We start from the raw sequence: 115,850 nt of genomic DNA, 5'->3' as shown, positions 1-115,850 counted from the left end.
AACTCAGACAATTAACCATTTAAAGAACTACCACAAATGTTACTCTTTGTTAGACCTAAGTTACCATCATGGAGTTAATCATAACCTTAACCAGTGTGCAAAGTATTTTAAAGCAGGTGTTTTTTTTTTTTTTTTGATGGCAAGGGTCCCAAAATATGATGATTTACTGGCAAGAGATCACCTTTCTTAAAAAAATTTAGTTTTTTTTAATGCATTAAAGACCCATTTATACTGTGAGAAAAAACCATGGTATTAAAAAGACAACATGTTGTTTGCGAAATTAAATAGGCCTAATTGTTTTTATTTTTATATTGTTACTGTACTGGAGCCTATGCAACATTTTAAATATTATGCATATAAAAATACTGATTTTGTTTTTCTGACCCATATTACACTAATGTAAATAAAATTTAATCAATCCAATTCAGTGTACATTTATTTGCAATGTATTGTTCCAGAGCTGTTGGCAGCTATTAAATTTGACAGTCCAAAAAATACATTTGGTTTTTAAATATTTAGTAAAATCTTGTAAACATACTGTGTTGGTTATGGCATATCAGTTTGAATATATGCCATATTTGATACTGTGGGCATCACTAACTTGCCTCCAACACATCTCTCTTTCTATCTATCAATCTTCCTCTCGTGCTTTTTTTCTTTCTCACTTTCCTTCTATCTGTCACACTAACTAACCTAGACCAACTACATCTATGTAGATAAAATGCATAATGCAGTATCCTGGTAGGGTCTTGTGAGCAGAAAGTGTTTAACGTGCTGTAAACAGAATACTGCTTTTTGTTTAGATAAAAAAAAACATGTTTTATGCAGACATGCATAAAAATGGTATTATATTTAAAACAAATGACCTATCCCATTATTTTAATGTTCCTTTTTTTTTTAGAAAGGAAGAGTTGGAGTTTGAAAAATGACAGTCTGAAATTGACCAAAGACATTTCCAGATGCCATTTCCCCATCCTCCTAATAAAACAAGTGGCATAACACCAAAAGGAAAAGATAGTGTTAGTTCTTTTACATCATTATTTACATTTATGTAAATTCCAGAATGTTAAACTGATTTTAAACTGCATAATATTTTTCTCTTTTGCAAATCTAACCTGGATTCATTTCACAATGACATGGAATAGCCCACTGCAGCTGAGTACCAGATGTGGATGATAAAAGAATGGGAAGTATATGCAGGACCTATTTAAGATCTGTAGCTGTGATTATATATAGCAACATTTATGTCGGATTTTGTCCTGTTTCACTAAGTATGTGTTGCAATGAGGTAAGATTTCATCTTAATCCTATAATTTTTCAGTAAAAATAAATATGTAGCATCAGATATTAATCATGCAATCAAAATAATACATAAAACTGTATATACAAACATTATTCCAGCATCTCAATTTGTCCAAATTTCTTTCATTTTCAGTGGACTAATACCCTGGCAGTGGTCCAGACAGTGTCCTCTATGGCACATATATTCTCAGCAGTGACTCATTCTGGTGTTTTGAGCCTCCCGGAGGAAGCTCTCTTTCTCTCTCCGTAATTCTTCAAGCTGAAATACTGAGAAGAATCTCACAATGCTGCTTTGTCCCTCAAAAACACTGAAGTCATAGTTTCCCAGGCTGCTGCCCCCCCGAGATGCCTAGAAGTGAAGAAGCAAGAGGAGGGGCACAGAGCTTGGTAAATTGCTTTTGCCATGAAAAAAACAAAATGTAACAGTACAATACATTCTTGTGCCCCAGTCGGCATCTTCATTGTCCCAATATAACCAATGATATTCTAAAAATGTTCCTCAGCTTCCTTCACTTTGCTAAATGAATGAAATTCAGAATTTAAGAATTGGTTCCCTCTATCTATCTATCTATCTATCTATCTATCTATCTATCTATCTATCTATCTATCTATCTATCTATCTATCTATCTATCTATCTATCTATCTATCTATCTATCTATCTATCTATCTGTCGTTCTAACGTTTGTTCGTTCGGTCGACTTTTGAATCTACCGGTCTGTCTGTTGTTTTAGCTATCTGTCATTTATTCTGTCTGTAAATATATTGTTTTTTCTGTATATCATTCATTCAGTCTACCTATTTGTCTGTCTGCCTGTCATTTTAGCCATCTGCCATTTGTTCTATCTATCGTTATAGCATTGTTTGTTGTGTATGTCTGTCTGCTGGTCTGTCTGTTGACTATTATATATCTAGATTTCTGTCTTTCTTTTTGTCGTAAGTTCTCGTTATCTATTGTTCATTCTCCAATCATATCTTTCATTCTTTGTCTATGTAACTATCATCTGTATTTCTTTCTGTCTCTCTAATTCTAGCTGTTGTTTGATACATCTTTCATTCTATCCGTTGTTCGTTCAGTCTACCTGTCTGTCATTCTAGTTATCTATCAGTCTTCATTCAATCCATCATTCTATTGATCTTCAAGGGTTTTGATGTGTTTAAAATAGGTTTGTTTGCAGTAATTCAAATTTAGAAACTGATTTAGAATTTAAAAGGCATTTACAATTCAGTTCTGGATGTTTTGACAGCTCTGCTTACCATTACCATTACTGGGCTTCTTTGATGCTTCACAAAACAAACTTGTGAACAAACGTATGGTGGCATTGATTATGATTTATGAATCATTCAAAGATCAATAATTGAGTTCACCTGAAGACTGGATATCATAATCATAAAAATGCTGTTTTCAAGTTTGTGAAAGTGCACTTTGAAAAGGTCAAGTCTTGTATATTAAACACTGCTCAAGACACTTATGCTGGTTGGCTACAGAAGCACTTAGGTTTTTTTGCTTGTGTGGGATAGATCAGTGAAAATGTTAACATTATGGTAGTGATATGCAAACCCATGTCTATAAATATACCACAAAATAACGCAGCACACAGAAGACACTGCTATTTCTGAAAGAAATCACACCATAGTAGGTGAGATATAGGTCCTATGTATTTTTCACCATGTGTTGTAGTGTGAATGCTGTGTTAATGTATAGGATAGCTTGGATGCCTATTTAACTATTGATTTTGTCACTGAATTCTAATCTCACATCTTATAGTATTTTGCAGTGTCACCCAGACCACAAACCATTTCACTAAGAGCTTTTCTTCTGCACTGCAAAATTACAGATAAAATGACATGATGACAGAGCTATGATGTGGGTCTCTAAAACCGCAGGTTTCAACACCTCACTGACAGGAACTGTCAGGCCACCATCTCAGTTCTCAGAACATCAACTCTTTGAACATCTCTGACACCTGAATGAACAGAGCTCGTGTTTTGGACATCCTAAATTCATCTTGAGCACTCAAGGTTTTAGATGCAAAACAAATTAGATGTTAAATTAATACACATTTTAACACATCCTGTCATATTATGCAAATCAAACTAATCATGAAACACCCACAGAATTAAAAAAAAAAAAAACTGAGTGTGCATTGAACATCTGTGCTGTTTCTCATTTCTTTAAAAACAAGATTGTATGCAAACATCATATATTCATATTCATAGTTTTATACCTGACATTTTTTCTCATATATTACAGGACAGGAATGAATGTGTGTGACATGGTTTAGAAATGTGGTTTGAGCCTCCATTCCTAGTTTTCCAGGTAACTACCACCCTTTTAACAATGTTCTTGACTAAACTGACAAATGCAATGCTATGTTGTGATAGTGACCTGGAGACTAATATATCTTCCTTTTATTTGTGTGTGTGTTTTTGTGATGCATCTCATGATGCATTTTGATTGGTCAGTTGCAATATTCAAATGACTTTTCTGAATGACTGTCATCCAGCAACTGTTTCCTGTATAGTTGTAATCACATTAAATCTCTCTGTGGACTTTAGAAGTAAGGTATATTGGTATCGTAAATGCAATATAATTTTTCTTACTAACTGTATAAATAGGATAAAATAGGCTACAGTTAGCTGGTCTGTTTTTACAATAAACCTCAACAGGTTGAGTTTAGTGTTCCTCATTCCTCTCACATAGTAAAAGAATTTAATTTTTTTTAACATAAATCGTTATAACCGTGTATTTATTTGTTTGGTAAGTAGTAAGATTAATGTACAGTCGGCTTAGTTATTGCAAAATAAACCTGATCTGGTTTATTCAGCTATTATGATATTTATGGCAGTGATGCATGTATGTACTAAAAGATAATTGTGTCAAGTGTTTGTCTGGGTCTTCACAACCTTATGTAATCTGTTGTGTGTAGCCCATAACTCCATATTTTAGCCATGAGAAATGGGACAAAAAACAAACACATTGATACCTTGAGGAAATTTATACCTTGAGCTAAACACATTGGCTTTAAATAATGGAAGTGTCAACGAAACGCCCTGTGTGTGCCCTGGGGAGGGAGGGGTGCATATGGAACTGATTGGATTGGTTAGGGAGTGAATTCGACAATAGGAGGAGTCTCATACGACGCTCGGGCGCTATTCTGTTCTTTGCTTTGCCGCTGAGATTCTAATGCAACGGAGCCCAATCAAGCTCAGATAATGCAATCTCCCAACTCTTACTTCTAGAGTACGCTGACCTGAGGACCACATAAACGGCATGGGCACAGACGTTCATCGTCCATACCGAAACCTCTTCTTGTAGACGGGAATTGTATTTTCTTCAGTCACTTCGGATGGCAGATCTTGAGCAAGGAGGAGTAGCCTCTCCCCGAGCCCAGCAGCTCGTCTGAACGCGAGGGATCGGATCTGAGAAAGCCCGCGTGCTTCCAGCTGCTCTTGTGCTTCTTCTTTCCGAAGGGGAAAGTATCAGGATTACCAGCAGATAGATGTAAATTGAAAGACACTTCTGATAGGCACTGGTGAGGAAGAAGGGGGGAAATCTGCAGACTGTGAGAGTCGGGAGCTCGCGCGCAAGGCTCAATATATCACTGGATTCTACATTTATACCTCAAGAAAAATGTCATCTCATACGAAGATCAGGAAGGACAAGGAGATCATTGCGGAGTATGAAACGCAAGTGAAAGGTTTGTACATGTTTGTTTACATGAACATAATCTCACTTGAATATTTAGATGTTTATATAGGTCCGATTCATAACCTGCTTCTCTAAATAAACAAAGATTACTTAGTTTTGCACGATTGTGTGCAACATTAAGTCGCTGTAACGTTTATTCATTAAAATTAGTAGCTATTTTATGTCTCCAGTAGCCTACTCATCCATGTTTTTAATTTAACTAGTATATATTTATTAAATAATTAGCCTACTTATTCATTAGATGCTAGTTGCCACTGTTATTAGGCTACTTTCTTCATTACATAATAGTTTCTTTATCTAGCTACTAGACATAACTATCCCATCAGTGATATGTAACTAGTGCATTGTTACTAGTAACAAATTTTTGCATCTTTGGTTCTTACATCAACAATTCACTTCCAACCAGTACTGTATGTTTCCCCAGTTGTTGTGTTGTCAATCATGCTTGTTACCTTTTTTAGTATTAGTGTATTTATTACTAACTACCCCAAAAGTTAGCAGTATTGATTTTGCTAGTACTTACAGTATTTATTACAGACTTGCTAGACACTAGGCTAGTGTAAATTCCATTTTCTGACTGGTCATTACATATGTAATGAGATAAGTAATGTCACTAGTAGCAGTTGGCAAACTTGTCTCATAAACAGGACACCAATAATGGTTAGGCATTTGTACATCAAAACCTGATTGTGTCTCACTCTCACTGTGCCACTTCTTATCCCAAGTCTTTGGTTTTGTGTTTGTTTGGCTGAAGTTGCATTGTGCAATAGTTGGGTGGGATGTCCTTACTGCTTTGTAGCCATCTGTCCATTCCTCGTATCAAAAATGCGTCCAACAATAAACAACATTAGTAACTTTGATTCTGTTGACATAGGGTGTTGTGCAGCCACAGGAATGGTTTGATATATTCAAATGTGTTTTATTGCAGTGACTCATTCGCTGTTGCACATAAATTCAAGCTATTAATGGTCTACACATTAAGTGTTTGTGCACACATATTGTGTTTTTTGTGGAAACGAGAAGCTTGGGTGAGGGTTTTTGTTGCTGGGTAGAATGGTGTATTGTAGTGTCATGCTCTCAGCACAGATGGGTGGAACTTCAAGGCGACCAGCGATCTTGGTTAATTCTTCTCCTTTGTTTACAGTTTAATGGACCTTTTTTGGCAGATCTTGTATTGAGGTGAAATAAACAAAGATCTATATAGCCACTAAGTAAAGACAAGTATTCTAGTGATTCTAGTGTTTTAGTTGGTAGTCTGTTGATGTGAACAAGATGCACAGATGTTATATATTGTACCCCTCTGTTTACAAGATACTTTCTCCCTCAGTGGACCTGAATGACAGTTGCTGTTTGACTAAACGTGTCCATTCACAAAGCATTTTAGTGTCTGTAGTGTATATTTGTTGATTTTCAGACTGAGCTTTGTAATGTTTAGAAACTAACTAGGTTTAGTCTGAAAGGGCTTTGCAAGAGCAGTTCATTCATTGATTGGCTACTTGACAATGACGGTGAAGGTTCAAAGGACTCTGGCCATTGAAACGAATTCCTGGATTATTTGTAAACCCCAGAGAAAGGGCGAATAATAACTGAGAGTATTGATTAATTATTAATGGTCAATGGTTATGGTTAATAGTACAAATACTTTACCCCGTCGCATCCATTTAAAATGAGTTTGCTTATTCAGCAGAGCGAGGTTTGGTAATTTCTCCTAGTTTGCTTTATTAATATTCAGTGTTTAAAACTGGCTGTCCTGAATTGCTGGGATTAAGTGTAATAGGATGCACACTGAATCTGGTGGGATTTACAAAATCTGTTCCTCTACTCGAGGAACCCTTCACACTAAATGTCTCTGATGTGATTCTCGCTTGAGTAGCTTTTGTTAAAAGAGAGTCTTGCCCCTCAGTGTTTGAGAAGGCCAGCACAGAGGGGCCCGTCCCCTACTTTGGATTTACATAACTGTTGTGATCTATAATACTGCCACTCTCGTTCTGAACAAATGCCATTAACATTAAAATGTGGACCTGCCCTTCCCCCATCTAGAAATAAATTGTACCAAAGAATTTAGAAAATGCCAGAATATGTATAAATCCAGCTGGACTTGCTAACATTAGTTGTAATAATACATTTTAATTTAATAGAAATGATGATGGTGATAATAATTATGATATTATTATTAATCAATGTAATTTAATACATTGAATTTTTATTAAATAATTGTTCATAATTAATACATTTTTATAATACATTATTACTATCATTATTATCCATGATTGATTATTTCTCATGAAGTAGTTTATTTTATTCCAGGTACTGGTTTAATTATTGTTTTTGGTTTTGGAAACGCATGTTGTTTGGGGATCTTTAAATTCAGAAGGTCACAGACCATAGTCAGTCTTTGTCAAGTCCAGATCTGGTGGTAACACAAGGGAGATGTAGTCTGGAATAGTAATGAGCTTTATCTTCAATAATTAGCCTTTTGAGCAGCAAGCTACGAATGACACAGAGTGGCTTGGTAATGCCAGATGGACCCCCATGACACAGACTGATGTTGGGGCTCTGTTAGCTAGTGGCGACCCTTTGATTTCCTTTAACCACAGTAATTTGCCATAGCAGACTGACTGGATGAAAAAACAATAGCAATATAATGTGATGTGGTTAACTTGCTTATGTTATATAGATACATTTCGTTGTAACAATCAGTAAAGTGTTTGGTGCAAAGAGACTATTAATTTCCATGTATCCAAATCACCATTTTCACTAATAAAACTAAATGCAAAACAATATTGACATATTCAGATGGTGCCATTTGTCAACTCTGGTGCCATTAACACTAACTGCCCTACTGTCTGGCACCTCTCTGTTGATGTAAACCCTAGAGAACGGTGGTGAAGTAAAATATGTTAAGTGGAAATTCAGAGATGTGAGCTGGTGAACGGCTGCATATATAATCATCACAGAACATTTCACCTACATAACGCATGAAAAGGAGGTTGGGAACAGCTAAGCAACTTTTAAAAAGATTGTGAAGAATTGAAGGCACAATAAATTATGTAAGAATGTAGATTGAAAAGATGAAAGGTAAAAGCAAAATCAAATACAAAAAAAGACAATGAGAAAAAAAGAAAGAGGTGGAGTAATGATATTCAGTCCAATTACAGTCCTCATCAATGGATACTACACAATCAAATCACCATGTGAATAACAGAACAGTAATCACCAAATCATCCTGATCACTTCCGTTTCTAGCATATGAATCCCGCCAGGTAACAATAACTCACACTGTGACAGAAGTGATTTAAATCTGCATTTCATTACAAGCTTCCTGAAACGGCCCTAAAGAGACCCAAGCATTGCAAACCAACCACTGTGCAAAAAAACTAGCTTAATATGCATGCTGGTGAAATCCCGTTAAGATGATAAACAATCCTTATGAGCAACTGAGAGTAAATTAGCATAAACCCGTCCACTCCCTTCTCATGCATGTTTTCCACGTGGAACCTTGCTTAATTAAACAGAAGCATTGCGCCCCTGACACATGCACATGCAGATTGCATAATTAATGTTTTGAAATTCACAGGAGCCTTTCAAGCTGTTATGAATACAGGTGTTATGAATAAAGCTGTCATGAATACAGAAGAGGGTCAAATGCAAATCTGCTAAATGTGCTAATTGTATGTATTCGACAATCAAATAATTTCACTCACCCAGACCTAAGATCACACACTATAGTAAAATAAGTTTAGACCCAATAAAATAAAAAGACACTAAATAGTTCTAATATTAATAATTGTGTTGACAAAGCTCTGTAAAGTAATAACTCTTTCTTTCTTTACAAAGAGATGATCGGACAGACCGTCTAGCTGTTCTAGCTGTTCTTGAAAAGTGGATGGTGATTTGTACTTCTGAGCCCCAAAATGGACAAAAAGCTTGAAAAAGCATCAGGAAAATAGTCAATAGCCGTCATACACTATAATTCAAGTCTTCTGAAGCCATATAAGAGCTTTCTGTGTGGAATGTACTTGATGAAAACCTTTCATCCTCAAATCATATTCATGTTTGCAGACAATTGGAGCCTTGAGATGTACTTCACGCCAGATTCAACATCAGTGACTTCAAATGCTATTGGTTCTCATGTGTCTGGTGACCACAAAGAACCAATGTTCACAAGTTAACAGTCCCTAACAGTTACTGTCTATTTTATCGTATGAATAAAGAGCAGCTTGGGCATTTTGCTAAACACTTACTTTTGTAATACATAAAAGAAAATCATACTGATTTGGAATGACAGTTTTGACTATTTTGCTCCTTGTAAAATCTCTTAGAAAATTTACTTTGGGTGATTTATAAAGCAGAGATATAAAATTGGTAAGAAGTGAAATATTATAATGATTGCAAATATATAGTTTTTACTATAATGCAGAATATATATATATTTTTTAACCTTATAGTCTAGTTTAGTCTAGCAAGACATAAAATTATATTATGGAATTTAAGTATGTGAGAAAATTATATTCTGAAATGTAATAAAGCTGGTTTCTTGTGAATGCGGAAAATTCTTTGCAACAAGTTCTACCAGTTTTTTGTTTAATGTTTAGCTCTTTGTCTGAGGTTTTCTCAGGCTTCTTTTTGTCCCAGTCATTCAAAAGAGCTCAATTTGAAAGAAAATGGGGTATGTACAAATAAAAAAAACAGGTTTAACTTGATGAAACTTCACCTTTAAGTTTCTTGCTTGTTATTCTCTTTACTAAGGAAACAAAATGAAAGATTCATCCGACAACTTTTCCTTGTTGTATTTCCTCAGGTGTTATAGATTCTTTCTGGAGTTGAAAATGCATGTTGTTAAATTGCTAGCTATGTATGATATGTTGTGGAAGGATGCTCAAACAATGTGAGATACAGTATGACACAGTAGTCAAAGATTGACTGATAGTTTCTCTGAATGGTATGATTGTGGCGACATTGCTTATAAAGGGGATTGTTGAATGCTTCGGAAATACAAGAAAAACTTTAGACAAACTAGTACATCTACGCTTATTATTGTAACACAACTGGGAAACATCTGTGTTTCTTTTTTCTCTCTTTTGTTTTAAATTCTTTTCATCATATGAGCCCTGTAAATTGGTCTACCTGCTCTAGAGCTTAGTTGTAGACTCCATTGACCATACATCACACAGCAGGAATGTAAATGACAGGTTAATGTGGCCCAGGCCGAGTGGCCGGCAGTGATTCATGGTCCTACCACACACAAACACACTCACAGATGAACACACACCACTCAACAGTTTGTGCAGGGTTGCTTAGTGCCGCACAGTTTTGTGATTCATAGAATGCCCTTCCCATTCACTCTCAGTGCATGCAGACAGTGACTATTGCCATAGCAACTATTATTCAATCAAAGCCTTGTGCAAGGATGTCCACTGGATAAAAACAACACTAACTGGTGTATCTATGTATTTATTTATTTATTTTTTGAAAATGACTTTCATTTTGCAACCTAATTTAGTTTCATATAATAGGCTGGTTCATAATATCTAAAAAAATTTTTTTTAAATAGTTAGAATCTACAGTTATATGATTTAATATGACATTTCTTATCTATTTTCAAATGTATTATAAATATTTGTTTATTTAATAATAGTAATAGTCAAAAAAAAATTTTTTTTAGGTTAGCTGACAAAAATATATTATTAAAGTATTTAATTATTCTTATGGGTAGTCGACATAAATTACTGTTGCAAAGTTGATATGTCCTGCAAGTTTTAAAACAGTTTTTCTTTTCTAATTATTATTCATCACAGCTTTTATGACCTTTGAATTGAGTGGCTTTGGGATATTTGTACTTCAAAATTAATTCATCACACTGCAGGAGCAAATTAAGATGACCTAAAAGCAAATACAAAAAAGGTCATTTAAATTTTGAAAAGGGATTTTTGCTAATTATAGCTAACCCAACGTCTTGATATGGATTAAAAAAGGAGATGGACACATTATGGATCAACCACTCATAAGTTTTTAGGTTTTTATATTTTAGAAATTGTCTGAAACCCTTAATTTCTGATTATCTGGTTGCTAATGAATGAATAGTTTTAAGACCTAGCGGATGAGAGCCGGGTTAAGGGCCCCAGAAGGACCAGGGGGCTGTAGACCTCATCTCCGTCCAAGCTGTTCAGCTGCCACACAGCTTTATTTGCATTTAAATAGAGAGGCTCCAAGTGGAGAAATAGCTGGAGCTGTAGAATTAAACTTTTTAGTCTTTCCTCTCACGCAGAGGAGCAAAGGATGGGGAGGGTGGATGAGGACTGTTTCCTGCTTGTCCTCTCTCCTTTTCAATCTTGTCATAATCAGAATATCTATACAGGGAGTGTGTGTTATGTAATGGGTCAGGGTTTGACAGTGAGGGTCTGCCAGCTTCCCAATGCCTCTTTCAGGAGCGTGGCAAGACAGTCCGAATGCCTCTTGTTACACCCCAGGACAGGAACTTATTAGTAGTGGTTTTATTTTGCATATGTCTCAGTCATGTTCGCGACTGTTAAAAAGTAAATAGAAGAATTTGAATGGCAAGAAGGTGAATTATAGTTTTAAGAGTTTGGCCTATTGACATGCATAGTCTAATGCATTAAAAATAAAAATAAAATAAAAAACTTATACTGTACATACAAAGAGAAAAACCATGGTTTGCTTTTGTTTTGGTACCTTTCATGGTTTATCTAAAATAGTTGATACTACAGTAATACATGTGGTATGGAAGGAAAAAAGTGTTCAAAACTGCAGTTCAAATAACTGAACAGCAATGTCTGTTCACAACCAGGCTTAAGAAAAAATACACATTTGTGTTGACTTTGCTATCAAAAGTGCTAATTTAAAAAAGCTACTTAGAAAACCCAGTGTGCAATTCTAGTTTGCTTCCTAGTGCGAGTAGTATCTTTAAAAGATTTCACATTGTGTTAACCTTGTAAACACTCCAACTCCAAAAAGCAAAAAGCCATCCAACATTTTCAGACAGTTCTTGCCATTTTTGTGTTCAGTGTGCATCAGATGGTTGGGAACAGACGGTGGGTGGTCTGTGGGTGTGCTGTCTGAGTCTGGCACGACCATATTCAGGCTCTCTTTAAATAATTGCATTAATAAAGCTCAAGCCTCGTGACAAGAAACTCAAATGGAAGTTTTTTTTTCCGATTTCCTTCCTTTATTACTCCTTTAAACCACTGATCATGGTATTATGCGTTGGTCATGTGATCTGAGCTGTGTTTTTAGGTCTTTTTGGTTTCTCCTTCTGTCATTTTCCTTGAGTTTCCTCCTCTGTGATCTGATTAAAGGGGAGAGCAGGTGGTTTGTGTTTTTGGCAGGGGTCCTTGGCGCCAGGCGGTGTTTTAAAACCTCAGCAGTGGCTGGGGCTCAGTATCTCCTTTATATCACTCTGTTCATTGGAAAACATGGTTCCAAATGATCATTGATAAGCTCTACACAGCCTGAAGGTAGATATAATGGAACTCAGATGCTAATTGGGTAAATTGTTGGTTGTCAGCTATATCATTTGAGTTTGCCAATTAATAAACTAGCTTGCTTGCAGTGGTTTTGTGGGCTTTTTTTTAGGGATGCAATGATATCATTTTTTCAGAACCGATCCGACTTTATACCAAAAATTCTGAGTATCTGCCGATACTGATCCAATCCGATACCAGAAGTTTTTTTTTTTAAATCAATGTAGAATGTCCATACTTCTCTGTGTTGACATCATTCTTTTGTGTTAATCACAATCTACTACATATTCACAACTTAATTTTAATGAAAAATAACAAATGAAAAAATATATAATCATAATCTATGACAAAAATACTATTATAAACTAGGTAAGTGGATATATTCAGAAATATATTCAAAAGATACTCTTGATTCTAGAAAGATCACAGGTGCACAATAATTTTTTAAAATCTAGTGAAATATGTTATTTACAAATAAAAGTGAATAAGTCTAAAATCTGGTAAAATGTTACACATTGCTCTTTGTATTGTTGTAAAATAAATTCATGAAAAAACAAGTGTATACATTTATATAGAAATCTAAAATGTTTCTTTTTAATGTGTAGCACAGTAATAAAGGCAGCAACATGTGATAGATAGGACAAAACAAGAAAGACTATTAATAATCTTTGTGCAGAAAAGTATTCTAATACTAAAGGCGCCAATATAGAGCATCACAGAGCGCTTATGCACATCCCCTGCTTAGAATGACGAGCTTGAAACAACACGGAGTCACAGTGTGCAGGCTGCACAGTCCTCTGAGTCCACAGAGAACAGTTGGTACAACACACAAGCTGCTCGGCTCGTGTTCTCTCTTCACAGCAGTTCAGTCAGTGTACTGTTTGAGTAGATGAATTTCTACGGGATATTGTTTTATTTTGACTCAGAGGGAGTGTTAGCCACGTTAAAAAAGTAAATAACTGAGGTAATATGTTGATTAATGCTTACTGGAGATGCAAACCAGTTCAAACGATTCAATCTGATTTGGTGAACTGGTTCAACCGGTTCACTAAGAAGAACCGGTCAAATCAAACGATTCGTTCGTGAAGCGGTCATCACTAGTACAAAGGGAAGAGATATTGATTCGTAGTGTATTCAATTTGTGCGTTAGTTTTAATTTCTTTGAACAGTTTTAAACCTCAGTTACTGTGCATTCTTGAAGAGAGTTTTATCGTTTTGACTCTAATAACTGAACGCGACACGCAGTTTGATTGTTGAATGGAAAATGACAAACAGCCGCAGCAGAAAGACGAGTTTATGTGAACTTGAATTTAATAACTTAAATATTAATCTGTACCTTACACTGAACTATGGAACAGCTTCAGAACACTTGAAATATAGAGCACAAAAACGTTTTGGTGCTTTATAATGTGTTTGTGCCTTTCTTTGGGATCAACAATAACACAGAATAGTATACGCACAATATCGGATTTAGATCGGTCTCGTCTGACCAATACCAGATCCGCAGAAAATGCCAGTATCAGAGCCGATACCGATCCAGAGTATTGGATCGATGCATCCATACTTTTTTTCTTGTTATGGTTACTGTTAAGGGAAGTGTTTTAATACCTTTTGGCTTTGGTTTATTTGTTGAGTTGGTTTTCCTGTGTCAAAAAAAAAAAAGTTTCTTAATGGCATACTGAACTTCTTTCTGACTGCTAACCAATACTATTCAGACAACTACTGACTCTATCGACACTATTGACTTACTGCAGTCTGGATGATCTTCAGAATGAAGAAAGCCAATTGCAGGGATTGTCTGTCTTCTTCAAGGCCATCTATAGCTTCCAGCTGAAATCCGTTTAACAGAAAACCTATCATTACAGGCAGATGTCCTTGGAGAAAGTTCTTGGAGCAAAGCTTATCTAGAGCCTCAAAGTATTTTTTATATTGTATGACAACTCACTATACTTTCATTTGTAGGTTTCCTTTAAATGAACACTTTGGCACTGCAAAAAAATTAACCAAAATATACATGGAAGGCAACAGTAAAAATAATGCCAAAATATAATGGTCAATTTACATAGTAGAGTTCATTTCATCAAGTGTACATTGATAGTGGGCATAATTAATAAATGACAGTAAACAGCAGGAAAGGCATTATTTATTTCAGTGTATTTAATGCTGAAGGAACAGTTCACAGGAAAAATCACCCTAATCATCTAAATGTACTGATTTCCATTAGTGTTTGATAGGAGGAAAATATGATCATATGGAATTCAGACAAAATTATGATATTTAGCAAAATGTCCAGGTTGCGTTTTTGTTGAAAAGAAAGGCAACTTTCCCATAGAAGTGCTTTAAAAGTCTTATGACATTTATAAGGCCTATATAAAAAAATCTTGTGTGATGAATGGCAAGCAGCATGTACGTATGCATCATTAATTGGAGCTCGTTAATGTCAACTAAAGCAGAGTTGCATGTCATGGCACTTAAAAGTAGCTGATGCCCAGTGTTGCTGCTGCTCATTTTAATTACAGCTTTCCTCTTTCTCCTCAGTTGCATTATTGACTGGACTGCTTTAGTTTTTAAATATATCTATTGACCAACATGGCAGCACATTTTAGTTTAAGTTCATTGCTTATTTTTTTGTCAAGCTCATTTTGTAAGGCAATTTGTGAATTGACCTCTTTGTTCCTCTTTGCAGGAATGTAGATAATATAAAGCCAAGCTATTTTTTCATTGCAGCTTTCTGGAATCTCTGAGGTAGTCTGCATTCTAAAGAACATATTAATCGCATCCTGAATCATTCCATTGTGGTGTAATTGTCCCACTGTTCTAGACTGCCTGTTAGCAGCATATGTCATGCTACACATGCATTCTGTTCTAGTCCAGACCTTACTGTAGTGAATGATTTAACTAGAGCTCCTCAGCTGGGGTTTGCTTCAGGTCCCAGATTTGTTTTTGCCATATAGGAGCAAAAATGCTAGTGAATTTGCATTTCATTTATTTATGTTATGAGGGCAACCAGTTCATGTTGACATCTGCATCATTTGATTCAATATGTATTGTTTTTATATTTATTATTATTTTAATATTATCTTATTGATTATTGGTCTTCTACTGACCAGTTGAAAAACGTTTTTTAACCATTCACTTACACTGGTACCAAAAGCAAAGAGGCATTTCTGGTTACTAGGACCATAATCAATCTATATGTATATAATGACAAATAACAATTAATTCAGTTAATTGCCATTTGAAAAAAAAGCTATATATATATGTATATATATATATGTATATACATGTATATATATATATGTATATATGTATATATATATATATATATATATATATATATATATATATATAAAACAATTATTTCAGTTAATTGCCATTTGAAAAGAAAATATATATAAAATATATATATATATATATATATATATATATATATATATATATATATATACTTTATTTTTTTGATTTTCCATTTTCATGTTTGTTTTTATCATTTGTAAATAAAATAAAAAAAATATATATATATTTTATTTATTTATTTACAAATGATAAAAACAAACATGAAAATAGAAAATCTAAAAAAATAAAGAAGTTCAAAATAAAAACATCATAGTATCCCAGTGATATTAAGATAACACTGTTTTTTAAATAACACTGTTAACAAATAGGAATGTGTCGAATTGAATTGTATTGACATGTGTGGGTAATTCAGTATTTACAACCTGTCTTGGTTTACGTTTATCATGCTATAAAATCATTTATTAGAGGAAGCGCCATATACCTGGTAATTAAAGTTAAACTGAACAATACAATTCTCGATTTCATTGCATTATAGCCAGCATAAATGATCTAGATTTGTGTGGATGGCCAATGTTATTCATGTTCTTTGTCTTTACCTAGACGCTCTTAACCAGCAACTGACATAATTGCAAATGAGCACTGCAATTTTGACATTTTGTATAGCCAGAGGGAAAAAGGCTAAAAATGTATGCCACACAAGAGGTAGCCAGGAACAAAAGAGGTCAGATGATTGTCTTGTCATGTTGCCTTGTGTAAATGTGCACGTGTCAACATCTCAGCGCCCTCCATCTCTCCTCAGACCTTTTCTCGGGAGAATACCCTGTGCGTTGCCGTAGAGACAGTGTGCAGTCATTTTTCTCTGTGAGTGGGACTGGCATGGAGACGGATGTGATTGAAGGCCCAGCTCTAAAAGGGACACGTCTCGAATTCTCTAAAGAAGTCAGATCATATGACATAGACACAGGATGCTGATGGTAATACTTCAGCTAGGGAGGAGAAATCAATGCGTTAAATAGATGGGAAGCTGATGTGTTTGTGTGCGTGCGTGTGTTTCTGTGTGTGTACATGTATTTAGTGTGTGTTTTGGATTTGTCTGCTTGGACAAAAAGGACAGAATTACATTACCCTTTTCCTGGACGGCGATATTGCTGCAGTATTGTCTCATGTACCCGATTTCTCCTAATTGATGTCCCAAGTTTTCTGCATCAGCCTCGGAGTGCAGATGTTAAATAGACTTTCCACGTGGAGTTAGGAAGACAAATGCACGCCCACGTTCATGTTCTGAATCGAATGATTGTGTGAAACTAATTGGCTTTGATCAGGAATTATAAAATTGAGTGAGTGTGTATTGTGTATATGTGTGTTTATCTTTTGCTACTGATAATGATAATTTTGAAATAACTTCCAACATTTTATTTTTGCCACCATCTATCAATTTAATATTACTGTTAAATATAATCTTTGGTAACACTTTAGTTTAAGGACCAATTCTCACTTGCTTATAAGCATGCATATTAGTAGCATATTGGCTGTTTATTGTTACTTATAGAGCACATATTAATGCCTTATTCTGCATGACCATATTTAGATTCCAAAATCAAACCTAAACTTGACAACAACCTTACTATTAATAAGCAGCAAATTAGAAGTTTACTGAGGCAAAAGTCATTGTTAATAAGTGAGATTTGTTCCCTAAACTAAAGTTGTTTTTTAGTTTTTCATACTTAAAAAGGGAATTATGTTTTCATGTTGTCATATATAATATAACAAAAGATTTCTAATTCAAATTGATACTGATCTTTTGAACTGTCTACTCAACAAAGAATCTTAAAATATATAATGGTTTCCATAAAAATATTAAGCAGCACAATTTTTTTTTCAACATTGATAACAGTAAGAAATGTTTCTTGATCACCAAATCAACATATGAGAATGATTTCTGAAAGATCATGTGACATTAAAGACTGGAGTAATGATGCTGAAAAATCAGTTTTGACATCACGAGAATAAGGCTACGTCCACATTTTCAGATTTATCCACTCTGGGACCCGGTTTCAAAAAATATCGGTTTCACTCTCCCAAAACACCAGATCCATCTGGACATAACACCTTTATGATACAAATTGTATGCGTATACAGCTAAACACTTAAATATACATTTTAAAATTCTAATCAGATTGAAAAATATTTTCTAAATTTTACAAGCCTGTAACGTATCTTTTATCAAATAAATGCATTCTTGGTGAGCACAAGATACTTTTTAGTCTTACCGACCCCAAATATTTGAGTGGTACTGTAGATGCTCTGATTATGATGGTGAATATATAAACATTAGCTTTCACGTTAGCTTTTTTGTATTGTATTTCTGTTTCTGATTCTGTACTTCATGATAAGAGGATAGTTATGATTTACAGTAGCTGTCTGCCCTCATATAACCACCCATCAAAGGTTGTTTGCTCTGAAGAATGATGCCACATAAATTATCTAAGGCATTATGGGGCAAATGGCATCATATAAATGCCATAATGGCAGCCGAATATAATGTATATCAGTCCATTATAAACATATAAACATAAATCTGTGGCCTTTTAAAGTGACTCTAAGAGTTCTGTTTGGTTGATGATGGACTGCGAAGTCCAAGATGTTTTAAAGCTCAAATGTCACCCATAGTTCTGTTCTCTAGTGCTGGATCTTTTCCACAAGAAAGATCCATATCTTGCACCATATGTCTGTTCTCACCTTTTCTTATAATGGGTTAATAAGTTAACTAATGGGCTCATAAGGTCAGGTTTGCTGTCATTAATGAATAGGGCCTTCACAGAACCGATGGGGGGCTTTATCAGATTCAGTTTGAAGTTAATTGCCTGCGGTGTGTGTTATGTAACCTTCGGTGTGAATTCTGGAAAACTGCTGCAGTGGAATTGCTGTACAGCTGGCTGGATTGAGAAAAGGGTGCTGAGAGGTGGAGCGGGAGAAAGGGAACAGGGAAGAGAAAGAGAACACATCCAAGATTCAAATATTGTTCGACAATGACCACTTCTTAACTCATACATCCTGTGTTTGGACTCCTGTCTGTAAGCAGCGAGCAGTGATTGGAAAAGATGCTGATTCAGCTACTCTTTGCTACAAGCTACATGTAAAATGCATCGGTGGAAAATTGCTGAATAATATGGATTACAGATTTTCCAAGGTGTCTTTCTTAAATTAATTATTTAAATGGGCTGTTCCCTCAGTTATGAGTCAGATGTTCTTGAAATGTACAGGATTAACCTCAGTGAACTTTTAACACAGAAATGATGCTGTGAGTCTGTGACATACTATGGTAATGCTATGCTATGATACTCAAGATTGGGAAAACTAAATTGAAGAATCTAACATTGCATATTGGACATGAACATTAAGTTTAGATGCATAACAACCTATTTCATTTTAATAATGTGACATGTTTCTTAGTGAAACAGGATATTCAGTGAGAAAAAATGGAATGGGGCTTGCTTTTATCTGTTGGAAATTAATTGGATGGAGAACACTTCTTAAAAAGTATGTTAGTTAGCATTATCTATCCAGTAGCCTGGATGGTCTAAGTGATGTCAATGGACAAAGAAGTATACTTTGAAAGCTGTGGAGACAATGGCAACCAGCCACTGTTTGGTTGTCAGCATTCTTCAAAATATCTTCTTTTGTGTTCAGCAGAAGAAAGAAACTCATATAGGTTTGGAAAAACATGAGGGCGAGTGATGACAATTTTTTTTTATTCTTGGGTTAACTGTACCTTTAATGCTTTATAAGTATACCAATGAATCATGTTTTCACATGCTTTTTAGAAGAAAGTGAAAAATAGACAATCGTTAAACTACACCCTTTTCTATCTTCTGATATTCTATCTTCCTGTGACTACATTTCTCTCCTCTCTTTGTCCAAGTCTAGTGTTTGCCCTTTTCCTGCATAGAGAGTGTCTCACTGACTGAAACAACAGCGTCTGAGTCACTGTATCTGAAGAGGATTATTAATGTGTGTAATGAGCGAGACACTGAGAGATCTATGGATGAGTAGAACCCACGATAAAAAGATAGAAACTCTTTAATCGAATCTAATAGCGAGGGTTAGGAGGCGGCAGAGACTCAAAGACGGGCTTGTCTGGGAATATAAGTGCATTATACATGTAAAGACCAGAGAACGGAGAGCTTTCAGTGTCATATAAAGTCCACATCACTAGTATTGTGTTGCAGTAAAACTCTAAGTGCATATTACTTGGAGGAACCATTTGGTATTGATTTATTTTGTTTGAAAAGGGCCTGAGTCTCCAATTCACCACTGTAAAGAAGTGAATTCAACGAACTCTTGTGCAAATGGTGCGTCGAAGAATTTAGCTTGTTGAGACTGTGAGGGTTTTGTCAGATGATGCTGTATTTTGAAAAAGTTTCTCATAAGCACAATAAAACTTTGCCTCACTTGAACTGTTTTAAGATTGTGCTGCTGCTTTTCTAAGCAAGACATTAAAATGGGAAAAACATTATTGATCTTGGGAACAGGATATGATATTATTGTGGGTGGAATCTTCGACTCTTTTAAGTGGCTCATAGGGTAGGGTCTTCTGAATGGTTGCTAGAACAACCTAGAAAAGTGCATTGCAGTGTGCTAAACCATCAAATGTGGGACTCTTGCATATGTATGAGAAAACACTACTCACATTTTCTTCAGAAACTTTAAGAATCTTGTTGTGCTATTCAGACGACTAAGGGTCTAACAGTTTTATTCTTCCCAGATGGATTCTGTAGACCTTTTTCTCATTTTCTGAATGGATTTCAGCGTGGGGCAATGTGTTAAAAAAGCTCAGGAAACTGCAGTCTTGATGGCAGCTGAAAGCATGATCAAATTAGCCATTATATTTAATAAACGAACAGACTGAATGAACTGTGAATGGTGGGTGTTCAAATTCTGCAGAAATCCGGGGAGCTTTCTAAAAGATTCTGGATCACATAACTTCTCAAATCTGGGAGATAATACAAACTACTTCAGAACACATAACCTGCATTTTTAAGTGGTTTCCAAATTATCCCTAATTTTTCCAGACTGCTGTTTTATTCTTATTTCATCGAAATGAGATTGAGACTGTTCTCCAACTGACTAAATACTGTACAGAGTTACATTTTTGAAATGAGCCAATTAAAAAACTTTACCATGCAATCAGTTAATTAATTGAGTTAATTACTTTTTCCCAACACTACTGTTTAAAAGTGTATGCTCAGATATTTTTTTAAATTAATAATCTTATTCAGCAAGTATGAATTAAACTGATCAGAAGTGACAGTAATGAAAATTCAGCCTTGTCACCACAAAAATAAATAACATTTAAAAAATGTATTAAAATAGGAAACAGTTATTTTAAACTGTAATATCACCGTTTTACTGTATTTTTGATCAAATAAATGCAGCCTTGGTTAACATGATACAGACCACCAGGGATTCTGGAGACCACAATTTGAGAACCACAGTTCTAGACCAAAACCTACTGAGGGTTCAGATGGCAATGACATTTCAGGAATCTCTACAACACTCTATTTCAAGTTCTCCCATATAGACAAACAGACCCAAGGCTCAGATGGCAATGGTTTTGGGGGGAGGGGAAGCAAATGACGCACAGTAAATAATATAATTGATCATTATAGTATAAGATAATTGATAGCATCTTGATAGATAGTATCTGTTAGAAAACCTTTACATTAAAGGTTAAGCTAGTTGCCTGTATAATTAGATGATCTTTTGTGTATTTTAGGCTCTTGACCCTACTTTTCATATGCTCTGTAATAGGGATCCATCATTTCTATTTATTCAGATGGCTTAGTCATCACGGCCTGCTAATATGAGAGACAGGCTATTTATTTTTATTGAAATCAGATGGTCTTAACCCATGTGTTTGATTTTAAAGTGTAATTCAGGGGTACGTCGCCCATCGTGTGACACAGTTATAGTTATTTTTTGCATTATCCACAAGCTGAGGTTGCGACAGAGTTCGGTCTCATCAGATGAGGGTATTCTGGAGAAATCCTTCTGTTAAGTAATTCCGTGCTTCTAAAGAAACCAGTTTACAGAGTTATACAGAGGCTGAAGGGACATCAGGCCAAAATTCACAGCATTCCTCCTCCGAGAGCAGCTATGAGTTCCAGACATCAAGTGAAGCCACAGCGCACTTGGAATCCTCTTTTTTTGTGTGTGAATAATTCTCTGATTGCTCAGGGTCTCCGCGAGAAACTCGCTTACAACATGACCTATTTTTCAGCTCTCACAGAGAGCAGGTTTTTAAACCCGCTCCGTTTACGAGAGTATTTTCAAAAAAGTCCTGCCTGCCATTCATGCGAAACGGTGTCAGATGTTTCTGGGGCATTCCTCTAGGCTCTCTTGTTTTGACACATGAATGCACGCTGAGAAAAACTGTGAAAGAAAAGCAGTGCGAAAGAATAAAAAGCAGGAAAAGAAGAAGTTTTCAGGGAGCCTGTGAGAATGGTAACAACACGCAAGAGTTTTTTTTCTTCAGTATGTAAGCTACCTCTACATAGGGACCACATGGGTTTTTACCACAAATAGTGCCAGCAGGCGGTAGTCTCACTTCTAAAGGAAGATCCAGGTTCGGTGGTTATCCAAAGATTGTTATTCTCCACTGTGGCTCACCATTGGAGCAAAGAATCACAGGAAAACAGAACACCCTTCCATTTCAACACTATGACAGTCTTTGCTATTAAACGTAATGGTTAATTCTTCTCTTGTAGCTCAGTAGTGTTGTTGTATATGTGAAAAAGCCTGCAGATTGCAGTTATTTGACACACTTGACAACTTGACTGGGTTAGTGCTGATGTGTTGCTTCGTGTTAGCAGCAGATCACAGGTTTTCGACCTTAGGAGCTTTACTCAAGTCAGTCAGAATTGCAGTGGATTTATTTCATTTTCAGTAAAGCTGTCTACTTTGACGTTGTGTTTGATTTCAAGCTTTCTCTGTGTCAGGCTTGTTTTATTTCATCAAGCTACAGGTTTATTGTCTAATTGTTCTGTTAACCTTAGTGCCGGGAATTCAAATAATGAAATATTCTCTCAAAGGAATTCTTTGAAGCAATAGAGGCCTCTTTGAAATGAAACATGAAAGAAGATTTGAAATCATGACTTCATCTATCTATCTATCTATCTATCTATCTATCTATCTATCTATCTATCTATCTATCTATCTATCTATCTATCTATCTATCTATCTATCTATCTATCTATCTATCTATCTATCTATCTATCTATCTATCTATCTATCTATCAATATTTATCATTTTATTATTGTATCTATCATCAATCATTCCAGAATTGACTATGTATATGTGTGGAGGACATTTTATTTTCTATTCATATTATAATTAGTTTATCTTCTTTTCTTTTTTTTTACTCTACTAAGGAGTGTTCTTTCTATATTATGTCTTATTAATGTGCTTACGTTTGTCATGAGATGAGATGAGATGAGACATAGCAGGAAATGTAAGTGAAAGCCAAGTGTGAGACAAGAAAATGTTATTTTAGTTTCTTAGATGTCCTGGCTACTTAGAAAATCACTTGCATTGAATTCTTAGAAACGCATCTGGAGACATACTTAGACACTTTAAACGCAGGGTTTCCCATACATTCATTAATTTGTGGCGGCCCGCCACAATATCAATGCTGACCGCCACGGATTGATTCAGATTTTAAAACTATTTAATATGGGTACAATTGTATTTTATTGTAGAGCTGTGCGCTGCTTGCTCCCTCCCTCTCACAAAATGACAACGGAGGCACGCAGACTAGCCCCTCCTCTTCGAACACGATCTGAATCAAAACATGAGCATGCGTTAGCTACAGATTGTTGCCGGTGCTTAAAGGCCATGTTGCAGGTTAACCACCACTTTCAATTAATGGGTACATAAATCACTCAATATATGTATATCATTTTTATAATGTCTCAAAAATAGTCTTAAAGACCTATTTTTTAAGTTATTGGTATTAACGTTTTTTTTATGCAACTCTGCGATGACGTCTCGTTGGGGAGAAGTCGAGGAAAGGTAGCCTCAGTCTAGTATAATGCCGCATTCCAGGCAACCCGTAACCCATGTTTTTAGATCGATGTACTCCGAGTTCCGAGGTCACACAGCATGCGAAACAACGATGGCAGCCCCTACGAATAATACTGCCTACGGATGCAGTGTTTATGCAAGTGGCACACGTTGAAAAAACGATTTTAGGTCAATGTACCGTTGCAATAAAAAAAATAATAATCTAGTTACAATTCCTTGCACTCAGAAAGTTTGGCGTAACTTGCCTGGAACGGAACAAAGTCGTTAGTCGTGGTATGAAATAGTGATTACGAGCTCAAAAACCTGCCTGGAACGCAGCATCAGAACTAACGTTATAGCGACTGACCGTGCGTTTGGGTCGCAGTTGGTCGATATCTATCTGTCTGTCTGTCTATCTATCTATATATGTAGTCTATCTATCTATATATATCTATGTATTTATCTATCTATAATCTGCACTACTCTCGTCTACTTCTCGTCTCTCTCTAGTCACTCTCAATGCTCTCAAGGCGGGCTTTGGTAAGTTAAATTCTCTCCCCAACGTGACGTGATGCAATGCATTATGGGGGAAAGGAGACCGCTGTAAGATAGTACCTACTTTTTCGTATTATATTCCGTTTTGTGATACCCAACAACATAAAATACATTGGATAACAGTTTAAATGTTTATTACCATCAAGCAAATTGCACAAATTCGTAAAAAATTTACCCTGCAACACGGCCTTTAATGCTTATTCCCCCAGCGAAGATTCCAGAATCAATCCGGAGTTGAATGGTTAGTAATGAACCCTGTTGCTCAACATAACTCTGAGAAGTTAGTCTATGTTAAGCGCTGTCGCGTTTCCATCACAGATTCGCGCAAAACTTTTGTGTTTTTTTTCTAAATATCGATAAACAACTATTGCGAAATGACGGTGTTTCCATTAACCGATGTAATGCGACTAAAACGTCATTTTTTTCCTCTCGCGATCAGTCATTCCAAAAATCATGGCAACGGACGTCGGTAGGTTTATATATATCACAGCCACCAGACTAGACATTATATTATTATTATCTCCAGGTTCAGGTTGGTGTGTGTGTGAGCCTGTGTGTGTCTGAGTCTGTGTGTGTGTGTGAGTCTTTTTGAATGTTTGAGTGTGTGAGCCTGTGTTTGAGTGTGTCAGTAAGTTTGTGAGTTTGAGTGTGGTGTGTGTGTCCATCTCCAGGTCCAGGTATGTGTGTTTGAGCAAAATTTGCAACAAGAAGTCTGTGGAGCAGTTATAGCATAGAAAGTGTAGCAATGGCATAGCAATGTAGCAATAGCAATGTCTTTAAAGGGATAGTTCACCCAAAAATTAAAATTCTATCATCGTTTACTCACCCTCAAGTTGTTCCAAACCTGTATGAGTTTCTTTGTTCTGCTGAACACAAAGGAAGATATTTGGAAGAATGTTTGTACCCAAACAGATCTCGGTCCCCATTGACTACCATAGTATATATTTTTTCCTACTATGGAAGTCAATGGGGACCGAGATCTGTTTGATTCTGTCATTCTTCCAAATATCTTCCTTTGTGTTCAACAGAACAAAGAAACTCATACAGGTTTGGAACAACTTGAGGGTGAGTAAACGATGATAGAATTTAAATTTTTGGGTGAACTATCCCTTAAGGTATCTGACACTAAGTGTTGGCAATTGAAATGTGTACTTGTCACTAAAAATATATGATATATATATGATATATACATATATATATATATATATATATATATATATATATATATGATATATTTAACTTAACCTTTCTTTGACCTTTCTTGCAAGAAAATAATATGTAAATACATCGACTATATATAAAGAATGTTTTATATATAAGACAGCTTTGTTGTTGGGTGACTACTTATAAATTCTGACCATCCGCACACATTATCGTTTGGTAAGGAACAGCTATAAAGCAGTTGGATAAAGCTTAGATCATGACAAAACAAGTGTGGATTCAAGTCTCATCCATTTTTTTATTAAAGGACACAGCAGAAGTCTGACTTGATGTGCCAAATATATATTTCTCCATTTCCCCCCACCAGTTTGCACACCGATTTCCTATTAAGTGGTAGATTGTTTTCCTTCGTATCTAAATTGGATGGATGTATACTTTGGGATGATGGAATATATTCAGGCCGCACAAACACTGCAAAGTTTTGCGAGCAACTTAAATGATTGTTCCATGAGTGAAAAGAATACAAAAGCGCTCCCAAAATTGGTAACCAGTGGTCACAAATGACTGGAATAATCATGGAAATTCTTTAGTCAGTAGCTGTATCATGGATTCGGCCTATTTGTGAAGAGAAAGTCCATCTGAATCTAACTAGCTTTGTAGATGCATCTGTCCAGAATTGTGCTGAGTCAAACTAATGTGTTTATGTGTACTCTGTTGCTCAGAGATTCGTAATCAGTTGGTGGAGCAGTTCAAGTGCCTGGAGCAGCAATCAGAGGCTCGGATCCAGCTGTTGCAGGACCTGCAGGAGTTTTTTCGGCGCAAAGCTGAGATTCAACTGGAGTATTCTCGCAGTCTGGAGAAACTGGCTGAAAGGTTCTCATCAAAGATTCGCGGCCCAAGGTGAGGCTTTATTGATATGTGCACGTGTGAATAGTTCACCCCCAAAAATTCTGTAATTCACTTATTTTCCTTGTTTTTTCAACCCTAGAAAACACAAAAGTAGAAATGCCTAATAAAACTTTTAGCAGGTCTTGCCAAAAAAACACTTTAAAAAAATACTTACAGTTTTTCTCAGTCACTTTGGTGCATTTCTTAAATCAGAAATGAAATTCTCAAAACTACTTGTACAACCTCTACACCATCTAGTCATTTATACACATCATAAAACCAGTTTCTCATTCTTTTGAACAAGTTGCATTTGTTTTTTTATAGTGATGCACCAAAATGAAAATTCTGGGCCGAAACCGAAAATTTAGGATGCACTTGGCCGAAAACCGAAACTGAAGCCGAAAATGGCTTCTTTTAAAAACGTATTGATTAATTTTTTATGGATCTGAAATGAAAAATCACAAACCAATAGAATAATCATCAAACTTTTATTAACACTTACAGTTACATAACAAAACCTAAAATATTTTTTAACAATAAATAAATAATATTATTCTTCAAGTTTTCTTCCATTGAATAAAATAGTTTAACATTTGTGGGGGAAAAAACAATCCACAATTATCTGAATAACTGCACACAAAAATCACAGAATGGCAGTTGGCCTTTATTCTGTTGCTGCATGTAAACAATTATTTACTTGCATTTTAAATTTCTGTGCAAAACAACAGTGCAAAAACAGCAATAGAACTTAATCCAAACTCAAACTGTAAACAACATTTAAGCCTATGTAGCCTTAGGAAACACAGTTGTGCAGTGCTACGCAAATTTTAATGTAACTATATAAACAGAAAATTTGACTGCTGTTTATTTAAGGAAACGTGTCAGGTTTCTCTTTAAAGGTGCTCTAAGTGATGTCACACATTTTTTAGGCCAAAACATTTTTTGTCACATCCAGCAAACATCTCCTCACTATCCGCTAGCTGCTTGTCCCCTGAACACACTGTAAAAAAATGGGTTCTCTCTAGACACCACAGGCTCCACAAACAACAAGAAAAACAAACTGGGCTCACCCGCACCACAAAACATAATAAACTGTTCCAGCCAATAAACGACAAGAAAGATTTGGGGGGTTAGTGCACGGATGAGGAGAAGGGAGGGTCTAGCTAGCCTCCGTTTTGTTTGACAACAATTTGAACGTCAACAAGAAGTTACGACTCCCGGCATAGCTTAGAGCACCTTTAAGAACAAAAGTTGCTCAGCTTTTTGTTTTCAGGTGGTGTATCAAACCTGTTGTCGAAAAGTTCTTTGGCACCATACCCCCTCTTGAGACTTTTGCAGAACAAACGTTACATATTGCAAGTTTGTTGTCCTGATCTGAAACTTTAAAATACTTCCATACCGCTGACATGCTTAATCTTTGCAGACGCGTGCAAACAGCTCGACCGTGAGTGAAACCTGCTTGAGCACGGAGGGGAGGGGTGGGTGACGAGTGATAACAGCTTGACCGTGAGTGAAACCCAAGTGCTAGCGCACGGATGGGAAGGGGCGTGGTTGACATTCATTTTCGGTTGACATTTTCGGCTGGATTTTTTATTTCGGTCCGAAACCGATAATGCCATTTTCGGCCGAAATTTTCGGCGACCGAAATTTCGGTGCACCACTATTTTTTTTACATTCATGCAATTGATTATGCACATTTATCTGCAGTTTCCTACATTATCAGTTGCTAATGTCATGTTGCTCAAAATGTATTATATAGCTTTCTGTGCAATTGTCTTACCCCTCAAAACATCTAGTCTTTAGTTCATCGTATAAGTCATAAAATGCAAAATAGTTAATCTAGTTGTCATAAACTGAAGACAATGTAGATCAAACAATGATAAATCATTTCTCTGAAATAGCTCAAAGGTTCAGTTGGAAAGCTTATACTGTATAGACAGAGGACAACACAAGAGTTACAAATTCTGAAAATGGACTTATTTTCATCTTTGTGCCCATATTTCTTTTTCCTTTTCTATATCACAATGAAAATGTAAAGGTTTTTTTTTTTTTGGTCAGACCACTAGTTAAAGTGTAACTGGAAATTCTATCCAGTCTCTTTCAAACAATATCCCACAAACAGTAATGTGTAAATGTGTACTTTTGAAATGGATATATGGCATACATAAGCATATGGCATACTGTTTAATACAGTAACTGTCATCCAAAATATTGCCATAGTTTACATCAGAACATCTCTCCAGAGTACACTGTTATATTGAAAACATGACTAAGCAATTATCCGTAAACTAGTCTTATCCGTAAACTATGACACAAGGACTTGTCATTCTGATGGCACTGACATGTTCATTGACACAGATATTTATTTTTGAGAGATGAACTAAGGATTTTGAGCAAGAGACTGGCTTTTGCAGGTAATCCGTGGTGTTTTGCTATTTGTACGAGTTGTTTTGAGAAATGCACTTACTGTTTTGCAAATCTCAAGGATGATTTGAGAAATGTACCAAAGCGACTGAGAAAAACTGTAAATTTCAACCTGTTTCTCACATATGGCTCAAATAAATAAACAAATCTCACATAAATACATACTTCTGTGATATTTCTATGAAGAATTTTGGTCCTTTTTGGGCTTGAAAGTTGTGTTCACCATGAACAACTGTTGTATTAAAAATAGCTGCATAAATTTCTACAAAAAATGCCCATTTTATGCTTGATGGAAAAAATAAATGGCTCCATACAGGTTTGACAGTACATGATGACAGAACTCTCAGTTTTTGGTGAACTGTTCCTTTAATTGTGCATGCCAGATTATGTCTCCTCTTCATTTCTCCGTCTGTTTCACCATTTGTCTCAGTGCTCCTTCTATCAGAGCAGAAATAGCTGCTGGTGAATTTGAAATTGCTCTCCTGCTGCTGGATATAATCATCCTTCAGACATGGGTTGCTTCTCATTCCCTACTTCCAACAAAGTTTTAAGAAGTTATTAAATGCCCGTAGCGTTTTACGCATAAGGATGTTATCTTTGGCCATTCATTTAAATTAAATAGCCTTTTGAATTAAGTGTTCCCTCAAAAGAAAACTTCTATTTCTAGACTAATTGACCTTCCGTTAACCCAACTACCTGAGGAACTCAAATCTTTCAAATTTAAAGGGGTCATCTGATGCTACATACACTTTTATAAGTTGTTTGAACTGAAATGTGTGTTGGCAGTGTGTGAACACAATCACCTTATAATGATAAAGTCCACCCAGTGACGTCACACAGACAGGCCCCTCCCACGATAGTTTGATTGATAGTTAGCGTTTCAGCACAGACTGGACTGGTGTGTCTTACCTTAGACCCGTCCTGATTGAGCTGTCATCAGTCTACCATTGTTTCGCCGCATATGTAGACAAGAATGACTCCTAAGCGATTGAGGTGTTTTGTTGTTGGATGTAATAATGAACACAGCAGTCAGCAGTCATTTACTCCCGACATCTGAGCTGCTGAAGATGAAGTGGATTACGTTACATTTGTTTCTGAAGGGAATGCATCCCGATCTATCTAAATGCGTCTATCTTTGTGTGAATCATTTTTGATCCAGCTTCACCAACAGGTGAAAGTGAGTCTAAGGTTTTTTGAATTAATAATTGCAAATCACCTTTCCTTAATGGGCTTCTTAGCAAGTTTCATGAAGATTGCCGTTAAAGTAAACAGTCTCTCTGAGAGCGGCTCGGAAGAGAGGGGTGGGGTCAGCAGAGCTCATTGACATTTAAAGGAAAATGCTACTAAATGGCTTGCTCTGAAAAAAGAGCTGTTTTTGACAGGGTAAAAATGTGTTTTTTGTACTACTATTGAGACATTTTAACCAAACTACGTTACAGACTCTTCATTAAGACTTGAATCATATCAACTTGTGGAAAACAGTCATCCGATGACCCCTTTAAAGGGATAGTTCATCCAAAAATGTAAATTCTGTCATTTGCTTATGCTCATGTTGTTCATAACCTATAAATCTTATATGCAACATAAGGAATATTGCTAAATGTCAGTGGTGTCTAGTAGTGTTTTGGACTCCACTGACTTTCATTATTTGGATAAAAACAGTTAAAACATTGTACAGAATATCTTGTTTTGTGTTCCATAGAATGATAAGAGAATTTGTGGGAACTATCCCTTTAAGTCTTTGCAGATTGAACAGCATTTTATAGAATACGTATGTTGATTCAGTTGACTATAATGGAAAAAGTAACTAATTAAGCTTAGAGAGCCATAGTGTATTTATGTTGTAAATATGTTTTAGTAATGCAGTATACAGCTACTGTTTTCACTTGTGTGCAGGAGATCAGTGGGTGATTATTGGCTCATGTGGCATCAAGCCAACATTGGATTCTGTGTCTGCAGTAAAGCTTCTGCTAACAAGACCTCAATTGGTCATAGTGGGTTGTGAAACATAAAGGCTCCTACCAATGCTCTAATATGCTCTAATATGTCTAAAGAAATTCTTTCTAGGAATGGGACAAAAGTGAATTTATCAATTTTAAGAAGTGAAAACCTCTTTTAGATATTTTGAGTTTTTGACTTTACAAATGCACTGATGAATGCACTGTTGGTAGGTTCATTTTGCGAGTGTATTGCAGCAGGATTGGTGGGGTTCAATTAATAGCAGCTGGTTCGAGGAGGGCCGTCTGCTGCTTGCTCCTGGGGCCAGTCTCACTGCACCATTTACTACATTACTGCAGACAACAATGAGGAACGGCAGCGCCAGTGGCCCTGCGTCTGGGCTTGTCATTCTCTGTAGTTGTTTCTGTTTTTGTACTTTTTTTTCCTTCCTCTTTTCTCTGATATTTTGTCAGCTTTTGTGTTCTAGTTTTGCTGATGCAAGCCTCACAGCAAGATCAGCTAACTCATGCTCAGAAACAAGCACACACAAATAATTGCATACTTCGACAACAAACTTTTGTCTTTTCAGTGGAGAGAAAGACTCTTTATTTCTTTTTTAATAAAAATAAAATAAAATAAAATGTTTTAAAAGTTCATATTCTCCTTTAGGTTACATTTATTTAAACAGAAACACAGTAAAAACCATCATATTCTAAAATAGTATTAAAATGTAAAATTAAAACTGATTTTACTATTTTAATATATCTATTTTATTATCAAATGTAATTTATTTCCGTGATGGCAAAGCTGAATTTTCAACAGCCTTTGCTCCAGGCCTTAGTGTCAAAATATCTTTCAGAAATCTGATATGCTGATTTGGTGCTCAATTAACATATCTTTTTATTATCGATTATGAGAACTGTTTTGCTGCTTAATATTTATGTGGAAACAGTGACAAATCTACTAAGAAATTAAAAAAAGTAGAGAGAATAATTTTTTTTTTTCAATTTTATGCAAAAGAAAACGACTCCCTGAGATTCACTCAAGTATTCCATTCAGGAGCGCTGTGTAATAAATAATAATATACTATATGCACAATTATGTCTTCCTTGACTGCCCACAGCAACCAAATGCAGCTGCAATATATCCTTTAGTAAATTTCTTTATGAACTTTATGCATAGACAAGTAAGGTTTTTACAGACTTTGCAAGATTAAGCATATTAAGTTATTTAATCAACACCTACTTTTTTATCTCTTTATTTATAAGTTCCTGCATAAAAGAACCCCAACTATCTTCAGCTTATGTAGTTCTAGACAGACCATGACGTGTCTAGAGGAGATAAGAAGGTGTCTACAATAGTGTGGTTAATGGCCGTTTTTGTATGTTTGTGTCCGTGTGTCTCAAGTCAATAAATACCTTTTCCTATCTCCACAAAGCAGACTTGTCATCCACGCTGGGCTTTACCAGTCAAAACACAAAGTCTGTGTGCTTGTGTGCATTTGCACACGTTTAGCTTTCTTTTTACCCTGTTTCCTGTTCTTATCTTGCCACATTCTCAGGCCTGCATGTGTTGTTATTGCAGTCTCGTTTGATGCATATTGGTGCTGGGACTTGCAACACACAGTACCTGAATACTAATCCAATCTGCTCTGCAGTTCAGCTCTGTCTCTGTGCATTAAGGCAGCCATAGATTACTTCTAAGGTTTACATGAATGAGGGTCAAGGCTTCTGCGTATATTTTGCAGGGTGACTTGGCTGATGGAAAGTAATTTAAACTGTGACCACTAGGTTGTTTTGCTAGGTTGAAGAAAAGCATGCATTAAGGGCATCCAGCTTGTGATGTTTGCATGCATTTACAAAGAGAATATTTCAGTGTACATTTTGCTTAGGACAAATGACAATTAATTAACCTAAAGAAGGGTTGAAAAGACATTCTATTCATTTTTATGAAACATCTGCTGTCTTCCATTATCAATTAGGTCCATTTCTGCAAGATGTTTCAGTGAAATTTACATGCACAAGATTATTGCTACATTAATCAGAAATGTGTTAAGTCAGTTATTTTTTTATATTATATTATATTTTTTATATTATATTTAATTATCCTGAGAGGATGTCTTCAGTCTTCCTGTAGAAGAACATGAACGCATATCTAAGTATTCCAAAGTCTACTGAGCATATAAACTGGAATATTAAAATTTAGCGCATGTAAATGTTGTCACTGATATTTATGGTTAAGTATGTTCCCTTGATTTATTTAATCAGATCTAATTTACACAGATCTCTTATAATGTGATTCACTATAGCCTGTCTATTAACCCTTGCAACATATTAACCCATAAGTAATTTATATTAAATATTTTATACATGATGGTCATAGTAATGTGCCTTTTATTCATTCAGTAAAAATTCATAACCTAATTAATATATAAATCCATACAGACTGTTAAAAGTTATACATGGATTTCATGCACTTGCTTTAGGTACAAAGCAGTGCCCATAGTCTGCCAGGACTTTCTTTTTTGACCATTGTTACAGTCATCAAACACTGTATGGCAGACCATCAATGGTGATGTTATTTTACTGATTGGTCTTCACTCTTACTTCTATTAATTAATTTATAGCTGACTTTAAAGATGTGTTTTGGTTAGTATAAGCATAATGTATGAAAGTGAGGTTTTGGGGTGAGATGCAGGTCTGGTGGGGATATGGCAGCATACAGACTACATTTGCTGCAGCCTATTGGAGAGGAGCCTGAAATCAAACTGCCCTGCGGTACATTCCTGCTGCATTCCGCTTCGCGCACAGCAGCACCTGCCTTCCACCTCCGGCCTTCATTCACTCACTGCCAAGCCTCTCAGAGAGCGTGCCAAAGCCCTTGGGATCATGTGTGCTGGGAAAGTGAATCTCACAGACTTAGACATTAAAGGATTAGTTCATCCAAATATGAAAAATCATTTACTCATTCGCTCATTTAGCTTTTATCTGTAGAGCGCAAAACAAGAATGATTTACTGGTCTTTTCCATGCAATTACTAGTGCTTTCAAGTTTCAAAAAGGATGCCAGAACCCATAAAGCACAATAAAATTTGTTCATATAATGCATATGCAGTTTTTAAATTAGACTGTAGTTGTGTATAACCAAAAGACTGAAAGATCTTCACAATTCACTAGAGTAGCCTATTAGAGTTGTGATGCGTCAGAAGTAGCGACAGAATTTTTCTTCCATATTGTGATGTACATATGAGTGCATTACCATACCAATCCCTCAGAGAGTTTATATGACAAAAATGTGTGTATATATAGCATGTTTTGTTGGTGTTTTGGATTTTGATGGACCCAGTCCTCACTCAATTTCATTATATATATATATATATATATATATATATATATATATATATATACAGTACAGACCAAAAGTTTGGAAAATTACTATTTTTAATATTTTTGAAAGAAGTTTCTTCTGCTTATCAAGCCTGCATTTATTTGATCAAAAATACAGAAAAAATTTAATATTGTGATATATTATTACAATTTAAAATAATTGTTTTTAAAATTATTATACTTTAAATTATCATTTATTTCTGTGATGCAAAGCTGAATTTTTAGGATAATTATCACATGATCCTTTAGAAATTATTCTAATATGATGATTCATTATCAAAGTTGGAAACAGTTCTGCTGCTTAATATTTTTTCAGAACATGTGATACTTTTTTAGGATACTTTGATGAATAAAAAGTAAAAAAAAAAAAAAAAAAGAAGCTATGTTTTTAAAATATAAATATTTTGTAATAACAATATACACTACTGGTCAGTAATTTGGGGCCAGTAATTTTTTTTTTCTTTCTTTTTTTTATAAAATCAATACTTTTATTCAGCAAGGATGTGTTAAATTGATAAAAAGTGATAGTAAAGAAAATATATTATTAGAATATATATTATTAGAATTTTTATTTTTATTTTGAATAAATGCAGTTCTTTTTAACCTTTTATTCATCAAATATATTAGACAGCAGAACTGTTTCCAACACTCATAATAAATCAGAATATTAGAATGATTTCTAAATGATCATGTGATAGACTGGATGTTACATGTGACACTGAAGGCTGGAGTAATGATGCTGAAAATTCAGCTTTGCATCACAGGAATAAATTATTTTTTAAAAGTATATTCAAATAGAAAACTATTATTTTAAGTTGTAATAATATTTCACAATATTACAGTTTTTTCTGTATTTTTGATCAAATAAATGCAGGCTTGATGAGAAGAAACTTCTTTCAAAAACATTAAAAATAGTAATGTTTCCAAACTTTTGGTCTGTACTGTATATATATATATATATATTAAAATATATTGAAAAGTGGCCAGAATCTTCTTCACAAATTTTACCCTGCGTGTCTTGACAGAAGAAAGAGAGACATACAGGTTTGGAATGACATGAGGGAGAACAAAAGATGACAGAATTCACTATTCTTTTAAAGTCGAATTCCAAATTAAATGTTCAAGGCTGGTTGAACACATTCTGTTCAGATATTTTGGTTTTGGTTCCCTGTATATGGCTAATAATGTAAGATTAATGAGGTCAGAATCATCAGCAATGAGCTTTTGAGTTAATCCTTGTCCTGCCATTCAGTGCTCAGATGAAATGTTCTCTCCTCTCTCTCTTTTCCAGTGCTTTCATGGATCTACAGCTGGGAGTAATCATACATTGGTGGCCTCATTTTGCATGTTTGTGGATTTTGGTGGTGGGGGATTGGTTTGCCAGCGAAAAATGTGCAATTGCCATTTATTGAAGCTTATTTAAAAGGCGGAAATGCATTTGAACTGAGGAACGCGTGCACCCGTTTCTGTTTCCACTACAGTTCCTGATTTGACACTTGATTCCTTCCTCTGCTTTTCCGTCAGGAGATAAGCTTGAGTAAGCCACCCCAGACTGGATTAAAAGCTCTTTGATAAAGCTGTATCAGGCTTGGCACATAAAAAAACACTTTCTTGAATGAATATTGTGGCAGGCGGTGAGTGTGATTGTATAATTGGGTTTTATGGCTTGTGTTGCTATAATGAAGCTCCGTGTGAAGTGATTGTGAACCCCACTCATATTCTGTGTGGGTGTTTTTGAGTACAATACGGATAACTGCTTATTATCACTTCTTAGCATAGGATTAGAGATATTTAAATCTCTCGCATAGTTTTAAAGGTTAAAAAGACACAATAATACACATAAAATGTATCACTTTTTATCTATGTACATGTTACATATGCATATACGTTCTGACTGGAAACCTCTGAGGATCAGTCCATTTGTGGATCAAATCCATGCAATTTAACAAAAATTGTGGGGGGAAATACAGCAATAAAACAAAACCATGAACTATCACTCAACTCAGATGCACTTAATTTAAGAAAATGCTTAAAAACTGAATAAAAACAGGTGTTTTGAAGGCCTTTTTTTATTGATGTTTTGAACGTCACAGGCAAGTGTTTACAGCCAAGCTATGATAAGAACTTTATTTAAATAGTGTTATTTTGCCAGAGGCTTTCTGAGGACTGAAGCGGCCCACAAAAAGGATATCACCAAATTCCAGAAGCCCCTGTCTCCTGTCACAAACAATCACGGCACAGCGCGGTGTATAGTTGTCCCAAGGCGGCTGTTGTTAAAACAGCTGACTACATATTTATAAGCTAAAAAATGGCTTTTCGTGTGCAGATACATATTTTATTTATGGTTACATAAGAAGGAAATTCTACATGTGGTCAGGGTTTCTGTAAAGACGTGTGCTTCGGTTGTCTTTGACTTTGTGTTCATTTTAGACGTTAGGATCTAATAATTCTGATTCTTAATTATCCTATTTATGATTCTTGCAGTACTTTGAGAACATGATGAATATAATGACTTGCAGTTAATTCAGTAAACAGTAAATCAAGAGCCTCTTTAAATGATTTAGACTTATTTACATACTTTTGAGAAGACTTAAGTGTTTTAAATCAGTAATTTTACCAGAACTGTTTTAGTAGCATTGTGAAAATAATATGTTTTAGTATTTCCGTTTTAAAATGGAACGAGCAGATTTACAACCAGATTTTGATCTCTAACGTTAGTTGGATGTCCATTGTCTCTACCCAAACCCATTTTAACTACACATATGGTAAAGAAAACATATTTATGTGAGAGCCCCAGAGCATTGTTCTCTTGTTTCAAAGCCTTTGAAATTAAATTTATAATTTTATGTGATTTTCTGCTCTTTGTATGGATTGTGGACCATGGACCATGAACACTGAAAAAGCAACTGGAGAAATGTGATTATGAATCATATGATCCTTTTTTCAAGCCTTGATTGTAGAGTCGGAGCAGTGCTTTTGATCTATTTTCTGAATACTGAGAAAATTGTACGTGAGAATAAAAGGGCCAGATAAATGTCTTTCTGCAGTTTTGGATGAAATAAGGCGATTTCTAATCTATTGTAGAGATCTAGCCTATGGCCTAGTGCTACAATTGGCAGTTTCAAAAGCAGGGGCAAAAAAAAAAAAAAAAAATTTGATAATTTTGCACAGCCTTACTCTGAGCTGTTCATCTTTCAGCTCTTTTCGGGCCTTGCTGCGGCTTATGTGTGATCTGGCACATTGCCTTACACTCCTTCCTCTTCCTCTTCCTCATTCTTGTAAATGCAGTTCATATCGTCTGCATATAAAGTTTGTCTTTAAGAGGAATCTATGCATGAACAGAAAGTGCTACTTATTCATTTGTGTTTTGCAAGTCATATGACATTCTAGAATCCACAGCCAAACCAGCTAATTTTAATCTTGAAATACAGATCTCTAGGTCTGGAACTAATTAAATGCATTGTACCTTGTTTTACCAAGTTTCTAGGACTTTTGCCATGGTAATACTTTTTTTATTTTTTATTATGGTAATATCATGGATTTTTTTTGGATGGTGATCATTCAATAAAATTCTGAAATATTATTCCAATTCAAATTAACTTTTTACTATATTATGTGATTTATTTCTGGCAAAGCTGGATGCATTTTCAGCATCATTACTCCAGTCCTCAGTGTCACATGATCCTTCAGAAATTATTCTAATTATTCTAAATTTACACAACAACAGTACAACAATGTACAGAAGTTTTTCCCTTGCATTTTTTAAAAGTTTCACGTATACGTTTTCCAAATGATTCGCGTTTACAAGTATGCTGTATTACGAATGCCAGGCCAGTAGTTGGGACTGTCACCTTGTTAGTAAAAAGTACTTGTAGGGAAGTGACGATTATATGTTGTATATGATGCGTCTCCGCTGTTGGTTGTAATATTGGTGAAGCAAATATACACTTTGCCGAAGAAGCCTTAGCGAACTCTTGAGCAGAAACAACAGTACCATGTACTTCGCTATTGTTGTCTATGTTTCTTCTTGCTTGCCTTGCTGTTGTCATGTAAACGAACTGTCAAAACGCATAAAAAGTTTCCCGTGATTGGCTGAAAATGTTGTCGTGCAAATGGCCCCAATATGGTGATTTCCTGCTCAATAAAGTTGTGTTTTAAGTAACCTTGAAAAGTGTGCTCGGCGTAAAGTCAAATTAACTGCTTAATACAAGTCAAAATATTATTTAATATGTATGTATCAACTTGAATGAATATGACTGTATCAAACAGGTTGTTTAAACAGATTGCATTTTGGGGGGAAATCCACTTGCTTACAGATGTCTCTATATATTTAGCTATACTAGTTTTTTTTGGGTAAGCTTATCAAGCTCCCAAAAATCAGCATTAATTGGGTGCTGGTTGGCATATGCTTCTTTGTCTACTGTTTATCCTCATTCGAGGGCAGATTACAGGGCTAATAACATTCGCCACATGCAGCAGGGAGATATACGTTCCTCATTAGCAGCGATTAGCATTTCACTAACTCTTGCAAGAGGCCACACTTTGATGTTCTCCCCTTGGTCCAAATACTCTCTAAAGTAATTGCCTTTGCTACTTGTGTCGTTTATCCAAAGCCTCATCCTGCTATCTTTCGGCTTTCAGTACTCTCAACTCTCTCAGTTGTTTATTTCTGCACTCCCCGTTTTTCAGCTTGTCGATTGGTTAAAAAGATATGACTAAGAAAAGAAGTGAAGGGTTAGCACAGAACACAAGCTTATGGTCCCAAAAGCTGATTAAGTTCAAGCTAGGACGATTTCTGTCTCTGCGTTATTATTTTTAGCAGTGTTAGAGTATTAAGTGAGCAGTTTACAATCAGGTGCTGAGTACTATATGTGTGGTAATTGGAGACTTAAAGGGATAGTTCACCCAGTAATGAAAATTATTAAATTATTATTTACTTACCCTCAAGTTGTTCCAAACCTGTATGAGATTCTTTCTTCTGTTGTGCACAAAAGAAAAAAGTTGAAAGGTAGCGCTTGACTTCCATAGTATTTTTTTTCCAGTATTATGTAAGTCGGTGCCTGCCGTCTACTGTTTGGTTACTAACATTCTTCAAAATATCTTCTTTGATCTTTTTAGTGAATTTCGTCTGACAAGCTGACAGTTATGGGAAGATGAAATATTATTTGGAGAACAAGCAGAACATTTCAGTGGTAACTTCATCAGAGTATTTAACATTATTATCATTTTCTCTGCCCCTCCAGGAAAGAACAACACCTCCTCTCTTCAGTAAACTGCTGGTATCTGGTTTTGAACCAGACTCGAAGAGAAAGCAGAGATCATGCCACACTTAACGACATCTACATTAATAATGTCATCGTTCGCCTGGCTCAGATCAGCGAGGACGTCATCCGGCTCTTCAAAAAGGTCTGTAGCTTTGACATCCTTTTTTTTTTCTTCTAACATCCATTTAAATAATAATGATAATCTCTTGTCCACTTTTAGCTAACAGACACCTCTGTGTTAATACTCACTATTTGATCAGACTTTTAAGTGCCAAGACATTTTTTTAATACAAAATTGGATTAAAAATAGATAAAATGCATTGCATTGTGGGATTCAGTATTGTGTGCATATTTTAATTACTTATAAATTTGTATAAATCCATGAAAATAAGATGAGTCCTTCATTTCTTAGGTCTATTGTAACTTTTAGGACTGCGCAAAATGTTTTCTTGCAGTAAACTTACTGAAGAAGACTATAAAATTTGTTGCCGCCATGTAATTTTGACTTTTTATTTCACATTTCTGGCTTTTTCTTGCAATTCTGAATTCTTGTAATTCCTAATTTATATCATACAATTTTGACTTTCCTCTGAAATATGAGTTTACATCTCCATTTTTTTTTTTTTTTTTTTTTACATCTCAGTTTTTTTTCCACAACAGAATAAAAAATAAAAAAGGCCACTTTTTATCTCACATTTCTGACTTTTTTCCTCACATTTGCAAGCTTTTATCTCACAACGCCTACTTTTTTCTCAGAATTGCAAATGTAAATCTCACATTTCTGAGTTTATATCTCACAATTATGACTCCATATCTCACACTTGAATTGCGGGAAAAAAGTCTGAATTGTGCAATTAAAAAGTGAACATTGAACCTTTCCAAATGTGGAAAATCATAACACCCTCTCCTTATTATGTATTCTTTCACACAGCCAGTTGACTTCATACATTTGCATGCCATTTCTTGGCAGACATTTTTCTTAGCACAGCAACGTCTACCTCCTGCTTTCTTGTTTTAGCTGTACTGTTGGAATTTTAGGCTGATTTTAAATGCTTGCAGACGGTGTGTATGGATGGTATGTGACAAAATGAATGTGCATGTCTAAATGCATGCTGTCTTACAGTGTGACTACAGCCTATTTATGCACATCCTCTCCGAGTTAAAGTCATACTGTGGCGAGGAGTGCCACCACTGGCTGTATTCTCTGTGGTGTGACTTCTGGGGTCTGGACTATATGAGTTGGAACGCTGTCAACACATAGCCTGGATTCCTGTGGTGTAATCCAAACACTACTAGCGTGTTTACACCTGGCTGCTTTTCCTGTAGGTGAGGCCCTGTGCTTCCAGCCGCCATTCATAGGAGAGTGGTTCAGTGAGGTGACTGTGAACCAATAAAACACAACCAAAGCACCCTGGGATACTGTTAATTGCTTGCAGTGAGTGTACTCAAGGTCACCTAAGATACCTTACTCTGTATGAATGCATGCATGAATGCTGCTGTGATGTGACAGGCTTGTATTTTTAGACAGGACTACTTATCTTTACAGATTTGGTGATTTGATTCCAGTTCACTTCAAATGTTTTATCTGATTCAGATTACAATATAATTTGATTCCATTTTTAATCATTTAGCCATTTTACAGTTAGAATGTACATTTTGCTTAAAATAATTTCTCTCCCAGCTAATGTTCTTAGTATACAGAGATCAAAAATAAATTGCTATTTTACAAATATTATCACCAATAATCATATTATTAATATGTGGATATAAAATGAAGAAACCTTTAAATTGCTTTTCTAGTGTGAAACAATTAAAATTATTGTAAAGATCTAAACTCATAAACACTTCACCTTAATATGCGAGTCTTTTTAAACGAGTCTTAAAATCACTGGCTCAAAAGAGTCATGTCAGTTCAGTTAATTTTATTGTCATTATACAGCCTACATGTTGACACGTGCGGATTAAATTTCTACTCAGGTTCATTAGTGTATCCACAAAATGAACATACAATACTGCAAATGTACAATAACAAAATAGTTGTTCATGAATGGAACAACTCTTGTTGTGTGCTAAAATGAACTGATTGCACTAAAATGAACCGATAAAAAAAAATCTATTTTAAAAACATCTTTACAACATTGTGGCAAAAAACATATTCACAGTACATATAACTGTGATTTTAAAGGACTTTTTTGATTACTTTTGGTGCTCTAATACAGTTGAAAACCAAAGCAGTTGTGAATCACAAGTCTAGCAACATGAGTCTGCCGTCTGGAATGAGAATGAATAGCCTTCCTTACATCCTTAAGCTCTTATTTGAACTTTTCCTTTAATTACATGTTTAAGACGTTCGGTTTTGCCCATGTCAGAGGATTCCAGCACACAGATAGATGAGAAACGTACACCTGAGGTCAGCGGAACGCTTCGCTGGTGGGTCGGATGAGGTAGAATGAGCAGCAAAGACAGCTGGGAAACGTACTGTAGCTTGACAGTATTTTGAGGGGTCTTACGCTAGTGTTACCAGCGGCAAGAGACTGCACTGTGTCAGTGGCTTTGGCTCTTTCATAATATTGCATCAGAGGTTTCCACTGAGAGCTGTTGCCATATATTCTGTGCTGAAAGTGATGTATGCAGTAGCACTGATTCTCAATCCCCATGGGCCGTTTAATAATGCCTGTTTTGGCTCAGTAAAAGCATGAATCTGCAGTGTGTTTGTGAGAAGATAAAGAAAAAGGGAACACCTCATTAAGATGTAATGTTCTTTCTTGTTATGCAATTTTCCCATGGTAATAATTTCAAGTATTTTTTTTTTCACTCAACATGTGACCAAGGCATTTATTACATTTATTTAAACAATTTTTTTATATTACTTATAAATTATAAAAAAACTAATATTTATTAACAATACTACTTATAACAAAGAGTATAGACCAAACACAAATATAGTCACTTGTAGCAAATCCTTAATTTTCGTTTTATTTTTATTTTTTAATTGACTTTAATTTACAAAATAAAAGAAAATAGGAATTTTGGACATTTTATTGGTTGTCTGCAATAACATGAAATTGTTTATATAATGTTTTAGTAAAATAATATCATTTTAATATGAGTATTGGTACATCCGGAAATATAAATATTTCTCATCAAATACTTAAAAAAATATTTCAAATGTATTTTTGTAGTTCTGTACTTAGTATCTTGAGCAGTGATTATGTATTTATATGATTTGCTTGACGACATTTTGTCAATCAGGCATTTCATCTCTTTCATCAGATGCTGTGCTGTATTGAGTCTACATGTTTCCTAAAAACAAAATCAACACATGCATGAAATATTGTGAGGTGCTTATCCCATTAGCATGGATGATTAGATGTGTAAATTCGTTTGCAGGGATAAGTGTGTATGTGTATGTACACATTCATGTGTAGAGAGAGATTATTTTTGATCCCTAAGCACAGGCCTGACTATACACATGCTGGAGCCTTTATTGATTGCTGGGAATTATGGTCCATTATGCTTTACGAACATAAAAGGGCACTGGAGGGCTACTGGAGTAATTCATTCAAACAGACTGGGATCAAGCTCATGTGTTATTTTTGAAAGTATGACAGCTCTCTATTGCATCGAAATATCACAAAATGTTTCATTCCTCTAGCGTGTGATGCAGTGTTATTTTAGTATTGTTTACATACTATTACAGTATTAGTAATTTCGTTGTGTGCTTTTTTTGTTTTGCCCAATATTTCTGGTTAAGCTTTTTTTTATTTTTCAATTAGATTTAGCAATTGTACTGCTTATTTCAGTTAGCTGCCAAGGCAACAATTCTAATATTTTTCAGCTAATATTAGTATTTTTATTAGCATTATTTCAATTCCTAAATGTATTCTTTATCGTTTCAGTCAACACTGTTCTTGCACAAGTTTACTTGCTTTTTGATATAATTTTTTTTAATTTCTTTTTGTATTTTGTATTGTTTTGTCATCTGATTCCTTTTTTTTATTTTTTATTCTCCTCAGAGAAATGCACCATTCCTACGCTCAGCTTTTGAACTGTTGACAGGAAAGGTGATGCTAATACCTGCAGATTCTGCCGGCATGGGAGTTTTTTTTGTGTCTGAATGTGTCTATCTACGCCGGTCTCTGTCTTTTGTGCTTAATGAAAAAACTTGTGCTCGCTGTGAACAATTGCCAGCTTTTCTAAAGTTCTTGCCTTCCAAATTCTGCCAGATTGTGTCACTGACTTTAGAGTTAAACACAGTGCATTTTTCCGGCTCACACGCCAGCAGGTGTGTGTATGTGTGTATGTAAGCAGGAGCAGCTATGCTGTGTGGGAGGAGGTACAAAATGTTTTTCTCCTCTAGAGTTGTCTTCTTTCTCGTTAACTTGTTTATAGCATTAATAAATTATTATTTTCCAACAGGAATGCATAAGCAGTTTTCAGTGTCACTGGTCCCTGTCTGAACCAATGTTTACAAAAATGCAAGAAATTATGCTGCATAGGTTATTTGAAAAGCATTGTATCAGATAATCGATTGACTGAATACATGAGCCTTTTTGCCATTTTGCGGCAATATCGTGTGGTCACCATACATCAATGAGAAACATGAAGCCTCCAGACTGATGATAGAACATCCTATTAAACAGTCAAAAATCAATTAATGAGTACTGAAACCAAAAATATTCACTCATAGTCATCTCTGTCAAACAAAGCTGTTGAAACAAAAAAAGTTTTTGAATGTTTTTTTTTTTTTGCTTTTTTAAGCAAGTATTGTTGTTTGAAACAATAGAAATGTGAAGAAAACTGTAAAAAAAAAAATTCAGCTAATATTACTTGAATGGAAATCCAGGATATAGTCTGCAGTATGCTTTATTTATGTAGCAGGTATTTCATGTGAATACTCCATGCATCGCATACTGCAGAAATACTATTAGAGTAGTGTGGAAGTATGTTATTCGGCACACTTTCAAACACAACCGTAAAAAGTCAAAAAAGAAAAAAATTTGCCATATAAGCTTGAATTTTGGAAGTCAGTCATACATGTTTGTAATCCTTGGCAGGTTATAAGAAAGAGATGATATTTGTGCCACATATTACCAGTCTATAAAAACGGCAAAACAACATCTTTAATACGACACCATCAGAATACATGGGGTTGTAAATGTATTAATGGAATTGAATGATTAATACTAGTTGTCTAGCAAATAGGAAATGAGGTTTTGATGTTTCTAGATGTTTCTGTACTTTTTTACTGCTGATTTTGAATATATTCTAATCTATAATGTAGAGTTTAGGGTTTGATTAATTTGTGACCCATTTTTTATTTGTTTGTGTGTTGCAGAGTAAAGAAATTGGCATTCAGATGCACGAGGAGCTGGTGAAAGTGACAAACGAGCTGTATACTGTGAGTATAATGTCTCTCAATCTCCCTCTCTTTATTTTTCCATCTCTATTTTTCTCGCTTTCCCTCTGAATGGAGCTCTCACCCGCTGTGTCCTGCCATGCACCATGGAAACGCTGCCTCTCTGGCCAAGAACAAAAACAGTTTGGCTGCGTGACAGTTTGGAGAAGAAAGAAACTGTTGCTTCACATAGTTTTCTAATAAAGGATGGGAAACTGAATCAAGGGATTTTTTTTGAGGGAATACTAAAATTGGTACTATTTGCGATAGTGCTACTGATTGGAAAATAGGAGACTGATAGAGACGCCTGTGACGTTGTCTGTTTTTAAGCTTCACTGTAGTCACCTTTTAAATCACTTACACATTGCATTTTAATATGCTTCGGAATCTGGGTCATTACCTTCTTTGATTCCATTGCTTTAGTTTTTCTTGCATCAACCAAGATGCAGGCACTTTCTTTGGGCCTCTCAGTTTTTCTCCCTGGATGAAATCCAAACTACCTCTGCAGAGGAGCAGGATCAGATTAATGTTGTCACTCATGACAGGACATCAGAGGGAAGTTCTTCTCCATTGCTCGACCTATTCCAGATGTCCTCTTTGCATCTTTATGCAGGTGGCATAGTAAAATGTCTCACCCGTATCTCTAGATAAAACTAGCTACAATATATGATCATTCTCCTGTTGTGTCATCTCTTGACAACGGCTGTAAATTTTTGTGTCAAAACCTAGCCTAAAGATCTGAAACTATAAAACACAGTCCTAAGCCGTTCGTAAACCCCTACGAGCACAGATATGAAGCTTAAGAATCAGGAAGACACTGTTCCTTCCTTTAAATTGTTGAAACGCACACATATGCGGTTTGGGATCTGGTGCTCTGACACTGATGTGTTTCAAGGTCACTGACAGGGAGTGTAACGTATCGCTGGAGAAGACATGGGAGAGGATCATTTTCTTTTCCCTGCCACCCTTCCTCTTTTCTCCTTTTTCCTCAAACAGAGACTGTCATGAGACCCTGCAGAAAGAACTCAATTATTATGTTCTGCATCATTGTGGCAACTTAATATTTAGTATGTAATTTCTCTGCTAAGTAGCATTTGTATTATACAGTATTTTTATAGTGTAGAGCAGGGATCAGCAACCTTTTCGGCATGACGTGCCATTTTTTATTTTTATGGTTAACCACTGTGCCAAGTGTGCACAGCCCCTCCCCCCCACACCCCGATATAATTCTGTATTTAAACGGTACATACACAATTTTTTATTATACGATAAAAAAAGTTTTTTTTACGTTTAATAAACGTTAATGCACTGCTTTAATTGATGAACGTGCACACACAGACACACACACACACACACAACACACACCACTCGCACACAGAGATCTGAGATCGTGCTGTGCAAAAAGTAGCATTCAGAAGCTCATAAACCTATGAGTGTTGTCACGCTACTTTTATTAATCGATACTGAATCGCTACATTATATTTCTCAACAACAAAGGGGCAAAATTGCTTCATTGTCTGCAGAGAGAGACAATTTACCCCCCCCCCCCTCACTTTCTTTCTCTCAAAATGGCCATATTTCAGAATATTTTTCATCACTGGATATAGCTTTAGGTCATTTAACATTTCTATGGTAAAACGTATTATTAAAAGTTGACTAATGTTAATTGATTTGCAGCTTCATCTTACCTCACTCTCTTTAATGTTAAACTGACGCTTCGCGCTCTGCTTCTGTGAACAGTAAACCCCGCCTACTTTGATCTGATTGGCCATCTCAGTCATTTTGACATTGACGAGTGCTGTTAGACCGAGGCTTTGATCTGAAGCACCTAGTATGTGCAGTGTTTGCACGTGCATCCATGCAAGTTAATTCTCACACTTTAATAGTATTTGTAGCTCCTAACAGGCTGTGTGACTATGAGAAGTTATTACATCAAACTGTTCGTCATTATACAGTTTTCCTTATTGCTTGCATGCCAGCGATTATCCCTCTGCGTGCCACTGTTGGCACGCGTGCCGTAGGTTGCCAACCCCTGGTGTAGAGTATAAGCTGTGTGCAGTTTATCAGTTTAGATGATATATGTGCATATATATAATCAAAAGCATGCATATTTATATATATATTTTTACAAGTCAGTGTCTGTTTTTTCCTATATATGTGATAGGTTGTAGGTTTGCCACTAATTTAAATCATTCAGTAGACTGAGGATTACAAATTTGATCTCAGTTTGCAAACCTCTATATAACGTTCGCTTGATAGTGGCATAGTGGCTTGCTTCTGATCAACTGTTCTTGATATACAGCTTGACAATAAAAATGAAAGAGAGCCTGCACTAGAAGCCTTAAGTATTGATCCCTCTGCCCCCTTCCTGTAGTTTGAGTTATGTGTTCTGAATGTAGAGTAAGAAATATGAATGTAAAGCTTCTGGCAGTCCCAATGTGCAATGTGAAATATCTGCATTGGTTCTGCAATGTGTTTGTGAATTAGGATGATCAATGTTTCTTGATTTTCTTTCTTAGGTATTAAAGCAAGGCGCTACAGGCAAAACCTGTTTTTTTTCATACACTGGTCAATTTTAAGATTTTGTGCTATTTTGCTTCCATAACATATCTGTCATTTTTCAGACTAGTGGGAAGGAAACATCCAAAATACATTGGTGTTTATTGCATATTTACATCTGTACAGTACATACACCCACATATAAGGTTTGTGCAGAGTGGTTTGTTTATATATCATTCGCCTGATTTATATAGCATTTTGTCCCTTTTTTTTCAGCTGTTGACAATGTTCTGATTTATGGAGTGATAAAAAGAGATATCTAAAATCCCCTCTGTAAAACCTTTAACTCCCTCATGTCAACAAAACAACAAGCAAGAAAAACAAGAATTTTGAACCTGGCTTAATCAATTTTTTTTATTTCTGTGTGTGGATGATTGGATTTCTAATCAAACAGTGCCTCATTTGTGCATTTAAAAATAACATTTCAGAAAAATTATTATAAAAAACAGTTGTTTGAATATACTGTGATTAATCAGCTGGAGAAAGTATGGTGATATATAGTAGTTCAAATTTACCCTGTTCACCTGTAGTGTCTTGTATTCTATGCGCAACTTAGCCAAAATATAATTTATTTATTTTTAGCTCCATTTATGCATCTTGAAGAAGTTAAAATAGTGTTTGCTATTATTTTTGTAATGGAAAGTACTGTGAATTTTGCGCACAGTTTGTGGAAGGTGAAAGCTCAGCAGCTTTTGCCAGGGAATAGGCTTGTTACAAATGAGATCTGAAGTACATCGAAATATTGGCTGTGTATTGTATTTGAGAACAGTAATCCTTTTTCTGAATGAATGGCAAAATGGCTCATTATAAATTCTTAAGCTTTAAGGAAATTAGTTTATAGTGTAGTGCCCTTGCATGACTGCACTTGAAGCTCGGTTACACATTCTTCTATGCATAAGAATTGGGTGTTGACTTTGAGAACCCCTTCCTAAAGACATAGACATGTGACTTAATTGTATGTAATTTAACTTTGAAAGACAAGCTGGAATTGCAGTCCTTCAAAACCTAGGGTGCTGTTTCTTTACTTCAGCCAGGTTGCAGCTCTATCCTCTGTTATGGTATTGTAAACAAGAAAAACCTTTATGTATTGATTGAAGAAATTAAACTTCCTTCTTTCATATCTGTTCTTTTTTTACGTTTTGAACAAGATTGTCATTCATTCTCATGGTCCTCTTACTCATCGGGGTCTTAAAAACATCAGTCTGATATGATGAATGAGTCTGTGCTGCCCATTTAGCCAGTCCTTGTCTCACAAAAGACAGTCTGTTTTGGCAGATTGACAGGTAAATAGTTTAGTTGGAATGTCTCAAAAACTTCTGCAGTGAAATCGAAGCAGTTAGGGGTGTGTACCGCAGGACAGAAGCACGTAGACGTGCTCCGGGCAGTTTCTGTGGAGACGGAAGTTGTATATAAATCATTGCAAGTTAGGTTAAGGTTTCTGGCTAATTCTCAAATACTGAGCTAAAGCGGCTTAGCAAAGAGGAAAAAACTATCATTGCACAGCTCTCGGACAAACCCAGGCCACAGAACCTCAAGGCAGTGATGCTAGTTGTTAGAATAAATGTTTTGTCCGTTTTTCAACCTAAGAATGACGAGAATGTAAACTGGTGTTTTTTATTTTAAAGCATATATGTTTCTTTTTATGAATGAAATAGTTTCAGCTATTATTTATTATTTTCTTTTGTGAAATATGTCCTAACGGATTTGCTTAAAAGTAAGAAATAATTGTTAAAATTTAGTCATAGCTATATATTTTTATAATTGCTTTAAGCTACTGTTTTTCATAAAACATGCCATACATTTTTATAGAAAGCATATTTAGTAAGATGTAGTCTACCCATTATCCACGGGGGTACATGTGGTAATTAACACATGGCTATTTTGCAATCTACACATTTTTATCAGGGTTTCTGCAGAGTAGAATTTACAATCCTGTTAAAATCATTCGACATTTTTACATTTTATTGAAATATTTCCTCTTGATTATTAGCAACGTGAAGGTGTATATGAATAGAATTACACATGTTTAAAGAGATCCCAGTACTGTATCTAATGTCAATCTTGGCTAAGCATTGTTCTTTACAGCCGAGGTCATCTCACCTCAACATGCCTGTAAATACAGTTTTAATGCTGGAGGTTTGCCAGCCATGTCCATCAAACCTGCTTGTAAACATGTTCTTTGCTGTGTTCTCTTTGAGGGGCATGAGCTGATGGGTGACAGCTCTGGGAGGAGCTGACTGCTAACCTACATTTTCTCTTGCACTGGAGTACATACTTCCATTTACTCACCAGCGCAGTATTTTTATTCATCATTTCTGCCTGCTTGCAGATTTAAGATTAAGTGTCATTTTGAGTGTTGCAGCCTGTTTTGTGTCTTGAAAATGATACAATTTTTAATTACATTCTGATGATCGTTTCTAAGCTATATAATTTTGTTACATATATGCTGATGCGTGCTGAAGGTTTGTGTGTAATATTTTAGACCAGCACATTATATTTGACATAAATGTAGTAGGGATGGGACGGTATGAAAATTTAATATCACGATTATAGTGACTAAAATTATCACGATTATCAATATTATCACGGTTTTGTTGAAACGAGATGAAAGTGTTCAAAAATAGTTGATGCTCACACTGAAAACATTTCAGCAAGTTTTATATTTAATAATCAACAAACAACTAATAAAACAAGCAACTCTATGCACTTAATTTAAAGAAAGATTAAATTCTGTGGCATTTCCTTCCTTACAATGAAAAGTGTAGAAGCATAGAAAAGTCACTGACTTTCGCCATTCCTTCTCGAAAAAAAACAAAAAAAACATTGTGCGCTGCGCTTGCGTCAGACTGTTGCTGGCTGGACATGATTTAATAGTGAGTTATTAAAACCGCGATAATCAAACACGGTTTTAATGATAATTCATTTTTAAACGATATTACTAACCTTCAGCACATTTTATCACGGTTATCAATAAAACCGGTTATCGTCCCATCCCTAAAATGTAGCATGCTGCATAGAAGACCGTTTTAATGTTTTCTTCAAGCATGCATACTACAGATTCTAGCACCACATTTTGCCCTCCATCAACCTTGTAATGGCTACAACTGCATGTGAGTACACCATCTAAGAATCAGTTAGCTTGAAGACATTTCAAACATGTGTGTATGTTTACTAGACCCTGTTAAAAGAGCTGGTAATCTGTCCTGGAGCCAGACATAGCTTGCACTTCTCTGAGAAACATCCTTTGCATCCTCTTCCTAATGAGCTTGAGGAAACAGCTTTTTTCATCAGGGAATACTAGGGACGCTGGGCCTGGATCCTGTGTAGCGTTTAATAACTGGAACATGTTATATTAGTTCGAAGAACAAGGCTGATGGTATAGGTGTATTGAATTTAGCATGGCTTCACCTTGTGCATGTAAGTTTGTGTGAATAAAATAGTACATTTTTAAGGTGCAGTTTATTTTTTTTTCATAAAGGTATTCATTTTACACAAACTACAGTGTCAAAGTTTCTGTTCATCAAAGAATATTGAAAAAAAAAAATGTTTACACAAAAATATTAAGCCACACATTTTCTTCTATCCAAGTTTATGTACATCCATAAGATTGTAGGTAAAAAGATTGTAAACATTTGCTCAGACTTGATTCTTTGTTGATTTTATGATTTAATTTTGTAGTTCATTTTTGATGCTCTGAAATTTTGGTTTTTGGGTAATACATGTGCACATAATTGGCCATCATTGTAGTTGTTTTAATCAGTTATTAAATTCAGTAAATGAATGCATTGAATTTGCGTTTTTTAATTGCTACACTCCTAATTAGTAAATCATTCAAAAGACTTGTGTTCCTTGAAAGAAAGAACATTTTATAGGTTGTGAATGCCATCAGGGTGTCAGAATATTATAAATAATGTCATTTCCTTTCAGTTAGCCATTTATAGGTTAACCTCCACAAAATGTTTAAACACTGTGGCTCTTTTGTATGTTTTCTTTAAGTGCTGTAAATTTGAGACAGGACTACAGTAGCTTTTTGTCCAAATAATGGACAATAGGGGACAACCTGGTCACAGACAATTATTTTTGCAATTTAATTTCATATTGTAGTAGCACAGACACATTAAACACAGGAAGCAGCACTAAAAGCATCCACAGTGCCATCGTGCGGACGCACTTGATGACCTCCTCTGGAATGATCAGATGATCTGTGGGTGTAAAGTTAGAGTGAGATAGCTGAATGTATGTACATTAATGTCAGGGTCGGTGCAGTTGAGCAGTCAGTGGACGCCTGCAGGCTGGCTGATTTAATAAGCCTTTTATTGAAATCCCCATCAGACAGGCATCTGCCGGCTATAAGGAGTGGAATAAAGCCGCGCAGTGGTGCAGAGAACCCCCCTCCCCTTTCACTTGCTCTGCTCTATTGTTTGAGGGGTTGAATAGCAGACTGGGTCACACCAATCAGACATGAGGTAAAACAGTTTGCATGGTTGCAAACACAGTTTGCAACATGGTTGTCATACAGAGAGCTCCGTCGTCGGTTTTGTGTTTCATACACGCTTCCTTTAGAATCGCCCCCACCTTCAGCCTCTGTCATCCTGGGCTTGAATGGAAGGCTTGGACTTGGTGGAAAGAGGGAGGATTATGGTACTTCTGCTGCCAAGTCCATACTCCTATGCATATTCATGAGGTGATCTGCTCTGTAGAGCTGACGGGAATACAACTGATCCTTCTCAACTGAGACCTGCTCAGCTTCTCTGGAATTAAACTAGTTTGGAGATCATTTCAAGAGAAGTATCAGGATTGAGTTTGTTTTGTATCAAGATGTTTCATTTTGTTGTGTGACATTTAAAGCCTTGGGTTGTTTCTGCAGTACATATTCTGGTTTACACATTTTCATTTAGGATTTTATCCCACATAAACTGGAAGTGTATATGCTTTTTCAGTGTTTGTTACTTTCTTCTGTCTCGGTTTAATGTGCAGAGTCAATACTTTACTCCAAGGCTGCATTTATGTGATCAGAAATACAGTACAGTAAAAACAGAATTTTCAGCAGCTGTTACTTCAGTCTTCAAGGTTCTTTGAATAACAAAAAGTGTATTAAAAAAATTGTAGCATTAAAAAATGTTTAATTGTCACTTTTTATCAGTTTAATGCATCCTTGCTGAATAAAAGTGTCAATTTCTTATATCTGCAATTTATTATTGACATGTTCAAAATGTTCTTAAGACATAATCTCAGAATTTTTTTTCTTTTAAATGGCATTTCTGTTAAACAGGATTTTGGATCAAATATCAACATATTTTCCACATCTACTTAGGACAAAAACCCAGGTGGCAGAGATTTTATTACAACCTGCCTGGTGTGATGCTGTTAGACTAGTTTTACTAATGTTGTATATCATCCTACAGGTTATGAAGACGTATCACATGTACCACACGGAGAGCATCAGTGCAGAAAGCAAACTGAAGGAGGCTGAGAAACAAGAAGAGAAGCAGTTTAGCAAATCTGGAGACCTCAATGTCAACCTTCTGCGCCACGACGACCGACCCCAGCGCCGCAGCTCAGTCAGGAAGATTGAGAAGATGAAAGAGAAGGTGAGATTACTCTGAAGAGCTAGCTCATAATGCTCGGCAGATGACTCATAATGCCACCCTGCTTTTATTAAACCAAAGGGCCGTTGCAGCCTAGAATCACTTTCATTCTTCCACTCTCAAGTAGGATTGTGACCCTTTAAGAGAAAGATTACGCTATTTCAAGTGGTGCATATTATCTTTGCACAATGGTGGATAAAGCTGGCTCATTGTCTCTCGTTGACTTCCTTCGAAAGCCACCGTGGAAGGAAGTGAAGGCCAATATTGCATCATGACCAATTGTCTTTTTATCCAAAGCCACTTTCAGTACTCTAAGACAATCCCCATGTAGGAACTTTGAGTTAAGTGCCCTTGTTCCTGGTTAAGTGCTCAAAAGCATAGTGGTGACGCCTCTTTGCGAGGATCAAACCAGAAAACTTCCGAATGCAAACCCTCCAGTAAATGTGTTCAGTACAAACTCACCTCTTCAAGTATTTCAAGTTTGGGTTGCTTATAATATGCATTCATAAATGCGTTCTATGCCAACCATATTCCCATGGGATATTATAACTATTTATTTTCCAAAAAATGAAAAGCTTTAAGAGCATTCCTGCTGATGAACTAAGCTTCATTTAAAACTGTGATTCTACTGTTTATTATTATTATTATTATTATTGTTATTATTATTATATTTTAATACTCTATTGGAATGCTCTAAATTAAATATTTCAATGGTAATATTTTGTTATAATAAAAGTTAAGAAAGTTATCAATAATAATTGTATTATTTTCCCCTTAAATACTAATTTTGTTCCAGTGAAATATTACATTAGTAAAAATTCTGATTTTTCAGTTATTTTATAATAATAAGAAGAAGAATAATCTGTTTACTACTATAGTTACTTATAGTTACAATTACTATGATTGTTTTTTAAATCACATTTTAAATCTTAAACCCATTTTCTATTAGTAGAAGTCCCATTTATATCCCCCCCCCCCCCAAATTATGTTGACCGATCATGGTAGCAACATTTCCCTCCATGTAACCTAGTAGCAACCCTGCCTTCTTCCTAGTTACCTTCTCATCAGCTCTTAAAAGCAGTGCAGGAACTTAGGTTTGAATGAAACTGATGGATGGGTTTTACCTAGTTTTATCTAAGAATGGACAATGAGGTCAGTGAGACTGTAGACAGCCTGGAGACTGAATGGGTGACTACTCACACAAACCAGATTCAGCATTTCCGGTCAGTGACTTCAGCTGTAAATCATCTAATTCATGCTAATTCATAGCTGGTTCTATAAACCTTACAGGAAGCTAACTCATAGTGACTGTGGGAGCATACAAAAAATTCTATAAATTAACATTTGCGAATATTGTGCTTTTCGCAAGAGGCAGTTTTCATATGAATGAATTCTGTTTCCTTTACTAGCCAGCTTATTCGCTTTCTCACTTTTGCTCTTTGTGTCACTTTCTCTCTCTCTCATTCTATCTGCTGTTCTCTCTCTCTCTCTCTCTCTCTCTCTCTCTCCCCTTTCAGGCTGCAATGCGCAGAGATGTTGGCATGAAAGCCACTCAGCCTCACACTATTTATAACCATGGTAGCCATGGATGCTCTGTGTTTCTCTGCAGCCTGACCTGATTCTGCAGGCGAGCAGACTTCGAAGTGATCCTAGCACACCTGCAAGCCTCAATGGCCTTAATGGACTATCAGTTACTAATGTGATTAGACGTGAAAATACATTTTGAATTGCACTTCCAATTGTATTCAATTTGAACAGTAGATTAGAATAAATGACACTTATGATTTTTTCAGAATTGTGCAGCCCTAATTTTACATTAAATGTGAATATTACAAAAGTAATAAGGCTGACAAAAAATAAAAATAAAACACTGCATAATTTATCTAGTTTATATGCTGGTAATTTTTAAACTTGAAAAGAGGATGCTATAATTCAAACCCAGCTAATCACTGTGATTCTGTGGCACAATGATTCAAAGGCCTCATTTGAACTATGATTTGTGCTGCAAAAACTATGATGTGTCCACCCCAAACTGAAAATTATCATGTACTCATGATAATGCCTATTTCAAACCTGAATGACTTTCTTTCTTCTGTGGATCATGATGGAAGATATTTTGAAGAATGCTGGTAACCAAACAGTTTCGGTCCCATTTCCATTGGTTCCCCCTGACAAAAAGTACAGTGAATGTCAAAAGGATCTGAGACTATTCGGTTACCAACATGCTTAAGTTGAAATAATGGTCAACTTATATATTGTTCCCGTCATACTTGCTTTTCATTACAGTGATCGTTTAATCGATGTCGAACTCATTTGATCAGTATTCAAGCATTTGAACGTACATGCACTAATCACTGGTGTTTGTTCTTCATTTAAGGATTTTGTTTTGTCAATACAATTATGTAGCAGTCAGCTGTTATTAATGATATTAGAGCAGCTGTCTGCTTTGAGTGCTCAAGCTTTTTGATGAAAAATTCAGCAGGACCCAGCTGGAGCTCACAAGCAGATGAGACTCACAGATTCAATTCACAGAAAACTCTCATATGATATATAATATTATTCATGCTCTCCGAATTTACATAGTTTTTTTTTATTTGTTCAGTTTGTTGTTCTGTGCAATTTACATAAACCTAAATGCTTCAGACCTATTTATATATGGAATTTATATATGAAATACTTTACCTTTTAATTAGTTTAGTAAAAAGACGATATAGATGATATATTGTTTAAGTGAAGTGTGAATTACTACTGTCTTGGTACACTCCAAAATATATGTTCTGTTATGTCTTTGAATAAACTATATGCTAATAATTTGTTATATATAGACTGGGGCTGGTTTCCTAAAGGGAAAGTTGTTACAGGGCTTATATTTCAGTAACTGTATCTAAGATTATACAGTAAGATTCTCTGTAGCTCAAACAGTAGAGCCTTGTGCTACCATCCCCAAGATCATGGGTTTCGACTCCCAGGTAAAGCAAGATTGATAATGTATACCATGGATGCTATGTACTGTAAGTCACTTTGGATGAATGTCTGTCAAATACTTAATAGTACATGTAATCAGTCAAAAGAGGTTTTATATTGATTTCCATCACAGTGATGTTTTGCAAGGTCTGTTATATATTTCAAGAAAAGACATTCCTCTTAAATCAAGGTCAAGTTTATATTGTGTGAAGATATAATGTTACATCATGACCCAGTCACCTCTATCAGTGAACCAGCTATTTTTTTATATTAACTGATGTCTTTCTCCATTTCGTTTCCCTTTTCCAGAGACAAGCAAAGTACTCCGAGAACAAACTGAAATGCACAAAAGCCCGCAATGACTATTTATTGAACCTGGCAGCCACCAACGCCGTTGTGGCGAAATATTACATCCACGATGTTTCGGATATGATTGATGTGAGTATGCACAATGAGGCATGCGTTTGTTTGTGTGTATCAGCTGTGATTTAAACCACTGAACTGATCAGGACTCGGCTCCTTCTGTTTCTCTTTGCATTGCGGGTGAAGTGTCTCCTTGTTAATATGGTTTGTTTGCCTCATTTCATTTCTCTAAATGTTTGCTTTGCATTTGCTAGAATGTCATTTTTAGTGAATTGGATTTGTGCTCTCATTTTATTCCCCTCTCCCTCCCTGTTTTTATTGAATTATTAATCACCATTACGGTAACCTCCTAATCTGTTTTGCAGCTTCATTCGGCTTCATTCAGCTTCACAATGAAAGATTAAAACTATTATTCTGCCAAACCAAAATGATTTTTGTCAGATTTATAACAAGAAAATGGAATTACTAGCTTAATTGCACATAAACCCTTTTAATGCATTTCATTCACAAAATATTGTTGCATATACAACAAAAGGCTCTCAGTCGCATGGGTATCATCCTATCAAAAATCTGCTGAGACTGGATTGGTGATGTGAAGTATACTGAAATATTTGCTCTGCTGGCTTGTCTCTGCTGTCTCTGTCGTGTTAGCATTAGTACGTACACTGTAGATAAACTGAACCTGATTTTTGCTGAGAGATGCAAAGAGTGTCACATTGCTGTCCATCGGTACGCCCTGATATCCTGAAGCAATTTAAAAACATAAAACCACACACACTTGTACTTTCTGATAACAGCAAAAAGGCTGAGAGGAAACATAAGCCATAATAGATAACTTTTAAACCGAGATGTATTGCTCCATGCAAACTGCTGCAATCACATACTGTTTGCATATTTTCTTAGCAACTGTTTTGTTAGAGAATGTTGCACTGCACAATCATCTTCAGTACTGTCTGTATTTTTTTTGCTCTTATGTACAAAAAGATTTAAATCCCTAAAACGGTTAACAGGTCGAATCTGGAGGAATTCTGTAAAGGGCGTTCAGTTAGGGTGTTGACATAGGTTTACTTTTAAAACCACTAATTGGTAGAAACCACCAAACCAAAACCAACTTACAAAACACCCACACCCACCACTGGGTATATAGAAATTCATGTGGTACTTGTGGCCTGCCGTGGTGAATTACAGTAGGATGCCAGGTTACCTTGTACCAGAAATTTACGGTTTGCTAGCTTTTCCAAAAATCAGAAGTGCCTCAACCCATGGAACTGGTGCTTTAGAGAAACTAGGAAGGCTTTGCATTTCCTCTGTTTAAAGGGGTAGATCACCCCAAATATCTTCTGTTATAATTTATCATCACTTAGCCTGTCATAATTTTGTTTCTCTGGTGAACACAGAGAAGTCATTTGGTCGAAAACTACATGAAACACTAGTGACTTTAATTGTATGGGCCACAAAACGTCTCCTTTTGTGTTTAACAGGAGAAAGAATGTTTTTGTTTTTTCATTTCCAAGTTTACAACCATACAGTTAAAAATAATTATCTGTAATAAAACCCTTTTACATTTAATGGTGCAGGCTCAGAAGTAGGACAGTTCTGTCATGTTTGAAAGTTTTCAGAGAGACTGACAGTGAACCGAAGGTAAACGGGTTTATTCAAACAATTGAATAAAAGGATCATGGAAACCCTTGCTAACCCTATTACACAGCAGAAGTTAAGCAGTGGTTTTCTGCTAAGGGCAAACAGTGGTTTCAGTATTACCAATGGACACAGTAAATTATTTTAAATAGTATGGATTTATTTCTAATGATTTGTTATTATTAGGGAATGCTGAAAATTTGAACCAGTGTTGTTATTGGGCCAGTAATGTGTAAATACAGAAACTAAACTTGGCAGTATTACTGTGCTATATTGTTTTACCATTGTACACCTCCTCTCCTGTGGCTTTGTAATGCTAAATAGATTGTGCCACAGGCTATGACCATCTAGTGTTTGCACTCAAACCCTTTAAAGCATAATATATGGATTTACAGTCCAACAGAGCGATAACTGCCTTGTTGCAATGACTCATAGAGGTTTAAAGATTCCCTCAAGCAAATTTAAACTTGCTCCACGTTGCTAAAAGAGGTTAGTTGCACATTTGTTACACATTTAAACTAATTAGCTAAGATATCCCACTGCGCTTGTTCTTCTAATTATAGATACTGACGATCTCGATTCTTCACTGGATAACATTTTCTCATTTAGATCATGTCATTTTAATGGCACTGTGATCCACGGAGACACAAGAGATGCTACCTGTCTTACAGTTCATCCTGTTAGAGTGAAATGTGAAATCTCATGACTGCTAAAAATAGGCATCACCATGGAAACATTTTGGCAAATAAAAATTGCATTTTATCTTCGCAGAAAGAAAGATTGGATTTGTGTCCATCTAAGTGTTATTCAGGCTTGCTGTGAGATATTTTATCTCTCATCCTTAATTTTTCTTCTTTCTACAGTGCTGTGACCTCGGGTATCATGCTAGCTTGGCACGCACATTAAGGACCTATCTGTCTGCTGAGTACAACCTGGAGACCTCTCGCCATGAGGGTCTGGATATCATTGAGAACGCTGTGGACAACCTGGACCCTCGTAGCGACAAGCACAAGATCATGGACATGTACAATCAGGTCTTTTGCCCACCCATGCGCTTTGAGTTTCTGCCGCACATGGGAGATGAGGTATCTAGTCTTCAATTTACCCAATAATATCTTATGATTGGAACAATTCGCCCCCGTCAAAAATTCTGTTATTATTACTCATCCTCAAGTCGCTCCAAACTTTCTGACTTTCTCATGTGGAGCAGCACTGATCATGACAGAGATAAACTGTTTTGTGTTTTGTTTTTGTGTGTCTCAGGTGTGCCAGGTGAGCGCTCAGCAGCCCGTCCAGACTGAACTTCTGATGCGTTACCACCAGCTGCAGTCCCGCTTGTCCACACTCAAGATTGAGAATGAGGAGGTAAGAATCATCACAGTTACTACGTGCAACATTTTATCATGGCCATTATTATGCTAACCACCTCTTCCAAATAATTATTTAGACGCCACAACCAAAAACCATTCACTTACTGTGATGCATATTGCACAATAAAATAGTCGCTAGCTCCCATCTGATTGACTGGTTTTATCCAATTTCCAAAAAGTTAGAGTGTCCAGGTCTTTATCAATGTGCTGGGAAACAAAGTTACGGTATGGTAACTTCACCGATAAGGCACCAAGCAGCTGCAACTGAATGCTTCAGTGAAAGATTTAGTTGTTTGATTCACAGTTCTTGTGGCTCAAGGCTTTGAATATTGAGAGATATTCAGAGCTTGTTAGAGTTCAGTTGTATAATCCACTTTGTTCTCAAAGTTATATCTGATGTCATATTTAAACCGAACATACAAAAGAACTAGTTGGTTGATTTACAGTGTCAGTCAGATAGACCCTGTTTAGCTCTTTGCTAGAACAAACTACAAGTTAAAACATAAGATTAAACTAACCCGTTGCGAAATCTGTGTGGAGGTCCTTCTCACAATTGCTGAACACTTGGATTTCTAATGTACATGTAATGACTGAAATTTGCAAGTGAAAATTTCAATCTCTCCACTTCAAGCACAACGTCATGTTATATAAATAAAATAGGTTGCAAACTCTGATTCCTGTTGAATTAAACATCACATCTGTATGCTATACAGATCCCTCTCTTCCAACCACATACTTTGAAAACTGTGGAGTTTTATGTACACCTGCTCAGTGTAAAGATTCATCAGCATCTTGAGTGTGAGTCATCACTCTGCAGAGAGCCCAACTGCCTCTCACACACGAGTCTTTTGCACTCAAACAGCCCTCGGCTTTGCGCACATGCTTTTTTTAAAACCATTTTTAAAGTGCTCCAGAGAATACTTGAGCCTACCAATCAAACTCGTTGCAATTTAGTCCATCCTTCTTGGGAACTGAGAATTTATTTTTAGCATTCTCATCTGTTAATAGTGTGTGTATCTTTTGGGATGGCACGGTTATCTCTGTGTTTGGTCTTTGTGATGGTTATTCTTTGTTTTGGTAGAGCAGAACACATCTCACTGACCAACTGAGTGTATGCAGGTGCTAATGGACTTTGTAATAGCTCCCATCTGTGTATATATATATAGATGGCGCCGCACATGGCTGCTTCAGTGCTTGGCTCTCCAGTGTTTGTACTGTTTTTGTTCGTTTTTCCTGTTTTTTGTTTAACAAACACGATCAGTTTCACCAGGGATGAACTGCTGAACATTCGGCAGAACACACCACATGATATTTTTCCGGATTTCTATTATACAGACGTTTTACTGAACATTGTTATCGGAGGAGCAGCGGCGCTGATCAAGCGCTTCAGGACGCGCAGACGGGGAAAGCGAGCGGGAGCGCTCGTCAGACTCAGGAAGCGCGGATTTCGAACGCCGTTGCCTAGCATCCATCTCGCAAATCTCCGCTCTCTACCCAACAAAACGGATGAACTCCTTCTGCTTTCTCGGACAAATAAGGATTTCTCTCACTCTGCTGCTCTGTGTTTCACGGAAACCTGGCTGAATGACGCCATACCGGACAGCGCGCTCCATCTGCCGGGCTTTCAGCTGTTCAGAGCGGATCGCGACGCAGAATCAACAGGGAAATCGCGCGGCGGCGGGACATGCTTTTACATCAATGAACGGTGGTGTACAGATGTAACTGTATTAAAGAAGATGTGCTGTCCTGATCTAGAAATGCAGTTTGTCAACTGCAAGCCGTTCTATTCGCCGCGGGAGTTTCACTCGTTCATTCTGGTTAGTGTTTACATCCCTCCTCAAGCGCATGTGAGCTCAGCTTTACAGAAACTCGCTGATCAGATCACAGACACAGAACAACAACACCCGGACTCTGTTTTAATCATTCTTGGGGACTTTAATAAAGCCAATCTCTCCCGTGAACTGCCAAAATACAGACAGCATGTTACCTGTCCCACCAGAGACAGTAATATACTGGATCACTGTTACACCACAATAAAGGATGCATATCACTCTGTTCCACGAGCAGCTTTGGGACGTTCTGATCACTGCCTGGTTCATCTCATACCGACCTACAAGCAGAAACTTAAATCTGCTAAACCTGTAGTAAAGACTGTGAAGAGATGGACCAGCGAAACAGAGCAGGATTTACAATCTTGTTTTGACATCACAGACTGGAGCGTTTTTGAAGCTGCTACCACCGATCTGGACGAACTCACAGAGACTGTAACATCCTATATTAGTTTCTGTGAGGATATATGCATTCCTACCAGGACTTATTTAACATTCAACAATGATAAGCCATGGTTTACAGTAAAACTCAGACACCTTCGTCAGGCCAAAGAGGATGCCTACAGAAATGGGGACAGGGTCTTGTACAATCAGGCCAGGAACACACTGAACAAAGAGATTAGAGCGGCTAAAAAGACCTACGCTAAAAAGTTGGAAGACCAGTTTACTTCCAACGACTCTACTTCAGTTTGGAGAGGACTGAGAGCCATCACAAACTACAAGACACCATCCCCTTGCACTGAGGCTAATCAACGACTTGCTAACGACCTGAATGAGTTTTATTGTAGATTTGAAACCCCCAACACCCACTCTGACCATCTCCCTACACAACCATTAACACCTCCTGCAATCCCCCTCTCCATACCTCCTGCTCTTCAAATCTGTGTAGATGATGTGCGCCAGGTCTTCAAGAAAAACAAAAGAAGAAAAGCACCAGGCCCAGATGGCGTTACACCAGCCTGCCTGAAAATCTGTGCTGACCAGCTGGCCCCCATCTTTTCACAGATCTTCAACAGATCTCTGGAGTTGTGTGAAGTGCCTTCCTGCTTCAAACGCTCCACCATAATCCCCATTCCAAAGAAACCCAAGATAACAGGACTTAACGACTACAGACCTGTGGCTCTAACGTCTGTCGTCATGAAGTCGTTTGAAAAACTGGTTCTGGCTTATCTGAAGGACATCACTGGACCCTTACTGGACCCCCTGCAGTTTGCGTACCGAGCAAACAGGTCCGTGGATGATGCAATCAACATGGCATTGCACTTCCTCCTGCAACATCTGGACAAAACAGGGACTTATGTGAGGATCCTGTTTGTGGACTTTAGTTCGGCTTTCAACACCATCATCCCAACAACCCTCCAGACCAAACTGACCCAGCTCTCTGTTCCTAGCTCTATCTGTCAGTGGATCACCAGCTTTCTGACAGATAGGCAACAGTTAGTGAGACTGGGGAAATTCATGTCAAACAGCTGCTCCACCAACACTGGTGCCCCTCAGGGATGTGTTCTCTCCCCTCTGCTCTTCTCCCTGTACACCAACGACTGCACCTCTAAAGACCCCTCTGTCAAGCTCCTGAAGTTTGCAGACGACACTACAGTCATCGGCCTCATCCAGGACGGTGACGAGTCTGCTTACAGACAGGAGGTTGAGCAGCTGACTGTCTGGTGCAGTCTTAACAACCTGGAGCTGAACACGCTCAAAACAGTGGAGATGACTGTGGACTTTAGGAGAAACCCCCCTGCACTTTCCCCACTCACCATCATGAACAGCACTGTGGCTGCAGTGGAGTCATTCAGATTCCTGGGAACCACCATCTCTCAGGACCTGAAGTGGGACAATCACATTGGCTCCATTGTGAAAAAAGCCCAACAAAGGTTGTACTTCCTTCGCCAGCTGAGGAAGTTTAACCTGCCACAGGAGCTGCTGAAACAGTTCTACTCAGCCGTCATTGAGTCAGTTCTGTGTACTTCAATTACTGTCTGGTTTGGTTCAGCTACAAAATCAGATATCAGAAGACTACAGAGAACTGTTCGGACTGCTGAAAGGATTATTGGTGCTCCTCTGCCCACCCTCCAAGAACTGTACACATCCAGAGTGAGGAAAAGGACTCAGAAAATCACTCTGGATCCCTCACATCCAAGTCACCCCATCTTTGAACTTTTGCCATCTGGCCGGCGCCTCAGAGCCGCAAATACAAGAACAGCAAGGCACAAGAATAGTTTCTTCCCCCAGGCAATCTACCTCATGAACAGTTAAATGTTTCCCACTTAAACTTATGCTTATGCAAAAATGTGCAATATCCTTATATTTATTTGTTACCCCTCCATCCTAGAACATTCCTGCATCTCACTCAATCCTATTCCATTATCATCTATAGCACAATTGTTTATACACTTATTTATTTGCCAATTTGTAATTCTCCTGTAAATTTTTTTTATTTTTTATTTTTTTTTGTCTGTGTGTTGTTGTCTCTGTTTACTGGAAGCTTATGTCACTAAAACAAATTCCTTGTATGCGCAAGCATACTTGGCAATAAAGCTCTTTCTGATTCTGAACTGAGTGTATGCAGGTGCTAATGGACTTTGTAATAGCTCCCATCTGTGTGTATTGATGTGTCTTATAACCAGCTAGTAATTGATTATTTTGTGTCATATAGGAAATGTGTGCCACATTAATCTGAGGGCCTGGGGCCAATTTACACACCATTCACTACAGGATTCAGACGATCCTTGATTTTATACATTGGTGTGAGTGATCTATAGTCCCAGGGTCATATGTACCGGTATAGAGATTTAGAAAGTTTCAGAGCACTACAGTATTTATAAAAATATCACCTGTGGTTTGGCTGCGTCGGTTATCTTGAAAATAGGTGAAATGGGTTGAGATCTTTTCTTTATTGCTAATTTTTGAGGTTTTAATAATTTTACCTGCATAAGCATTCAAGTAAGCAGCAATACATTTAAGACTGTGGGCCTATATCTATCATACTGTAGTGACACATAGATGGTAGTTGAAGCTCATTTGACACTTTTTTTAACTAGTGTACTGCACATCTACTTTTATTTGGAAGTTTAATAAATTTTTTCAGTCTCTCAATATTCTTAAGCTCATATTGTGGGTTTGAATACATCACAGAGGTGCGTTCCTGTTATTGCAAACCTGTTATTGCAAACAGTAATCACTTTAACAATAAAGATTTTTTGTTTATGTCAGGCGAGCATTTCTATTTTCCTTTCCCTGCTAACATTATATGACAACAACATTCAATATTAATTTTAACTTAATTTGTGTGTGTGTGTACCAGGTATTCAACATGTTTTGAGGTCCAAATGTCAACTAAATATTCATTTTGGTATGAATGTTGACAACTGCTATGCTGCTTAATATTTTTGTGATAACCATGATTTAAAAAAAAACAACAATTCAATTTAAAGACAATTCGAAAGAACAACATTCATTCTGTACTGTGACTTTTGATCTATTTGATGAATCCTTGCTGAAAAAAGGATACACTTATACACAAGTATACACTTCTTTTAAAATTTCTCCTAATGACCCTAAACTTTGATCGGTAGTGTAAATCTTACATAATTTATAAATTCATACTTCTCTCTCTTTCACCTTACTGAGCCCCTGCTATGTTTAATTAGGTGCGCAAGACCCTGGATGCCACCATGCAGACCTTACAAGACATGCTGACAGTGGAGGACTTTGATGTATCAGATGCCTTTCAGCACAGCCGATCCACAGAGTCCATCAAATCCGTGGCTTCTGAGAGTTACATGAGCAAATTAAACATTGCTAAGAGACGATCCAATCAGCAGGAGACGGAAGTCTTCTACTTCACTGTGAGTGGCTGTATTTTCTCAGAACATAAGCACTGGGAGCACAAGTACTGTTTTTATTTTTAGTCCAGTTTTATATGACTTTTTGTGAATGGCATATGAAATTCATTTATTAATCAGCATATGTAATGAATTACATTTTTATTTTACAGACACTAGTTATTTTGGAAATAAAATTCCAAAATCTGCCATCTTCCATTTATAATGCTTTAAAAAAAAAGATGAAGTCCAGGTTCTCTGGACTATCAGTTGATCTTTTAATACACGGTTCTCATCACAATCATATCTGTAAACACTGATATCAAAGTCTACTAGGCCTGTCCTATCTATCTGTCCAAACTCAGTCATCACGCTCAAATCCACAAAACATTAGTGACAAGGCCCATGCCTCACCAATGAGACGGAAATTAAATCCTCCTATTGGAACAGATTGAATTTGCGGCGTGCAAAGTACAGCAAAATCAGTTCTTTGTTGCCCAGAGCACACATCACTCCTCTGTTTTAGTCACATCCTATTAAAATCATTAACTCACTGACACCTTCATCTGTGTCGCAGAAATTCAAGGAGTACCTGAACGGCAGTAACCTCATTATTAAGCTACAGGCCAAGCATGATCTCCTGAAACAGACTCTGGGGGAAGGTGAGTTGTCTGTTTATTAAATAAGTTTCTCTCTGCTCTCTGGAAATGCTGAGCGTCAGCTAAGCCTCTGGTATCTTATTGCAACTTTGGTCAGTACTGGATTTAAAATTGAAAGTTGGAGCTTCATAGAAAGCTCAAATAGTTTGTATAATGAATGTGTCTAAACTAACTGGACAAGATATACAGAAGTAAGGGCCAAAAAGTTTAAGACCACTAGTGAAAATTCTTCTATTTTGTGTCTGCTGTCTAATTTAAAGCTGGCAGACAAGTTCAGAGCTTGTTATCCACAAGTTTGTGTAGAACTGATGATCATGTTTTAATATGCTCAGTGTCACCAATTTGATTACTGACATAAATATGATATAAAGATGTATTTTATTTATGTCATTCTTCCATGTCAGTCTGGGATTTGTAATTAATTACATTTTAAAAATAGAAAAAATATATTGAATTTAATCCCAGATTTTCATTGTCATCTATTTCTGGTACAGAACTTTAAACTACATTAAAGCAATATAGAGGGTAATTTCCAGCCTAATGTTTATAGTATTACTTCAGTTATCCTTCAGTCTGTTAATACAAATGTGGATTAAACATTTAAAATATGACCATAACACAAACTTTTATTTGTGTTAATGTAATAAAAGTATGATTACTTACTAAGCCTTCTGTGCAAAGTTATGTGCAAAGTTTAGTTATTTCAACTGATATCACAGTTAACTAAAACATAAACCCAATTACTTTTTCACTGTACAGACACAGCTAATACTGTGAAAAAAGTCCCAGACACTATTGTAGATTTTGTAGACTTTCTAAATAATGCCAAAGATTTTCTTCAGGCAGATAGTAATGTTGTAGTCAAAGACCTTTTTGCAAATGCCTGAAGAAAGACTGAAATGTTGTTAGGCTATGACAGTGTTTTGGGGTATAAATAATCCATTTAAATGATTTAACAAAACATAAAAGCTAGGCTGTAATTGAGTGTGAACATGTTTTGTTTTTTCCCAACTGAGGGACACAGATGCCATCCATAGACATTTAGTTGAAATTTACCTTAACTATATTCCTTTAAGTATAAGGCCTTTTGTTGTCAGATGATTAGAAAGACCCCGCTTTCATGGCCGCATCTCCCACAAGGCCTCTTGTCACTTCAGTTACGGGCAGTTTACGCCCAATCAATCAGCTAGTGGCACTGGAGGGGGATTTCAGCAGCTGCCTGTGCAGCAGCTCATAACCTAATGACGGTACACTGTGGGACGCCCCAGCTGAGTCCAGCCATCCACGTATATGATTGCTGACCAGTCCTGCCCTCTTCTCCTCACCAGACTGTGTGCTCATTTACACTTCACCTCATCGGCTCAGTAGAACCAGACACTCGAGGCTAGCCAAGGTGTGTGCGTTAGTGCATATACATGAGTTTGTCACATATGGTTCCAGCAGGTACCACCCATGTTTTTAAATGATTCACCTAATTGATCCTCCATCCATTAAGCCAATTAGCTCGGCACATCTAATTCTATCTATTAATGTTATCAAGGGTTGCCATGTCACCAGCCACCTGGCTTAAATGCTGACGCTTATTTAAATAAGTAATATGGAAGAATAACTGTCTCGATTTGCAAATGTTCTGTGTGTAAACCAGACCCTCCCAAACCACTGTCCAGAAGCATGGTTGAAAGGATTGGAATCTTCCAATTTCAGTCTGAACTCCTCAGCTGGCAAGACAAAAGCCTTTCAGTTTTTTGAATGATTTTAGAGGGCATAGCAAAGGCACATGGAAAGCACCCCATTTGATATGCAGATTTAGTGAAATTAAATGATTTGAGGGCCCACTTCACATCTCTGAAGTACCCGTGTAGAAACATTAGTGGTTCCACCTCATTACATGGTGATTCAGAATTGGAAAAACTAGAGATAATTTGGGGAGGTTTTTCCCCCTTCTTTTTCAACGGAATAATTTTTTATTGCATTAGTTTTATATGCTTTTTTAAAATCGATGTGCTTAGCATTACTATTGTTTTTGGATTTCCACAATAATTTGTTTACATGAATTGTGGAGCTTGTTGAGAAGAGGTGTGCTTTCATATTTTCAGTAGTCAGATTTCACAACAGAATACTAAATACTATACCTACAAGCCTTGTCTAGGCACCACAGTGTGATAGAGATATGATAAAAAAAGCAAATATTTAACAACCATCCACTTATTTACACCTTAGCCACATTATGGCATCAACCCAACAACAAATCTAAGAAAATTAAAATATATTTTATTTTATTTATTTATTTTCAATTCAAATCTGAAACTTAACATTATAATTAGTTCTATAGTTTAGTTTGATAGTTTAATTCTTGTATTATTACTTGTATTGTCACTAGGGTTGGGCTGATAGATGATGTCATCATCCATCGCTGATGGCTGATAGACATCACAATGTTGCGCTGGCATTGTGACCCCCCCTCCCCTTCAATCCCCCTTTTTGAATGCACGATCGCTTTTTAGTTTTACTATCACTTTCGAGATTCACGATTGCACGTACTCTTTTTGTAATATGGAGATAATGAATCTCCGCACCACTCACATCCGGTGTACACATGATGTTAGGTATCGTTAGTTGTTTTCCCTTATAAGGATTCACACTTAAGGCATACCCCCTAACTCCGCAACACTTCCCCCACCCCCACTCCCCGCCGATTTCATTGTACATCGCGATGTTTCACTGTAGACATCGTTTGATGCCAAATTTGTAGACATCGCCCAACCCTAATTGTCACATTTGAGTGTTTTTTTTTTAATCAATTATTATTATTACTATTTTTAATAATTTGGAAACATTCTTGCATTATCATTTTTCTTTTTGACCATTCTGTTTGTTTGTGGGCATGTATACATTTTTATTGTTTGTATGATTGCGATACCAAGGAACCCTTTTTAGTGCACTGGACATTGGGACAAAGAACCTAGTGAGCCGTCACAGACATCGCTCAGTGTCACCAGTGTGAAATGAATCCCTTGATGCACACTCACTCTTGCACACCCTCATACCCACAAATGCAAACACACACTCATTTAGCCCCTTTAGTTCATTCTGTGACCATCTGACACCCCACAGGGCCCATTCCGAGGTTTCTACGGTGACCAGTTCTGCTTTTTTGTCTCAAGCGCTGTTTGGCTACTCACCCATTCATCTCGTCTTCAATAGCCCACGCCACTCTCACGATAGCCCTCAATATGCGCTGACCGAGCTTTAGAACCCAGAGCATGAGATCATGCTAATAATGACATTTCTAACTCCTCCCTCTTTCCTCTCTCTTTTTTAGGAGAAAGAGCTGAATGTGGAACTACAAGGTAAGAAAGCTCTGCTGATGATGAAATTTTCAAAAACAAAAGGTTCTAGGTTGGCATCTGTGGTTCCATGAAGAAACTTTACCATCCAGGGATCCTTTCCATTGCATAAATGCCCTTTATAATGGTAAATGGCTCCGTAGATTATTAACACATTCTTCACACTAGGAAACAAAAGGTTATTTGAAGAGCTGTTCACTGTAAGGTTCTTTGCGGGACTTTTCTTTTGTAGTATACTTTTAAAAATAAAGGTACATTATTGGCATCCATGGTTCCTTGAAAACCTTTAACATCCATGAAACCTTTCTATTGCACAAAATGCTCTTTCTAAAAACTGTTCACTGAAAGGTTCTTTGAGGAAGCCAGAATGGTTCTTCAAGTATGTGACATCACTTTGAAACCCCCCTTTTGGAACCTTTAAAAGTTAAGATTGTATAGCTGTGAAAACACCCTTTTGAAACGTTTATTTTAAAGAGTGAAGATATACTTTTACCTCAGTCTCTCAAGATTTTTGTCCAATTAAATTACCTTTAAAGACAACTGCACTTGTTAAGCCATTGAAAAGAATGATTCAGTCCGTTTTATACTTCTCATCCATATTCATTATTCATTATCCATATCCATGATTATTGTTTTTAATGGAAAAGTTATTTTACCACAGTCGCAAATCATTGTTGTGGCATTTATAGACTAAGAAGAGATGATTCTCACTCCATTTTCTGCATGTTCAGCTGCTAAACCAACCTCTAAAACACTTAACAGGCCAGGGTAAAAGCAAGAGAGGACAAATAAAACTTTTTTAATATTGCATGATGGTCAAAAGGGGACTTGTCCTCAAGCTGTCACTGGCAGGGGCTCAGCTCATGCTGGGCTATCCAGAATGTCCTCTGACAGTCGGGGAGAATGCTTAGATAAGAGCCTTCCTAGTAAACAGATGCAGGCCTCTTCTGACCTCTCAGTTGGAGGACATCTACTAGTGTTGCCATTGATAATCATATGCTCTTTATTTAAGAATGTATTTATAAATACAGCTGTGAACACTTCACCAATGCATATGTTGGTACTCTGATATGAAATTATGCTAGTGTAGCTAGAAGCGTAGTTGCATTCACATAGTTGCATAGAATGTTTAAGATCCAAATAATGGTATTTGCTCAGTTTTATTGAAAACATCCAACTCACCTATATCTGTTAATGATTAATCATGTAAGCAAATATAAACAACAGCTTGTGCTTGTGCCCTCAGGTTACCACCAAAGTACAGAGCCATGTCATGTTTGATTTTGATTGCATTTACTGGTCTGTCACAAGAGCAGTTATGTTTCCATAGCTAAATGTTTCAATAAGGGCCTGATTCAGTGCTCCTATAGGGAATAGAAAAGTCCCTGCAGCTGTTATCGGATCATTTCAGGTCAAAAGCATTAGGATGTAATTACAATCTTTTAAAGAACAACAATTAATCCCTGTTGCTTATTTAAACCCCTCATTATCGGCTGTTTCCTTCGCTGAGACACAAGTAAGAGTTGTGTATATGGGAAAGGGTTTTGCTGTGTAGATTTTAAGGTCATTCAACGGGTGTTTTGTGTATGTTTTTTGTTCCATCTAACCATCTCCATTCCTCAGACCCCCAACCCTTCCCCCGAAACCACAGAAATTGCGGAAACCAAGGCCTCGTTCCATCTATAACCATAAGCTGTTTAATGGCAATATGGAGAGTTTCATTGAGGTACCCACTGACTTTGGTGCTAACAGTGCCCCCTGATGGGCTGGAGGAATGGCTGAAGCTCTTGCCTGTTTTTTCCTCACTGACTCATGCGCTCACACCCTCTATTTGCTTCAGATAATTTCCTGTCTTTCACCAGGTTGGCGATGATGCAGATGATAAGGGTAGCAGCTGATGCCCTCCTGCCTAAATAGAGACTCAGTAGGGCCCATTAGTTTGTAAGGAGCTGCCTTAATGCTTAATTTATGCAATTAAGTGGTCGATTACCACTTAGATTTAAAGTATTTTGTTAAAAAAAGACATAAATTGCAGAGAAAATTAAACGGAGAGTATCAGGTTCTCCACATGCTTCCCTTTACTGCATCTCAAGCCATGCCAGCAGCCGTCCTTAATGCTATTCCACCCAGTCACCACCACGACACTGTCGTCTTCATGACGATTCTGTCATCCCTTCCTCTCTAACTGTGATTTTCTCGCCTCTTTCACTCCTTTGCTCTGCTCTACACTGCTTTGTGTCCTAGGGGAAGACGGAATGCTCGTACCCGCAATCAGGTACTTTAGACCAGGCATTGACTGTCTTTACCTTCAGATAAGGCTGTAATACATTTGCTTAGACAAATGACATGTCATTGCTGCTTTCCACAAGAGTTCAAAAAGAAATTGTAACAAGCTTTCTGTAGCGAACTTCGGATGAGTTGTTACTAGCAGCCTTGGCTGAACTTTTAATATGCTTAATGCTTTGCTTTATTTTCTACTAAAACAATGAAAAAATACTTATTTATTTATTATTATTATTATTATTATTGTTTTTGTTTTGTGTATATATCCCCTGTTTTTAAAGCAGTTAGAAAATTGTTACTTAAAGGTGCACCAAGCAGTTTTTCCCATTTAAAAATGTTTTGCATCTAATGACACACAGATATGTTAAAAATATTTGTTTAGTTATACAGCAAAATTAAAATAATGTATACCCACAAGAGATAAAACTCCAGTCGAAGCAGTGGCTTAGAAAAAGTAAGTTTAACTCTTCAAATCCATATTCCACAATAAAACATGTCCAATAATATTGATTACGGAGATAAAGCAAGTCATTTTTAGCTGGTCATGTGATCTTAGCATGGAAGCCCAAAGATGCGACCAGCTCCATGTTAGATACAACCGGTTTTATTAGATTTATTAGGATTGTACATGATATTAAACATGATTGTATACTATTTTATCATTTCATACTATTTTTATTACTTAATGTTTACATTTTAATGAGGGGAAAATTAGCAGGTGCACCTTTAAAGGGACAGATCACCTAAAAATGACAATTCTGTAATAATTTAATTGCTCTAATGATGCTCCAAACATATATGACTGCTTTCTTTTGCAGAATCCCAAAAAAAAAAAAAATATTGTTGAAAATGGTTGTCTGTACAATTTAAGTTAATTGAGTCCGATTTTGTTTTACTCCTTCAAAACACCCTCTTTTTTTTTGTTTCCCGGAAGAAGAAAGTTAGGTTTGGTCGAGCAGAATTGTCATTCTTTTGGTGAACTGTCCCTTTAAATCTCAGCAACAGCTTTAAAACTGCTGCCATTTTTTAATGATTGTTGTCTTTCAGGACTCAGGTCAACCCATTCCTCTGGTTGTGGAGAGCTGTATTCGATACATTAATCTATATGGTAAGTGGTTCAAGGAAAGGTCACCAATCGATTACAGATAAACATGGTGACTCAAGAGCTACTGGAAACCATTAGAGAACTCTCCAAAAACAACACATCCCCTTATCATTCAGAAAGTGTTCAACATACTCAACCAGAAAGAGACACAGATGCTAATTTGAATAAGGACTCATCTGTTGTAAGTTAGTGGATCCCATGATACTTTGGAAATCTTTGCATATAAAGTCCATCTGTCAGGGTAAAGCTGAAGTCAATAAAGTGAATTTAGAAATGACATTGGTTTGGCTGCTAAGTATGTTGTGGGTTGATGATTTGTTATTCTGCTAGAGACTATACTTTTTTTATAGATGTCAAGGCAGAAAATAATAATGCTATAAACTCTGTTCTCTCTGTTGGCTCAAAGATTGTTAACAAGAACCAAATCTACTCTTTCGTTGAGATTATTGCATTAAGATCACATGTGTTCCCTCAGGATCCAATGAAATCTTGAAAATGTTTGGAAATTCTTTGGCAAAACTCATATATGCCAAAAATAAAGGACCCCTTAGAGGGAAATGTTGCATTTCCTCCTGTGTGCATTTTGTTTTGAGCTGGAAATAATGCAGTATCATAAATTAATGAATGAATGAGGCATTTACTGTACAGTATATAGCACTTTATTGTGGATTGCTGTACACCCAAAGAGATTTACAATCATATGGGGGGTCGCTCCTCAACCACCCCCAGTGTGCAGCATCCACCTTTAAACAATATCATGCCTTGACAAGTTTTTGACTCATGTTTCTTTTTATTTTCCTGTGCCAGGGCTGCAGCAACAAGGCATATTCCGAGTTCCCGGATCTCAGGTGGAAGTCAACGATATTAAAAATTCATTTGAAAGAGGTTAGGCACCTAGAGATTAACTGTTATTATTTTTTCATTTACTTTTATGTACTTTCCAAACTGTGAATATGTTTCTTCTGTACATCAGAGTATCATTGATGAGCAGAGGGTGTAAATAACATCAGCAAATTTAATTTGGTGTCAGGATTTCGTTTTAGAAAAGCTTTCCTGTGAAACAAATTGATTATAAATTTAGCTCATGTTTGTAGATATAGACAATAATCTGCCTGGTTTTGATATTGACAAATTATATCAGCCATGTCTAAGGCTATTCCATAGTCAAAATCATTCAATTTCCACTGAAACATTTGCTACCTAGAAAATAAAAAAGAATAAGAGAATTATAATGATAACAGAAAACCATTTAGTAAATTCAAATAGCAAATTCTGATAATAGTAATATAGAGATTGGACAGCGAGAGTAACTGCTCTCAAAAAAATGTACTTTCACTTTAGCCAATTTTACTTAATCCGTTCATGTTGTGATCACTTAAAAAATTAATTTAACAATGTGAACTTAATTTAGTCTAGTTCATTCAACAAAAAAGTGTGTATTGTCAGCTTTACTTAAAAATTATTTGTTCAGCCAACATAACATTGTTGCATAAAAGTAACAGATTAATAAAACCAATACAGACTTGAATCTCATTGGCTGAGGATTTTGCAGTGTATTATGGGTAATTGTTGTTCTGTCACCCTCTTGCAGAAGTGTAGCACCATTAGATAGGTACGTGAGTAATAAAAGCAAGTCATGTTTGATTTACTGAACTTGTTCTGATATATTTTAGAACAAAACATACAAACAAATGGTTGGAAATGCAACATTGCGTTCCAGACATGTTTGTGATCTGTTTGATGAACTGTAATTAAGAGATGGTTTATATGTTGAGTTGTATTGAGCAGCTGCACTCTTATTTATTGATTCAGTGTAATGGACTTATTAAATCCTAATTAAAGGGGGTGGCAATATTAAAAAAAAATTGTCATCACTAATTACAATTTTCATGTACAATTAAGTCAATTGTTGTTTGTTGACTCTACTAAGGTTTGTTAAGTTATGTTTACTTAAACTTCTTTTGTAAAATGAACTAAATTATTATTTGTTGAGATTACTTAAACAAATTGTTTAATTTTTAATTAAACCCAACATATCATTTTTTTGCCAGGTAATCTTTTACTGGAATTGTCTCTTTTTAAGTATCTCAATTCATCAAATATGGAGGATGAGTGCATATTTCAGCAAGAGGGATGCAAGATAAACTAAACAAATGATACCATAAGGCTATTAGTCATTAGGTGTTATACAGCAGTGTTGTTGATAAATAACTACGTTTTAATGTGGAAACTTGATATTGTGTCACAGGTAATTGAATCATTGGCGTCCAAAAATTAAGTATATTAAGTTGCCTGCTAGTGCTTATATGTGTGTTTTTATCACGCTTGTAAAAAGACAAATTCCTCTTTTGTAAACCCTTAATTTAATTGTGATATTATTTACTTAAATTAAAATATATGATTATATATGAATGAATGAATGAATGAATGCTTTATTTCGAACATAAGCATAAAACAAGTAACAAAAGAAAGTAAATTGAAAATAAAAAGACAAACAAACCAAACAATTAATGATAATAATATGAAACCAAAATGTCCGAAAAGGAGTAGGATGAAGCATAAGCTTATTAAAACCTACCCCTTCTCCACTATTCAATAAACAATCAGTTTTCCCTAATAAACATATTTACATAATACCTATCTACATAAAATAGAAAATAAATAAATTAAGAAAACAAATACATAAATTATTTACCGATTGCTAAATATATATATATTAGGATATATATTAGGATTGTGTATATATAAAAATATATATTAGGATTGTGTGTATTTTTTTCTCCTTTAATCACTATTTTCCCATCATTTATTTCAGGTGAGGACCCACTGGTTGATGATCAGAGCGATCATGACATCAACTCTGTGGCTGGCGTTCTTAAGCTGTATTTCAGAGGGCTGGAGAATCCTATTTTCCCCAAGGAGCGCTTCCTGGATTTGATCTCCACCATCAGTGAGTGTTTCATTCAGCTGCAGGATCGGTCAAAATGTCACTGGATTGATTAAACCTGATATTACTCCATCGATTGCTGTTATTTGTTGTATGTTTCTACTGGTGCTTGGCTTCATCTTAGCAATTTTACAATACAAAGCAATTGTCAGTTTCTTATATTTTGTTTTTGGTAAAAAAATTTTTTTAAAAAAAATGTACGTAAAAAGTAAAGCATTAAAAAAACAAGTAAATATTCATGTTAATTTAGTATTTTTTAATTCATAAATTTTTGTATTTAAGTTTTTATTCAGCAGGAAAGCATAATTTATTTATTTTTTAAAATGCATTAAAAACTCTTTCCAAAATTAATAATCAGAAATATTTTCTGAGCACCAAATCAGCATATTAATATGATTTCTGAAGGATTATGTAACACTGAAGACTGGAGTAATGTCTGCTGAAAATTCAGAATTGTCATCAAAGGAATAAATTACATTCTAGTATATATTTATATAGAAAACCGTTACTTTAAATTGTAAAAAACAATTTCAGAATAGAATGTTTTTACTGTATTTTCGATGAAATTAATGCAGCTTTGTTGAGACTTCTTTCAAAAACATGAATCGGTCTTACCAATAGTTGTGCGTTTTGAAGGTAGATTTAAATTTGTTTACATGTTTACTTGTCGATTTCTTGTTTCAGAGCTTGAATCATCAGCGGAAAGAGCCCACCACATCCAGCAGATCATCGTCACCCTTCCTCGTACCATCATCATCGTCATGCGATACCTGTTTGCTTTTCTAAATCAGTAAGTTTTATAATTTCAACAACTGTTATTTTGTGGCATACTTTAAACTAGTTGACCTGCAGTCACACACATGAGACATGCTCAAAACTAGGAGGCTAATCTGTCATTTTACCACACTGTTCTCCCCAGCATCTCTGTCTTCAGACTGTAAATATCCTAGTAAGTCACCATTTATATGAATAGCACCAGTCACAAGCAAAGACATTCATTATATTTACAAAGAGCTATTCAACAGCCCCCACTATTCTTGTTTAATATATGACCACGTTTGTCAAGGAGTGCTTTAGAGGATATTTACGCCAGAAGAAACCCATCAGTCTGTACTGTACTACACCTGTCCTGTTCTCCTGGCTTTTTATTGATGCTTCCTGTTCTCACCCTCCCCCAGACCAAACAAAGAATTTGATTTCACATCATGAGTTTTCCCTCTGAATTCCTTCCCCCTTTCATTTAATCTCGGTGCACACAGCTCTGACTCATTTGAACTTCTCTTCTGCAGTCAAGAGACTTCCCAATGAGAGATGAGCTGAAAGATAATACACTGTACATGAAGATGAATTCTCTGGGACAAAGTTATGAATTCATATATTGAAACAGACAGCAGGAGTAAGAATAGGGATGTACCAATTCACTCAACTCACGATTCGATTCACGATTTGATTCGATACACAATTTTTTTAAAACAAAATGTATAATAGCTTGGACTAAATGCTGCATGTTTCTTTGTGAAATTGAAATAAAACACTATAATAATATACTTGTATAGCACTTTGTTTATCATTGCTCTTTTGTTGGTTTTGAATGCTTCTATTGGCCTCATTTGTAAGTTGCTTTGGATAAAAGCATCTACTAAATGACTAAATTCAAATATAATGTAAATTTAAATAACAAAACTAAATATAAATTTTAAAACAAGCCCCAAATCAAATAAGTAACACAAATAAAATAAATCTCTACATACAGTATTAACAAAATAAGGCTTTGTCTGTGCTCTTTCTATTTAAAATTAGAAGCAACCACTGCATCATGATCCAGATGCTGCATACATTACATTTACATTACATTTATTCATTTAGCAGACGCTTTTATCCAAAGCAACTTACAGATGAGGACAGTGGAAGCAATCAAAAACAATAAAAAGAGCAATGATATATAAGTGCTATAACAAGTCTCAGTTAGGTTAACACAGTACACCTAGCATGGGATTTTAAATAATATAATATAAAGAAAACAGATAGAATAAAAAAAGAATAGAGCAAGCTAGTGTTAGAGGTCTTTTCACATACACACACACACACACACACACATACAATTGCATAATTAATGAAAAGAAAATAGAATCTAAAAAGATTAGAAAGGTAGTTAGATTTTTTAAAAGAATAGAATTAGAATAGTGAGTGTTAAAGTTAGAGGGTCAAATAAAGATGGAAGAGATGTGTTTTAAGCCGATTCTTGGAGATGGCTAAGGACTCAGCTGTCCGGATAGAGTTGGGGAGGTCATTCCACCAGGAGGGAACATTTAATTTAAAAGTCCGTAAAAGTGACTTTGTGCTTCTTTGGGATGGCACAATCAAGCGACGTTCACTTGCAGAACTCAAGCTTCTAGAGGGCACATAAGTCTGAAGTAACAAATTTAGATAAATGGGTGCAGAGCCAGTGGTGGTTTTGTAGGCAAACATCAATGCCTTGAATTTTATTCGAGCAGCTATTGGAAGCCAGTGCAAATTGATAAACAGATGTGTGACATGTATTCTTTTTGGCTCATTAAAAATTAATCTTGCTGCCGCGTTCTGAATTAATTGTAAAGGTTTGATAGAATTGGCTGGAGGACCTGCCAAGAGGGCATTGCAATAGTCCAGCCTGGACAGAACAAGAGCTTGAACAAGGAGTTGTGCAGCATGTTCCAAAAGAAAGTTGAGTTGAAGGTGATGGTCCATCATCCAGGAAGAAATGTCTGTTAGACAAGCTGAGATGCGAATAGCTACCGTCGGATCATCAGGATGGAATGAGAGGTAGAGTTGAGTGTCATCAGCATAGCAGTGGTATGAAAAGCCATGTTTCTGAATGACAGAACCTAATGATGCCATGTAGACAGAGAAGAGAAGTGGTCCAAGAACTGAGCCCTGAGGCACCCCAGTAGTTAGATGTTGTGACTTGGACACCTCACCTCTCCAAGATAATTTGAAGGACCTATCTGATAGGTAAGACTCAAACCATTGAAGTGTGTTTCCTGAGATGCCTTTTGACAGTAGGGTTGATAGGAGGATCTGGTGGTTAACCATGTCAAAAGCAGCGGACAGATCAAGCAGGATAAGTACTGAAGATTTGGATTCCACTCTTGCCAGTCTTAGAGCTTCAACAACTGAGTTGCATACATGCAACATGAGCAGTTTTTAATATAAAGTAGATTTGTATAATTTCTAAATTTGAAGCAAAAATAGTATGGTCTGACTTCAGTTTTGTGAAACTATACAAAAAAAATATCTGTATGAAACAGAAACAGCAGACGTGCTGAAAGAGGCGCAGATTCACTATCTGCCAGCAGGTGGTGCTTAAAGTGTTTCCTTGGTTTGTGCTGTAAACAAAGCAGCGCTGCACTTATGAACTTTAATATGCATTATACAGAGTCAAGATGAAAAGAAAAAATACAATCTAAACTTTTGTAAAGACAGTAAGTTCCCCTCAGACCCACAGTACATTCATATAAACTCCTACCCATAATTGAATCGATCTGTAGCATCTCAACCGATTTTAATCGTGACATTTTAATCGATTTTCAACCAGCTTGCAGTTAATCGTTACATCCCTAAGTAAAAGAGAAGGTTTTTGAATGTTTATAATTCCCTCAGCATTGCATCACCTTTAAGAACTGTTTCACTGTCTCTTCCTCTCTAGTCTGTCCCAGTACAGTGATGAGAACATGATGGACCCATATAACCTTGCCATCTGTTTTGGACCCACTCTGATGCCCATCCCGGAGGGTCAGGACCCTGTGGCCTGTCAGGCTCATGTTAATGAGGTCATCAAGACCATCATCATCCACCACGAGGTCATCTTCCCCAGCCCGCGTGAGCTGGATGGCCCTGTCTATGAAAAATGTATGACTGGAGGAGAGGAGTACTGGTGAGCTCGAGACTTTAGCTGGATTTTATTGTTACTAAAGAATGTCATAATTCCTCCATTAGAGCCAGCTGTGGCTTAAACTGAGCTCAATACTATGAATGGTGAGTTTAGCACTCAGGTCATACAAAGTGGAGTAACGTTGGAAGACTTTTTTGTAATCTATAGCTAAAAGCAATATTTCTACTTATAAGACAGATAGTTTGGGCTTTAAAATATTGTCATGGGGACATGACACAGTGTTGGTGAAATTATTTGAAATTCTATTTTGATTAAATAGATTAATCTGATTAATTACATTATGCTTAGCAAGGCTGCATTTATTTGATCAAAAACATTGTGAAATACTGTAGTTAAAAATTTTCAACAGCCATTTCTCCAGACCTTCAGAAATTTTTCTAGTATGCTGATTTGGTGCTCTAGAAACACTATTATTATCAAAGCAGAACATTGTTTTTCTACTTAATATTGTTGAAACTATGGTACTTTTTAGGATTCTTTGACAAATAGAAATTCAAAAGAACAGTATTTATTTGAGATGAAAATAGAATCAATGCATCCTTGCTAATTAAAAGTATTATTCTCTTAAAAAAAACATTACTGACCTCAGACTTCTGGATGATGATAGTGTATTTATTGAACATGCTGTTTTAAAAGCAATATGCCTCATAATGTTGTTTGTTACTCTGCTTTAACTCTTACATCAAGCCTAATGACTCTTAACCATGGTAAAATCAATGTAACACACAGTCTCTTGTGGCATATTGTTTTAAGTCCCATGAAATAAAAATGTGACTTCTGGATTTGAATCCATAATGTTTGCTGTTTCATGTGTCTCTAATACTGAACTGATTACTGTTTGCGTGGTATTGCAGAACTGTAATTGCCATGTTTTTTCCAATGATGGCATTATTATGTGTGCAGTTATTGTGTTTATTGTTAAACATCTCTGCCTCTTTGTGTTTGTTTATGTGTGTATATTCACACAGTGACAGTCCTCACAGTGAACCAGGCACCATTGATGAAGCTGACAACTGCACTGAACCACACACGAGCGATGATGGTACTGGCATTTATGCATTCATTCAGTGCTTTGTGCATGCTCATATCATTGTCTCTTATGGCAGCATGCTGTGTATTGAATTGTAAAGTAGACCACAAATGACCAGAAGCAAAAGTCAGCATTTGAGGTTTTTCATGTACTTAACCAATAGAAAAACAATTGGATGTTTATGCTAGCCTTTGGGGTTGAAAGGAATCAAAATGACCACATATTGCTTCTTAAAAAACAGAAAAATTGCTTTGCCTTGTGTATTTTAAAGATGATGTGTTGATTAGCATTGCTGTGTTGTGCTCTGGCTGACCTTTCTGGCTTGTGTGTGCACACATGGTTGTCAACCACATAATTGACATCAGATGTCAAAGCTGGCATTAAAACATCTGGGTCATATTCAGTTTGATCTAAACAGTTTTCACAAAACAAAAAAAACAAAACAAAAAATCATACAACCACAGCCAATATGAAACTTTGACTGTGCTGAAAAAAATCTTTCAGTATTTGTTGTGTTTTACAGAAAATCTAACCATCTTTAAAGCAAAATGCATTTAAATGAAAAGCAAAATGTGTTATATATTACGATAATTACAATGATTTATTGTTCTTACCCAGTGGTGAATAACTTATTTTATTTTTTAGCTTAAAAAAAAAACTTAATATATGATATATTCTCTGAAAACAAATCATTATATATATATATATATATATATATATATATATATATATATATATATATATATATATATATATGTATATATATGTATGTATGGATGCAAGATTTTAATTTTAGATTTATCATGAGGAGATAAGAAAGATGATCTCAAATTGAAACCTGGCAGCACAGATTCATAAGCTGTTATATGAGGTTCCAGGTCTTGAAAATTATGTTCTGCTTTTTCTTCACTCCCTTCCTTTCTCCCCCTTCACCCTCTTCATTTCTCACATGTAAATGATAGCATAGTCTGGCAATGTTTCCGTTGCTATATTAAATGAAGACAGACGGAAATATCTCTTTCTGCCCAGTTTCAGCAATCTTTGCACTTCATCTCTCTCTTCCAGCCCTTGGTTTTCTCTGCTTAATTGCATCCTCCATTGCCTTTTATCACTTTGTTTTCTCCTCTCCCTCTCTCTTGCACGCTCTTTGTTCAGGGTGAGTAAACAGGTCTCACGGGGCTTCCTGTGCTCGCTCCCTTCTTTTACTGATTGATGGAGCTGCTCTCGCTCGCTAACTCCCAAGACCAGCCACAATGCTGATACCATCTCTCGCATACAGCTCGCTGCTCATTCAAGAAGTTTTTCAGTTTCACTAAAATGGTTCTGCTCTCAACTAATGGGTTAGGAGAAATATAATATAGTTTGTTTTTCTATTGCACTTGTTATTTTTCTATATATTCAGACCTACTCAGTGTTGGGGAGTAACTAGTTACATGTAACGGCGTTATGTCATTTAATTACAAAATTATTGTAACTGTAATTAGTTACAGTTACTACGAAAAAAAGAGTAATTAAATTACAGTTACTTATGAAATTTTTAACGATTACAAAGGGGATTACATTTGAATATTTACACACATCCACATACAGATTTAACTGATTTCTTTCCCAAATTGCGCTGACTATTCTGAGACATACCGCCCTAATAATTTCCGGGATGCGGAAATACAGTCTGGTTCGTAGAATCCAGTCATAAAAACGGAATGCGTAACGCGGACGGAATATCCCACATTTTGGATGACTAAATCAAAAGTAGGTCAGTACACTTGAATCAAAACATGACATGGACTAGTGTCTGGGAATATTAAGCCCCAAAAATGCAATAGCCTATATGACTTCTGCCTGTCTGTGGAATTTTGCCCCACTATTTAATATCATTATTGTATAATTTCCTGCCGAATGTACTAAAGCGATCATTTGCGAATCCGCCATTTGATAATTAAATCTCTAATAAATCATGAAGTGTTAGTCATGACTCGCGCGCTCTCCGCGCCTCCGCCAAACGGTTTGGATCAGACTCAGAGTAATCAATGCGAGAGAGAGAGAGAGAGAGAGAGAGAGGGAGAGAATAGAGTGGACAGCTGGAGCATAGAAGCAGAACTCCTGTTCAGGGTTTTAGGTCAGTTTCATCTGTAAAGATGCTTTTTTGTGTTAGTTTTTTTATTTATTTAATCAAGCAGCAGCACTTTGCTCACCAGTCATCACTCAAAATACTATATAAAGGACATCATTATTATCAGTTGTAATGTTACAGTAGGAATTTAGCTGAAAAAAAATCCGATTTTTTTATAGGTTTAGGGGGAGCTACAACAGACAACAACACAACCCTTATGAAAATGTACATTTTAATATTTAACTATAAATCCAGAGAAAATGGTTACTATTGTTTAAATGTGGTAACCAAAAATGTAAAATTATTTTACAAATGTATTTATTTAAAAATAAATAGAAATCCATTTGCAAAAAAACAAAAACAAAACAAGGTTATTTTACTTTTATATAGGCTAATAAAAGCATGGTTAATTTTTGTAAGGGAAAAACATGACTCGTGTACAGTATTAGGATTTTTCTATAAAGATATTGTAGTATTGTAGAGTATTGTATTGTAAAGTATAGTTTTGTTCAATCTTGAGTATTAAAGTCATGAGAGAGATGGATAACAGGGCAAAATAAAAAGACAAGAGAAGTTGCAGTTCAGGAGAGAACTTTTAATTATTTTGCATGTCCCAAAATTAAAGATTTAAACATTTTTTTTATGTCAGGTCCATACAAAAAAAAATAGTTTTGTCCATGAATTTGTTTGTATGAGTTTGACTTTTCTAGTCTGAATTTTTTTCCCAGTCCGCCCCTCCTGTAAATTAATGGCAAAGACATGGTTTCATTTACTACACATAAGCCTACTGAAGCTTGCAGTGTTTTCAACCTCTGCCATCTCAATATAGGAGTACACAAGCACATAAACATAATTTCTAGAACTGCTTTGTGTCACTTAATGTGCATTTTACTTATTTTGAGAAAACTATCATCATATACAAAGAGACAGCAGTTAAAAAAAAACACCAATGTTTCAGGAGTTTATTACACAGAATACGTCACATGCTCATTAGATAACTGTATTTAAGTTGATGTATATGCTTTTATTTATTATTCTTTAATTTTCACAAATTTAGAAAAGTAATCAAAAAGTACTCAAAAGTAATTAGTTACATTACTTTAATAAAGTAATTGAAAAAGTTACAGTACTATGCATAAAAAAGCCTTTTATAGTACTTGATATTGCAAACTGGTTTTGTTATCTTATTATTTCAATTTGTTATACTCTGTTATCCTAATCATAAATACACTGGTTTGTAGCACAAAACATTTGCATTTTTATAATCTTCTAGCTTTTTTACCTATAGAATCGGACGTCTTGCACATTCACAGGAGCATTGAATGAGGTGGATTTTAAAGGTTGCACCCTTATGATGGCCACCATGTTGAGTTTGTATGACCAGCCTTGTCTTGCATCATAAATGCCTACTTCAGGATAATTTCTCTAGGTTTGACATTTTCCAGACAACATTATGTTGCACTTAGTGAGCCTGTGATAACGTCACATGAATATCAATGGTGCTTCAAAGCTGGTGGGGGCAGTAGAGAGGCTATCATTTCATACCTCTACAAAGACAAAAAGAGAGAGAAAAACGTTATTTATTGTGGAGATTATGTATTATGTTTGTAAATGCATACTGCTATACTTTTAATATTTCTGCTGTATGTAATATGTGCTGTATATAATAAGTTCTAAACATGCTACTAAAATGTGTAGTAGATTACATACAGTAGGGGAAATATTTATTTGATCCCCTGCTGATTTTGTAAGTTTGCCCACTTACAAAGAAATTAAGGGTCTGTAATTTTTATGGTTGGTTAATTTAACGGATAGAGACAGAATATAAACAAAAAAAACACATCATATAAAGGATAGAAATTGATTTGCATTTCAGTGGGTGAAATAATCAAAATCAAGGATCAAATTAATATTTCCCCCATTATGTGTATACATAGGGCTGCATGATAAATCGCATGCAATATTTAATGTGCGTCTTGTCGGTTAAGCTGTAGGCTATTAAGTGTATGCTAACCAAAAGCAGTATGGTATTCTTCCATTTCAAAATAGTCAAAATTCATTTTATTGTTTTTTTTTTTTTTTTTTTTTTTTTTGAGCCATAACATAAAACATTAAAATGAATGATGTTTTTAGAGGTATAGTTCTATAAACGGCTTTAAACAGTATGTTACTGGCTAAATCACATGCTGTGTATGCTTATGTATATGTTTGTGATCCACACTGACATTCTGTTTTGATCTGTCTGGGGTTCTGATCTGGAATCAGTCTTCCCTCAGGAGCTCATCAGCCACAGTCTGCCTTACGTAGGACTTTAGAACTGTGAAGTCACAAGCTTTAGCTCCAAAACAGCGCTATCGCAACTTCCCCTATTACTCTCGGTGCATGCTGAGAAATCGCAATCAGATTTTGAGCCTTCAATCCAGCCAATCAGGTGCAGTCACAATAGAAACAATCAGACAAATACAGAATTGTAAAGGCTGATTTCCATTCTTCCTCTTTCCTTCCACTTCTGTGCCATGCCTTGTATTTAATTTCACCCCGTTGTCATGCGATGGCAGTGGTCATGTTAAATGGAAGCTGGGTGGCAGATTTGATTGGATTTAGATAAAGTCCACTGTGCATTTGTTAGCAGACCATCTGTATTAGAAATGTGCCTGTTTCTTTGTGGTCCTGATGGGGTAAAAGATGAGATAATATCCTGATGTTTCAGACCTTTTGTGATAAATGTGAGTCTGTATGATACTGAATACATCACAATCTATTTGACAAATAAATGCACATTCAAGCTTTTGCTGTGCAGAATCCTGTTTTTCTAAGCTATGCGGTTGAGGAGCATTTTTTTGTTGTTGTTGACTGATCAGTGACATCTGTCATTCTGCCCTAAAAATAAATTAACCATGCAACTACACTTGATCACACTGATTGCAGTGTGTTTCTTCAGTATAGAAGCAAGACTGAAATATTGCATTGCATAGATCCATGTTTCTTTTTGTCCAATGACTAAGCATTTGTTTTGCTTGTTTTTTTTTGTTTTTTTTTCAATTACCTAGTTTTTGTTTTGTTGTTTTGTTTTAATGTGCTTCATTCAAAACGGAGTTGTTTGTTGTTGTTTTGTTTTATTTTGATGTGCTTAGAGTTTGTTTTGCTTGCTTTTGTTTTGTTTTTGTTTGGCTTGCTTTTGTTTAGTTTTTTGTGAATTATGACAATTCATCTATGGACTTTTGAGTAGTAAAATTACATTTTGCATTGCATTTTTGCATTGTCTTTTTGTTTTGTTTAGTTTTTGCTTTGCTTTGCTTTGCTTTATTGTTTTCAGAGAATTACAACAGTCGATGGACTTTGCAGTACTTTTTGTGCATAAAATCGGTTGGTTTCTGCAGTCCAGTTCACCAACTATGAAATAATTGCTCCAAAATCTTTCCTCACATAACTATATATGTAAACTTCTAATACGTTCCTTGTCATGAGGCAGTTTTGCGTTTAGTTTGGACAGACAAATTGCTTGTCACTGGAAACTTGTCATACCATGCCTGGCCAAGACATGTTGTGAGTGTGTGTGTTTTTTTTGCTGAGAACCAGCTGGGAGCATGACAGATTTTGAGTCTGTTGCAGTGCCTTTGAAGCTCTCTGAAAATTTGTTGACATAATTCTCTGTGCAAACATGTTAATGAGTGCTATTTTCCCTGTTCCTCTCTCTCTCTCTTTCTCTCTCTCTCTTTCTCTCTCTCTCTCTCTTTCTCTCTCTCTCATACGCAGAGGTTGAGCAGATCGAAGCTATTGCAAAGTTTGATTACATGGGTCGGACTCCTCGAGAGCTGTCCTTCAAAAAAGGTGCATCCCTTTTGCTGTATCATCGTGCCTCTGAGGACTGGTGGGAGGGCAGACACAACGGGGTTGACGGACTCATACCTCACCAGTATATAGTAGTACAAGACTTGTAAGTATCTACAGTTAATTAAATATTGTATTGTGTGTTTTTTTTTCAAAATGTGTTTTTTTTCATATCCTTGGAACTAGTTACAGGACAGTTCAATACATGTTGCCTTGTGAAAGTGTTGCCCTCTGGGTAATATATGACTAATCAACCAGGCCATCTGGCCTCAGTTCATTCCTTAATAGCTCAAGTGAGAATCAAATAGTTCCTCCATTAACACTTTAGACTTTAATTAAAATTTAACAGCACTGAGTGACAGTTAAAGAATGCCCTTATGTCTTTGGCAGGGAACCTTTCTTACACTATAAGATTCTAATTGTGTTTCTGAAGCACCAAGCATTAGTGGTGCCGTAATGTGCTAGGCATGCATTTATGTCAAAGCTTGTTGGGTGCAATGGGACATGACGTACTTCACTGAGGTTAAAGTGGGTTGAAAGTAAGACGATCAAGTGTTCAATGGCTTTCTGCTCCTTTGTTTCTGCTTTATGAGGTCTTGAGATGACATGGAAGTGAAAAAAAGTTAATTGCAGCGTCCTTGAGTTGATCATATTCATATAATTAGCTGATATTAACTGTCCTACTGCTGTTTCAGTAATTACTAAAATGATGACATACTCATTATCTCTTTGTATGGTCTAACCGGTGTCAGTTTGATGAATGAGATTATTAAAAGGGTCGCTCCAAGCTCCGTTCCTAATATTGCAAAATTTGACAGCAGCAAACAAGGAAAATTGAGGATGCCAAAATTAAAAGAGGATGTGCGGAATGACCAAAATCTTGTATCACAGTAGTTATTTGTGCTGTAAATTCAACCCCAAATTGATTTACATGTGACACAAGCATAAAAAAGTCTGTTTTTAATTTTCTAATGACTTAAATACCTTTAAAAGTGAATGGTATATAAACTTTGAGATCATGTGGGTTGCAAACTGCATGTTTGAATAGGAGCAAATTTCTGAATCCATGTTTAAACATCTACTGGATGGCCATACCAGAAGAATAAAAGCTGTTAGAGAGGATCCGCGTTCTCTTAATCGCAATGGTTTTGAAATTAAGGGTCCAACAAGCATGTACTTCAGTCTAGAGATCGACCGATATGGGTTTTTCTATAGCCGATGCCGATGTTTAGAGGTCAGGGTCAGCCGATGGCCGATATGTGCTGCCGATTTTTAGGGCCGATATCTTGAAGTTTTCCCCTTCATTTGAATGCTAAAATGTCACACTAATAATAAGTGGATGCACATTTCTAAAGGTATCATCATTTATTGAGCACTGACTTGAACCATCTCTCGAATCTTAATTTTGTGCACTGCACTGTATTAAAAGAAAAGATTTTTCCAAAGTTAACCAAACAAATCAATAAACTGACCAAGTATTAAATATATAAAACAGGTAATAATATATAAGTCAATCATTTACATAAAAGTTTTAGAGCATTTATCAAGCCGAATTTTTCAGGTTTGTTGGAACATAAATGTAAACTTAAATATACATTTAAATAAATACAATTTTATAAATAAAAATCAATTTAACTGAAAAATATAAAAAAATAAATATATAAAAAATAAATAACAGTAGTGCTGCAAACACACTAGCAACCAGCAACATTTGTGTTTGGTATAAATGACACAGAACATCTAAAGTGCATTCTAATTTCAAACTTACATCGCAGTCTGTTCATTATTAAAATAAAGTACAGTCAACCAAACATTTAAAAGGTTACACTGGTCAGTTTAAATAGACCGTAGTATACCGGTCCACTCTGCTGTTATTCCAAGGACATTTTTGCTCATGTGAAGAGGATGATCTTTTCCGTCTAGTTTACATAAAAAAAATATTATAGTTTAACATTCAGATACATTGTGAATATGGAAACATTTGGATATGTGCAGAATGAAATGCGAGCAATAACCTCCAAATAAATAGTCAAACCCGCGCTCGCTCATCCTCGTATGCAAGCACGCATGCATTTTCACGATCTGCACTTTAAATGCCGGTAATAAATAAAGGACTGGTCATAATACTTGCATAAAATGTTTGATGTGAAAAAGGCAGTTCACTGACTGCGCAGCACAGCCACAAGCGTTATTACGTTTGGGATAATTCTATTTTTAATACTATAGTGTAATGACTATAGTGTAATGAATCAAATGATCATAATCACATCTATTCATTTTACAGTCCTGCTACTAGCATTTTATTCAGACTAAACCCCCTTTAATTCGGGTGAGAAAGCTTTTTTTCCAAGTGGCTTTTGCACTTAATAATAATACCGCTGCAGACGCATTTTGCAGCATTTAGGTTATTAATTGATCGTTAATTTAAACGACGATCGATCATGGAAATGATCAAATATTGACATCCCTAAATACAAATGAGTTGGATGGAAACCTGGTTATTGTCTGCATCAAACCATGCTTCCGAACAAATGTCATTCACGGTTCTGGGCAGCTCAAGGACAGCTGTATCTCCAAGCACGGTGCTGTCTGTGAGCGGGGCGGAGTAACGGAGCCCTCAATCACGCTGCAGTCTTTGTAAGAGCTGCCAACTTCTCCACCCCATTTACAGAGTGAAATTCTCTGACTACCTTTATCTCCCAGGACTGTTGATGAATCTTCCAAAAGTTTTGGCTTGGGGTGCTTCACATGCGGCAGCAGCACTTTCCACCGCACCAATAACACGGGGCTGCCCGCCGACGTGCCTGACTTTAAATCGGCGCTACTAAACACGGATATCGGCTGATGCCGATATAGTAAAAAATGTCGAATATCGGCCCGATATATCGGCCGATCGATATATCGGTCGACCTCTACTTCAGTCTATTTAGAAGGTGTTTAAAAAGCACTCAGAAAAAATGAATTGCTGAAAGATTACAAAATGAATTATTTGGGCTATAGACTTTTTCTGAGACTTTTTCACCATGAATGTGACATTCAACAGCTTCAGATTACCAAACACTTTGTGCTGTCGTCTCCCAAGAGAACTGTAAAAGCAGCCCGAGAACATGCTGTGAAACTGTGATCAGTTGATGTTTACTTGCTCCGGACTCAAGGCTCTAGGAACGAGACGTGAAGTGAGAGTAATGCAGAGGCTTCTTTCATTGCCAGCTTTATGTACTTGAATTTGTCTGTGTGTGACAGCTTAGCTGATGTACATAATGATATGGAATACCATTCAAAGGTTTGGGGTCAGACTTTCTAAAAGATTTTTAATTCAGAAAGAAATGAATACTTTTTTTTCAGCAAGGACACATTAAATTATGTTATCTTGATTAACTATAATATTAAAACAGTACAACTTTTCCCAACCTTGGTCATATTAAGAAACGTTTCTTGAGCACCAAATCAGCACATTAGAGTGATTTCTGAAAGATCATGTTACACTGAAAACTGAAATAATGGTTGTTAAAAATCAACTTTGCCATCACAGGAATTTTTTTATTAAATTGTAAAATACAGTTATTCTAAATTTTAATAAATTTTACAATATTAATGTTTTTACTGTAAGGCAAACTGGTATGTTTTAATTAAATACACAACACCAAATCCCTCAGAACAATTACCTGCCATTTTAAGTATTCTACTTCACCCTTAGTTTGAAATAACTTAAATAATCCACAATTTTAGCTAGTTCTGTTTTTAAATATATTTTTAATTAATTTGATCTATTTGTTTTATTTAAATCAGCCATTCAAATTGCAATTATTCCAGAGTACCATCAGAGTAACCGGAAGATGTTTTGTCTGTCTCCTTAGGGATGATGCGTTCTCTGATAGTCTGAGTCAGAAGGCTGACAGCGAGGCCAGCAGTGGACCTTTACTGGACGATAAAGCCTCATCCAAAAATGATCTGCAGTCCCCTTGTGAACCTTCGCCTGATTACAACTTCAGTGGGGTTATGGGCCGGTCAGTGGCTGATTATGCAGAATTCTGCTTGTTTTTATTCCACATATTTTCATCCTCAGGAAAAAATAATGATCTGAATTAAAGTGTTTCATCCTGTCCTGTTTCTCCTCGCAGCTTGTTTACTTACTCATCTTGTTTGTGGCACAAATAATTACCAAAACTTTTTTGACTCTTTTTTGCAGTCTGCTTTGAAACAAAAACAGCATTGACGGACTGGACTTAAGATTTTTACCATCTCATTGTGTGTTTATGCAGGGTTAGGTTGCGTTCGGATGGTTCTGCCATTCCTCGGCGCCGCAGTGGCACCGACTCTCACAGTCCTGCCCGAGACACACCGCCGCGGGCCGCCGCCTGCCCCAGCAGCCCCCACAAGGTGGCGGTCAGTAGAGGCCACATAGAGAGTCCTGAGAAGAGACGTTTGGGAACCTTTGGCAGTGCAGGCAGCATTAACTACCCTGAGAGAAAGGTCTATCCTGAGGGTCACCCGCTCAGGCCGCTGCCAGGAGCAACAAGACACAGCAGCCTAGGAGACCACAAGTCCTTGGAGGCTGAGGCTTTAGCAGAGGTGTGTGTGTGTGTGCTTGCACATTTAGATTCTTATTAAATTCCACCGTGTTGTGTGTGTGTGTATACAATGGAGGTCAAAAGTTTGAAACCATAAAGATTTTTGAAAGAAGTCTGTTATACTCACTGAGACTGTATTTCTTTGATCAAAGTACAGTAAAGATAGTGGTATTGTGAAATATTATTACAATTTAAAATACAGTTTTCTATCTAAATATGTAATTTGATCCTTTTGACATATCTTTACAAAAATCGGTAGAGATCATAAATACAGTGTTTCAGAGGTACCTCAGAAGTTTGAATTACAATTTTTCTTATTTTTTCATATTATGCTGCTTAAAATGCTAAGAAAACTTTTTTGTGACCTCATTCTCAGACCTTAAGCTCTCTTCTGCTTCATGCTGGATGTGTAGCAACACAGTGGTGCACTCTTAAGCCGCTGGTTCTGAGCTTCTGAGGTCATGGGTTCGAATCCAGGGCAGTTAATGTTGCTTCTGTTCAAGCCATTGGATTTTCTGTGTGTGTTCGCATTGAATCAAAAATGTTTTTGGTCTTTCTCATCTTAAGTTCTGTTCAATTTCAAACTTCTCTACTTTTGAAGCGATCTGTTGTCCTGACGTCCGTTCTATTTCTGCCGTTTTCTTCTTCCCGCTCTGCTCTGGGCTACAGCCCTTCAGGGCTTGGCCCCGGTATCGCTGCTTGACGCTATTTTATCCCTGAAATGGCAAAGCTGAATTTTAAGCATCATTACTCCAGTCGTCAGTGCCACATGATCCTTCAGAAATCATTCTGATATGCTGCTAAAGAAACATTTCTTCTTATTATCAGTGTTGAAAACAGTTGTGCTGCTTCATATTTTTGGGAACTCCTATAGTTTTCAACTTCTGAAATAGATGCCTCAGCCGTTTTCAACACTGATATTAATTGGAAATGTTTATTAGAAATATATTATATTAGAAATTTACACTGTAACCTGGAGAAATGACTGCTGACAATTCAGCTTTTAAATCATAGGAATAATTACATTTCAAAATATATTTGTATAGAAAAAAAAAGTTATTTTAAAGTGTAATAATATTTCACAATGTGATATTTTACTGTATTTTTTTAGTTTCAAATGATAAAATGAAAAAACATAACTTTTTATTTTAATTTTTTATTAGTTTATGAAAACATTATGACTAAAATGTTGCTTTCAATTTCTTACAAAAGTAATAGCACCTCTCCTCAATTACACTACTTGAGCCAAAGTTTTGGGCAGAAAAATAGAAAGCAAGCACCACTAATTATTCTAAAAAGCCGTAAAATATATTTAGATTAATTATCGTAATCCAATTAAATCACTGTGATTTAGATATATCATTATTTTAAACATAGTTTGCTATTGCTGAGATAAAAAAATTTAAATGTTCTTGGTAAGTGTACTATAAATCTTCTTATATTGTGTACCCTTTATAAATCAAAGCTCAGAAGGATTCAAAATGTCTTAAGTTGTAGTCATGAAAGCTTTTCGGTTTTTCTCTTGAACCTTTCAATTAGCCTAGAAGTCTGTGAGGCTGAAGAGGCTGGCAAGATTGAGTCCAGCAGAAACAAAGAGCTGGCACTAAAGCAGATATCAGCATGAACGGGATAGGCTGGCACTGATCCATGTGTTTCATTTGCGCACTGTTAAATAATGAAGTCTGTGACACAGAACAGTTAATGATCTTTTGTAATGGCCCCTTTGTGTCTACACTAACCTAATGAAAAGAAAATGGTTGATGTGAATACAGACATCAAAATGAAGGTATGACTGATATTGTTGGACAGAAATGTGTTGTTTTGTATATTGATAATGCATTATAAGTGCAGACTGCATGATCTGATTAACATTACCGCTTGATGTGCAGTTTGGAAAATGTGTTTAAATGGGTTTGGGGGGTGTGTGGGGTTATTGATGACATCTGCTCAGTAATAAGACCTTGCAAGGTACTGTGTGTGTGTGTGTGTGTGAGTGTGTGTGTGTGTGTGTGTGTGTGTGTGTGTGTGTGTGTGTGTGTGTGTGTGTGTGTGTGTGTGTGTGTGAGAGAGAGAGAGAGCGTGTGTCTTCATGAGCCTTTTATCTTCTGAACATAAAATTTTTATGGCATGCTCAGCTGTGAGACAGAGGACAGTCTTGAAAGAGAACGGGAAAGCAGGGAGTTTATAGTCTATCGGGACAGCAACGACACTGTGTGTTTATCACACATAATCTGCCTCTGTGATATACTAGACCGCTTCTGAAGAAAGTAAGATGAATTTCCAGGAGAGATGAGAGATTTCTTAGGCCATATAGCTCCATAAATACTTTCTGTGCAGAAACCAACAAATTGAAGTTATTGATCATTTTCTCACATCATCATTATTAGTGGTCACATCCCTAATGCTTGACTTGTTATATAAGCAATACTCACGACAAATGAGTCCAGTTAATGAAGTACCGAGAGCTATTTTCAGCATTAAAAAAAAGCATTTTTCATGAATATTTAACCTTTGTTCAGTTTATCTCATTATCAAAACTAAAAATAAATGGGTTTTTCATAACAAGAAAAATCTTCATTGTGATAATTATAAATGATTTTAATTAAAAAATACTGTTGACAAAAAACTTGCTTGAACATTAAAAATTTTTAATGTTATTTTTGTTTTCAACCATTTTAATTAAAACATAAGGTCAAAACAAATTTAGTATTATATTAATAAAATGCATGAACATTTAGTATATTTTGAAATGTTGTTTTCATCAAATTAAATTGATTTAAATGTATTTTATTCATTTTAGAGTAAAAACGGATTATGACTAAAATGCTTTTAGTTTAATTTCAAATGTTATTTCTGTTTGACTAAAATTCGATGCTATTTTAGTCCGAAATGAAAAAATCTTGAAATTTTGTTGATATTTTGTCAAAATTGTTGTTAAAAAATAAAGGATCCTGTTTACATAAAACCTACACTAGGTTGTGCATAAAATGCTTGAAGATTTTGTTGAATATTAAATGTTTTTATTAAGTACAATTCAGTGCCACTTTATAAAAAAATATATATAGCTAAGCTTAGTCCATATTTTTAAAGGAAATGTTTATCAAATGTAAAAATCTAAAACAAAAACACTGTGTAAAAGTCAACAATATTTTTATTACAGGATATTGAGAAGACAATGAACACCGCACTTCATGAGCTCCGTGAATTGGAACGCCAAAACACAGCCAAACAAGCTCCTGACGTTGTTCTGGATACGTTAGAACCGCTCAAGAACCCTGTGAGCTCAGAGCCAGCGAGCCCCTTACACACCATCATGATCCGAGACCCAGACGCGGCCCTGAGACGCAGCAGCAGCTCCAATACGGAGATGATGACCACCTTTAAACCGGCGCTGTCCGCCAGACTGGCCGGAGCCCAGCTCAGACCTCCACCTATGAGACCTGTGCGACCCCCACCCACACAGCACCGCTCCAGCAGCTCCAGCTCCTCTGGGGTGGGAAGCCCTGCTGTGACCCCCACAGAGAAGATCTTTCCAAACAACGCAAGCAACGCTGCAGCTTCCTCCACCAACTCTGGCGAGAAACCCGGGACCATGTAGCAGCAGCCGCAGGCCCGTGGTGCAGTGTAGCTACCTGCGCTGCTGAGGGCTAGATGCTCATTCCAGGAAGGAAGTTCAGGAGTGCTATTTCATTTCTGAATTTCTCTATTTCTCTATTTTTTGAGCCTTTGAGAGTTCTAGAAATGTAGCTGAGTTTTGGCCTAGTGGTTAGGCTTGTTGAGCCTGGTTGTGGATGATGTGAGTCGAGTCTGGCTCAGGTGATTTTTCCCATTCCATTGCGTTCTTCCCATCATTTCCTGCCCTCTCTGTGAAAAAAAAAAATACAAAAAAAAAAAAAAAATTCTACAATACAGGGGAAAAAGGACAATTCCAGGGTAAATTTCATGGTATTATAAAAAGAAGGTTGAATAAAAAGATCAGTTCCGCTTTTTTATTTTGTATTAATTTTATTTTTATTATTAATTTTACCTCAGAGTTACTATTAACTTGTCCGTTTTGGCCACATTTTTATTTAGAGCAAGATCAAGCGAGTGGTTTGCATTTGTTTCTCTCTGCACTGGTTGGCCAGAAGAGTTCTGTTATTAATGAATGCCTAAACTCTCATTGGAGGACCGTTTTAAAATTAGTGATAAGTCCCACCCTCCAGAACTGGACTGTACATATAATAGAACCAGACGGTCACTCAAAGACTGTCTAACATGGCCAGCTACCTTTGAGCTTTTGTAAATAGAGATATACTGTACTTGAACTTGTAATGCCTTTCGTTTGTAGAATAAGCGATATACATCAAAGTAACAACATAGCCAAGCTGTATACATATATGAGATGCAGAAAACCAATATACCAACTAATTGTATGAAACCTGTGGTAAAATTTAGTTTTACTTGTATATAAATTTTGGGTAGATTTCTTTTTAAATGTCAATCTTGTACAACCGAGGAGAGAACAGGCAGGGAGACTAGAACGGCTTTTAAAATTTACAACCGAGACGCAAACAAATAATCAATCAAAAGTCTGAGCCATTAATATTAATATTAGTTTGGAGAGTGCTCTACTTTTTTCTTCTCTGTGTTTTTTGGATCACATCAGCTTTCTAAGTTCATCATGCCTAATTTACACATGTAAATGCTTCACTCTTTTAAAGTTATGTGGCCTTAAGGCATTCCATTGAGCTCTATGTTATTGCAAGAATCCATCATTTACATATTTAAAATAGTCCTGCTTTGGACATGTATTCCATATATACTCTGTTAACCGTTATTTCAATATTAATACTTACTAAATTAACCAGATGACACACAAGCTACCCAAGTAGAAGGGTGAATTACACCAAACATGCCGGAGACTTTTGATGAAAATTAGAAAAAAAAGAAAATAAAAGTATTAGTTGTCATAGTAATAATATCATAACAGAAAATTCTTATAGGACTCATTTTCTTGCGCAAAATAATTTTTCATTTTTTTTCTTTTGATTTTTACCATGATTCGGACATGCTTTTGTGAGATTCAATCAAAAACTTTTAATTTTTATTTAATGCATTTGTAAATGCATACCACACTGTCTCTGACTATGGACAGATCCCTCCTTCCCGATCTAAGTGTTTTATGTGATAATATCATAACACAAATTTTTTTTATAAATTATAAATATACAACAATGCAAAAATATCCTAAAATTACTTTTTTTTCTTAATATATTTTTTGGGGACATATTTTTGTTAGATTCACCATAAAGTCTTGTTTTTGTAAGAAATAGGATGCTAATTAAAGCATCTTTTCTAGTGCAATGAATGATGCATTTGTAGATCCATGCCACACTCCCTGTGATGAGGTACAGATCCCTCCTCCACATTTAAATATTCAATAGCCTAGAGAAACCAGCTCCAACAAGAGAAACTCCACTGCCCCCAATCTGTCATATCATCTCCGGTTCATCTTCAGCATTACCCCTCCTCCCTGAGCTGTGCTTGAAGAGGGAATACCCAGCCGTGTACAAAATTTGCCCGACTGACCTAGATATCCACTTAAACACACTGAGCCCAAAGCTTTAATCTCATCTTCTTCGCTGAATATACCTTTGCGGTTTGCCTAAGAATTTGCCACTTCACTTTCCAATCATAATGCTTGGGTAAAGATAAAAATAATTGCATAAAAATGGTTCTCCTAAGCAAACAGTACTGTTACTACGCAATATTTTTAATCTAGAAATATCTCTAGATTTGCGTTTGATGTCATGCTTGAGCTGTTACATGGTCTCCGTTAGTCTAATGTTTCTCGTTGGTGCCATACTAATTTACGCTTGCATTTGGGGCATACATTTTTTTAAAATCTCTTCTGAGACTCCATGTACTGTTGGTGCCATCTTGAATTACTTGGAAATGCCTGATAATTAGCTTCTGTCTGAATTCCTCAGCTTTGTAGTAGCATGGGCCTGTTGTCCGCATGTCAGGGAGACTGACTTGCATGTGCTTCTCTTTACTAAGCAGCACTGTTCGAAGACTTATAGTGGTGCTTTCCCTAGATACAATTCACAATGTCCTAAAATACGTTAACCTTTTAGCTACGAGGGAGCGATTTGAAACTGGGTCTGTAGCTGTGAGGATTCAGCTCATCTCAGGAAGTGATTCTAATTTTGTTTATAAAGTCTCTTACCATACCACTTCCACATAGGCATCATTTTATCATATGCATACAGACTATTATTTACTATTACTAGGGCACATATCTATTTCTGGAGGGTCATTTGAATTCAGCCATGACACTTCTGCATAATTACATCTGGATGGATAAGGGTTGAATTCTGTTTACAGTAAAGAAAATGCATAATATTGCAGTCATAATTCAATGTATAAAACAGACCGTTTTGGGTCATTTTTCTCCGATTTGAAGTAAAGTGTTTCCATGCCCGTAAAAAATTGAGATTTCCAGGTGTCCAAAGTCATTAAAATAATGGCAATTTCTATAGTGTATAAAGGCACTGTATGAGGGCTTAAGTTTAATTTACAGTAAATAAATTGTGTAGAATACTGCTATACATAATTCCTAATTCAATATAAATCAGACTGTTTTGGTTCATTCTTCTATGATTTGCAATAAAGTGTTGCCAAGTTCATAGAAAAATTAATTGTTACAGAATAACAGGAAAACCCATACCTGTACTTACTATAGAAACTGAAGATTCTTTTTAATGACTTTGAGGCCTGGACATCTCAATTTTATAATTCTCTGACATTTCCAGGCAAAAAAGAATTTAAAATATCAGCAGTTTTTATAGTAAATTCAAGTATGAGATTTTCGTTATTCTCACTGAAAACAATTAATTGGCTCCAAATAAATATGTAAATTAAAAATGTAAAATTAAATGTTTTCTCTATTTTTTATTGTTAATAATAATAATAATAATAATAGTCCTCAAATATACCAAGGTAAATTCTCATCCAGTAATCATAACTGACAAAAAGGTCATGGAAATGTATTAATAAAAGTGTGAGAGCCCTTGCATTACCAGTTCAGTCTTGTTTAGTGTGGATTTACCAGATAAAAATTCTTTACACATCTGGGCTAAGACAAATACTGCCCTCTGGTGGCATTAAATGGCCTGTTCCTGCTCACAACCTCCCTCTGTTGGTCAGTGCTGGTAGAGAAAATAAAAACAGTTGGCAGACATGAAGCTGTCTGTTACAAATGTTACCACATTTCTTACTGTTTCTCATATGTTCTACAGCTTATCTTGTCTGAGTGTCATTCTTTAACTCTAGCTTGCACTAGCAGCCATGCACCAAAGGATCACGTAAATCAGTGTACGTTGAGAAGCCCACAACCATACACTGTCTTTACTCATGTTGTAATCATGCCTTTGAGTGTCATGAGTTTCATGCATTTGAATACTTGAGTATCAGACTTCTGCTCTGGAAAGTCAGCGCATTACGTTCTCATATATCATCATGTTCTCATGTTGTACAGCTCATCTAGAGCATACTGTATAGTAGCGCTCATGTAACGAGCCAATGTTTGATAATAAATGATATCAAGTTTACAGAAACTGCCATCCATAACATACTAAAATAGTCGTGGCTGTGTCACTCATCTCTGTCTATCTCTCCTCTGCCAGTGAACTCAAGGTTGTGCTGTGAAAAGCGTATACTTTTGCTGTTAAGTTAAATCTTCTACCCAAGCTAATGCATTGCAGTATTTTAGGCCGTGTTGGTCTGATAATAGGATGTTGTATGGTACTTGCACGATTACTAAGGCACTTGGTGCATCCCTGTACTTAATAGACTGTATGTGATGTTACTGAAGTATGTTTTGGGAATGTATGCTACATTGGGCGTGTATTGTACGTATGCCACAGTGGGTGTTTATTGTATGTATGCTAAGATAACAGAAAATATAGGCTTTCTCCTTCTCTGGACACTGTGTTCCACAGGACAAAAGTGCCGTCTGTCTGTAGTAGTGGGTTTTGTCGTTTGGGTTTTTTTCCTCCTCTAAACACTTTGTCTAGTGATGCTGTTCTCAAATGAGTGTTTGAATGGTTGGATTTACCCCCCATCCCTCTCCGTGATGTTATCCTTCACCCTCCCACTGTTTGGATGTGAACCATTCTTAAGTCCAAATAAATACACTTTTTTTTTGACCTTACAATAAGTTGTTCTGCTTTTTTCATTTTAGATTAAATGGTTTGGTTGAAGCTTGTGTCATGTAAAGCTTGTGTTCATAATTCTATGCACAACTCTCACTTTAAAACTTACATTAATGTGAATAACATTCAGCCCAAAATCAATAAAACACAGAAATAAAAAAAAATATATTACAAATGAAAACATTTTATTACTGGACTACTGGACAACATAAACAATCACTAATATAGCATCAAAACTGTTTCCTTTATTATGTATTTCGGCAGAATTAACTGTTTGTTATTTATTTAATGAAGTATGAGTGCCCCCTGCTGGCGTTATATTGCATCTTTCGTCTTTAATTTTGAGACCCCACCCTTCCCCCGTCTAATAAACGCTTCTCAAGCGGAGATGTGCTGAGGATGTGTGTGCAGCGCGTGTCTGTGTGGAAGCCATAGACTGTATAAAAATATGGACGTAGTGTCCGTGACGTCACCCGTAGACTACTGAAGAGAGTTTTTGAAGCCTAAAGTGTGTAGAGCGGGCCGTCGCCATCTTGGCAGCGCGTCACCGCGCGACTCTCCCGGACAATCAAAAATGGGCAAAAAGGCGGGAGCTAGTTGCTGTAGCCACGCCCACCTAGCGCGACGGCAGTGTCAGCAGCGGCAATCTCCCTGTCACTCAAGTGGCCACGCCCTTAATTATGCAGAACTTTAAGTCTTAATATAATTTAAACAGATGAGTTATAAAAAAAATTCACCCCCCTCACAGTTGTCATGAAGGGCAAAATTAGCTATTTAGACCAAAATCATTTTTTGAACCAGGCTGTAAACATGTTTTTTCCTGCTGTAAAGTTGGGCATTTTAACATGGGGAGTCTATGGTACTGACTCCCTTTTGCAGCCAGCCTCAAGCGGCCAGTCGATGAATTGCAGTTTTAGTCACTTCCTTATTGGCCTCACGAGAGAGAGCGGGAGGTTGGCGCTCGGTGGAAGCCTACAGTTTCCGAAATGAAGAGGGAATATTACTGTAGTTATTAGTTTTCTGTCAATGACGCTTGCAAACTCGCGCTGTACCGCGAATCGGCCTGTTTTAAAGCTGAAAGACTGAAAACACGTTTTCTCATGGTGAGAGATAAGCAGATGTTTGTGTGAGAGAAAATATCATATATGGTGTTAAAAAAATAAATGACATAGCGGATGATAAGAGCTCCTATTCTCTGCTTGTATTGAAGCTCCATTAGATGAGGCATGTTCGGAACATTCTCTTGCCCTACTGTTGCTGTCAGGAACTATTTTTTTTAGCGGAAAGACAGCATTTAATGAATTTGCTTCAAAAAAGTAACATTTCAATACATACATTTTTGGTTATAATATATATATATATATATATATATATATATATATATATATATATATTTATATTCTGTGGTAAACGTTTTCTAAAAGCATAAAAGCGTTTTATAACCTTATTTCTTACACACACACACACACACACTGTATGTAGCAAGAAATTAATGACATATAATATAATAATAAGTATTATTATTTATTAACAACAGCTTGTTATTAGTATTATTAAAATGTGTGTATGTTTATAATATTTAGTGTGGGCGACAATACTATTATCATTTTCATATTAATATTTAATTTTATATTTTATTAGTATATTAAATTAGTGATTAATTTTTTGTCATTTTTCTTTTTAGCTGAAGCCCATTTCATGCTTATGTTCATGCTGTTATTTACTCTCACTTACATTGTTAAGATTAAATTTCAGCCCAAATTCAATAAAATCACATAAATATAAAAGTTATTATTACTGGACTAAATAATTAAAAATAAAAATAAAATAAACATTATTATTATTATTATTATAAATCTTATTTAATAATTTACTTGATTATGTGTGATTGATTGTCATTACATAATGATACAAAATGCAAAAAATTAACGACGCATTAATATCTATTTCATTATTATTTTTTTTTATTTTAGGTGTAAAATGTGACCTGAACATGTTTTCATTAGATTCCTGTATTTACTAGAATGAACAGTGCGTCTGTGTCAGTGTAGGAGACACTTACTTGCAGTACTACCCCGGTCCACTAGATAGCAGGAGAAGACGGGCCCTGGCCACTGGCAGTTATGAACTCTTAGAAATATATAACTTTTTTTTGTGACACCAAAGGAGGTCTAAAAAGAGGCAATAAAGGGAAACAATTTCCTTACTTTCAAAGTGCATTTTGATTTTCCCTGAGATATTCGCCAATCAATTATTCATTTGTCATAATGCTACACAATATAGGCAGCCAATCAGGCGTGGAGTGTAGATAAACAAAATCCCATTTGTTACACCTGAGGGACTCTTAATAAACAAGACGTAAACATAAAATATATTATCACCCTCTCTCATTTTAGTCACTTGATTTATTACTTAATCTCAACATGCTTCCCTCTCCCGTCTTTTGAGTACATTTTTAGGACATTTCATAACATGTCACACATTTTATTGCTAGCTATTAAAATAAAAAAGTTTTGGTATATTTTACACTGTGAAACGTGTAGTCAAAACATCATTTAATATTAGATTTATTAGATGTTCATAATATATCATTAAATAATATAGCCTAACTTTATTACATCACATAACATTGTCAGTGAGCATATACAATACTTACAATGTTTGTAATGACATCATAAAAAAGCAGAGATTAGAGTATGGACTGTTTCTCTGATGTTTAGGAATAGATAAAACATGTATCTCCTAGGATATATATGTTTAGGTTTTCCTTCTCATGTTGCTGTCTTGCACTCGATCCTCTTATAAAAATAAAAGTGTTTCTTCTCTGTTGTTGTGATTGTGAAGTATGAAGTGTTACGACAGCAGGACTTGGTTGGGTGGATAAATGTTCAAAGCCACCAAGAACCTTTCAAAACAGCATGAAACTGACATTCAAGATCAACACACAGCACCAGTAAAGAATAGTAAATCCTTATACAGCCTTATCTAGGCTATGATGCCTCCCAACAGCGCCAATTTCAGAATGATCAGATCAGCTTGACTAGACTGCTTATGGCGAAACGAGGAATAAAAAGAATCAATTTGAATTTAAATGAGATACATTTGGCTGCAAAGTTAAAGTTGTTTTCTAGGTTTCAGTTTTGAATATCATCTAAAGGTGCATTATTAAAAAAAAATTGAAAACAATTCTTAGGCTGCATTTATTTGATCAAAAATGAAATATTGTTACAATTTAAATGAACTATTTACTGTTTCTTTTCAATTTTAGTATTTCAGAATATTACTGTTGAACTATGATTTTGCACTAGACACTTGTGTGTGAAGAGCTCAGAACAAAACAGAATGGAACAGGTCTCTGGATAACCAGATTGGCTCCAGGAAAGAGCGGTAAGAGAACAGGGCATGGATAAACTTCAGGTGCCATTCACTTTTCCTCCTCATGACATCTAAAGTGTTACACCTATCAGACTTGACAGCTTAACTCTGCTCAGAATCAGCAATAAAGGCTGGTGTTAAACCAGCGAGATTGAGCCCAGATTCTAGAGGTGATAATGCTATGACAACATGAATTTAGAGCAGCTTCTGTAAACATTTTGACTGGATCTGTGCTCTGTAAAGCAAAACAGCATTCAGATTGTGGAACAACTGCTGTGTCCCAGGGCCAGGGAACATAGCCTATTTTTTCATTATTTGAATAAAACAGGTAAAATGAATGATTGTTTATGAATTGTGGACAGAATGAGTTATCATCGCTAAAACAAAATGTATCATTCTACTGAGTTGTAACTTTCGTGCTGTCATAACTATAAATGGAAGTTTTTTTTTCTGAATCTACACTGTGTTCCTTTCTTATGGTTTTTGTTTGTAGAAGAAAGCCTGTTATGTGACTAACCAATAGATGCTTCAAGGATACGTGAAGTTGTGTTTAGTTTTTTCTCATGTCGACACATCATATTCTATATGTATCATAGACACATCAGCTGTACAGTAGCAGGCACACTCATTCTAAATCAGTATGAATCCAGATGGTTTAAGCAATTTTACCTACACTTTTGGCTTTGGGTTCAATGTAGATTAGAATTACTGCTACTATTCCATCATTGGAAGATGGCCTTGTTTAAATCCACAATGTTTATCTTGTGGAGAACTCCTACAGACAGAAGAATTAGTTCTACATATAATCATGAAAGATGATGTTGTGTAAGTTTTTTTATTTGCAGTGCAAAGCAAGCTTACTGTTTTGATAATTTCTTTCACTCTCTTCTTCATTTTTACTTTATTGGGGCAAATGAACTGATGGCAGTTACTGTGCTAATGGAAAACCCTTGAGGAAAATTGCCATCAGAATTGCATAATTTACTATCATTATAAAATCTGTTTGCTCAATATTAAGGGGAAAAAAACATGAAATCCAAGTGAATGTTTAAATAGAGCTGCATACGGTGGACAGTGTATCTTTTTTGTTTGGGAGAAAGAGAGTCTGTGCCTATAATTTCTCCAGATGCTTTAATTACCAGTCAGGTATAAACAGTTTTAGTTCCATTATGATAATGCATAGCATATTTCCTGTAATCAGTTTAAAGGTTCTGTGATCTGTGGGGCTGTATAGAAAACAATTTCATGAGTATCATATTTCACTGAATGTAAAAAGGTAGAATACCTATTCAACTGAGCAAGTGCTGGGAAGTTTACTTTGGAAATGTAAGTTACTTCTAGTGAATGTTTTCAACTGTTAATCATTTTCAACCATTATACTAGGCTAACCTTACAAAATAACTCAACTATGATTACTGGCAGACTTTCAAAATAAAGATTATAATTAATTTAAATATAAATATCATTTAAAGCACAGTCACCACAAAATCAGACTTTAACAACTCCTTTTACTTTGGGACAATCCCAAATGCAGATTTAATTGCTATGATACTGTTTTTGAAACAAATCTTTCCATAGCTACAATGAGAAAGATTGTTATCTAATAATGCCTTGGAAAAACAGAAACATTTAAAGGGATAGTTCACCCAAAAAGAAAAATTCTGTCACTAAATACTCACCCTTATGATGTTCCAAGACCATTAATCATCTTCATAACACAAATTAAGATATTTCTGATGAAATCCAAGAGCTCTGACCCTGCATACTGCAATGCAACTGAAATGTTCGCAGATCCAGAAACTAAGTAAGGACATTGTTAATTTAGTCCATGTGACATCTGTGGTTCAACCGGGATTTTATAAAGCTATGAGAATACTTTTTGTGCACAAAGAAAACAAAAATAACGACTTTATTCAACAATTCTTCTCCTCCACATTACATATTCTGACATTATTGAGAGTACCACGATGTGTTACATACGTTGTTTATGTGCAGATAATGGCAGAAGATGTGATTTGGAGGAGAATAATTGTTGAATAAAGTTATTTTTGTGTTCTCTGCACACAAAAGGTATTCTCACAGCTTTGTAAAATTACGGTTGAACCACTGATGTCACGTGGATTGTTTTACCAATGTCCTTGGGTCTGGGAACATTTCAGTTACATTGCTGTCTTTGTGGGGGCAGAGAGCTCTTGGATTTCATCAAGGATATCTTAATTTGTGTTCCAAAGAAGAACAAAGCTCTTATGGGTTTGGAATGTCATGAGTGTGAGTAGTTAATGACAGAATTTTTATTTTTGGGTGAACTATCCCTTTTAAAAAATAAAGCATATATATATACATAAACCAAAATAGGAAATAAAACCGTTATCAAATAAGCATGTGTCCTATTCTGTGTCCTTAACTCCTGAAACATTGTCTCATATTTGCAGTTAATGCAATTTGGGAAAGAATCAATCAAATCTGTATGTGTGTGAAAGTATTCGGATGTAACCCCCTCTGTAATCTTAAAGATTTACATAAGTAGCTAATTTAAATACTTTTTTTTCTCACTAACTATAACAGATTACAGTTACATTTATTTTGTAATTAAATTATGTAATTCTGTTACATCTAACTAGTTAATACACCAAAACTGCTTCTGAACCATTATGGGAGCTGCTTCATTTTATTTAAGCCATGCAGGGCCTTTTGAAGGGAACCTGTTCCAGAGAAACAGTTGATTTAGAAATCTCTTTATCTTTGTCTGTAGAGACTCATTTGTCATGTCTATGGGATCTGGCTTCATCTTTAGATTCCAAGTTCAGAGAAGGGCAAGAAACACAAAAGAGTAGAAAAGTGGAATGCAGGAGAAATGTGGAATGCAGTCAGAAGAAATTTAGACAACATTTTAATATTAAATCTGCATTGATTGTGTAGGCCAACTAAGGTTAAAATGTATGTTAACTCATAACTCGCTTGTTTTGAGACAAAACAAACAGGCAGGGCATCAAAAATAGCATGCAACAAGTTTGTAAATCTGTTATTGCTGGCAAAAGTGGAGCTGAGACAACATAAATGACGGATGAATTGTCATTGTATGCATGTGAACTCAGATCAGTGTGAGATACAGCGGAAGCAGAGTTGTAAATTGATTTATTATTATTCATCAGTACAGCTCTATAACTCAGTGAAGGTTACATGTGATCAGAGCTTTTTTTTCTCTCTCTCTCCAAAAGACTGCAATAATCACATAATGGAATAAAGTCTCTTGGTTTAGTGTTTCCACTGTCTGCTCTCTGGAGGGCCATTGATTATTACCTGTCTTTTTCATCTTTACTGAAGCAAATCGGGAATTAATAATTTTTTCCCCATACATTGCCACATTTCAAGTGGAAAAAAATGCATGGAAAATGGATTGTCAAATGTCCTATTGTTCTCATAGACTTTCCATGAAGCTAACACAAAGATATCATTTCTGTTGTGCTGTACAGTTACAGTAGGTTCAGTTGCATTATAGAGTTCAGTGTATTTTGTTTATGTATTAGAATGTATGATGTATATTGTATCAATGTTTTTAAACCTCCAATCAACTAGAGTCAAAATTGTCAATGAATCAAGACTTACTGAAATGCTGATAAAATCTATTGTATGGCTTTTTCACAGAGCAAAGAAAATAATACAGATTTTGAACAACATGATGGAGTAAAAAATGACAGGATTTTTATTCTTGGGTGAAATAATAACTAATAATGTTAGTTCTCACCAACATACTGTATACTTGCTATTTCCCATTCAAGGACCTGCAGGAAGTTGTGATGCTGTCATAATGCTGCTACCATGGTAACGGCTCCTATATGCTTGTTTGTGCATGGTGCTAATGCTGGAGCAATCAGTCTGAATTAGTGCAGTTTGGTAGATGGCTCACTGAGCTGTATACCACGTGCACTCAACAGATCAATACAGCACCTCATTACAGAGCCCAAATCGAGAGACAGATCACACACCAGATACAGGTAGCAGATTCCAGGGAGAGTTTATATCAATGATGATCAGATACTTTGAGCGGTGGTTTGATTTCAGACAGCCAAGACTATGTTACTGGGCAGCATTTCGAAAGTCCTTGCTTGTCCATACTTGAAGCAGAATTTTAGCTATTTTGGATTTTTTTTTTAATACTTGAGTATATCATCATTAATTATCTTCATTCAACAATCCAACAAATATTCATGTCTTCAGAAATTAAAGATTTATTTATTTTAAGTGTGCTAGACCCTTACACAGTCAGAACATTGAACAATTTTGTTTAAACTTCAAAGCTATGTCGGCACCAAAAGCCTTGTCGACATATAATGCTGTTACGCTTCTGGTGTCCTGAGTTCGAGTCTCGGCTGGCAAATGTTTCACGATCCTGTTGCCCCTTTCTCTCCTACTTTGCTTCAAATCGCAATAAAGTCAGAAATGAAACATCTTAAACATCAGTTATGTCTTTCATCTAACAGTCTAAAACTTTTGTATTTGTGTACAATGAAATGTGGGGAAAAAATATACTTTCAATCAAGTATGTTGTTGCCTAGAAACTTTGACATTTAAATACATTTATGACACAGTACCAAACCATTTTTCTGTCCTTTTTATACCCCTGAGCTGTGTTAAATGTCAATGTAAACCCGAGAGGCAAATTAGCACATTACTGGTCTTGGCAGCATTATAAGTGCCTGCTGAGGGGTTTAATTGCAGTGTATTTTAGCCCATAAAAGGAAACACTTTGTCTGTACTTTGTACACTTCCAAAACTATGCCCTTATGTCTACCATGAGCAAAGTTTCATAGCAGGTGATACCAAACATCCCCCGTCTGCCAAACTGGTTCCAAAAAGAATTAGTTTTTTAAAACCGTGCAGTTCTGAAAGGGCCATTGACACACAGTCTGTCTTTGTTGGTAAAGTCTGAAGACAGCAAGCCTTTAATTCTGAAAATTTCTCTCCAAGGGAGAACACAGTCAGCCGTAGCCCAGCTGTCCGGGAAAAGGCTCTCTGAGTGGGCATCAGGGGCTATAGGGACGTGCTCTGGGAGCAGAGAGAGCACTTTGGAACATACCCATAATCCAGCGGTAATCTGCTCTTAAAAGCTAGGCTCTGGCTAAAGGAGTTGAGGGGTGACAGAGAGTGATGCATTGCAGTAAACAGGAATCAGGCTTTGGAAAAGTTGACAAGTATTGAGCTTTAGAAGGAAGGGTTTCCCACTTTCTTTTTTTTTTTTTTTTTTGCTGATTAAAGGTGATGATCAGCACTAAGAATACATGACAGAATTTACGGAGGTACTTAATGCAAATTCGAAATTGACCCAATTTACTTTCTTAATAAATTGCTAGATTTGTTGTGAATGACTCATCAGAAACATAAGGTTGTAATATTTCATCAGATTTTTTTCCCTTAAATGTCACCAATGTCTCTTATTTTTCAACTCTTCCCCTCCACCTACTGACTGATATAATAAAGTTTATCTTACTGCATATTTTTCTTATAATATTTCTTAAGTATCGTAATTCTTAACATTATGAAGTAAAATAATTTCAAACATCATTTTAATGCATTGTGGAGAATTCAGTCCCAAATTACACTGCAAGCGATGTGAGAACAAAAAAAATTTTTATTCAGGTCTGATAAACATCAATAAAAATAATTCAGTGTAGCCTAAATAAAAAATGTAGCATTTTTGCCAATATTTGTGTTCACTATTTATTTGTATCTCTATTTGAGTTGGTTTTTGAAACTGAGCTGCAGGGTTTTCTGGCATTTAAAGAACACAAAGGCACAGATATAAATATCATTTTTTATTCATATTTCAAATGTGAATTGTTGAATGGTGAAAAGCAATGAAATCTTACACATTACACATGTTACAAATTACACATCTTTGCAGCTAATGAAAATGCATGGGAGAGCACACAGTGAGCCTGAATGAGGAAAACAAAACATGTTTTGGATATTTAATAGATATAATCCTTTTCTAATTTTTTTCTCTGCATCTTTGAAATGTTGCATGTTAACAAATACCTTTAGTTAGTTACAAAACGTGTGCCCTCGTAGTGTGCCACTTAAACCGGTGAGTGGATAAAATGGACTAGAGAGTGAACGTGAACCAGAAGAAAAGAGTGTGTTTGCATTTAGCCCTGCTATATAGCCTTCAATCTCTGGAGAAAACCTGGAACAGTTGGTAATGCAATTGGATGACTCACCTAATGGTTTGTTGTAATAAGCGGAACTCTCTGTTGGAGACTTTAAAAAGTAAGATTACAACAAATGCTGTATTATGTGCTCATTGACATGAAATTTAAGAATTTTACAAGTGGGCCTCAAACGTCTTCATGTAGCCAGTAAGGAACTGACTGGGAACATATGACTGCAGATTTGATCATTTCCTATTGCCCTTTGTCCTTCAAATAAACGCCTCTGAAATGCTTCCCATTGTTTGATGGCACTATCTATATGATGTGATATAGTGCTATCAAACAAGAACTTGTGTCATTCAAATGCTTTTATATTAAAATACAGTAATTTTTATGTTTTGCTTGAAAAACTTAGTTAGTTTATCGCTATCTATGTGCTTCTGTACTGGATTCAGTCTTGGACTTCAGTTGGGGTACAAATATACCAAGAAAATTCTGTTGTTTTCTTCCTTACAAATACATCTCTGACAGCCTTTACCACTTTTTAGGAATGCTAAAGAGTTCCAACCAGATTAATGACTCTATTATTCTACAATTAGTTGAAATAAATGAGGGGGTAAGGTTAAGCAATCGTTTAATTGCTCACTTAACATCCAACTGCATTCTTAAAATCTGTGTCTTGGAGGTTAAGAGCTTGTGGAGAAGCCAGTGATGATGACTTGTTTTTCTGTTTGAATGAATTGATAAAAGAAGGGCTACAGAACTGTAATGGCCGAACTGCCTTCCACAGAGACTTATGAATAATTTTTTACGAGAGTCTTGTTTTTACTTAAATGCTTAAAAATAAAGTCTCATTCACATTCTTCCCAGCATGCAATAGGGCATGAAAGATTAATATTATTAGACTATTATATTGTTTTTGTTGTTATGATTAGTAACCTGACCCTTTTTGTATTTTATGCCAGAAATCTATGATACATGGAGAAAGCAATCTGTTATCATTCCCATTCATCTCAATGCACTTACTCAGCTGCTGCAGAAATCTGCAACTTGAAGTCTGCAATCTTTGGAAATAAATGTGCTGTGACTGGAGCTACAAGTAAACGACTTGACGTTTTAAAGTTCAGTTAAGACATACTTGAGATAATCAATTATAACTGAGTTAAAAAAAAAACATGAAAACTGTTACCTTCATTTTAAAAGTAAGGCTACAATACCTATTTTGAAAATGCACTTGTGACGAGTGGGGCGGGGCCGAGGGACATGGGAGCGAGGCCGGGGGAGTGATTGGAGATGAACTACACCTGTTCGACCCACCGGTCTCGAGGCCCATGGAGGAGATGGAAGGATATAAAACTGGAGCGACGACAGTGAAGGACGAGAGAGGACCAGGCCTGGGCTTTTAGTTGTGTTTTGGTTTTTATTTGCGCGCACCAGTCGTCCGTGAGGGGCTGGTGCGCTGTTTTTGTGTTTATTTTGTTATTAAAATGTTTTTGATTGTCCGCCGGTTCCCGCCTTCTTCTTCCGGATGAATATGAAGGTTGTTTATCATTACAGTGGTGCCGAAGCCCGGGAGAAGGAGGGACGCGCTGCTGAAGATCCCTCGCCGCTGTGGTGAATCCGCGGTGCCATCGAGCTGGCGAGGAGTGTGCCGCCATGGACGCTCGAGGCGGTGGGCTGGAGCGAGTTGCCGGGGACGGGCGAGCTCGCTACCGGCCGCCCACGATGTGAAGAGACGGCTGCCGTCCGTGAGGGAGCGGAGGAGTCGGCGCCGTTCGCCAGGTGGCCGGAGCCTGCTGCCATCCGCCGGAACGGGGAGGAGCAGGGAACAGGGGACTCCTGCCGGCTGCCCAAAACCGGAGGAGCCGTCGCCGTCCACCGGGCGGCGGAGGAGTGTCGTGGCGTCCGCCGAGGGCCGTCCAGTGCCACCGCCAGGCACCGCGGGGGAGATCACCCAGCTGGTGGAGGGCCGAGTAGCGGTGCGTCTGGGAACCGGAATTTTTTTTTTTTTCCTCTCTCCCCTCTCTCGTCTCTGTCGCTCCTCCTTCCATCTCCTTTTCTCTCGCCTCGTCTGTCCTACCCCCAGGTTCCCGCAGGTCCCCGTGAGCGGCCCCCCCGGAGGGAGGGAGGGGGGGGGAGTGGAGCGCAGTCTCGGGAGTACCCCCCGGCCTGCGAGGGGCGATGGGGGTATGTGACGAGTGGGGCGGGGCCGAGGGACATGGGAGCGAGGCAGGGGGAGTGATTGGAGATGAACTACACCTGTTCGACCCGAGGCCCATGGAGGAGATGGAAGGATATAAAACTGGAGCGACGACAGTGAAGGACGAGAGAGGACCAGGCCTGGGATTTTAGTTGTGTTTTGGTTTTATTTTGCGCGCATCCGTCGTCCGTGAGGGGCTGATGCGCTGCTTTGTGTTTATTTTGATCATTAAAGTTTTCTGTTGATTGTGCGCCGGTTCCCGCCTCCTTCTTCCGGATGAATACAAAGGTTTATTATCGTTACAGTGGTGCCGAAGCCCGGGAGAAGGAGGGACGCGCTGCTGAAGATCCCTCGCCGCTGTGGTGAATCCGCGGTGCCATCGAGCTGGCGAGGGGTGTGCCGCCATGGACGCTCGAGGCGGTGGGCTGGAGCGAGTTGCCGGGGACGGGCGAGCTCGCTACCGGCCGCCCACGATGTGGAGAGACGGCTGCCGTCCATGAGGGAGCGGAGGAGTCGGCGCCGTTCGCCAGGTGGCCGGAGCCTGCTGCCATCCGCCGGAACGGGGAGGAGCAGGGAACGGGGGACTCCTGCCGGCTGCCCAAAACCAGAGGAGCCGTCGCCGTCCACCGGGCGGCGGAGGAGTGTCGTGCCGTCCGCCGAGGGCCGTCCAGTGCCACCGCCAGGCACCGCGGAGGAGATCGCCCAGCTGGTGGAGGGCCGAGTAGCGGTGCGTCTGGGAACCGGAATTTTTTTTTTTTTTTTTTTCCTCTCTCTCTCCCCTCTCTCGTCTCTGTCGCTCCTCCCATCTCCTTTTCTCTCGCCTCGTCTGTCCTACCCCCAGGTTCCCACAGGTCCCCGTGAGCGGCCCCCCCGGAGGGAGGGAGGGGGGGAGTAGAGCGCAGATCGGGAGTACCCCCCGGCCTGCGAGGGGCGATGGGGGTATGTGACGAGTGGGGCGGGGCCGAGGGACATGGGAGCGAGGCCGGGGGAGTGATTGGAGATGAACTACACCTGTTCGACCCACCGGTCTCGAGGCCCATGGAGGAGATGGAAGGATATAAAACTGGAGCGACGACAGTGAAGGACGAGAGAGGACCAGGCCTGGACTTTTAGTTGTGTTTTGGTTTTATTTTGTGCGCACCAGTCGTCCGTGAGGGGCTGGTGCGCTGTTTTGTGTTTATTTTGAATAATTAAATGTTATTTGATTGTCCGCCGGTTCCCGCCTCCTTCTTCCCGATGATTACGAAGCTTTTATCATTACAGCACTTTACATACTTTTCTCCGTGTCTGGCAATGAACAGCTTGTATTTCTTTGCAAAATAAATGATTTGACTTTAAGCTTTGATTTCTGTTGTCTGTACTATGGTTGCTGTGTAGTTAGTAGAACCTTAGTTTGATCTATATTTTGCAGCTGATTTGCTACAGAGTGCCTGGAAGCAGGCATTCACATTTCATATATGTTTCTCAGATCTGACAAGCTGTCTGAGAGCTGCTTTTATAAAATCTCCTCACGTCTTCACATCTGTAGATCTGAATTCTGAACAGTTTCAGGGAAGAGATGTTTCTATGCAAATGCTTGTGCTGAAGGGGTGATTTAAAACATGGATAACCTATTTTTGATTGTTTATAGCAAAGGTTCTTAACTGGTGGGTCATGACCCAAAAAATGTATCGCAGTCATAGGTCTATTTTGACATCAGCTACAGTAACTTATGCAAATAGTTACTGAATAACTGGGCTTGAAAAATACATATGCTTATAAACTTTTTAAAGGGAGGTAAAAACGCTTCCCACACCTTTTGTTCTTTCCGTCAAGGCCATGTGCCCAATCAAGCAACATTCTAGTCTGAATTCAGTCACTTGCTAGAAGCCAAATCTGACAGATGGCATTATGGCATGTTGCTTGACATCTCTTAATTCTCAAAAACTCAAGAAAACTTTGCAAGTTAAAAGAAAGTGTGACAAAGACTATTAAATGCAGGACACATCCAGCGAGGATAAATATGGAAAATGTAAAATCTAGGTTCTGAAGCAAAATCCTTTGAAAACCACTAGTTTATATGATGATAAAAGTGTTATGCATGATCAGTGTCTCTATTGCATTAGCCTACAGTATGTGACAAATTCAAAATGCTTATCACTGTTTTGCTATGTTATCACCTGAAATGTGCTGCTTTTATTTGCTAAGTAATTTTTTTAATTATACAACCCGTATTATACAAATTTAATAAAATGAAAACTAAAGGAATTTCAAATCACATGAGCCAATATTTTATTCACAATAGAACATAGATAACGTAGCAAATGTTTAAACTGAGAAATTTTACACTTTTATCCACTTAATTAGCTCATTTAAAATTTAATGCCTGCTACAGGTCTCAAAAAAGTTGGCACGGGGGCAACAAATGGCTAAAAAAGCAAGCAGTTTTGAAAAGATTCAGCTGGGAGAACATCTAGTGATTAATTAAGTTAATTGATATCAGGTCTGTAACATGATTAGCTATAAAAGCTTTGTCTTAGAGAAGCAGAGTCTCTCAGAAGTAAAGATGGGCAGAGGCTCTCCAATCTGTGAAAGACTGCGTAAAAAAATTGTGGAAAACTTTAAAAACAATGTTCCTCAACGTCAAATTGCAAAGGCTGTGCAAATCTCATCATCTACAGTGCATAACATCATCAAAAGATTCAGAGAAACTGGAGAAATCTCTGTGCGTAAGGGACAAGGCCGGAGACCTTTATTGGATGCCCGTGGTCTTCGGGCTCTCAGACGACACTGCATCACTCATCGGCATGATTGTGTCAATGACATTACTAAATGGGCCCAGGAATACTTTCAGAAACCACTGTCGGTAAACACAATCCGCCGTGCCATCAGCAGATGCCAACTAAAGCTCTATCATGCAAAAAGGAAGCCATATGTGAACATGGTCCAGAAGCGCCGTTGTGTCCTGTGAGCCAAGGCTCATTTAAAATGGACTATTTCAAAGTGGAATAGTGTTTTATGGTCAGACGAGTCCAAATTTGACATTCTTGTTGGAAATCACGGACGCCGTGTCCTCCGGGCTAAAGAGGAGGGAGACCTTCCAGCATGTTATCAGCGTTCAGTTCAAAAGCCAGCATCTCTGATGGTATGGGGGTGCATAAGTGCATACGGTATGGGTAGCTTGCATGTTTTGGAAGGCTCTGTGAATGCTGAAAGGTATATAAAAGTTTTAGAGCAACATATGCTTCCCTCCAAACAACGTCTATTTCAGGGAAGGCCTTGTTTATTTCAGCAGGACAATGCAAAACCACATACTGCAGCTATAACAACAGCATGGCTTCGTCGTAGAAGAGTCCGGGTGCTAACCTGGCCTGCCTGCAGTCCAGATCTTTCACCTATAGAGAACATTTGGCGCATCATTAAACGAAAAATACGTCAAAGACGACCACGAACTCTTCAGCAGCTGGAAATCTATATAAGGCAAGAATGGGACCAAATTCCAACAGCAAAACTCCAGCAACTCATAGCCTCAATGCCCAGACTTCTTCAAACTGTTTTGAAAAGAAAAGGAGATGCTACACCATGGTAAACATGCCCCGTCCCAACTATTTTGAGACCTGTAGCAGAAATCAAAATTGAAATGAGCTCATTTTGTGCATAAAATTGTAAACTTTCTCAGTTTAAACATTTGCTATGTTATCTATGTTCTATTGTGAATAAAATATTGGCTCATGTGATTTGAAAGTCTTTTAGTTTTCATTTTATTAAAATTTAAAAAACTTCCCAACTTTTCCGGAATTCGGGTTGTAATACTTGATATTATTTTTATTAATGGAATAAAGAGAGCCAAAGTCTGTTGTATATCTGTATCTTGTAGTGTATAGTTAATTTTCCATTATAGGCAGTGCTTTGCTGTAACACAATATTTGGCTGCCTCTTTGATTGAAACCCAAGCTACAACAGCCACAGCGAGGACAAGATTGCTGTGTGACGGCATGTTTAGTAATTGAATGTCATCCGGTTCCAAACTTGATTGCTGCTTGGAGTGGAACAGCTCAGAATAGTTTAATATCCCCATCTGAGCCCAAGGCAATGAATGTCTGGTTGACAAAGAATCTGGTTACTTTCAGCATAGAGCGTTTCTGCGTGTGAGGGAGAGCATTTTTCAGCATTTTTGTATGCAAATAATTGCTTTTGCAGGTAAGAACCTGCATTCATTCTGTAATGTCTTTCAAAACCTGAGAAATTGCATGGGCCTATTTGTTTACGCCCATATGTCTCTGCCGATGTTCATGAGTTTTCTTGTTCATTTGCAGCCATTGCTGATCTGGAACCAAAAGAGGTTCATAAACAAAACCCTGGTGTTTCTTCGATTTCCAATCTTCTAAAACAAGCAAAACAAATGAAAACTCCCACAGAAACAGAAACTAATTGAGCAAAGAATTATCTTGCCTTCTAAATCCTTCCTTTCCCAAAAGCGGGACTCTCACTGTGCCAGAGTTAAAGAGATTGAGCACTGAAGATGTGTTGGTTTATACTCAGGTATTTAATCAGTCCGACTAATGACATGAATTGAGCCAGAGTGAACTGAATGCCTGTGACATTTACAAGTCCCCTGAGAGCATGTGCATGTGTTTGTGAATTGACCTCCAAAATTATTCTTTAACATTCAGAGAAAAAGAAATAAAACTGGGACTTTGCATCATCAGTGTGATTCAAGGATGCTGAGACCTATTTTCTTCATTTGAGAGGATATAGTTTGCTCTAAATTATAATTATGCCTTTGTTTACTCTAAACATGCATGATTTTCTTTCTTCACTGACAACAAAATAAATGTTAGGAAGGAGACTATTTTAAACATACTGAAAATGAATGTTAATCAGCGACTATCAGGGTCTAAAAAAATGTGTTTCAAAAAAGTGTTTCATTGTCATTTTTGGTGAATTGTTTAAAAAACAAACATATATTTAAAATGTGTTAAATCCACACTTCTTATGACGTACAGGACAATAAAGATTTGAACAAAAAGAGATATGGGTGCCATCAGAATGAGAGTCCAAACAGCTGATAAAAACATTACAATAATCCACAAATAATCCACACCATAATAAACTCTAGTTCAATTTAATTC

The 115,850-nt window shown here is 36.5% G+C and overlaps 1 protein-coding gene and 1 long non-coding RNA gene across 3 annotated transcripts; both read left to right on the top strand.

The window, feature by feature from the left end:
- The first annotated feature begins 4,424 nt into the window (after positions 1-4,424).
- srgap3 (SLIT-ROBO Rho GTPase activating protein 3) lies at positions 4,425-96,691 on the top strand. Of its 2 annotated transcripts, none has more exons than XM_059570692.1 (22): positions 4,425-5,001; positions 26,291-26,468; positions 39,447-39,609; positions 44,806-44,868; positions 52,830-53,015; positions 56,286-56,414; positions 58,841-59,062; positions 59,241-59,342; positions 64,827-65,024; positions 65,578-65,662; positions 68,982-69,009; positions 71,251-71,281; positions 72,337-72,397; positions 73,202-73,279; positions 75,210-75,344; positions 76,026-76,131; positions 79,027-79,254; positions 80,241-80,314; positions 86,172-86,352; positions 90,104-90,253; positions 90,509-90,818; positions 93,978-96,691. In XM_059570692.1, the coding sequence occupies exons 1-22, from the start codon at positions 4,935-4,937 to the stop codon at positions 94,413-94,415; spliced, it is 3,213 nt and encodes a 1,070-aa protein (XP_059426675.1). In that variant the 5' UTR covers positions 4,425-4,934; the 3' UTR covers positions 94,416-96,691. The 2 variants fall into 2 exon arrangements, with proteins under 2 accessions (XP_059426675.1, XP_059426674.1); XM_059570691.1 differs by lacking the exon at positions 71,251-71,281 and adding an exon at positions 70,630-70,732.
- An 18,011-nt stretch (positions 96,692-114,702) lies between these two features.
- Positions 114,703-115,413, top strand: LOC132160486 (uncharacterized). Its single transcript, XR_009438019.1, has 2 exons — positions 114,703-114,918; positions 115,035-115,413. It is a non-coding gene; the product is annotated as an uncharacterized LOC132160486 (long non-coding RNA).
- Positions 115,414-115,850: the final 437 nt, after the last annotated feature.

The sequence above is a fragment of the Carassius carassius genome, chromosome 17 (genome assembly GCF_963082965.1).
Source record: "Carassius carassius chromosome 17, fCarCar2.1, whole genome shotgun sequence".
In the NCBI taxonomy this organism is placed as follows: Eukaryota; Metazoa; Chordata; class Actinopteri; order Cypriniformes; family Cyprinidae; genus Carassius; species Carassius carassius.
The sequence above is the reverse complement of the archived record's forward strand: the minus strand, read 5'-3'. Positions and strand labels throughout refer to the sequence as shown.

What these genes read in the sequence shown, in the direction of transcription:
- srgap3 (XM_059570691.1), top strand. Translation starts at nt 4,935, where the DNA reads ATGTCATCTCATACGAAGATCAGGAAGGACAAGGAGATCATTGCGGAG. An exon ending in TCAAAGATTCGCGGCCCAAG is followed by an intron (nt 26,469 to 39,446) that starts GTGAGGCTTTAT and finishes CTGCCCCTCCAG; the next exon opens with GAAAGAACAACACCTCCTCT. An exon ending in TTGAGAAGATGAAAGAGAAG is followed by an intron (nt 53,016 to 56,285) that starts GTGAGATTACTC and finishes TCCCTTTTCCAG; the next exon opens with AGACAAGCAAAGTACTCCGA.